The 142307-nt window shown below is 38.3% G+C and overlaps 15 protein-coding genes, 1 non-coding gene and 1 pseudogene across 18 annotated transcripts in view; 6 read left to right on the top strand and 11 right to left on the bottom strand.

Moving 5' to 3' along the window:
- The first annotated feature begins 918 nt into the window (after positions 1 to 918).
- On the top strand, positions 919 to 8205 carry LOC130733976 (S-adenosylmethionine synthase-like). Its single transcript, XM_057586267.1, has 3 exons — positions 919 to 1092; positions 2291 to 2524; positions 7300 to 8205. The coding sequence occupies exons 1-3, from the start codon at positions 919 to 921 to the stop codon at positions 8074 to 8076; spliced, it is 1185 nt and encodes a 394-aa protein (XP_057442250.1). The 3' UTR covers positions 8077 to 8205.
- Positions 8206 to 10805: 2600 nt separating this feature from the next.
- On the bottom strand, positions 10806 to 15332 carry LOC130733975 (putative disease resistance protein RGA1; annotated as a pseudogene).
- A 14690-nt stretch (positions 15333 to 30022) lies between these two features.
- On the bottom strand, positions 30023 to 31900 carry LOC130729038 (uncharacterized). Its single transcript, XM_057580658.1, has one exon. The coding sequence runs from the start codon at positions 31898 to 31900 to the stop codon at positions 30023 to 30025; it is 1878 nt and encodes a 625-aa protein (XP_057436641.1).
- Positions 31901 to 64354: 32454 nt separating this feature from the next.
- LOC130733979 (protein FAR-RED ELONGATED HYPOCOTYL 3-like) lies at positions 64355 to 66766 on the bottom strand. Its single transcript, XM_057586268.1, has 4 exons — positions 66534 to 66766; positions 66128 to 66270; positions 64828 to 66011; positions 64355 to 64724 (listed from the first exon to the last, which is right to left on the bottom strand). Exons 2-4 carry the CDS (start codon positions 66266 to 66268, stop codon positions 64370 to 64372), a joined length of 1680 nt encoding a protein of 559 aa, XP_057442251.1. The 5' UTR covers positions 66269 to 66270; positions 66534 to 66766; the 3' UTR covers positions 64355 to 64369.
- Positions 66767 to 66930: 164 nt separating this feature from the next.
- LOC130733980 (internal alternative NAD(P)H-ubiquinone oxidoreductase A2, mitochondrial-like) lies at positions 66931 to 72206 on the top strand. 3 transcript variants are annotated; one of them, XM_057586270.1, is made up of 9 exons: positions 66931 to 67412; positions 68821 to 69034; positions 69142 to 69302; positions 69535 to 69600; positions 69903 to 70066; positions 70691 to 70805; positions 71014 to 71193; positions 71283 to 71446; positions 71947 to 72206. In XM_057586270.1, the coding sequence occupies exons 1-8, from the start codon at positions 66963 to 66965 to the stop codon at positions 71433 to 71435; spliced, it is 1503 nt and encodes a 500-aa protein (XP_057442253.1). In that variant the 5' UTR covers positions 66931 to 66962; the 3' UTR covers positions 71436 to 71446; positions 71947 to 72206. The 3 variants fall into 3 exon arrangements, with proteins under 3 accessions (XP_057442253.1, XP_057442255.1, XP_057442252.1); XM_057586272.1 differs by having other exon boundaries at positions 72015 to 72206; XM_057586269.1 differs by having other exon boundaries at positions 66932 to 67412; positions 71848 to 72206.
- Positions 72207 to 72721: 515 nt separating this feature from the next.
- LOC130733981 (selT-like protein) lies at positions 72722 to 75325 on the bottom strand. The gene is made up of 4 exons (XM_057586273.1): positions 75038 to 75325; positions 74866 to 74942; positions 73902 to 74220; positions 72722 to 73158 (listed from the first exon to the last, which is right to left on the bottom strand). The coding sequence occupies exons 1-4, from the start codon at positions 75200 to 75202 to the stop codon at positions 73042 to 73044; spliced, it is 678 nt and encodes a 225-aa protein (XP_057442256.1). The 5' UTR covers positions 75203 to 75325; the 3' UTR covers positions 72722 to 73041.
- Positions 75326 to 77309: 1984 nt separating this feature from the next.
- LOC130731680 (protein FAR1-RELATED SEQUENCE 3-like) lies at positions 77310 to 77948 on the bottom strand. Its single transcript, XM_057583941.1, has one exon. It carries the CDS (start codon positions 77883 to 77885, stop codon positions 77310 to 77312), a length of 576 nt encoding a protein of 191 aa, XP_057439924.1. The 5' UTR covers positions 77886 to 77948.
- A 4558-nt stretch (positions 77949 to 82506) lies between these two features.
- Positions 82507 to 83763, bottom strand: LOC130729056 (uncharacterized). The gene is made up of 3 exons (XM_057580681.1): positions 83459 to 83763; positions 83048 to 83386; positions 82507 to 82517 (listed from the first exon to the last, which is right to left on the bottom strand). The coding sequence occupies exons 1-3, from the start codon at positions 83733 to 83735 to the stop codon at positions 82507 to 82509; spliced, it is 627 nt and encodes a 208-aa protein (XP_057436664.1). The 5' UTR covers positions 83736 to 83763.
- Positions 83764 to 87853: 4090 nt separating this feature from the next.
- On the bottom strand, positions 87854 to 88900 carry LOC130729074 (uncharacterized). Its single transcript, XM_057580703.1, has one exon. The coding sequence runs from the start codon at positions 88898 to 88900 to the stop codon at positions 87854 to 87856; it is 1047 nt and encodes a 348-aa protein (XP_057436686.1).
- A 1673-nt stretch (positions 88901 to 90573) lies between these two features.
- On the bottom strand, positions 90574 to 91485 carry LOC130729089 (uncharacterized). The gene has a single exon (XM_057580720.1). The coding sequence runs from the start codon at positions 91483 to 91485 to the stop codon at positions 90574 to 90576; it is 912 nt and encodes a 303-aa protein (XP_057436703.1).
- A 3587-nt stretch (positions 91486 to 95072) lies between these two features.
- LOC130733985 (jacalin-related lectin 3-like) lies at positions 95073 to 98295 on the bottom strand. The gene is made up of 6 exons (XM_057586277.1): positions 98050 to 98295; positions 97430 to 97906; positions 97091 to 97315; positions 96625 to 96993; positions 96107 to 96328; positions 95073 to 95577 (listed from the first exon to the last, which is right to left on the bottom strand). Exons 1-6 carry the CDS (start codon positions 98278 to 98280, stop codon positions 95284 to 95286), a joined length of 1818 nt encoding a protein of 605 aa, XP_057442260.1. The 5' UTR covers positions 98281 to 98295; the 3' UTR covers positions 95073 to 95283.
- Positions 98296 to 99331: 1036 nt separating this feature from the next.
- Positions 99332 to 102272, bottom strand: LOC130733982 (pentatricopeptide repeat-containing protein At1g19720). The gene has a single exon (XM_057586274.1). The coding sequence runs from the start codon at positions 102079 to 102081 to the stop codon at positions 99385 to 99387; it is 2697 nt and encodes an 898-aa protein (XP_057442257.1). The 5' UTR covers positions 102082 to 102272; the 3' UTR covers positions 99332 to 99384.
- A 3069-nt stretch (positions 102273 to 105341) lies between these two features.
- LOC130733983 (pentatricopeptide repeat-containing protein At1g19720-like) lies at positions 105342 to 107866 on the top strand. Its single transcript, XM_057586275.1, is given in 2 exon segments — positions 105342 to 107246; positions 107248 to 107866. Coding segments are annotated over 2 exon segments (2226 nt in total). The 5' UTR covers positions 105342 to 105533; the 3' UTR covers positions 107761 to 107866.
- A 4238-nt stretch (positions 107867 to 112104) lies between these two features.
- Positions 112105 to 116236, top strand: LOC130733986 (omega-3 fatty acid desaturase, endoplasmic reticulum-like). Its single transcript, XM_057586278.1, has 9 exons — positions 112105 to 112492; positions 113412 to 113676; positions 113792 to 113881; positions 114116 to 114182; positions 114323 to 114415; positions 114490 to 114675; positions 114844 to 114924; positions 115084 to 115221; positions 115840 to 116236. The coding sequence occupies exons 1-9, from the start codon at positions 112297 to 112299 to the stop codon at positions 116017 to 116019; spliced, it is 1296 nt and encodes a 431-aa protein (XP_057442261.1). The 5' UTR covers positions 112105 to 112296; the 3' UTR covers positions 116020 to 116236.
- A 1813-nt stretch (positions 116237 to 118049) lies between these two features.
- LOC130733989 (uncharacterized) lies at positions 118050 to 119894 on the top strand. The gene is made up of 2 exons (XM_057586279.1): positions 118050 to 118869; positions 119283 to 119894. Exons 1-2 carry the CDS (start codon positions 118065 to 118067, stop codon positions 119657 to 119659), a joined length of 1182 nt encoding a protein of 393 aa, XP_057442262.1. The 5' UTR covers positions 118050 to 118064; the 3' UTR covers positions 119660 to 119894.
- A 15757-nt stretch (positions 119895 to 135651) lies between these two features.
- Positions 135652 to 135758, top strand: LOC130734780 (small nucleolar RNA R71). The gene has a single exon (XR_009018124.1). It is a non-coding gene; the product is annotated as a small nucleolar RNA R71 (small nucleolar RNA).
- Positions 135759 to 141474: 5716 nt separating this feature from the next.
- The window catches only part of LOC130733984 (zinc finger CCCH domain-containing protein 66-like), a 3164-nt gene continuing 2331 nt past the window's right edge, over positions 141475 to 142307 (bottom strand). Inside the window, exon 2 of the mRNA XM_057586276.1 lies at positions 141475 to 142307. This exon is cut by the window's right edge and continues 1594 nt beyond it. Within this exon, the coding sequence (XP_057442259.1) occupies positions 141762 to 142307 (546 nt within the window). The 3' untranslated portion in view covers positions 141475 to 141761.

A 142307-nucleotide genomic window follows, 5' to 3' on the forward strand; every position in this document is an offset into this window, starting at 1 on the left:
ATTAATTTTTTGAGAAAAATTTATATATTAATTTTATGCTCTAAAACTATTAGCATTCCTCTTGTAAAGAAAATGGTCTAGGACTATTATATTTCCAACACTAATGTTTCTATGCAAATAAAAAGATATGATTATTTTAATTCTTGTACTAATTATTGTATAAAAGTTACTAGGTAACAATTAAAATAATGTCCATTAAGGCTCAAACAAATTTTAAAAAAATAGTAGAGAAAATAAGTACATGAAAATATATCTAAAATACCCTTCAAGTCTGAGGAGAGAGAACACAACAAGCATTGTTAAATACATAGTCCTTTTGTAAAAAATGGGGTTGAAACCTTTTTGAATAGAAGTAAAAAAAGGGTTATGGAGTGGATAGCACCCACTACTCACAGGTAGGTAGGCTAGGTTATCAACCAATGGGCCAAATTTGTTGAAGCCACTGAAAGTCTGAAACTGTATCGAGGAAGATATACTTTGAAAATAGGACTATGGGTTATGAAAATATTAGGAAATCATCTGAGATGATTATAATTATTTTAAAAGTAATAAAATATTTAATTTCAGAATTTTTTTAATTTTTATCTTAATTAATTAAATTTGGAATTGCTTGTTAAGCAAGAAAATTAAGTTATTTTGGTTTCAAATATTTTGAGAAGCTTCTAAATTAGGAGAAATCTCAAAAAATTGATTGTTGATAAGTTTTTATATGATGAAGATTTAAAATTTTTATTTTAGGAATTTTCATAAAGAAAATCTGTTGAGATTTTATCTAAAAATTCAAATAAGGGCTTGATGTAGGCTGGGTCATAGGCCCCAGTCAGCGACCTAACCTACATCCATCCTTAACTATAAATACCATCTCCAACCTCCCAATTCAACTCACACACACCTCCTTTAACCACAAGCCACTTCGCCATGGCAGCAGAGACTTTCCTATTCACTTCTGAGTCAGTGAACGAGGGGCACCGTGACAAGTTGTGTGACCAGATCTATGATGATGTGCTCGATACATGCCTCGAGCAGGACCCTGATAGCAAGGTTGCACATGAGACTTGCACCAAGACCAACTTGGTCATGGTCTATGGAGACATCTGAAGGTATGAAAAACGATAGAAATGGGGGGGGTTTGAATAGCGTTTTCAGAATAAAACTTCCCACTTAAGATTTTAACAAATCTTTCGAGACACAAGTAAAGTGCTTAAGATAAGAGATGAGAAAAGCACACAAGGATTTTATCCTGGTTCACTTGATGAATCACTCAAGCTAGTCCAATCCACCCGCGAAGGTGATTTCTTCCTTCTTAGAATGAAGGCAATTCACTAATCAGAGATTTGTTACAACTGCACTTGAAACCTACACGTGACTAATAATACACTGACTTAGCTCACACTAAGATTCACTCTCTTAGTCTTCTCTAGGATCCGATCAACCTTGATCTCCTAAAGGTAAACTAAACAACTGTTTAAAGAATATTGTTTACAAAGAATGTGCTTCTTAAAAGCTTATAGTAAACACAATGAATTCGATGAAGAAAGATTGCTAAGAAGATTTGAATATTGCTTGTGCGTATGTTTCTTAGGCGGCATCTTTCAGTCTTCAGCCTCTATATATACTCCAGGATTAGGGTTTGAACATGCATGGGAATGCTACCGTTGGAGGGTAGTTCTGGGTTTTCCAACTTCTGCTATGGCTGAGAATGTTAGGTTAGGTCGTCAGAATAGTACACTGCTTTTTTTTACTTTGGATAGTGACGCGACCTTTAACCTTGTTGACTTCTGATCGGAGGAAAGCTTTGTGTTGGAACATGTGAAGCTTGTTGATCAGAGTCAAAAGGAGGCATGGATCCTCTGACCGTTGTATCTTCTGATTCTGAACTCAGAGGAGAAGTACTTGGTCTTGAGAGCCAATTTGCTTCTGGACTTCAGAGTCTTCACTTTCCAGCTTCTGGATCTTCAGAGTCTTCTAAACCATCAGAGTGTCTGGGTTATCAGAACGTCTGGATCTTCAGAACTTCAAGTGAGCTGAGTCCATATCAGAGCTTGATTAACTTCAGATCTTCTGAAGCTTTTCTACTGTTCAGATTGAACATAGAGATTGCGAAAGCGTTGCCAGGGTTACTCTTTAAGCAAAGTGCTTCTGATTTGTGTGAGATTATGTCAAGGTCAGAGCCTGTTAAGAGCACACTCAGAAAACACGTTAGAGTACCATAATTGTTCATACTTAAACGTTAACTTGTAATCATTAAAACATAGAGTTGTAATACACGATCAAAACTTGATCTTACAACATCACCACCAAGGCCAACGTTGACTACGAGAAAATTGTGCGTGACACCTGCAGGAAAATGGGTTTTATTTCAGCTGATGTCGGACTTGATGCTGACCACTACAAGGTCCTTGTCAACATTGAGCAGCAGAGCCCTGATATTGCTCAGGGTGTTCATGGCCATCTCACAAAAAGGCCAGAGGAAATTTGTGTTGGTTACCACGGTCACATGTTCAACTATGCCACTGATGAGACTGTTAGAACAGCAATACGGATACAGATCAAAGTAGAGAGAAACACACAAAGCTTTGTTCAAGCAGTTCGGCCAAATTGCCTACCTCTGCGACTATAGAGCAGCTATAGTTTCGATTATTGATTCGAACCAGAATACAATCACTCAGCAATTGCAATTTCTCTCAATTGCACTATTGCCTCTTGTGTTTTTAGAGTTACATTGTTATCCTATTTATAGTGGATTCTATTGATCTCTATTTTACAATAAAATCCTAATAAATCCTATAACAATTCCTTAAAACCTTTTACAATGCACATTAAATCAAATCCTAATAAACTAAAGATTTTAGCCCAAAATATAATGAGCCAAATCTCAACAATCTCCACCTTGGCAAATTCCGGACTCTCCCTATGAAGATCTGCTGCATTAGTTTCCTGATTCTGATTTCTGGGATTGTGAGCCTCCTCTGCTTAACATTGGAGAACATGCAACAAGTTCAAGCAATGCTTAAACCTATCACTGGTAACTGGCTTGGTCAACATGTCTGCTGCATTCTCTAATGTGTGAACCTTCTGAAGTAATATCTGTCTGGACGCCAACAACTCCCTGATCTTGTGGAACCTCACATCAATATGCTTGGTTCTAGCATGATACACCTGATTGTTCGCCAAATAGATAGCACTCTGACTATCACAATGCAACTGAACTCCACCTTGCTCAACACCCAACTCTTTCACTAACCCTGTAAGCCACAATGCTTCCTTGGCAGCTTCAGCTACTGCCATGTATTCTGCCTCAGTTGTAGACATAGCTACTATGGATTGAACTGATGACTTCCAACATATAGGTCCCCCTACAAGAGTAAAGACATATCCTGTTGTAGACCTTCTATCATCTAGATCACCTGCATAGTCAGAGTCCACATATCCCACAACTGATGGAACAACACCTTGCTCCCTATTGAACATGATATCGCGATCCGCTGTACCCTTCAAGTACCTTAGGATCCACTTGACTGCTTCCCAATGCTGCTTCCCGGGCTTGGACATGAACTTGCACACTTGACTAACTGCTTGTGCCAAATCCGGTCTAGTGCAAACCATAGCATACATCAAACAACCAACTGCACTGGCATAAGGAATCTTAGACATACCTTCAATTTCTGAGTCTGTCTTCGGACATTGTTCCAAAGAAAGCTTAAAATGATTCGCCAATGGAGTACTCACAGGATTTTCCTTGCTCATGTCAAATCTGCTCAAAACACCTTCAACATAGCTCTTTTGAGACAACCATAATTTCTTAGCGCCTCTGTCCTTGTGAATTTCCATCCCAAGAATCTTCTTTGCAGCACCCAGATCCTTCATGTCAAACTCCTTACCCAACTTGTTCTTCAACTCATTTACATCATGTAAATGGTTGGCAACAATCAGCATATCATCAACATAAAGTAACAGAAAAATAAAAGAGCCATCATCAAGGCTCCTCACATAAACACAACAGTCATTGTCACACCTTCTATAGCCAATCCGGAGCATGTATGAATCAAAGTGCTTGTACCACTGCCTTGGAGACTGCTTCAAGCCATACAAAGACCTCTTCAATTTGCAAACAAGTCTGCCATCTCCAGTTTCACTGAATCCCTCTGACTGCTCCATGTAGATTTGCTCCTCTAGATTACCATGGAGGAAAGCTGTTTTCACATCCACCTGCTCTAAGTGCATATCCTTGCTGGCTACCAAAGCTAATATTGTCCTGATAGAAGTGTGTCTAACCACCAGACTGAAAATCTCATCATAATCAATCCCCTTCTGTTGTGAATATCCCTTTGCAACTAGGCGAGCCTTGAACTTTTCCCCTTCTTTTTCTGTTACTGCTGGCTTTTTCTTGTACACCCACTTGCAACCAATATCTCTCTTTCCATGTGGCAACTGAACAAGATCTCATGTCTCATTCTTTTTCAAGGATTCAATCTCCTCCACCATTGCACCCATCCACTTATCTTTCTCCTGGCTAGCCATAGCCTCATGATAAGTAGAGGGGTCTCCTGAGCTGGTAAGAAGGACATATGCTGCTAAGTCTTCAAACCCATATCTCACTGGAGGTGTAATACGATGGGGCTCCCTATCACGCACAAGTGTATAGTCTTGTACTCCACCTGAATCTGAGCCTGGTTCACTCTGTTGTTGGGCTACAATCTGCCTAGGACTCACTGGTGTCTCCTCAATGTCCACCTGAATCTTGTCCTGACTGGAATTTTCTACCTCAGTATCTGGCACAATCGTCACATCTGACTGTTTCAACATTGACTGCTCATCAAATACAACATCTCTGCTGACAACCACCTTCTTCTTGACTGGATCCCACAACTTGTACCCCTTCACACCTTTATTATTGCCAATAAAGATGCACTGTTTTGACTTTGGGTTAAGTTTAGACCGATCCTCACTGGAAATATGCACATATGCTAGACACCCAAAAATCCTCAAATTACTTAGATCAATGGGGTTACCTGTCCACACCTCCTCTGCAAATTTTCCATCCAAAGAAGCTCGTGGTGACCTGTTGACTAGATAGCACGCCATATTTATTGCTGCTGCCCAGAAACCTTTTGAAAGACCAGCATTCAGCCGAAGGCACCTTGCCTTCTCTATCAGAGTCCTATTCATCCTCTCTGCAACACCATTATGCTGTGGTGTCTTCCTCATAGAAAAGTGCCTCTGAATTCCATTCTCCTCACAGAAATGCATGAAGTTCTTGTCAGTGTATTCAGTTCCATTATCAGACCGCAAATACTTTATTTTTCTCCCTGCCTGATTCTCAACCTCTGCCTTCCACAATTTGAACTTGGCAAAGACTTCAGATTTATATTTCATAAAATAAACCCAGAACTTACGAGAAAAATCACCAGTAAATGTAACAAAGTACCTGAAACCTCCAACGGAGGGCTCTTTTGTAGGCCCCCAGACATCAGAATGGACATAGTCTAAGATTCCCTTGGTCTTGTGCTGCCCGGTCTTGAAACGAACTCTACACTTTTTCCCAAGAACACAATACTTGCACAATCCAATTGTGCAACTACGAACACCCTTCAGCAGATTCCTCTTATGTAGTTCCATCATCCCACGTTCACTGAGATGACCCAAGCGCATGTGCCACAGTTTGGTTGCATCATCATCAGTTTCAACAGATGCCACATCACCCATAACTGTGCTCCCCAACAACTTATAAATGTTGCCTGCAGTCCTCTTTGCTCTCATCACTGTCATTGCACCCTTGTTAACCCTTAAGATGTCTCTATATTCCTCAAACTGTAATGAATACCCATTTTCATGAAGAGTTCCTAGAGAAATCAAGTTCCTCGTCACCTCTGGAACATAACGCACCTGACTCAACGTGCGCACGCCACCATCATCCAAAGCAATTTTAACTTGTCACATTCCCTTGATGATACAAGGTTTATCATCACCTAAATAGACATAACCAAAATCACCTGATTTAAATGAGTTGAACCACTCCCGGGGCGGTGTCATATGATAGAAGCATCCAGAATCAAGAACCCATGCATCATTGCACTTTACAGATGAAACACAAAGTAAATCCTCTTCACTGCAAGAACCATCAGATTGAACTACATTTGTTGAACTGCTGTTGTTGCCTGACTTGCCTGACCTGTTTGGACAGTCCCTCTTCCAATGCCTAATTTGCTTGCAACTATAACATTCTGATATTTTTCTGTCCTTGGACTTGGATCTTTTCTTCTTTCCAGATTCCACTGCTTTACCATTGCATCTTCCGCGATCTTGACCTCCCTTCACAAACAGACCTTCACCTGAACTTCCTCCACCTTCTTCGACACTCTGGCGACGTTGTGCGTGTTGCAAAAGTGTAGAAGAAATAGAATCCAACGTGATTGAGTCCTTCCCGTAGGTGAGAGTGGTCACCAAGTGATCATAAGAGCCTGTTAAAGTGCACAGCAAAATAATAGCCTTATCCTCATCGTCCACTATCACACCAAGCAGTGTCAGATCGGCAAGGATGTTGTTGAAAGCGTAGACATGAGCCTGCAAATCGCCTCCTTCCTGCATCTTCAGGCTGTAGAGACGCTGCTTCGCAAACAACTTGTTCATGAGTGTCTTGGACATGTACAGACTTTCCAATTTATACCAGACATCCTTCGGAGTTGTGAGATCCAGGATATGATTCATCACGTCATCAGAAACGCAAAGTATTATCATACCTGCAGCCTTCTCCTTCATCTCGTTCCAATAAACAGTTGCGATGTTCGTCGGTTTCTCATCGCGCAACGCCTTCTGTAAACTTTGCTGAGCCAACAAATCCTTAACCCTCCTCTTCCATAGTCCGAAATTGTCGGTTCCATCGAACCGCGTCACTTCAAACTTCGCACCTTCAGGGTTAGTCGTCATTTGATACCAATTGTTAGAACAGCAACACGAATACAGATCAGAGTAGAGAGAAACACACAAAGCTTTGTTCACGCAGTTCGGCCAAATTGCCTACCTCTACGACTATAGAGCCGCTATAGTTCCGTTTATTGATTCAAACCTGAATACAATCACTCAGCAATTGCAATTTCTCTCAATTGCACTAGTGCCTCTTGTGTTTTTAGGATTACATTGTTATCCTATTTATAATGGATTCTATTAATCTCTATTTTACAATAAAATCCTAATAAATCCTATAACAATCCCTTAAAACATTTTACAATCCACATTAAATCAAATCCTAATAAACTAAAGATTTTAGCCCAAAATATAATGAGCCAAATCTCAACAGAGACCCCTGAGCTGATGCCTCTGAGCCATGTCCTTGCCACCAAGCTCGGTGCTCGCCTCACTGAGGTTCGCAAGAATGGAATCTGCGCTTGGCTGAGACCTGATGGCAGGACCCAAGTCACTGTGGAGTATTACAATGACAATGGTGCCATGGTTCCGGTTCGCGTCCACACTGTTCTCATCTCAACCCAGCATGATGAAACTGTCACCAATGATGAAATCACTGCTGATTTGAAAGAGCATGTGATCAAGCCTGTGATTCCTAAGAAGTACCTTGATGAAAAAACCATTTTCCACTTGAACCCTTTTGGCCGTTTTGTCATTGGGGGTCCTCATGGTTATGCTGGTCTCTCTGGCAGGAAGATCATTATTGACACTTATGGTGGATGGGGTACTCATGGTGGTGGTGCTTTCTCAGGGAAAGACCCAACTAAGGTTGTTAAGAGTGGAGCTTACATTGTGAGGCAAGCTGCTAAAAGCATTGTTGCTGTTGGACTTGCAAGGAGGTGCATTATCCAGGTTTCCTATTCCATTGTTGAGCCTGAGCCTTTGTCTGTGTTTGTTGACACTTATGGTACTGGGAAGATCCCTGATAAGGAGATTCTGAAGATTGTGAAGGAGGATTTTGATTTCAGGCCTGGCATGATCCCTATCAACCTTGATCTCAAGAGGGGTGGCAACAATAGGTGCTTGAAGACTGCTGCTTATGGACATTTTGGAAGAGATGATGCTGACTTCACATGGGAAGTGGTGAAGCCTCTGAAGTGGGAGAAGGCCTAAGTGATACCTCTGCCCTTTTACCTTCATTGTACATGTTTTCTGCATTTTGAAGTCTATGGAAGTGGTAACATCAATTGAAGAAGTTTGCATTGTCTTGGATCAACGAAAGGCTGCTTGCTTGGTGCTATTTTTCTTTGTACTGTCATCTTTTGTTCTATGTTATTTGTTGTGAGTTAGCTATGTTGTCTTTTAAGACTCTTGGGAGAGCTATGTTCCCAAGACTCTTTTATTATATCTAATGTCATTATCTTTTCTAAAAAAAAAAAATTTGGAAAAGTAAGTTGCATCCACCCTACAACACAGATAGGGACTATCAAAAAGTAGTTGAATTGTGGATTCAAAAAGTATGTATTTTGAAAATGATTAAAAATACTGACTGAATTTTAATACCAAAATTTCGAATTTAATTGAGTAAAGAGAATCCTGTGAAAAAATTGTATCACTCACTCTTCAAGGATCTCAATTGACTACAGACAGAAAATTCCAGAGTTCGAAGAGGACCTGACTTTTACCCTTTTCAATTTTAAAGAAGTCTTTTTCAAATAAAAGAAGCAAGTTAGGACTTAGGAGAGTATTATTTAAATCACCTCTTCATTGAATTCCAGAGTTCGAAAACATGCTTACTATATTGAATTTTATTTACTCATTATAGCTCATTATTCCTATAGAAATTCTTCAACTCTTGCTCCTCAGATTTATGCTCATCATTTTCTCTGATGGAATGCATATATCCTAATATTTTGTGTTTTTTCCGTCAGGTTATTGTGAGCAGGGAAAGAGGAGTTACATTACATTCTTAACACAGCAGGAAAAATTAAGAAGTTGATTCTTCCAAATTTGTATATCTCATTCCTTTTGGATCCTAAAATTTGTTGCAAATGATTGTATATTACTGTATATATTATTTACTCTGTATTATTGATGCTGCTCTCATGATGATCAGCATCAACAGATAAGAATAATGTAATATATAAAATGGAAAGGCATTTCTCTTGCACATCTTGCTCTTCGTTTTTTCTTTTTAACATGCACTCTTTGTTTTTGGTCAATAGGATGCACTCTTTTTCTCTTATTTAAGCTATAATAAATTCACATATTTAGTGATATTATGGAGCAAGTGTAGCCAGAATAGCTTGAATTACATGATAACTGATACAGACAAGCTTACATAACCAAATGCCATATGTGATAATATCTATGTTTGATACAGGATTGAATAGTATCCTTCAAGTTAATTGTCCTTCATTTATGTGTTGATTCTTTGAGATAGTCTTCTGTCTATTGAATTGGATCATTAGATTGCATTAAATGCATGGAGATGATTCATTTGTCCTTGGTCTGGAAAGTGGTCTTCGCAGCAGCAAACATTAACGAGAGACATTTTCTTGACCCAAAAAAACTAGAAGACAAGACATGTGAAGGTGAGAAATAAAAGTATCATTCCACCAAATTAAAAATGCAATTGGTTGGCTATAGTTGATTCAAGGAGCTAAAAAGAGCTCCAATAATTCACAAGCTTTGAAACACACTTCACTGAACCAGAAAAAGAAAAGCTTCTTTCAATACATTCATGAGTGTCTAGTACCCATAGAGCTAATTTATGCAATTGCAAACTGTATAGTACTCATGAAATAAATCCCAAACCAAAATTTTATCAATCCAATAAATGAAAACGATGCATATCAAGATAGCTAGGAACACAGTGCAATTATTGACATGGAGTCTGAATGTATGGTATTCTGTTAAGAAAGTGACATGCTGAATTCAAGAGTCTTTAAGGATATATTTCAAATTATTGATTCAGTTCAATTGAAATAGGAAATAAATTGCATTCTGAATTTCTGATTACATGCATAAATAAAAGAAAACACAGTTTTTGTAACTTGTATAGAAGTAACCATGACAACTCCTAATGCTCTGAGCTTGTAATGGTCTCTGGTGCTGGTTTTCAGGTTGCCGACATTGCATTTGAATTGATTGATAGAATCCCTTTGGTGCCACTGGCATTAAGAAAAATGTGAGGAAGTTTTAGAAAAATATGGGGCAATTATCAATTTATAAGGAAAGAATATATGAACTTAACAAACCTGATCAGTTTCAACTAGGAATGGCTTAGTCCATCAATGTCACTCTGAACCGTGAGAAACAAGCAACATGATAATCACAAATACACAGACGGTACCAGAAAAGGGTTGAATAAACACTCACTCTTCAAAACATGTCTGCTTCTCCACCATCCAATGTATACTCGTGGGACGTGTGCTATATTGTCCCAATCCTCCAATTCACCCTGATTCCTTAATACTGAGCATCCCCAAATTTTCAGACTCTCAAGTCTCAAGTGAAGTGAGGTGTTGAAAACCATTCAGAAACGATCTCAATCTCCCACGAAGAGAAATCCCCAGAGTTTCGAAGGGAGCGGAGACATCCCCAACCTTGCTCTGATAATGACTCGAGCTCATCACACCGATCGCTTTACAGAAGCTCCAAAGCGTTGAGGTTGTTGAAGAACTCATCGGGCTATTCCTTCAATTTCAAGAAAGATATCTTCAGAGTTTGAAGACAAGTCATAGAGAAAATTCTAAAACACAATTCCAATCCAGAGATGCAAAAGTTGAAATGAGAAGAAGATAAGAGACTGAATTTGATTGGATGAGTTCTGAAGTAATCGATTACAATGCTAGCAAAAGTCTGCAAATAGAAAGTAGACAGGGAAAATTGCAGGGAAGAATTGGAACATATGACTTAGATTTTAATATAATACTGCAAGTTTGTCCGAGCTTCCATATTGGACCATGCACACTAGGTCCTAGAAACTTCATGTTACAGATATCTTATCCAAATGTGTTGAAATCCCACATCCTATCCATTTCCAGTTCTAATATGAAGTCTAGAAAATGAGCAAAGATATATATAACGATTCAAAACAAAGGAAGAAAATAAAATGATCTTCTGCAGAGTACAACTGATCCACAAATTTTACATAATCATAGACTTTAAAAAACAACTCAAGTATTTTATCAGGAAAATTACATGAATGTTATCAGAAGTAACTGTGAATAACTTCTAATGCTCTGAGCTTGGCATGGTCCCTGGTGCTTATTTTCAGGCTGTGGAGATGGCATTTGAATTGATAGACAGAATGCATTTGGTGACACTGGCATTAAGAAAAACATGAGGTCATTACAATAATCAAGTTAACAAACCTCAGATTTCAACATAGAATGATAATTGAGCAGAGAGCAACAATTTTTTCCAAACAAGAAACACCATTAAATTGATGAATGTTAATTGGAGAACATCCCATTGAATATCAACAAGAAAATCAAATCCTTTCTAAAAACACGAATAACACGAATAGAAAAAGCAAATTAGAAAGGCAATTAATAGAAAAAACGCGGAAGGGGTACGAGAGATCCTACCGAATTGGACTGAGAGGAGCAAATCAGAAATTCAATTCATGTCTTCTTCTTCAAGAGAATGTACACGTCTGGAACATGCGCTATCTTGTCCCAGTCCTCCCCTGTTCCCTCTTTACACCGCTCCTTTAATTCTGGGCAACCTTCAATTATCAGTCTCTCAAGTGCAGAGAGGTGTTGAAAACCATCCGGCAGCGATCTCAATCCTGGGCATCCCCAAATTCGCAGATATCGAAGGGAGTGAAGACCTTCCCAACCTTGCTCTGGTAAACACTCCAACTCATTGCACCCATCGATCTCCAGCTGCTCCAAAGCGTTGAGGTGTAGAATGTCATCCAGCAGCGATCTCAATCCTGGGCATTCCCGAATTCGCAGAGTTCGAAGGGAGTGAAGACCTTCCCAACCTTGCTCTGGTAAACACTCCAACTCATTGCACCCATGGATCTTCAGCTGCTCCAAAGCGTTGAGGTGTAGAATGCCATCCGGCAGCGATCTCAATCCTGGGCATCCCCAAATTCGCAGATATCGAAGGGAGTGAAGACCTTCCCAACCTTGCTCTGGTAAACACTCCAACTCATTGCACCCATCGATCTCCAGCTGCTCCAAAGCGTTGAGGTGTAGAATGCCATCCAGCAGCGATCTCAATCCTGGGCATTCCCGAATTCGCAGAATTTGAAGGGAGTGAAGACCTTCCCAACCTTGCTCTGGTAAACACTCCAGCTCATTGCACCCATGGATCTCCAGCTTCTCCATAGCGTTGAGGTGTTGAAAACCATCCGGCAACGATCTCAATCTTGGGCATTCCCAAATTTGCAGATGTCGAAGGGAGTGAAGACCTTCCCAACCTTGCTCTTGTAAACACTCCAACTCATCAAACCCACTGATTTCCAGAGACTCCAAAGCGTTGAGGTTGTTGAAGAGTTCTACTGGGAAGGATGTCAGGTGGCCATTACGAAGAAAGAGGGAAGTAAGACCAGTGAAATGGGAGACCGGCCTCAGTTGCTCATTTGTACAATCAGATAAAGTAAGGCTTGTAAGTGATGGAATGCATGATGGCAACTCAAGTTTAGGACAGTTCTTAATCTGCAACACAGAGACACGGGCAAACATCTCCCCTTTTTCCACTTTTAACAACCGCTCCAACTTTGGTAAGTCATCTAATCTGAGATCTTCTAAAGACGGGAAAGCTCTCACTTCCACACCATCGTAAGATTCATCATCATCTATGTACTTCATATTTTCCATTCCCTCAAGCACAAGTCTTCCTAAAGATGGCAGTTTACTGATCGATGAGAGTTGCATCATATTCTGGCAATCAGAAAGTTCAAGCTCAACTAAATTGCTGAGCAATCCAATCCAGCTTGGGGATTTTAACCCTGCATAGTGATGTATTCTCAACTTCTTGAGATTTGAGTGAGGTTGAAGCCCTTCAAGTACTCGATCCGTGTTAGTAGCATGATACCTGGTCTCATTGCTGCTACCCCATCCCATGACAAGAATAATTTGTGAAGACCGCTTTTACCCTTCAAATTGGCCTCTTGAGCTTCAGATAAACTGCATACGTGTTCGAGGCCTTCGATGTGCAGATCTCCTCCGAGTTTTAAGTCATGTAATTCTGTCAAGCTATATCCTGTCTTTGAACTAACAATGTAAACACTTAATGATTTCAGGCCGGATAATTTTCCAATGTTAGGGAACATACATGACAATAAATCACAATCTTCAATGACAAGACGTCTCAAATTCTGTAACCGAGTCAAGTGTTTGGGTAGACAAATAAGTTTGCTCAAAGAATTCAATTTCAAGATTTCCAATTTCCTCAAGCTATAAATTGAGTCGGGCAAGGTTTTTATCTCAATCTTATAAAGCTTCAAATACCTCAAATGAATTAAACTCCCTAATGATGATAAATTGGAAGAACTTGTTTGTAATACCCGAAGAGAGCAGTGGGTTGGGAGGCAATCATATTTTACCCAAGGGTTGAACTGATATAATGTTCTCAAGGAATCAACTTTGTTGAACGCTCCCCGGGTGAATGATAACTTTTTCCGGCCACAATATAGAACATGGTGTGTGTTTGCCGAAAAATTTGTCATGTTTGCATTCTCCAAAATAATACCTTCTTTCCCCAGGACAGATTCAGCAAGGTCATGGACAAGGTCGTGCATTTTGAAAGTAGTCAATCCTTCATTGTCGATAGAGATATCTTGGAAGAATGATTTTCGATACAATTCCTTCCAAATTGAATTACCTACATCTTCTACCTCCTTGTTTTTCGTGGATGAGATAAACCCATTGGCCATCCAAAGATAGATAAGATCTTCCTTAATGATTTTTGCATCTTTGGGAAATATGGCACAGAAAGCAAAACATTGTCTCAAGGTTGGAGTTAAATGAAAGTAGCTCAACATCAAAGCTGGCAAAATACATCTTTCATCAGGTAAATTCCAAAGGGTGCTTTCCTTAACTTCATGCCATTCTTTTACTTCATTCTTCAAGCGCAAGAGACCTCCTAATGCTCGTGCTGCAAGAGGTAATCCCCCACACTTTTTCACAATCTCCTTGCCTATAGCTACAAGCTCTGCACGCTCTTCATTGTTAGCTCCAAATGCATATTGCTTGAACAACAACCAACAATCATTCTCTGAGAGACCTTGCAAACGTTGAGCTTGACATGTTCCCATGATTTCTGCAACATCCATATCACGAGTGGATACTAAAACGGACTGTGGATTACACCTGAATCCAAGTCATCGCATTTTCCTCCTGAGATAGAATTGACAACGGAACACAAAATTCTCTTGACAGAGAAATTCTCGGAAACACAAATCCAAATCTGTTGGTTAAAAGTGCTACTCACCCGAGCATCATGATAGACCATCCGAGAAAGTGTTGTTTTCCCCATTCCACCGAGATCAACTATAGGATAGACAGAAAGCAAAGCAGAGTTGCGTTCTTCGCTGAGAAGAAACTCCACAATCTTCTCCTTTTCTTCTTGCCGTCCATATAGTTCTGGTTCATGAATGGTTGCCCAGGTTTCACGCCCTTCAGGTACTTCATCTCGCCTTCCCCCGTCACTCTCTTGTAGAATGAACTTGTTCTTGCCTTCAGCAATCTCATCAAATCTCCTTGTAATCTCTTTCAGCTTCTTGCCAATCTTCCTGCGGAACATGATGTTCTTTGGTTTGATCAAAGTGGACAATCCAGCAAGTCGATGGGACTCTGTGGAACATTCATCAAGGATATCATCTAGGACATACGCAGCATCTTTGAGTTGCTGCAGCCAAACCTTTATGGATTGGTTAGTTATTTGTTTTTTCTCAGCATCTTCAACAACAGCCTTGATCACTTGTAGTTTTTGTGACAGCTTTTCAGCCTTTTCCTTGATTCCAGAAATGGTTGCAAATTCGTTCTGAACCAGAGAGGCCAAATTCTCAAACACAACACCAAGTAAAGCCTCAGCCATCTTCAGAGATGCAAAAGTTGAAAAGGGAAGAAGATAAGAGACAGGTTTTGCTTTGATGATGAGATGAAGGTGGAAACAATGCTAGCAGAAGTTTGCTAAAAGTCAATTAACGGATAGAACTCTCAGAAAAAGATATTTTCAAGTGTGGTCTCTATTGGAGGAAATTCTAGGAAGCTACAGAATGCAAGTGCAATAATTCAATGAACAGTTCAAGGTTGAAAAGTAATCAAAAGCAATTGGTAGCCATTCATGTGCGTGGCAGCTGTTTTTAGAAAAAGATTGCTTTTTTGAAAAGATTATTCTGTAGCTGGATTGGTGAAAAATCAAAGCTTTAATAGGAAAGACAGTATTATTTAGGCATATGGAGTTACTAGCTGAAATAATCATGGAGTTACTAGTGTAGAAATATTAGTTTGAACTTTGAACTATACTACTATAGTGTGAGGGCCCATCCTACTTTGTTATGTGAGCAACTATTTAGGCCGAATAATTGCTGTTTTAACTGGTATATTATAATTGGTGGTTTTGGTTGATTGGGAACATGGACAAGCTGCATAGATTAATATCTGATGGCAAGTATGAAAATATGACAAAATGTTAGCCTTGAAAAGTATCTCTTCTCGAGGGAAAAGGGACTATCATCTTGCATAATGTCTTTTTATTGAGATGTACATTGTTGTCTCTTCCCACAAGAGTACCTCTCCACACTCCACAGGAGAAAAGGGAACAATTGCCAACGTGCAGCTCATTATGATGCACTTGGTTTACAACTTGAATGCTGGGAGTCATTTTTCCTTCATTTTTGAATTACGTCCCTTCTTTTCTGGTCAATTAATTAGAGTGTGTTTGTATACAAGTTTGATAAAAGTTAATGTACTTTTGGATGTATGGAATCGCTTTTCACATGTTTTCCACATTTAAGGGAGAAAACACAGCAGGAGGGAAAGACAAAAATAATAATATGTGGATTTAAAAAGTATGGTTTTTAAAAATGGTTATGTGGTTGGATTAGTGAAATATTTTGTATTTTTCTAAACCTTCAATCTATAAGTTATATATCAGAAGTAAGAACCACAAAAAGGGTTAGAGACCTTGAGCATATAGACTTGTAGCTGAAACAATTGTTTGGATTTAAAATTACTTTTACCAATATGATTTATGTTATGACTTGACTTAGGTGCCCACTAGGGTGGACCATTATTATTTTGGTCCACCGGTGCACCAGAGGGTATTTTTGACTTTTCCCTCTTTCTCTTCTCCCTTCCCCTGTCCCCTCCCTACCTGCTCCAAAATCACCATTTGATGTTCTATCTTCCGCAACAATGGTTCTCTCACAGACCACCGACCTCTTCGTCGCCGCCGCCGACTACCGCCACGACCCTCTTATCCCCACCCTCACCCTCACCCTTATTTCCTTTCCACCCTTCCCCCCTCTCACTGTGACAGCCCCAAAATCAGCTACCTCCATTTTTCTTGATCGAACTAGAAATGTTGCAGCAAAAACAGTGACAACCACAAAATCCCACCTTAGGTTTTATTTCCACCAAAAACGCAGCAAAAGGTAACACAATAGACCCTCTGTCAAAGCTCTGGGTTCCTAGATCTGTAAAGGGGAGAACAAGAATAATCGAAACTTTTTTCTCAATTAAAGAAATCCGAACCTTTTTTTCAGAAAAAGAAACAAACACAGTGCTGGGGAAGAGGAAAAAAAAAGAAACGGATCCTATGCTTCCCAAACAGGTTCCCATGAAGAAGAAACAGGGGAAGAGAGAGAGAACAGCAGAAACAGATCAACAGTGTTTCCGGCGCACGGCGCGGTGGCCTTGGCTGAAGATCGTGGTGAGGAGTGGATGCGCGGCGTGGCGAGGTTGAAACAGAGAGAGAAGCGAAGGAGAAACTGAGGAGGAGCGTTGGTGTGCGTCCTAAGACCGCCGACTTGAGCTACGGTGACCCGTGGACGGTGGAGACGAGGCGGCGGAGCGCGGCGTGGTCGCACTTGGCAACTGTCACTTGAGCAGGACTGTGCGCGTATTTAGCTATATCTTCTATGTGATGTGGATTTTTCTTCTGTTATCTTTTCAATTCAACTCAAGTCTCATCAATGGAGGTTGGTCAAGAAGAAAGCAAGCAAAAATGCTCAGTGATAGATCTGGTGAGAAAGCCTGCCTCTTTCCCAGAATCATGATACTGATGGAGAGGTTGAGTCTTGGAAGAAGTCCAGTTACGTATATACCCTTTTATTGTTCTTTTAATCCTAACCATTGATTTAGAGAATATTCTTAGATTCTTGCATCCAACTGTTTTTATCAATGGTTCACCGGTGGACCATAATATTAATGGTCCACCCTAGTGGGCACCTATGACTTATAGGAGATATAATCATTTATTTTTTAGGTTGATAGGTGAAATTTGTAACTTCATCTTTTTTCGCCATCATTCTTCGTGCATGTGGAAATTTGTAACTACTAGTATCTGAGTTGTCTCATTCCAACTGTATGGTACTAAATGTTTTTTGCTCACTATCATATCTATGAATTTTTAAAATGAGATAATTTCAGTAAAAATGACAAAATCAACCAGAATAGGTAAAAGTAATAGCATTGCTCAATCTTTCCCTCTTCTTGCCACTAAGGTGGAATTTCAATTTTTTATAAAAATGCCTAACTATTCTTTATGCCTAATTTATGGGAAGAGTTGCTGAATTTATCCGGCTGCCCCTAGCGAACTGACCCACGGTGGTTCAGTTACTATTTCCCACCTAAATTACAAAAATGTCCATTTAAATTATGAAATTTTTTTCTTCCTCTTTTGTCTTACAGTCCCTCCGGCGAGCCACCGCCTCCGGTAGTGAGCCACCGCTTCATCACCTCCGCTGCACACCGTTTGTCATTGCGAGCTCCTTGCGCCACCATCATTTTTGTAACCAGATCTGATAATTTAGTGGAGAAGAACAGAAGATGAAATGGTGGTTTTTGACCTGTGAAGGGGGATTTGTTAATCCATTCGAAAACACACAGGGAAGAGACAAGCTGTGTGGCTAAAACGAACGGTTACCAGACAGAAAAAGAGTACCGTGGTGGAGGACGGCAGATCGAGGGCGGGGGACCATGACCAAGGCGACGACGACGAGACTCTGGCCCAACGGCGTGAGGCTTTAAGCAGGGGCCCTTAAAGACTGGAACACAGTGGGGTTTGTGTTCATGGTGATACGATTGAAGGCTGGAGCATGTGCGACTCCGGTGCGGCGAAACAGAGTGTCTGGACCTGGTACTCGCGGCGGCGAGGGTCGATGGTCATGGTTGTGCCTCAGACGACGATGATGGCCAATGGGTCTTGATGGTTGGAGAGATTTGGTGGCAGATCTGGAAGTTTATTGGCGGATATGCAAGTTTTGGGGTGGATCTGCAAGTTTTTGTGGCAAAATCTGTTCTTGTAGTTTGGTTGGGGCTTTAATCAGAGGTTGAAGGTGGCTGAGGAGAGAAGGAGCACGGTGTTGGGTCAGGCGAGCGGTGTAAGGTGGGAGGAGGAGGTGGTGGCGGTGGAGGAGCAGTAGGCGGAGACTCGTTCGCCGGCGGTGGCAATCGTTTTTTCAACAGAGCAATTAAAAGAGTAGGAGGGATGGAGAATATGATAAACAGGGGTGTTTTCGTCATTACATCATTTTCATGTTTTGAATTTGAATCATTAAATATTTTAATATTATATCTAACGGTCTAGATAAAACTGATCCACGGTGGGTCAGTTTCGAACTGACCCACGCTAGGCAAAACTAATTTATCCAGAATTTAAAGCACATGATTGCAACATATATGTACTAACAATTTATTTTGTTAGGAACCAATTTATGAACTCAGAAATTAAGAACACAATAAGGAAATAAGAGAGAAGATCTAGTATTGATTATGAAATGGAATGAAGAATTACAGAGGAGAGAAAATGGAATTCCTCTTCACAGACAAGAGCCTAGCTCCTACAGATAGCACACAATGCAATCTGCTCTCTAACAATATGATTCTAACAGAATACCCCTCCCACTCTCCTCTCACTCCTTTTAATTACATGGTATGATTCTCCCTCTCACTCTCTTTCCCCACGTCACCCCCTTGGCTAACTAACTATGAGTCATGCCAACCTTGCCCCTTCTAGAATATACTTTCCATATTTTGGGCCTCACTGCCCCATCAACAATCAAAGGCACATTGCTAGCTTGTTGAGGACCCTGAGTTCTATCAATGCCTTCTCCATAAACTCTTGCCTTGTCCTCAAGGCAAAAAGAAGGAAACTGACTTTTCATCATATCCGCATCTTCCCAAGTAGCCTCTTCTGGTTGCTGCCCTTTCCATTGGACGAGGATTTGCTTGATAGATTGCCCTTGCAATTGAACTGTTCTGATGGCCAATACCTCAGCAGGCTCAATGAGAATTCCCCCATCTCCCTCAAGATCCGGAAGTTCCTCTCCCTCACGATAAGTTCCCACTGCTTTCTTTAGGAGGGACACATGAAAAACTAGGTGCACCTTAGATCCAGGGGGTAATTTAAGTTGGTATGCAACTGCTCCAACCCTTGCTACCACAGGGTAAGGGCCATAGTACTTGGCTGCCAACTTGGCATGGATTCTTGTGACCACAGACTTTTGGCGGTGGGCTCGGAGCTTAACAAAAACCCATTCCCCAATACTAAAGCTCCTGTCACTCCTCTTTCTGTCAGCAAACTGCTTCATCCTATCATGTGCCCTTGCCAGTTGTAGCCTTAGCTGTCTCAAAGCTTCATCACGTTCCAACAGCTCTTTTTGTACTGCCTCTACTCTGGTTTCTCCTTGTATCCAACGTGTTATAGTAGGAGAGGATCTACCATAAACTACTTCAAAAGGAGTCATACCTGTAGAATCATGGAAACAAGTATTGTACCAATACTCAGCCCAGGGTATCCATATGACCCAAGTCTTGGGTTGGTCTGCTATGAAGCATCTCAGATACGTTTCAAGGCACCTGTTCACCACCTCTGATTCCCCATCAGATTCAGGGTGGTAAGCAGTACTCATCTTCAATTTGGTTCCTTGAAGCTTAAACAGTTCCCTCCAGAAATTGCTTACAAAAATAGGGTCTCTATCACTTACAATAGAAGAAGGTACCCCATGTAGTCTCACTATTTCCTTCCCAAATACCTCAGCTATACTCTTTGCTGTGTAAGGATGCTTGAGAGGGATGAAATGAGCATATTTTGATAGTCTGTCGACCACCACTAAGATTGCTTCAAACCCTTTAGATTTGGGAAGCCTAGTTATGAAATCCATGGATAAATCTTCCCAAATTCTCTCAGGGATGAGAAATGGTTGAAGGAGACCTCCTGGAGAGCTTGCAAGGTATTTTTGTCTTTGGTAAACATCACATTGTTTCACAAAGTCTTGAACAGCAGTCTTCATTCCCCTCCAATACACATTGGCAGCCAATCTTCTATAGGTTCTACAAAACCCTGAGTGCCCTCCTTGTGGTGTGGTATGGAATTCAGTTAGCATGGTGTGAATCAAAGGTGATTTCCTTGGTAAGACCAGCCTTCCCTCATACAACAGAATGCCATTTTCATAAGTGTACCCCAGTGAGCAATCTTTCTTCTCATGGACAGACTTTATTATTTGTTGTAACTCTTCATCCTTACTGACTTCCTCCTTCATGTCCTTTCCTCCTAACCAGTCCACATGTAACCAAGCTGTTGTAGCTCCAAGGTCTCATTCACCCTTGAGAGAGCATCAGCTCCTTTGTTTAATTTCCCTGGCTTGTAACTGATCTCAAAATCGAACCCTAGCAACTTTGCAGCCCAGTTCTGTTGTTCCATAGTAACCACTTTCTGTTGTAGCAAATCTTTCAAGCTCCTTTGATCAGTGGTCACCTTGAAATGTCTGCCAAGTAGGTAAGGTCTCCAATGTTGGATTGCTAATCCCAAAGCCATCAACTCCTTCTCATATGCAGATTTAGAGAGATTTCTCACCCCTAATGCTTTACTGAAATAAGTAATTGGCCTCTTCTCTTGCATCAGTATAGCCCCTACTCCTACTCCTGAAGCATCACACTCAATGGTGAATTCTTTGGAAAAATCAGGTAAAGCTAGCACAGGTGAAGTAGTCAGTTTCTTCTTCAAGGTTTCAAAAGCCTCTTGTGCCTTCTCACTCCATCCAAAACCATTCTTCTTAGTTAATTCAGTCAAGGGTTTTGCTATTTAACCATAGTCCCTGATGAACTTTCTGTAGTACCCAGTCAAGCCTAGAAAGCCCCTCACCCCCTTGACATTCTTAGGTGTAGGCCAAGTTGTGACACTTTCTACCTTGCTGGGATCCACTTCAACTCCTTGCCCTGAAATCAGATGTCCTAAATACTCCACCTTTTCCCTTCCAAACAAGCATTCTTGCGGTTTGCAACCAGCCCTTGCTCTCTCAGAATACCCAACACCTCTTGTAGGTGCTCTAAGTGAGATGGCCAATCCTTACTATAGACTAGTATATCATCAAAGAACACCAACACACTCTTCCTGAGAAGATGTCTGAAAATCTCATTCATGAGACTTTGAAAGGTTGATGGTGCATTCATGAGGCCAAAAGGCATTACTAAAAACTCATAGTGGCCCTCATGAGTCCTAAAAGCAGTTTTGTGTACATCCTCTTCTTTGACTCTCACTTGGTGATAACCTGATTTGAGATCAAGCTTGGAGAAATATTGTGCCCCATAGAGTTCATCAAGCAGCTCTTCTATGACTGGTATTGGAAACTTGTCAGGTATGGTTACCTTATTTAAAGCTCTGTAATCCACACACATCCTTCAGCTCTGATCCTTTTTTTTCACTAAAATAACAAGACTGGAAAACGAGCTGGTGTTGTGCCTTATAACCCCTCCCTCCAACAATTCCTTCACCTGATTCTCAATCTCATTTTTCTGGTGATGGGGATACATGTATGGCCTTACATTCACAGGTCCTTCGCCCTCCTTGAGTGTGATAGCATGTTGTTTGTTCCTTTTAGGTGGTAGGCCTTTTGGAGCTTGGAAAACCTCAGAATGTCTCTCCAATATCTTGTCCAACTCAGCTTGTTGAACTCCAGTCACTCCCATTCTAGCATTTTCCAATTGAACCTTCTCCTTACCAAGGTAACCTGAAAATTCAGCTCTACTAATCATAGTTTGCAATGCCACTAGCAGCCCTTCTTGCTCATCATGACCCTGCAGAGTAACCCACTTGTGTCCTGACCAGAAACTCATAGTCTTCTTGTCCCAATTGACTATCATATCCCCTAAGGTTCTAAGCCACTCTATTCCCAACACCATATCCACATTTCCCAATTCGAAGAGTTGGGCATCCACACGCAGAGGATGGTTTCCAGCTACTATCATCAGCTCCTTGCACTTCCCCTTAGTTCTTTCTTGAGAACCATCTCCAAGAGTGATTCTTAGGGAAGGTGTGTCCACTGCTGTCTTACCAAGCTTGTGCACCAAAGAAGTGCTAATAAAATTATGGGTTTCCCCACTATCTATTAATATCACAATTGGCAGCCCCTGAATGAATCCCAGTAGCTTGATAGTTTGGGGTTTGTCCTTTCCCACTTGTTCCACCTGGGACAAACTCATGGAACTCAGCTCACCTTCAGAACTTTCTTCATCTTCAGTGACCTCTACCGCTAGCAGATTTCCCCCTCCTTCCTTATCCTCCTCATCCTCCACAATCAGTACTCTTAGCTGTTTATCAGGGCACTGATGCATAGGATGAAAAGCACCCCCACACTTGAAGCACAATCCCTTCTGTCTCCTCTCCATCAGTTCATTGTATGAGAGATGAGTGAATCCTCTGTCCCTGGGTGTGGAGCGTCTCTTCTCAGGTAGGGCCTGTCTATCATTGTGAGGCCCATTTCCTCCAGCACGTGAATTATTGTAACCCGAGCCCGTGTTTGTTTCCTTGCTTCCCTTAACAAAAACCCAATCAGAGCTCTTATTGGACCCTGATCCGTTTGCCCGGTTTCCTCCAAGCGACGACCGAGTCGGGCGCGTATGACCAGGTCCACCATCGTCCATCGTCTCCCTTTCTACAGCTCTCGCTATTTGCAAGATTTTCATCCTACTTAAATCCGCCATGGTTACCATGCTCTGAATCTCCCCCTTCAATCCATGAAGGAAATATCCCAGAAATTGCTTCTCAGGTAGACGAGGGATTTGCGCCGTTAGGTACTCGAAAGCGGTGATTTATTCTTCCACGGTTCTCTGTTGTCGGAATTCAGTGAGTTGTTCGTAAACGTCGCCGTCACCTTGGCCTCCGTAGCGCTCCAACAGCGCGCACTTGAAGCGTTCCCATGTCAAATTCTCTTCTTCGCTGAAGAACGAATTGAAGAAGTGAATCGTGGGTCCTTCCATACACAGTTGAGCCAAGCTAGCTCGAACCTCTGGTGGCGTATCCTGTACCCTGAAGTAGACCTCCGCGCGCGAAATCCATCCCGCGGTATCGTCACCATCGAACATGGGGAGTTCAACCTTCTTCGCTGACTGCCGAAACTCCGATAGCACATCTCCGGTGAGTCTGATCATGCTTCCTTTTCCCGATCCTGACCCATGATTTGCCTCCTTCACGGGGGTCGCGTTGTCGCCGGTGGAATCATCATCGAGCTTCGTCTTGCCTATGGATTTTTCCAGCAGCGCGATGAGCGTTTCCTGGTTACGTTCCATCGTTGTCAACGACGACTTGACTCCGGAAAGCTCTGCTTCCAGCGTCAAGATTTTCGCCTCCATCTCCTTGCTCGTTCCTTTGTGCTGTTTCTTGGGTGGCATTCAATGGCTCTTCCTCGATTTGGATCCGGCAGGTCGGACCAAATTGTTAGGAACCAATTGATGAACTCAGAAATTAAGAACACAAGAAGGAAATAAGAGAGAAGATCTAGTATTGATTATGAAATGGAATGAAGAATTATAGAGGAGAGGAAATGGAATTCCTCTTCACTGACAAGAGCCTAGCTCCTACAGATAGCACACAATGCAATCTGCTCTCTAACAATATGATTCTAAGAGAATACCCCTCCCACTCTCCTCTCACTCCTTTTAATTACATGGTATGATTTTCCCTCTCTCACTCTCTTTCCCCACGTCACCCCCTTGGCTAACTAACTATGAGTCATGCCAACCTTGCCCCTTCTAGAATATACTTTCAAAAGAGCTGAGCTGATTTTGAAGGTGCTCAGCTGATTTTTAGTGGAATGGTTCTGTTTTAAAAGAGCTGAGCTGATTTTGAAGGTGCTCAGCTGATTTTTAGTGCCTAAGCAGTCTGATTTAAAGTTTGGGCAACTTGTTTTTTACATTATAACATGGATTGTTGATCTCTGTATTTATTGCATCTGTTTATAGGGTTCAAAGTTGCTCACCTCCGCGGCTCTCCTAATTTATGCTTATGGTGCTGGTGGCTTTCCTGCTTGGGGCATTAATTTAACTATTTTGTCCTAATTTCATGAGCAGTTGCTGTTTAACTACATTTAAAGAACTAGAATTGCTGAATTGTTCTAGCTCTTTTAGGCTATTATGTTTTCTTTTTTGCTGGGACCTTGGATGTTTAACTCACTTGAGAGAGTGTGTTCTCAAGATCTCTTTTTATTTTAATAAATTTTCATTGAAAAAATATGTATATTCAGGTCAAATTCGTGGGAAAAAAAAAACTGGTTGAGCATTCACATCGGTTTTCAGTCTAACCGATGTGAAAAGTATATTTTTCACGTGAAAAGTATACTTTTCACATCGGTTTTTTGTCTAACCGATGTGAAAAATATACACATTTCACATCGGTTGGATGACAGAACCGATGTGAAAAGTTTACATTTCACATCAGTTGGCTGACTTAACCGATGTGAAAAGTGTATATTTCACATCAGTTGGTTGACTGAACCGATGTGAAAGGTATACTTTTCACATCGGTTATAAACCCGATGTGAAAAGGTTAGGAGATACCACATCAACATTGTTTACATCGGATAAAAACCGATGTTAAAACTCAAAAATACCCGATGTAAAAACTAGTTTTTCTAGTAGTGCAACAGTCAGAGCCACATTGCTAGCTTGTTGAGGACCCTGAGTTCTATCATATTGCAATTTTGGTTTTAGTATTCGTTGTTGGTTTTTTATGAATAACTTGTGATTCTCGTTTCAGTCATTCACTAATGTTTACATGTCTCTAATTATTAGGTTGTGGTAGCAAGATTGTGGCTATGGGGGAAGAAACCACCGTCCTTCATCGCTGTCCATTTCAGACCCTAGCAGTAGCAGCACCTTCAAGTTCTCAAATTGTTTGAATGGTTGATTTGGGAAAATGAAGTCTTTAACAGAATGAGGAATGCTGCAAGGAGAAGAAGAAAATACTATTTTAAACTAACTAACAACTCATTTTAATTTGTAAACATGTAAAATTTAGTTTGTTTTGATTAACATTGATTTTTTTGAGAGAGATTAACATTGATTGACTGTAAGTTAAATTCATTTTTATTGGTTGACTGAAATCGAGTCTCACTATGGCATTGATTAACATTTTGTGTTTTTTCCATGTCAAGTTATTGTGAACATAGAAAGAGGAGTTACATTACATTCCTAACACTGCAAGAAAAATAGATAGATGAAGTTGATTCTTCAAAATTTGGATATCTCATTCCTTTTGGATCCTATAATTTGGTGCAAATGACTGTATACATTATTAACTCAGTATTATTGATGCGGATATCTTCATGATCAGCATCAACAGATAAGACTAACATAATATATCAAAAATGGAAAGGCAAATATATCCGTTTCCCACCTTTCCTGTTTTTTTTCTTTTTAACATTCACTTTTTTTTGTCAATAGCATGCACTTTTTCTGTTATTCAAGTGTAACCATTGTAGTTTGATAACTGATACAGACCAGCTTACATGACTAGGGACCAATTAGTCTATGCAATTTGCCAAATGCCACATGGTAATCTTTATGTTTGCTATAGGATTGAATAGTAATTAATGCTCCTCTATTCATGTGTTCTTTTCTTTGAGATAGTCTTCTATCCATTGGATTGGATAATTAGATGTCAGGATATGCAAATTAACTTGAAGACACATGGTTAGAATAAAAATTAGGAGTTGACATCGTCCATTCTTGTCAAGTGTTAATACTCTCATGTCTCTCATGTGATATGAGAGGATCCCAATCCATAGTTAATTGTGTGGGGGAACTTCCGAGAATGTCATTTGAATTCTTAGTAACAGGTTGGCTGATTGATTTGCCTTTAGCATTTGATCAGATGAAGTGTAAAAGTTAAACAGATGAAGATATTTTTGTAGGAAGCTTGAAATTATAGTAATCAATATATATTAGAAAAGAACAACTTCTAGCATGACGTGTCGCTCTCACAGGCCAAGTTAGTGACGTGTCGCTCCCAGATTAATTCTCACCTAATATTTTACATGTAAGCTCTTTCTCCTTGACCCCACTTGCCACATGTGCCCTGATTTTTCCTTACCTTATTTCTCCTTAATAAAAAAATACATTTTTAAATTTTAGATTTGATAAGAATTTAGGTTTTTTATTTCTTGATTTTATCTTAATTTATTTTTGATTTATTTTTAGAGTATTAATTAATTTTTATGGTATTTTTATTGAATTTTCGGATTTTTAATTAATTCTAGATTTTATGAGTTTTTATTGTGATTTGCTAGATTTTGATAGTTTTTATCTATTTTTATTTAGTACATTTTTAAATTTTAGATTTGATTAGGATTTATGTTGTTTATTTCTGTATTTTATCTTAATTTATATTATTATTTATTTTTAGAGTATTAATTATTTTTTATGGTATTTTTATTGAATTTTCGGATTTTATTTAAATCGGGATTTTATGAGTTTTTATTGTGATTTGCTAGATTTTGATAGTTTTTATCTATATTTATTTAGTACATTTTTAAATTTTAGATTTGATTAGGATTTATGTTGTTTATTTCATGATTTTATCTTAATATAAAATCTGTGATAAGTGATTTAAATCAATAATACATCCCATCAGCAAAAACCCTTTTAAAACCCTGCCTACCTCCACTATCTCCTCCATGGAATTCATCTCCTCCATGCAATTTTCATCTCATCCACTTTGCCATCGACTTGCAATCGCATCCCTTCGATTTGCTGCCTTGGACTGATTGGGAAGGTTGCAGATGGAGGTTTCAAATTATTTTCTTCCTTTGCTTGCATAATATGTTATGATGTTTTTCAATTTTATTTTACTTTACCTTTAACTTTCATTCACTCATGTTTGACTTCAAGGTCAATTTCGTTCATCACTTGCCATGCTAATTTCAAATTCTTTTCTTCAGGTTTTTTTTTATAGATATTCCACCAAAAGAGATTCTTTGGAAGCCATGGATGGTGAGTCCATTTTATATTCTATATGGAATTTTTCAATATTTTGATTTGTTTTTTATGTTTTCTGATTCTCCTTTGTATGTGATTCTATTTTATTCGTTTTTCTTAATTTGCATCTAAAATTTGTGTCCTATGTTATAGGAGGTGAAACATTGATATGTGTATGTTTTGATTAACCTAATCATTGTCAGTGAAGTGGATTGAGGGAGTGAAAGAATTGAGGGGAGAGAAAGGAGAAGTTGTAGATTTTTTTCCTTGCAACTTTTTTATTTGGTAATTTTTTTCTTTTTGCCTGCTTCTTGCACCGAGGAAATTAATTATTATTGTTGGTGCTTGCCGTTACAACCACAGAACTACATATCATGGGTGAGATTTTATTGCTTATCTTTGTTCGCTCAAGCTATACTATTGAGGTTAGACTTTTAAAACTGGGGCTATCCTTTCTAATATGCTAAACGCCTAAACCAATGTTCTAATAATAAATTGATTTCTTTGGCTTCCCTGGAAACATTTGACATGAATTTATCCGTAGGTACAAAACGACAATGAGGTGCATACCTCTTTCTGACAACACTCTCTGATTCTCAGCTAGCTGAAGATGAAACATGATTGATGACTCAAGATCTTATCTTGCTCTCATTTCAAGTAAGCCACGAAACATGTGAGACCAGTACTCATAGAGGTTTTTCTCAGTCCAACCTAACATTGAACGATGATCCCTCTACCTAATGTCTACTACAAGCTTGCAAAAAATGTAAAGGATTGTACTATATATATATACCTTCTCCAAGTCTACTATCCGCTTTACAATTTTTGATAAAGATCAAGAAAAGTTGTTTAAGAAGATCTCATAGTAGACAAACAGACAAATGCTCAATAGTGGATTGTTTGTACCTCATACAACGGGATAAAGAAGAACTAGTGAGTCTATTCAAAATTAAAGCTTTAATATAATACGAGAAATTATTTCTAAGTCATTCATTTTCATAAAGCCTCTTAGTAACACTTAACTCTTATCAATATATATTAGAAAAGAAGAACTTTCATAGTGACGTGTCAGCACCAGATTAATTCTTAGTGACGTGTCAGCACCAGATTAATTCTCATAAAAATTATTCCACGTGTCAATTTGTTAGAGGGTATAATTTTCAATTAATATATGTTTTAATTTTATATATTCTAAACTAATTAATTGATTTTATTTTAGAAGATATAATTTTCAATTGATATATGTTTTAATTTTATATATTCTAAAATAATTGATTCATATTATTTTAAAAGATATGATTTGGTCTTTTAATTTATTTTTAAAATATATTAATTAATATTTAATGAATTTTCGATTTTTTTTATTAATTCGGGATTTTATGAGTTTTTATTGTGATTTGCTAGATTTTGTTAGTTTTTATCTATTTTTTTTAGTACCTTTTTTAATATTATATTTGATTGGGATTTAGGTTTGAAATTCGTATTCACCTAGGACAGATGTGATACACAATGTTGCAACAATGTGTAGCACAACAAAACACAATCAGAGTATCAATAATAAACAAACAGTTAAAACACAAGGAGTTGTTAACCCAGTTCGGTGAACATCACCTACGTCTGGAGGATACCAATCCAGGAGTCAATTCACTATCAAATAATAGTTCTCAGGTCACATAAAAGTCCCTCCTATACCTAAGTACCCCCCCTTAGTATAGAGCCTCTTATATGTTCACCACTATTACACAAGTGAATCAAGCTTAGCCCTTCTCCTCTAAGCTATGAGAAAACTTTCTCTAACTCCTAACAATCACTGCCACAGTGATCAAGACATGTTTATCAAAAACAGTTTGATGAGATTACAACTCAACTAAACAAATTCAACTCAGTACTTTGATGAACTAAAGCACTAAGTTGGTACAACACTCACAAGAGGACTCACAAACAAAACCCTAAAATCAATATCTGAATCTCTGAATCCGTGCACAGCTAGGGTTTACAAGTTCCTTTTATATAGACGTTCACTTGGGGCTTGGATCTTCAATGGGCTGAACGTCATAGAGTCCACTAACACACTTCTGGAAAGAATCTTCATGGAATCAAATCTTACCAGAATAAAATAACAGAACCAAGTAAAACAGAATTTGAGATAGACTTGGTCCATACGATATTAATCTTGTTACTTCAGCCAAGAGTAAAACAAACACGCCTTCAGAAGATAAAACGCACAGCATAGGATAAAAACTTCTGAATCACCATACAGTTAGCAACCTCACAACAAGCTTGACTTTAACAACTGAACAAGCAACATATGTAATTCCACCATGTTGCTCCAGATGTTGGAACATATGGTTGCCCATCATGTTTTGAGCAAAATGCAGCCAATCAAAAGAACTACAATCTCCCCCTTTGGCAAATTTTTGCTAAAACATGGTCAGACAGCCAAACAATGCTAAAAACAACAAACTCATCCATTTGCACACAACAGCACACAGCATATGATGAACGTACCACCCTACTGAACAACATCAAACTTAGTCTGAACAAAAACACTCAAGCAACAGTACTAACAAGCAACAGTACCATTCTCCCCCTTATTAGCAGAAATTGTCAAAGGGTGCAGAGAAACAACAAAAGTCAACAAAATAGTACAACCATATTGAAGAGATGAAGGAACAAGGGCACTAATCACTAGTAGTATCATCATCAGAAGTACCAACATCAGCTTGAGCATGAGCAGCAGCATTGTCTTCAAGAGGCCTCTTGCCTTTAGTCAACTGCAGAATGAGAGTGTCCACATTCTTCTTCCTCAATGTACAACTAGTAATTGTGTCCTGAAGCATCTTAGACACAGCAATAAGCGCAGCAATTGGAGTCTCAGGAGTCTTCTGAGAGGAAGTACCCTCCCCCTGAGTCATCTCAGCCAAACCAGCAACATCAGAAACATGGGCACCAGCTAGCAGCCTGGAATCAATAGTGAGAAGACTAGCTTTCTGGCTAGGAACCTCATCATCACGGAGAATTTGAGGATGTTGACTCAAAATAATCCCACAAATTAAACAAGGAAAACCAATAGGAAGCCTGACAGCAAAAGTTTCAGCATGCTTCATAGTTTGAGCAAAGACATATTCACCAAAATCAAACTGAGTTTGAGTTCCAACCAGGTAAATTAATTTTGCCAAACCTGAAGAAACATCTGAGCTATGAGTGGTAGGAGCCCAATTTGCAGCACCAATGCGATTCAAGATAGCATACTTCACACTCAAATAAGTAGAAGACAGCAATCCTTTAGCAGGCCATACCATAGTCTGACCAGCCGTGAGTTCTTTAGTGATAGCACTCAATGACAGCTCTTCATTTCCTGTGGCAACAGTGCTCCTTCCCAAATACTGGTTAATGATCTCAGGTGAAAAATGGACACACTTACCACGCACAAAAACTTTCCTGAAATCAGGATGCCCAGAAACAGTGCAATTTGTAGTCACATTCACAATAAATTCTCTCACCAACTTGTCATAGCAGCCACCTATCTCAGTAACAGTTTTCAATAACCCAGCAGCCTCAAGAAGTTTCATAATTTCTTGACAATGCAGAATCTCACCAGTCAATTCCCTCTCTTGAGCAATCCTGCGCTGATAAACATACTTCCACTTACCAACACTCTCTTCAGAGTGAAAAGAAATGTTATCCAAAGGAGCAGCAGGCACATTTTCTGGAATTCGTTTCCCAATCTTGCGCTTCCGAGCAGCAGAACCAGTATCTGACTTATCCAACTCCTCAGTTGGAGTCTCATCAACAACAGGAGCAGCATTATCTTTGTGAACCTTTCTCTTGACATTCTGGACAACAGGAGTATCATCATCAAGAATAATGACCTTCTTGCTCTTCTTGTTCTCACTCAAACCCAAACCTAACTTCTTGCCAGAGGAACGCGTAGAGTACTTACGAACAACAGTCATCTTTTGCCTTTTTGAAGCAACAGAAGCAGAAGCACCAAGGGTGTTGATCAACACCTCATCAGATTCTGAGTTTTCAATAACATCCTGAACATCCTCGACATGCATAGTTTTATCGACAGAGGGAGTAGAGATGGGAACCATTACCTCTTCCTCAAGATGATCAGAATCCTTGTTGCAATCAGTATCAACACCGTGGCTTGATTGGTTGTTGCTTGGTGATGGAACAATTGGATCTACATTTGCATGTAAAACTTCCTTGAGAGGAGTTTCCAACACTTCAGTGATACGAGAATCATCAACATCGTCACCCGTACTTGGATTGATCTCAGCCTCGGAATTCACTCTCTGAGTAGCCTCAGAGCCTCTAGTTACCATCTTCCTCTTCGCTTTGGACGCATCTGACTTGGATCGTGCCTTTTTCCCTTTCTTCTTGTGCGGATCAGATGATGGTTGAGAGATACCTTGAGCAATTGTGATTTCACTGGTATGAGGAGAGGATTTGGAAACCCTTGAAGATTTTGGGGTTTTGGATTTCAGACCCATTACCTTTACTCCGTAAGCATTCATCTCAGGAGTGAGTTTCTTGCTAGAATCTTGACTCATGGTGAAGAAGACACACAGAAGGAAACACGGGTCTTCAAGAAAAGAATGGACGGTTTTGGAGTGAGTTTCAGAGATTGGAAGTTGCACAGTGGAAGTTGCAGGAGAGATTATCAAGAAACAATGGAAATTCCTGATTAAGCGTGTCTCAGAAGTAATAACAAAATAGCCGTTGGCACACACAAATCCCTTTAATTGCTATAATTCCTCAAATAAACAGATACCCAATAACTGCCTCAATTTTTCAAACTGTGTGGCATCCAAAGCTTTGGTAAAAATATATGCTAACTGCTTCTCAGTTGAGACATGTTCCAGAGTAACAGTACCATCTTCAACCAACTCCCTGATGAAATGATGACGAATATCAATATGTTTTGTTCTGCTGTGCTGAATTGGATTTTTGGATATGTTGATAGCACTTAGATTGTCACAAAACAATGTCATAACATCTTGTTGCACATTATACTCCTTTAACATTTGTTTCATCCACATCAACTGAGTGCAACTGCTTCCAGCAGCTATATATTCAGCTTCTGCCGTAGAGAGAGAGACACAATTTTGCTTTTTACTGAACCAAGAAATTAGATTGCTTCCAAGAAAGAAACATCCACCTGATGTGCTCTTCCTATCATCAGCACTTCCAGCCCAATCCGCATCACAGTAACCTGTTAACACTGAATTAGTGTTGCGAGAGTACAAAATGCCATAATCACTTGTACCACTGATATACTTAATGATCCTTTTCACTTGAATGAGATGACTAGTCTTTGGTTCTGCTTGATACCTAGCACAGACTCCAACTGCAAAAGTAATATCTGGTCTGCTGGCAGTGAGATACAAAAGACTTCCAATCATGCTTCTATATAAACTAGGATCCACATCAGTACCTTTCCCATCCTTTGTAAGCTTGATATGAGTTGCAGCAGGAGTTCTTTTATGGCCAGCATTCTCAAGACCAAACTTCTTAACAATTCCCTTGGCATACTTACTTTGAGTGATGAATAAGGTATCTTCCATCTGTTTTACCTGAAGTCCCAGAAAGTAAGTTAATTCGCCTACAAGACTCATTTCAAACTCAGATTTCATTTGTTCAACAAATTGTTCCACCATATGGTTCGACATGCCACCAAACACGATGTCATCAACATAAATTTGAGCTACCATGAGTTCACTGCCATTTTTCTTAACAAACAAGGTTTTGTCAATGCCACCTTTGTCATAACCATTGTTGATCAGAAACTCTGTCAATCTTTCATACCAGGCTCTAGGTGCTTGTTTTAAGCCATACAGAGCCTTTTTCAATCTGTACACATGATCTGGAAAACTTGGATCTACAAACCCTTTAGGTTGTTCCACATAGACTTCTTCATCCATGTAACCATTCAAGAATGCACTCTTGACGTCCATTTGATATAGTCTGAATTTTAGCAAACATGCTACTCCTAACAACAATCTGATAGATTCAAGACGAGCAACAGGAGCAAATGTTTCATCAAAGTCTACCCCTTCTATTTGAGAGTATCCCTGAGCAACTAGACGAGATTTGTTCCTTGTCACATTACCACTCTCATCAGACTTGTTCCTGAATATCCACTTAGTTCCGACAACATTTGCATCATCAGGTCTTGGAACCAATTCCCACACTTCATTTCTCTTGAACTGTCCCAGTTCCTCTTGCATGGATTGAATCCAGAACTCATCAGTCAGAGCTTCTTTGACATTCTTTGGTTCTATTTTTGATATGAAGCATGCATTAGAAACTAGATCCCTTGACCTTGTAATAACCCCATCATTCAGATCACCAATGATATTTTCTTTTGGATGTATCTTCTGAATTCTAATAGAGGGTTCTTTGGTAGCTAAAGGCAGTTGAGAGACAGTGTCTTCTTGTTCATTTTGGAATTGAATTGCTGGCTCATCTGGTTCCCCATTAGTATACTCATACGGTAGATCATCTTCATCATGTGCTTGTTCCGTTCTCTCATTGGATGTATCATCAACAACAACATTAATGGATTCCATCATGACTCTCGTGCGGATATTATAAACTCTGTAAGCTCTGCTGTTTCCAGAATATCCCAGAAATATTCCAACTTCACTTTTAGGATCCAGTTTTCTCCTATGTTCTCTGTCAGTCAGAATGTAGCACTTGCTCCCAAAAACATGGAAATACTTCACTGTAGGTTTCTTTCCTTTCCATAGTTCATACTGAGTGACTGTGTCTCCTTGACGAATAGTGACACGATTGTGAATGTAGCAGGCAGTGTTGATGGCTTCAGCCCAAAAATGATATGGTAGATTTTTTGCATGCAACATAGCTCTAGCAGATTCTTGCAATGTCCTGTTCTTCCTTTCAACCACTCCATTTTGCTGAGGAGTGATAGGAGCAGAGAATTCATGTTTGATTCCTTCAGATGAGCAGAACTCAGAGAATTGACCATTTTCAAATTCTTTTCCATGATCACTTCGTATTTTGACAATCCCACTCCCTTTTTCCCTTTGCACTTGGAGACATAGTTCTTTGAACACTTCAAAGGTGTCTGACTTCTCCGTCAGAAATTCTACCCAAGTGAACCTGGAAAAATCATCTACACAGACAAAAACGTACCTTTTTCCTCCCAGACTTTCCACTTGCATTGGCCCCATCAAATCCATGTGCAGTAGTTCAAGCACTTTTGATGTAGTCAGATGTTGTAACTTCTGGTGAGACATTTTGACCTGCTTCCCAATCTGACATTCACCACAAACCTTTCCTTCTTGGATGTTCAACTTTGGTATCCCTCTAACTACTTCCTCAGCAACAATCCTTTTCATACTCTTAAGATTCAAATGACCTAACTTTTGGTGCCAGATTCTAACTTCATCTTCTTTAGACATCAAACATCGAGCAGACAAAGATGTTGTTTCAGAGGTCCACATGTAGCAGTTGTCCTTTGATCTAGCTCCTCTCATCAGCACATCCTTGTTCTTATTTTTGACAACACACCCAGACTGTTTGAACACCACCTTCAAGCCTTGGTCACAAAGTTGACTTATGCTGATCAAGTTTGCAGTTAACCCTTCAACTAGCAAGACATCATCAAGGTTTGGAGATCCTGTGTCAGACAATTTTCCAATTCCTCTGATCTTTCCTTTGGCTCCATCCCCAAAAGTAACAAAGCTCTTAGCATGTGGTTTCACTTTCTCAAGATAACTTTTTACTCCTGTCATGTGTCTGGAACACCCACTATCAAAGTACCAGTCTTCTTTTGATGATGCGCGCAGAGAGGTGTGAGCAATGAGAGCAGTAACATTAACCCTAGGCTTCCACTTTCTTTTGTCTGGACTTTTCTTTTCATCTTCTCGTGATACACCTTGAAGCATAGGATATCCATACAGCTTGAAGCAATATGGTCTAATGTGACCAAATCTGCCACAGTAATGACATCTCCAAGTTGAATTCTGATAGTTCCTGACTTGAGCATACGAATGTGTAACCGATTGCTGGGGCCTGTGGTTCCACATTTTAACATTTGATTGCCTTCCAATCTGCACATGTTCCTTGGTCATGTTCTGACTTGCCTTGTTAACAGCACGATAATCAAATCCTATCCCAGTCTTATCACCTGCACTTTTTCCCACATCAAGAATTTCATCCAGAATATCAGTGCTTTTGCTCATCATGCGAATGGACTTGGTCATTCCTTCCATTTTTGAGTTCAATAAGGCAACTTCTTCAGTTAGCTTCTTCTTCTCAGCTTGAAGGTCAAGGACTTGCTTCTTTTGTTGCTGACCATAGATACATGCTTCTTTCCACTTAGTGTAGAGAAGTTTATAGGCTTCAGCAAGTTCCTCATCGGAGATTTCCTTGTCACTGTCTCCATCATCTGAATCACATCTAACCATGAATGATGTTACTTTGTTTGCTGTTACATCTTCACCTTCAGTATCAGATTCATCATCAGACCAAGTGGTGACCATTCCTTTCTTCTGTTTCTTTAAGTATGTGGCACATTCAGCCCTGATGTGGCCAAAACCCTCACATTCATGACATTGAACTCCTCGGCCATTTCCTGCCTTGTCTTCATCTTTCATTTTTCTTTGAAATTGCTGATTCTTGAAGTTGTCAGATCGTTTGTCTTGCACATTTGGCCTTGATCGTTTATCCAGCCTCTTCAAAACCTTGTTGAATTTTCTTCCCAGAAAAGCAATGGCTTCAGATATGCTTTCATTAGTTTCATTGTCAGACATATCATCATCTAAATCTGTGCTTGAGACAAGAGCAATGCTTTTATTTCTTTTCTCAGGTCTATCATTCTGAGTCATTTCAAAAGTCATCAAAGATCCAATAAGCTCATCCACCTTGATACTGCTTATGTCTTGAGCTTCTTCAATAGCAGTTACTTTCATGTCGAACTTCTTGGGAAGAGATCTGAGAATCTTTCTCACAAGCTTCTCCTCTGACATTTGTTCCCCTAAAGCAAATGAGGAGTTTGCCATATCACGCAGTCTCATATGAAAATCAGAAATGGTCTCATCTTCCTTCATCTTTAAGTTCTCAAACTGAGTTGTTAGAATTTGAAGCCTCGACATTCTAACTCTGGAAGTCCCCTCATGAGCAGTCTTGAGAATCTCCCAAGCATCCTTTGCCACAGTGCAAGTGTTGATCAATCGGAACATATTTTTATCCACTCCATTGAATATAGCATTCAGCGCTTTAGAGTTGCCCAACGCTTCCTCATCCTCTTCTTTATTCCATTCATCCTCAGGTTTCAATTCACCAACAGATGACCCTTCCTTGGGTATATTGACCGGATGTTTCCAACCTTTGACAATAGCCTTCCAGGTCTTGCTGTCAATTGATTTAAGAAACGCAATCATACGCGCCTTCCAGTAGTCGTAGTTGGTGCCATCCAGAATAGGTGGTCTATTCACAGAACCACCTTCCTTTGAGTTGTCCATTGGAACCGAATCAGTCTTCCCTGGAGCTCACCCAACCAGAACAGGGTGCCTGCTCTGATGCCAATTGAAATTCGTATTCACCTAGGACAGATGTGATACACAATGTTGCAACAATGTGTAGCACAACAAAACACAATCAGAGTATCAATAATAAACAAACAGTTAAAACACAAGGAGTTGTTAACCCAGTTCGGTGAACATCACCTACGTCTGGAGGATACCAATCCAGGAGTCAATTCACTATCAAATAATAGTTCTCAGGTCACATAAAAGTCCCTCCTATACCTAAGTACTCCCCCTTAGTATAGAGCCTCTTATATGTTCACCACTATTACACAAGTGAATCAAGCTTAGCCCTTCTCCTCTAAGCTATGAGAAAACTTTCTCTAACTCCTAACAATCACTGCCACAGTGATCAAGACATGTTTATCAAAAACAGTTTGATGAGATTACAACTCAACTAAACAAATTCAACTCAGTACTTTGATGAACTAAAGCACTAAGTTGGTACAACACTCACAAGAGGACTCACAAACAAAACCCTAAAATCAATATCTGAATCTCTGAATCCGTGCACAGCTAGGGTTTACAAGTTCCTTTTATATAGACGTTCACTTGGGGCTTGGATCTTCAATGGGCTGAACGTCATAGAGTCCACTAACACACTTCTGGAAAGAATCTTCATGGAATCAAATCTTACCAGAATAAAATAACAGAACCAAGTAAAACAGAATTTGAGATAGACTTGGTCCATACGATATTAATCTTGTTACTTCAGCCAAGAGTAAAACAAACACGCCTTCAGAAGATAAAACGCACAGCATAGGATAAAAACTTCTGAATCACCATACAGTTAGCAACCTCACAACAAGCTTGACTTTAACAACTGAACAAGCAACATATGTAATTCCACCATGTTGCTCCAGATGTTGGAACATATGGTTGCCCATCATGTTTTGAGCAAAATGCAGCCAATCAAAAGAACTACAAGGTTGTTTATTTCTTAATTTTATTTTAATTTATCTTATTATTTATTTAATTTTAATTCCAGAAAATATTTTATTTTATTTTAGATTTATTTTTAGAGTATATTAATTAGTTTTTCTTGAATTTTCGGATTTTTAATTAATTCAGGATTTTATGAGTTTTTATTATGATTTGCTAGATTTTGTAGTTTTTATCTATCTTTATTTGGTACCATTTTAAATATTAGATTTGATTAGGATTTATGTTGTTTATTTCTTAATTTTATCTTATTATTTATTTAATTTTACGTCCGGGAAATATTTTATTTTATTTTACATTTATTGATTGATAGAGTATAATAATTAATTTTTATTGAACTTTCATAATTTTATTTAATTCAGGATTTTATGATTTTTTACTGTGATTTGCTAGATTTTGGTAGTTTTTATCTATCTTTATTTAGTACATTTTTAAAGTTTAGATTTGATTATGATTTATGTTGTTTATTTCTTGATTTTATCTTAATTTATCTTATTATTTATTTAATGCTAATTCTAAGAAAATGGAGTTGATTTGGTGCTGAGGGTCCACAAAGCTACCATAGACACGCAGAGATTTGATAGCTGCTATTTCTACCTCTGCCACATGTCGCGATCAGGACAGAGGTATGCCGTAAGATGATGTTACATGAAGTAGAGTTTATCATGTTGTGATTGACGATTTGTGTCATTTCAGTTTATCCTTTGTTCGTAATTTAATCATGAATTCTTAAATTTCACATATTTTGTGTGTTTTGATCCTAAAGTTTACAAATTTTTGCATAGACCCTTTAACGAATTATTATTGAAGACGTAATGTTTTGATTCTTATGTAATGTTTTTTGACTTTTTTCTATTGTTCTCCTTCCGCTTTTGTATTTTTTTAAACCAGATTTTAGTATAGTTTGTAGAAATTCATGCGCGTTAAGTCATTCTAAACGAGATTTTGGTATAATTTATAGAAATTCACGAAACTTAGGATAGCTGAATTTATATTCATTTCTCAAATTTTGCTCCTTTTTATTCATCATGTTTGAGCTGTGTGTGTATAAGCATATTTTTTGCACTGTATGTGAATGATGCACAACTTACTAATTTTTTTTTTATGATGCACAGGTCAGTCAAATTGATGAAATTGAAGAGCTCATATTTAATCTTCATGAGTATGTTTAGCCCATTGTTAAGGTTGGTTCATGTTTTCCTCAAACTCATTAGTTGAGCCAAGCTAGCTCGAACCTGAAATTGCTTCTCAGGTAGACGAGGGATTTGCGCCGTTAGGTACTCGAAAGCGGTGATTTATTCTTCCACGGTTCCCTGTTGTCGGAATTCAGTGAGTTGTTCGTAAACGTCGCCGTCACCTTGGCCTCCGTAGCGCTCCAACAACGCGCACTTGAAGCGTTCCCATGTCAAATTCTCTTCTTCGCTGAAGAACGAATTGAAGAAGTGAATCGTGGGTCCTTCCATACACAGTTGAGCCAAGCTAGCTCGAACCTCTGGTGGCGTATCCTGTACCCTGAAGTAGACCTCCGCGCGCGAAATCCATCCCGCGGTATCGTCACCATCGAACATGGGGAGTTCAACCTTCTTCGCTGACTGCCGAAACTCCGATAGCACATCTCCAGTGAGTCTGATCATGCTTCCTTTTCCCGATCCTGACCCATGATTTGCCTCCTTCACGGGGGTCGCGTTGTCGCCGGTGGAATCATCATCGAGCTTCGTCTTGCCTATGGATTTTTCCAGCAGCGCGATGAGCGTTTCCTGGTTACGTTCCATCGTTGTCAACGACGACTTGACTCCGGAAAGCTCTGCTTCCAGCGTCAAGATTTTCGCCTCCATCTCCTTGCTCGTTCCTTTGTGCTGTTTCTTGGGTGGCATTCACTGGCTCTTCCTCGATTTGGATCCGGCAGGTCGGACCAAATTGTTAGGAACCAATTGATGAACTCAGAAATTAAGAACACAAGAAGGAAATAAGAGAGAAGATCTAGTATTGATTATGAAATGGAATGAAGAATTATAGAGGAGAGGAAATGGAATTCCTCTTCACTGACAAGAGCCTAGCTCCTACAGATAGCACACAATGCAATCTGCTCTCTAACAATATGATTCTAAGAGAATACCCCTCCCACTCTCCTCTCACTCCTTTTAATTACATGGTATGATTTTCCCTCTCTCACTCTCTTTCCCCACGTCACCCCCTTGGCTAACTAACTATGAGTCATGCCAACCTTGCCCCTTCTAGAATATACTTTCAAAAGAGCTGAGCTGATTTTGAAGGTGCTCAGCTGATTTTTAGTGGAATGGTTCTGTCTTAAAAGAGCTGAGCTGATTTTGAAGGTGCTCAGCTGATTTTTAGTGCCTAAGCAGTCTGAATTAAAGTTTGGGCAACTTGTTTTTTACATTATAACATGGATTGTTGATCTCTGTATTTATTGCATCTGTTTATAGGGTTCAAAGTTGCTCACCTCCGCTGCTCTCCTAATTTATGCTTATGGTGCTGGTGGCTTTCCTGCTTGGGGCATTAATTTAACTATTTTGTCCTAATTTCATGAGCAGTTGCTGTTTAACTACATTTAAAGAACTAGAATTGCTGAATTGTTCTAGTTCTTTTAGGCTATTATGTTTTCTTTTTTGCTGGGACCTTGGATGTTTAACTCACTTGAGAGAGTGTGTTCTCAAGATCTCTTTTTATTTTAATAAATTTTCATTGAAAAAATATGTATATTCAGGTCAAATTCGTGGGAAAAAAAAAAAAAACTGGTTGAGCATTCACATCGGTTTTCAGTCTAACCGATGTGAAAAGTATATTTTTCACGTGAAAAGTATACTTTTCACATCGGTTTTTTGTCTAACCGATGTGAAAAGTATACACATTTCACATCGGTTTTTTGTCTAACCGATGTGAAAAGTATACATTTCACATCGGTTGGATGACAGAACCGATGTGAAAAGTTTACATTTCACATCAGTTGGCTGACTTAACCGATGTGAAAAGTGTACATTTCACATCAGTTGGTTGACTGAACCGATGTGAAAGGTATACTTTTCACATCGGTTATAAACCCGATGTGAAAAGGTTAAGAGATACCACATCAACATTGTTTACATCGGATAAAAACCGATGTTAAAACTCAAAAATACCCGATGTGAAAACTAGTTTTTCTAGTAGTGCAACAGTCAGAGCCACATTGCTAGCTTGTTGAGGACCCTGAGTTCTATCATATTGCAATTTTGGTTTTAGTATTCGTTGTTGGTTTTTTATGAATAACTTGTGATTCTCGTTTCAGTCATTCACTAATGTTTACATGTCTCTAATTATTAGGTTGTGGTAGCAAGATTGTGGCTATGGGGGAAGAAACCACCGTCCTTCATCGCTGTCCATTTCAGACCCTAGCAGTAGCAGCACCTTCAAGTTCTCAAATTGTTTGAATGGTTGATTTGGGAAAATGAAGTCTTTAACAGAATGAGGAATGCTGCAAGGAGAAGAAGAAAATACTATTTTAAACAAACTAACAACTCATTTTAATTTGTAAACATGTAAAATTTAGTTTGTTTTGATTAACATTGATTTTTTTGAGAGAGATTAACATTGATTGACTGCAAGTTAAATTCATTTTTATTGGTTGACTGAAATCGAGTCTCACTATGGCATTGATTAACATTTTGTGTTTTTTCCATGTCAAGTTATTGTGAACATAGAAAGAGGAGTTACATTACATTCCTAACACTGCAAGAAAAATAGATAGATGAAGTTGATTCTTCAAAATTTGGATATCTCATTCCTTTTGGATCCTATAATTTGGTGCAAATGACTGTATACATTATTAACTCAGTATTATTGATGCGGATATCTTCATGATCAGCATCAACAGATAAGACTAACATAATATATCAAAAATGGAAAGGCAAATATATCCGTTTCCTACCTTTCCTGTTTTTTTTCTTTTTAACATTCACTTTTTTTTGTCAATAGCATGCACTTTTTCTGTTATTCAAGTGTAACCATTGTAGTTTGATAACTGATACAGACCAGCTTACATGACTAGGGACCAATTAGTCTATGCAATTTGCCAAATGCCACATGGTAATCTTTATGTTTGCTATAGGATTGAATAGTAATTAATGCTCCTCTATTCATGTGTTCTTTTCTTTGAGATAGTCTTCTATCCATTGGATTGGATAATTAGATGTCAGGATATGCAAATTAACTTGAAGACACATGGTTAGAATAAAAATTAGGAGTTGACATCGTCCATTCTTGTCAAGTGTTAATACTCTCATGTCTCTCATGTGATATGAGAGGATCCCAATCCATAGTTAATTGTGTGGGGGAACTTCCGAGAATGTCATTTGAATTCTTAGTAACAGGTTGGCTGATTGATTTGCCTTTAGCATTTGATCAGATGAAGTGTAAAAGTTAAACAGATGAAGATATTTTTGTAGGAAGCTTGAAATTATAGTAATCAATATATATTAGAAAAGAACAACTTCTAGCATGACGTGTCGCTCTCACAGGCCAAGTTAGTGACGTGTCGCTCCCAGATTAATTCTCACCTAATATTTTACATGTAAGCTCTTTCTCCTTGACCCCACTTGCCACATGTGCCCTGATTTTTCCTTACCTTATTTCTCCTTAATAAAAAAATACATTTTTAAATTTTAGATTTGATAAGAATTTAGGTTTTTTATTTCTTGATTTTATCTTAATTTATTTTTGATTTATTTTTAGAGTATTAATTAATTTTTATGGTATTTTTATTGAATTTTCGGATTTTTAATTAATTCTAGATTTTATGAGTTTTTATTGTGATTTGCTAGATTTTGATAGTTTTTATCTATTTTTATTTAGTACATTTTTAAATTTTAGATTTGATTAGGATTTATGTTGTTTATTTCTGTATTTTATCTTAATTTATATTATTATTTATTTTTAGAGTATTAATTATTTTTTATGGTATTTTTATTGAATTTTCGGATTTTATTTAATTCCGGATTTTATGAGTTTTTATTGTGATTTGCTAGATTTTGATAGTTTTTATCTATATTTATTTAGTACATTTTTAAATTTTAGATTTGATTAGGATTTATGTTGTTTATTTCATGATTTTATCTTAATATAAAATCTGTGATAAGTGATTTAAATCAATAATACATCCCATCAGCAAAAACCCTTTTAAAACCCTGCCTACCTCCACTATCTCCTCCATGGAATTCATCTCCTCCATGCAATTTTCATCTCATCCACTTTGCCATCGACTTGCAATCGCATCCCTTCGATTTGCTGCCTTGGACTGATTGGGAAGGTTGCAGATGGAGGTTTCAAATTATTTTCTTCCTTTGCTTGCATAATATGTTATGATGTTTTTCAATTTTATTTTACTTTACCTTTAACTTTCATTCACTCATGTTTGACTTCAAGGTCAATTTCGTTCATCACTTGCCATGCTAATTTCAAATTCTTTTCTTCAGGTTTTTTTTTATAGATATTCCACCAAAAGAGATTCTTTGGAAGCCATGGATGGTGAGTCCATTTTATATTCTATATGGAATTTTTCAATATTTTGATTTGTTTTTTATGTTTTCTGATTCTCCTTTGTATGTGATTCTATTTTATTCGTTTTTCTTAATTTGCATCTAAAATTTGTGTCCTATGTTATAGGAGGTGAAACATTGATATGTGTATATTTTGATTAACCTAATCATTGTCAGTGAAGTGGATTGAGGGAGTGAAAGAATTGAGGGGAGAGAAAGGAGAAGTTGTAGATTTTTTTCCTTGCAACTTTTTTATTTGGTAATTTTTTTCTTTTTGCCTGCTTCTTGCACCGAGGAAATTAATTATTATTGTTGGTGCTTGCCGTTACAACCACAGAACTACATATCATGGGTGAGATTTTATTGCTTATCTTTGTTCGCTCAAGCTATACTATTGAGGTTAGACTTTTAAAACTGGGGCTATCCTTTCTAATATGCTAAACGCCTAAACCAATGTTCTAATAATAAATTGATTTCTTTGGCTTCCCTGGAAACATTTGACATGAATTTATCCGTAGGTACAAAACGACAATGAGGTGCATACCTCTTTCTGACTACACTCTCTGATTCTCAGCTAGCTGAAGATGAAACATGATTGATGACTCAAGATCTTATCTTGCTCTCATTTCAAGTAAGCCACGAAACATGTGAGACCAGTACTCATAGAGGTTTTTCTCAGTCCAACCTAACATTGAACGATGATCCCTCTACCTAATGTCTACTACAAGCTTGCAAAAAATGTAAAGGATTGTACTATATATATATACCTTCTCCAAGTCTACTATCCGCTTTACAATTTTTGATAAAGATCAAGAAAAGTTGTTTAAGAAGATCTCATAGTAGACAAACAGACAAATGCTCAATAGTGGATTGTTTGTACCTCATACAACGGGATAAAGAAGAACTAGTGAGTCTATTCAAAATTAAAGCTTTAATATAATACGAGAAATTATTTCTAAGTCATTCATTTTCATAAAGCCTCTTAGTAACACTTAACTCTTATCAATATATATTAGAAAAGAAGAACTTTCATAGTGACGTGTCAGCACCAGATTAATTCTTAGTGACGTGTCAGCACCAGATTAATTCTCATAAAAATTATTCCACGTGTCAATTTGTTAGAGGGTATAATTTTCAATTAATATATGTTTTAATTTTATATATTCTAAACTAATTAATTGATTTTATTTTAGAAGATATAATTTTCAATTGATATATGTTTTAATTTTATATATTCTAAAATAATTGATTCATATTATTTTAAAAGATATGATTTGGTCTTTTAATTTATTTTTAAAATATATTAATTAATATTTATTGAATTTTCGATTTTTTTTATTAATTCGGGATTTTATGAGTTTTTATTGTGATTTGCTAGATTTTGTTAGTTTTTATCTATTTTTTTTAGTACCTTTTTTAATATTATATTTGATTGGGATTTAGGTTGTTTATTTCTTAATTTTATTTTAATTTATCTTATTATTTATTTAATTTTAATTCCAGAAAATATTTTATTTTATTTTAGATTTATTTTTAGAGTATATTAATTAGTTTTTCTTGAATTTTCGGATTTTTAATTAATTCAGGATTTTATGAGTTTTTATTATGATTTGCTAGATTTTGTAGTTTTTATCTATCTTTATTTGGTACCATTTTAAATATTAGATTTGATTAGGATTTATGTTGTTTATTTCTTAATTTTATCTTATTATTTATTTAATTTTACGTCCGGGAAATATTTTTTTTATTTTACATTTATTGATTGATAGAGTATAATAATTAATTTTTATTGAACTTTCATAATTTTATTTAATTCAGGATTTTATGATTTTTTACTGTGATTTGCTAGATTTTGGTAGTTTTTATCTATCTTTATTTAGTACATTTTTAAAGTTTAGATTTGATTATGATTTATGTTGTTTATTTCTTGATTTTATCTTAATTTATCTTATTATTTATTTAATGCTAATTCTAAGAAAATGGAGTTGATTTGGTGCTGAGGGTCCACAAAGCTACCATAGACACGCAGAGATTTGATAGCTGCTATTTCTACCTCTGCCACATGTCGCGATCAGGACAGAGGTATGCCGTAAGATGATGTTACATGAAGTAGAGTTTATCATGTTGTGATTGACGATTTGTGTCATTTCAGTTTATCCTTTGTTCGTAATTTAATCATGAATTCTTAAATTTCACATATTTTGTGTGTTTTGATCCTAAAGTTTACAAATTTTTGCATAGACCCTTTAACGAATTATTATTGAAGACGTAATGTTTTGATTCTTATGTAATGTTTTTTGACTTTTTTCTATTGTTCTCCTTCCGCTTTTGTATTTTTTTAAACCAGATTTTAGTATAGTTTGTAGAAATCCATGCGCGTTAAGCCATTCTAAACGAGATTTTGGTATAATTTATAGAAATTCACGAAACTTAGGATAGCTGAATTTATATTCATTTCTCAAATTTTGCTCCTTTTTATTCATCATGTTTGAGCTGTGTGTGTATAAGCATATTTTTTGCACTGTATGTGAATGATGCACAACTTACTAATTTTTTTTTATGATGCACAGGTCAGTCAAATTGATGAAATTGAAGAGCTCATATTTAATCTTCATGAGTATGTTTAGCCCATTGTTAAGGTTGGTTCATGTTTTCCTCAAACTCATTAGTTTTGCATATAATCATGTTTTAGTATGCCAATTGGGTGACTTATCTTACTTTGCTCTATATATTTCCTTAAGTTCAATTTAAATTGATTGTTAGTATAAGTTCATTAGTGAAGTAACCGCAATTATTTTGGGTGGGAGAATTTTTTTTTTCTCACATATATTGCTAATTTGTTGGGGTGTGCATAATTGGGGCATTACACCATTTTTTGTTTCTTTTGACTGATATGCGTCTTTAATTTTTTGTTTCACAAGGGTTCCACCCCAAGATTCACAAATACACTAGATACAATTCTTTCACCACAGTCCTTTTAAATTGGTAAAGGAGGGTTTTTTGTTCTTCAAGACTTCATTTTGGGTTTCTGTTTCAATCTTCTTCATGAATTGATTTTGTTCTTCAGCTAATTGTAAGATGTCATATGCATCAAGGATTCATGCTTTTCTCTTCTTAATCAAAAGCAAAAAGATTGAGGAAAAGCAAAATCTTTTGGGGTGCAGAATATTCATTTATTAGAAAAAAATTACACGTGTCATTCTCAGGTTAATTCTCATAAAAAATACATTTTAAAATTTAAGATTTGATTAGGATTTAGGTTGTTTAATTATTTCTTGATTTTATCTTAATTTATTTTTGATTTATTTTTAAAGTAAAAAAATTACATTTTTGAATTTTAGATTTTATTAGGATTTAGGTGATTTATTTCTTGATTTTATCCTAATTTATTTTTTTATTTATTTTTTGAGTATTAATTAATATATCCCTAACTTTTTTTAAGAAGAGTGAGTTTGAAAGCTATAGCTTAAGATAATTTGTTAATATATTCTCAAATAATAATGATAATAACATATGTGTGCGGGTATGAGCCGGTTGGGTACTATAGTGCCCATACCCACTATTTTTTGTGGGTAATTACCTATACCCAACCTCATACCCTTTTAGCGGTTTTTTACCCTACTCATAGTGAGTATTTTTTGCGGGTACCCTATGATTTCGTGACCCATTGTCATCCCTAGATTTAGATTTTGGCAAAGATTGATAGCTTCGTGTAATGACATTGAATTGTCTAAAGGTGGAGAGCTTCGAGTTGCTACCCACGTGAGTATAGGGACGAGTATATGTAATTTTTAAAAACGCGGGTATGGGGATGGTACTATAGTACCTACCCGTTTTCATCCCTACTTAGTTGGAATAAACATAATAATGTTATACTTTATGATTTATCTTACATAATCTTGATTTGTGCTATTATCACATTCATTTTTTTTAAAAGATTAATATGTTGGTAATTTCTTATATCTATGATTTGTGTTATCGTCTTCATATTTACGGAGACTGTGAAACGAGTTTCCGTTGGTCTCAATCGGGCTTAGAAGAGAAGTCCTTATGTCCACTTTACTCATCAATTCTGACTCTTATATTTCATTCGTTGTTTAATATATTTTTAATAATCAAAGTATTAATTGATGTATCAAATACAATAGACATATTCCCCGTGCAACGCGAGGGTAAAAAACACTAGTAATTCATGCAAGGACAATAATTCAATGAACAGGGCTTGAAAGTTGAAAGTAATAATTCATGCCCGTGACAGCTGTTTTTCATTACTTGAAAAGGACTACGGAGGGACCATTATCATCTTGCATGCATGTGATATATTTATTGAGTTCTAAATAGTAGTAATGAAAATAATGTAACTAGGATCGATCCAGAACCTGTTAGTATTTATTTTCTTACTTTGAGATATTAATGGTGAAGGGCACAAATGCCTGATATAATGCACTTGCTTTACAACTAGCTAGAATGCTCAATTATTTTTTGAATTCTATCCCTAATTTTCTGGTGGAATGAAAAGACCACGCTTTTAACTCGTTAGGTGCTGCAGTTCTGTCATGTGGGAACCAACTGATTTATTGTCATAGTTAGAACTTAGAACTATGACAATAAATGTTATTTGAGTTTTATAGAAAAAACCTTCACAAAAATATGACTCTTCTAAGTTGAAAATTACCAAGTTTAAATAAGTGATGAAATTCAATGATTTGCGAAGTTTCCAAGACTGTTTGGTCACTGTTTGCAAGCACTACAACACTGAATAACAGTGATTCTTGTCTCAGTCATGCACTAATTAATGTCATACACCACAAATTAAAGGGTTCTTTCAAGTTTCAAAGCGTGCACTAGATTAGTGAGTTAGACTAGGATTTAAAGCTGAAAATATCAAGTTTAAGCATCCATTATAATTTATAACTGATGTTTTAGTATCATACACTTTTAAAGGTCTATTTCAAAAGCTTCATATCTATATACTTATTAAAAGAAAATCCTTATCCACAAAAAATTAACACATGGCATTGCCAGAATGATTTTTCTCTCACCCCTCTCTCTGGCTGACAAGTGTCACAGTCAGAGAAACTTTCACAAATTAATTATACAAATCGATTTCCCTATAATTTTGATTCTTTGTCCCCTATTAAATGAAAACATTATAAAGGAGTCATGAGTCTCTCCAAAATAGAATTCATGCACAACCCATTATAAAGGAGCTATGGATCAACCAAAAGCCCACAACGATGAAACAATTAAAAGGGTCATAATTGCAAAAGAAACAGAAAAATTGTTCAGAGTGGGAATTGGTCAAGGCATTTACAACATATGCCTTCAATTTCGCAAACGGACATATTGGGAAAACTAATCACATTTTTCTGAAAAGTATTGGAAGATAAGTAATTAAATGTAGAGACTTATTTTGGGGTGTGATCCACGTTTTTTGGCCTCAATATCCTCCACCTTTTTAAGCCTAATGTAAATCTTGGCAATATTAATTTCAGTATATCAATTTTGATATGAACATACATACTTAAATAAAAAGAAAAAAATTTGCTGTGCAACGCACGGGTAAGAAACGCTCACAAAAATTAATTGGGTTCCTTTTATTATTAAATAAATAAATATAATTTATAGAATCACCTCATAGATTAAGGAGTTAATACCCGATTTAAGTTAATGCATTTCCTTTTTAAAAAAATTGTAAAAAATTGAGTTTGAAATTTAAAATGAGTACAAAATAATAGTAATTGGTGCCAAATTTTCGGTCAGATTTTAAAACATTTTTCTTAAATTAGTACTATATATTTATGTTTAAATCACATGGTAAAAAACTTTCACGGGGAAAAACATTTTACATTAAGAATAATTCAGGTAAAAACTAATAATTTTTCCTAACTCTTCATATTCCCCTCCAACCCTTATGTCTCATAGTTTTTACCATTTTTGCTAACTCTCGGGAACAATTTTTCATCTAATTTAAGTATATTTTTCATAATTTTAAAAATATTTAAAATTAAATATATAAAAAAAATTATCAAATTTTGCAAGTTGTGTGATACCATTGTGATTGATTTTGTTTGGCTGAATTCTTATTTTTTTATTATATCTTAATTTTTTAATACGTGCCTAAATAATGAGATCAATATTCACCGTGCAACGCACGGAGTAAAAACGCTAGTATATTATAGTTTCTTGTTGAAACTGATTTTGGTATCAGAAGTTGTTTAGAAAAATGTTACTAAACAATTGCTGATTTTGGTATTTAAGTTGTGAAGTTATAAATTCTGGTTGGTGTCGGTGAAGGACTAAGCCTTTATAATTTGTCATAGATGCTACAGTTTCTTAAGCAAAGGGCCATGTGTTCTTTATTGACTCTCAATCACTCTTTTTCTTGTTGGATTCATATGGGAGTCGGAAATCCAATATCTACTACTGAAATTGTTGTGAAGAGTTTGAGTTTTATTTTTATCCAATATCTATTAAAATATATCTATTACAATCCAGTATCCTCTTGATTTTTAAGATCCAGGTCTGCAGCAAATGGACAAACTATGATATGACCTTGGATTTCAGGTTAAGTTTAAGTCTAATTGATTTATTACTTTAATAAAATATTAAAAGTTTATTCCAGTAGAATTAGATACTAGACGGTCAATGGAACAACCTATCACAAAAACAAAATATTGAAATGCATTTTTAGCATGCAGTTACTACGGTAAAGACAAGGGAGGAGTACAACAAAAATGGTCTTTTTGCGGCAGTTACTTTGACCTTTAGCGGTGGTTTGGTGGTGGTTTAAACCAAACCACCGCCAAAATTCCCTCCGGCTGTTATCAACCCCACGGAACTTCGCGCTGTTAACTGCCGGAGTAACAAGCAATTATGCAGAGAAATCAGTACAAATAGGGTCTGGGGTTAACGTATGTAGAAGGAAAATGAAATGTCATATAAAACCATTACAAATGCAAGTAATTAACATGGAAAATGAAAATGACATATAGTAAAATGAAATTAAGATCTTGGTATGCAATAAAATCTACAATTAAATAGAAGCAAAAAAAAAGTGAGATTGCTGGGAATAGATGAATGAACAGAGCAAAAGATAAAACTACATATAAATAATATGAAAAAATCAAAAAAATATGGCACAATCATCAAGTTATAAGGAAAAAAATGTATGCAAACACATCTCAGATTTCTACAAGGAATGATTTACTTCACTCCATATATCTTCCTGCAAATTCATAAATATTTATCAGTAAAAATTTATCCAAAGTGGCATCTCATCTGGTAATCAATGTCACTCTCAAATGTGAGAATACAAGACCCAAAAAGGCAGGTAACAGAAAACGGGAAAAAGTGTCAATTTCAGGTCTTAATCATTCCTTTTCATATATGGTGTCTTCTACAAAATGAAACCATTCCCAAAAAACAACAACAACCTCCTCTTTGTTACCAAGTTCAATTGATATGCTATTCTCTTACTGTCCTTAACTTCAAAATTTATGTGCTTATCTCAACAATTAATGACATTTCTAGCTTGGAAATATCATGAAGTTCCAGTTTAAGGAAATTAAATTTTTGATCATGCTAAAATGTGTAGCTGTTTAATTCTGATCACATAGTCCAGCATAAAAAACACAAAGCAACCCATTAAAAAAACACTACAGGAAGCACACATTTGTCAATAATAATTATAATAAAGAAGGTTCATATCATGCTGAAATGAACTTGCACAATTTCTCAGAACTAATAGCAAAGCAACCTTGGACTCTCATGGCTGCGCAGTGTGTAAATTTATTATCAGTAACATGGTTCATTGTAGAAGATAATTTCTTCTCGGCCTCCTAAAAGCTTAAACATTGAAACCATTATCAATCAGTAAGTTATCCATCTTACCTATTACATGCTAAACCAAAAATCAGTATCAAGACCAAGAAGTCGATGAGCAGAGAGCAAAAAAATTCAAACACAAAGCACAATTACTTATTTAGAAGCAAATTGATGAATGGAAAATATTAATCCTACTATTTAATCATGAACTATTTAACCCGTAGCTACATGCAGTGTAGTCATGTACTCATGTTTTATTAAATGATTTGAATAATACATACTACATCTTAGAAATTAAATATTCTCATTTCAGGTCTTAATCATCCCATTTTCTGCCCATGTAAAATCAAGACAGCTCAAAAAACAAGTCTCTGAGACACAAGACTAGAAGGCAGATAAATAATCAAATGAATAATACAATTGAAATTGGAGAAAATCCCATTGGAATTCAAATCTCTACTGCAAAACGAATTACGTCTTTATTAATAATATTCATGTTTACTATAATTACCATGCCCTCATAACATGGGAAAACATAATCTCAGAGTCATGAAGAAGAAGATTAAATATTCTCTATCCACGTACATTGTTTTTTTTTTGGAAGCAAAACTTTATTGATAAGGAGAGGTAACCAAGAAGCTATCCACGTACATTGTTTTGAATGGATTCAGCAAGCCAACCACTCACTCTCACATATATGGTATCAAGAACGCTACATCCTGCAAACACGTACAAGATATATATATATATATATATATATATATATATATATAATATGCATTACTAACCTTGTGCACTAAATGTCAAACACAAGTCCGAGAGTAAGGCATCAGCCATTTTCAGAAATGCAAAAGTTGAAAAGGGAAGAAGATCAGAGACTGGTTTTACTAGGATGAGCTCTGGAGAAAACAATGAAATATGGATGCAATGTAAGCAAAAGTCTGCCAATAGGCAATAGCTGGTCAACGGGCACCAATTAGTTAATGCAGTGTTTATTCAAGGAACCTCTTGGAAGCTAGGGACTCCCATTGGATGCAGTAGCATGTAATGTCTTGATCAATAACAGATAAACAATTCAAAGTTAACAGTGGATCCAGTCATGAAGACTTTGGAGCCTCTTTGATTTTAAGATCCAGATCATCTGCATAATAAATGGATAAGGTATGCTAGGACTCAGATTTTTAGTTATGTGATATCAAAATTTGTTCCATTTTCATTGACAATCCACGGAAATTAAATTTGGCTTCAAATCTCACCTCCTATTCTAATGTTAAACGAGTGGAATAATCAAGGGCTAAGTCATTTTCGGAAATGCAAAATCTGATAGGTGAGGGAAAAAATAAGGCTTTATGAAAAGATGATGGGGCTGGATTAGTGAAATATTTGCATTTATATTTATATCAGAGCCAGTTAAAGCGTTTGAAACCTTGTGCACGTAGCCTTCTAGTTGATACAGTGTTTTAATTGCACTGCATAAAAAACTGGACTCGTCTATTCCAAAGGTAACATATTGTAGCTTGTTAAAACTGAGCAGTGGTTTGGAAAAGTAAAACTAAGCACACTGATAATTATTGATCCTAGGTGCTTGACACCTGATTATTTAGGATTTATTAGCTGCAGTGAAACCATCCATTAATTATAGTAAGACCATCCTTTTTAAATCACAGAGAGCAAATTCTCAAACACAACTCCAATCCAGAGATGCAAAAGTTGAAAAGAGAAAAAGATAAGAGACTGAATTTGCTTAAATGCAGTCTTATTCCAATGGACAATTCTATATATATGCCAGCCACAGCTTTTTGAATCATAGGTCCATTAATGACTTTCTAGCACTCTTTTCTTAGATTTCATACATAAGCTGTCAGGAACCTAATTTATTAAAAATTAAAATCCATGAACCAAGTCACCACTTGCCATAAAATTTCTAGGAAGAATTTGAGCCTATGACTTAGATTTTGGGCTATGTTTATTATGTCTAGATTATTTTTAATTTTAATATAATACTGCAAGTTTGTTCCAGCTTCCATATTGAACCATGCATACTTGGTCCTACAAATTTCATTTTCGAGATATCTAATCCAAATGTGTTGAAATCCCACATCCTATCCATTTCCAGCTAATATCAAGTCTAGAAAATGAGTAAAGATATATATAACGATTCAAAAAAAAGGTAGAAAAGAATATGATCTTCTGCAGAGTACTGAACTCGCACCAGAATCCTATAACTGATCCACAATTTTTACATAACCATAGACTTGAAAAAATAGAAATCTGCCAAATGAAGAAACAACTCAAGTGTTTTATCAGGAAAATTACATGAAATGTTATCAGAAGTAACTATGACTAACTTCTAATGCTCTAAGCTTGTCATGGTCCCTGGTGCTTATTTCAGGCTGCAGAGATCACATTTCAATTCATAGACTTAATCCATTTGGTACACTGGCATTAAGAAAAATATGAGGTTTTTTTTATTTTTAGAATTTTAAACAATTTTTTAAAAAAAATTAATTAGTTTTTTTAATTTAAATGAAAAAACAAATTACACATCAGCTTATTAATCTCATGTGACATTGCCACATAGGCCACCGGAGCTCCGGCGTTGACCCAGAGCTCCGGAGGGATGAAAACCAAACGTCTTGGCAAAGGTTAGGGACTAAAGCCCACCTTTGCTCCGATGAGAGATGAAAACCAAGCATTTAGTAAAGGTTAGAGACAAAAAACTTACCTTCTTGTTTTGCATGCAGTCCTGTAAATGCATGCTATCTTGATGACATTAGAAGTTTCTATTCACTTCTGTGTGGGTGTAGGTTGCTGAATGTTGTTTCGTGTGGGAGTGGGCCTTCATTTCACTGTGCCGAATTTGGAGCGGCTTTGCTCTGTTGGCTTTGGCATTGTTAAGGACTAGGCTGTCTTTTTCTAGTTGCTTACACATGAAGAATGGTGGTGGGGTATTAATTAGAAGAAGGAAATGCACATTGTGTTTATTGATCTTGGTGGCAAATGGTGATATCTTTGAAGGGTCATTCTAATTTTCTAGTGTTATGCTGGCAGCTTGTGGAGCGTGGAGAATTTATGGATTTTTTGGGTTTGATTTGTAATGGGTTCTCCTTGAAGAATTCTATTTTGATTTTAAAGAACTTGTACTTTTTTTCCTTCTCTAAGTTTTTTTAAAAGGGTTTTTCTTAGTAAGGTTTTAACGAGGCTTGTTCTTTAAGATCTTTCTTCAAAGGGTGGGGTTTTTTTTTGTTAGTAGTTGATGCTTTTGTCTACTGTATAGGTTGCAGATGTATTTTAGTTTTTCTTTTATCATCTTTACTCTTTTTATTGAGCTGAAGTACTCCTTGTACTTCACTTCAATATATTTTTTAATTGCCTATAAAAAAAAAAACTAGACTGAAGGTAATCTCCAAACACGCAATGGAGAGCTATCACTAACTGCTTGCTTGACGAGTCAAGACACCAATCACTAAATTATGATCTCTAATGATGGGAGTCAAGTGAACCGTCCATTTCTTGCAGTCAAATATAGCCCGAACACGGAGAATAGTTTCTTGCCCCCAAAAGCTACTCATATTAGCATTGCTTTGAAGAACAGTTATCGCGTCTTTGTAGTCAGAATCACACAAAACATTCCTATAGCTCAATTTCACACATGTTTCAAACTGTGATCAACATCTAATAACTCCTAAGAAAAGCACTCCCATGGCACAAGCTTCCATTAATTCTAGAGATCCAAACGCCCTACAAGTCAAGAACAATACCTCCCATGCCTACGCGAGTTAGATTACTCACCCAGCTACCATCAACAGTCACACGCACAACCAAAGTATTTTGTGCAACTGCCACGTTAATCACACTCGTGTTGGGCAGGTCATGGCGCACAAAAATAACAGCACCGATAGGCTCCAAACGTAGGTCTGGAATAGGTGCGACATGGGTAATAGTCGTGAGCATCTCCAATGCAAGGTTCTTAGTTCTTATTTTGGAGTTAAGAACTAAGAACTAAGAACTTTACCATTGGAGATGCTGACATGGACTCCTTAGTTCTTAAAAATAAGAACTCAGTTCTTATATAAGAAGTTTTGCTTTTTGAGTTCTTAACTTAAAATATTAATTATTTCTCTCTCATCCAAATTACTTTATTACTTTATGAGTTTTATTTTATTACTTTATGAAAATAAAAAGTATAAATAATGTGGTTGGTGGGACCAAATGAATAGTTGTAAGAACTAAGAACTAAGAACTAAAAGAACTCATGGTTGGAGCAAAATTGTTTGAGAGTTGCTTAAACACATGTGACAATACGGACCCACATAAATAGTGCTAAGACATAAGAAATAAGAACTAGCATTGGAGATGCTCTAACACCTTGAAAACCATTTTGCGATTTTGCCCATTTTCCCCTATCAAAACATCAAGTAAAATCTGGCGCAAAACATAGTTCATGGGCCAAGGTTTCCTTTTTTAAAATCTCCTCATTTCTAGCTTTCCATAGCCACTTAATAATAGTTACACTCATGCTCGATTTTCTTGGTTGAATAAGGCTATAAAACTAGTGTTTTTATGAAAATATCATCATTTCTAGGCTTAGAGTACAAGGATCAAACACGACTGGAAAACAATTTTGCAAACAAGTCCCTTATCTTGATTATTTAAAATATAGTCCCCAAGAATGTAGTATTTACAAAAATGTTCTTTATAAAACCATATTTAGATATTAGTCATCAAACTTCTAATTATTTATAAATTTATCCTTATACTTCTATTATTTGAAAGTGAGCCCCTAAACTTATCAACACTCTCCGTTTTCGTCCTTATTCAAAAACTAGGATTTGTGTCAATCGAAACAAGTTTCAAACACTAAACCATTCCCCAAAAACATAGTGTTGGCCGCGACCATCATCTAACCTCATGGGTAAATCCTTATTTTTTAGAAATAAGGTATACAACGTACCAACATATCAAAACAAGACTTTTCCACAAATGTAACACCCCGATTTCGGTGGCGTCACTTTAGTAACCAAAAGAAAATACTTTAAGCGGAAAAACGTGAATTATTTTTTTTTTCGACAATATAGCTAAAGACAGAAAGTAATAAAACTCCCCAACAAAAGATAAAAGGAACTACTATACAACTATATATACATGCCTCGCTAAACACTACCACGTCACGAGTAACCTCCAGTGACGGGTGACAGAAAAAGAGTAACGCCCGAAGGAAATATGTACAGTCCAAGATAAAGATACTGTGTCCGCAACACTAAACTACAAAATCTGAGAGCAAGTTGGCCCAGCGGCCTAAGAAAAGACCCCCTAAATCCAACCAGCTCTCTGTGATCTCCATAGGAAACCACACAAAAGCTACCGGTAGGAAAACTACCCTGTCCCCAAAAACGGAAACATGACGGTCAGAGCATCGACACTACTCCTACACTATCCCTACCCGAGGAGCCCACACTAGCACTCGATCCTACACGCTAGCGCGGTCGTCATCCGAATCTGCATCCAGGACGACTAGGTCGACGTACTCAACACTGCCCTCTCTGTCCACCCTAATGCGCTCCTGCACTGGACTCTCGGGCTCGGGGCCCGGAACGAGATCCGCGACGACAGCAGCAGCAGTAGACGGACTAGACTCCGTCGAAGCCCCACCTACTGGCACCTCCTCAGAGGGGTCCTCATCATCTGAAGGGGATGGTGGCGGTGGAGGTACTCCCAAGCCGGGTCCACAGTGTACTCCTGGAGGCAGGTTGAAGCTCACTATGTGCCTCCTCATCACTCCCTCCGTCAAGCGTCCAAATCGGTCGACACGGTCCTCCATGATCCGACCGGTGTAGGTCGCACGGTGGCCCTCGGGATCGACCACCCATGCACCTGGGTCGTCTTGATCAAGCATCTCGTACCTGGTCCCCCCCGACGGGCTGACCATGGTAAACCAATCCCCCATACTCATCTGACAAATGGCGTAGTCCGCCCAAACACACACAGCAGACGCGAGGGTCAACTCCAAAGAATTATATAATTAATAAAACCAGATATAATTATAGGATAATAAATACTCGCCTCTCAGGCTTATAAGTTTTGGGATAGCTTCCTAGGGTTGCATGCATCACAATGAATATAAAGAGCCATAAAAACAAGTAGCATGCCTCAAAAATAGGATAAACAGTTACCAATCACACTCAGCAACTAAGTCAGCATGTATGTTGCATGAAATGCAATGCTGGGTAACAAAATGCATTCCGGAAGAAGGATGGACATCAACGAGGCGGCCCTAACACCAGCCACGGTGGGTACCTTCCTGCTCGCGTGTCTCTTACACCACACAAAAGTAGTCAGATCAGCAGTGAACCCGTAGGTCTGCCATTCCGTCTGCTACTGAGGACCACCGTAGTGTCCTAAATATGGAAATCCGGGTCTTATGACCATTTTGGAATCCACCGAGGTCCGGTATCACGCCGTGTATTAACCTCAAAATGAGTGCATGAATGCAAGTGATTAGCCAAACAACGTCTCCGACCTCACCCGACACGTCGCCACGTGTTCTAGATAACTTAAAGTCTCTGAAAGAATACCCTAAGGTAAATGTCGATTCTGCGACAAAATACAATTAATCATAAACAAAAGAGTGCAACCACTCACGACAACTCTTCGAGTCATCAATGCTCTCACGAAGTCTCTCGCTTCTGTGGAGTCTCACACATTCACAAAGTCTCACGCTTCAGTGAAGTTTTATGCTTTCACAAGGTCTCACGCCTCAGTGAATTTACACACTTGCACGAAGTCTCACGCTTCAATGAAGTTTCATGCTGTTCACGAGGTCTCACGCCTCAGTGAAGATCCATGCTTTCCACAAGGTCTCACGCCTCAGTGGAGTATCACGCATTCACAAGGTCTCACACCTCCGTGAAGCTTCTCGGCTCATCCCTTGGATGGCTAAACAAACTGCTCCCAGAGCGAATGAGTATCAACATACCCAGAACTCGAAATCTTCTCAACACTTGGATCCGACGACACTTCTCGTTTTCCAAAACTAAACTTCAATCCAAAGCTTGCATCCGAGATTGTTATCCTTACTTAAAGGTTTAGAGGTTGTTTAATATCTTATGAATTTTCTTTATAAAAATAGCTCTTTTTAGTCTTATCGTATTCCCTATGAGTTTCAAAGTTCCCATAAACCCAAGTAATTCCCTGAGAAGGTCTCGATCCATTGGAGCATGACAAGGTCCGAACTCCGTTCGTCCTTTTAAAACTCTCTCAAAATCTCATAAAAATTCGGCATGACCTGCCCGTAAACCTCACTTTTCAGAATCTCAGGTACAAGTGGAATAGCATAAATAAAACAGCTCAGTCAAAAGCATAAACAGCATATTCCAACACATCCTAAGTTAACCATGTAGCACATAGCATGTGAATCATTTAGCACACAATATCATGGCCTCAAGTACTCAACAAGGTCGGCCGAAGCCTCAGAGAACAATTCAGACATTTAGCAATTAAGTGCATAACACATAGATCAAGTCGAACTTGTCGACACCTAAAGCATTATCTAGTAATTCAGAGAGTAGCCCTCACCGGTGGGTCTTCCAGCTTCTTCCTCAAGATGTTCTCCAAACTCTTCTCCTTGATTTCTGGGAATCTCCTCAAACGAACCTTAAGCAAAAATCACAGAAATCAACACCAAGAGTCAGAAACTCAGCAATCAAAGAGTCCTAGGGTTACACAGTACACTACTACCTCCTTGGTACGACAATCTAACGCGTTAAGACAAGTTTTCGAAAAATCGGATTCTCCTCCCCCCCTTGATATAGCTCTCGGCCACTTTCCTTAATTGGGAGGGTCGATTTTTCTTCGATCAAACTTGGTTCCTAGGTTAACATAAGCCGTAACTAAGACGGTTCTAGGCTCGGAAAAATTTTCGGATCGAAAACTGATATAGGGGCAGTTTGGTCATTATTTTTAGCTCAGAATTTCAAAATTGGATTTTTGAAAAACAAATTGGATGGGGACGTCCACAACGACGTTTATGACGACAAATCCTACTAGCACTAAGCCAAGTCGATAGATTAGAGCGTAAAGGTTGCGACTTTGCCGAAAAATGGGTATTTAGGGTAGAAATTGATCCCGGCGGCATTTCGTCGACATTTGACAAAATCTAATCCGCAGAACACGCTCAGGAGCATGCAGGGAAGAAGTTTAGACGCTGAAATCAGCTGATTTGAACAGTTTTTCAAAAACCTCAAAATTTTGAACTCAGAAAGTCGCAGGAGAAATGGACAGAAACGACGATTCGAAGGAGAGTATAGATTACCTACCTCGAGGTCTTCGATTAGTGACGATCGGTGAAGCAAACGGGCAAGAAACGACGAAGATCCGGATCTCTCTCTCTCTCTAGGAACTCGCGGTTTTGGGGGTGGGGAAAATGGGTTTTTTTCTCAAAAATCTAATTTTCAAGCTATTTATAGGTTTTGGAAAAAACGGAAAAATGATTTTTTTGCGATTCCGATTTTTCCTGCGCGTTCCTCTGCGCATTCTAAGATAGGTTCTGGCGACAGAATTCCAGAACTCAAAACAGGATTCTTGGAATTAAACCAAAAGATCCAAAATCGGCATAAGTCGGTGTAAGTCGGTTTATCCCGAAAAACTACTTTTTGCAGTGATCGTCGGATGAGAAAACTTCCTTCTGAAGAAAGATTAGGAATGATGAGAGAAGTAGGAGAACGCGGGTGGAATCTTCATTTGAGTTTCCGGATAGAAAAAGTCTTCATCGTCTGTCGATCTTAGGTTTTTCGAACTATCAGGGATTCCGTTTCGGCAAACTTCCGAGAATTGGAATTTGACGTTCGTACTTTCCAGGATTTCGCATCGAAATGGTTGTTTAAGGACGGAAAAGAGAAGTTCTAACATTTCTCTGAGGATTTTTGGAATTAGTTTCCATCGTGTCCTAAAGCGTAAATTAACTATTCACTAATACCTTCGACCTAGGATTAAGCGTATGTTAGTTGTGCTATAACTCTTTCGGTTTTTCGATACATTCTTGGACTTTTCCTGAACCTCTTTCCTTCCCAAATTTATCTTAATCAAATAACTCTTTTATTTTATTCACTTATCCAAAGCGTTAAAACTTGGGCCTTACATTACTACCCTCCAAAAAGAAAGTTTCGACCTCGAAACTTAAGGGTCAGTAAAAAGTTCTGGATACTGTTCCTTGATCTTTTCCTTCAGCTCCCACGTTGCATCGCCGGTGTCCTTGTTCCAAATAACCTTCACTAACTCGATCTCTTTACCCCTCAACTGCTTTACCCTTGTGTCACCAATGCTGATCGGCGGTGTCTCGAAAGACAAGTTATCCTTCAACTCAATGTCATCCAGCTCGATGACGTGCGTCGGATCAGCAATATACTTCCGCAGTTGTGACACATGGAATACATCGTGAACGTTTGATAGAAATGGCGGTAGTGCGATCTGGTAAGCTACCGGTCCTACACGACGAGTAATCTGATAAGGTCCAATGAACTTTGGCGTCAGCTTTCTTGACTTGATTGCTCGACCAACTCCTGTAGTCTGGGTAACTCGCAGGAACACATGATCTCCTTCTTCGAATTCCAGGGTTCTGCGCCTTTGATCTGCATAGCTCTTCTGTCTACTCTGAGAAGCCTTCATCTTCTCCCTGATCTGTTTAATCTTCTCAGTTGTCTGTTGTAGAAGTTCCGGTCCTACTAACAAATTCTCTCCATCTTGATACCAACATAAAGGTGTTCTACACTTGCGGCCATACAATGCCTCATACGGTGCCATACCTATGGTCGTATGAAAACTGTTGTTATATGTGAATTCAATCAGTGGCAATAGGGTGTCCCAACTGACCTTATTGTCTAACACGCAAGCTCGTAGCAAATCCTCCAATGATTGGATAGTTCTCTCAGTTTGCCCATCAGTCTGGGGATGATAAGCAGAACTTAATCTCAGCCTCGTTCCCAAAGCCTCATGAAGAGCTCCCCACAGATGTGAAGTAAACTTCGGGTCTCTATCGGAAACGATACTTGTTGGCACTCCATGAAGTCGCACAATCTCAGCTATGTAAATCTCTGATAGCTTATCCACGTTGTACGTAGTTCTCACAGGTATGAAATGAGCCGACTTAGTCAGTCGATCCACGATTACCCAAATCGAGTCATATCCTCTTTGAGTTCTTGGTAATGCCACGACAAAATCCATCGATATGCTATCCCATTTCCATTGAGGTACATCCAAGCTTTGTAGCATACCCGCAGATTTCTGATGTTCCACCTTCGCCTTTTGACAGGTTAAACATGCAGCTACATATTCTGCCACTTGTCTTTTCATTCCTGGCCACCAAAAATTCACCTTCAAGTCCTGGTGCATCTTTTTCATTCCAGGGTGAATGCTCAGCTTACTTTTGTGACCTTCGTCCAGTATCAACCTCCTTAAGTCAGGGTTGTTGGGTACGCAAACTCTACCCTTACACCGTAGGATATTGTCACTTCCTACCTTGAATTCCGGGTCCTTACCCTGAATTACCAAATTCCTTTTTCCGAGTAAAAATTCATCTTGTAACTGTTGGTCTCGGATTTCTTCCATCAATCCATTGGTAATCCTGATCATCCCGAACCTCAGTTCTCCCTCGGATACTCTTACGTCCAAACTCAAATCTCGGAATTGTTCCAGCAGTTGTAGCTCCTTCACCATCATTGACGAGATATGCATTTTCCTGCTCAATGCATCAGCAACAACATTAGCTTTTCCAGGATGGTATTGTAAGGTAAAATCGTAATCCTTGAGAAACTCCATCCAACGTCGTTGTCTCATGTTCAACTCCTTCTGGTCAAACAAGTACTTCAAGCTCTTGTGATCGCTAAATATGGTGAAATTGCATCCATATAAGTGATGTCTCCAGATCTTCAACGAAAACACAATGGCAGCAAGTTCTAAGTCATGAGTCGGATAGTTCTTCTCATGAGTCTTCAGTTGTCGTGAAGCATAAGCTACCACCTTCCGATGCTGCATCAGCACACATCCCAACCCTTGATGCGAAGCATCACAGTACACTTCATACGGTTCCTCTGGTTGCGGTAAGACGAGCACAGGTGACGTCGTCAAACGTTCCTTCATTGTCTGAAAGCTAGTTTCGTACGCTTCGGTCCATGCAAAAGGTTGATCCTTTCTCGTAAGTTGAGTCAAGGGTCCAACGATCTTGGCGAAATTCTCAATGAAGCGACGATAGTACCCCGCCAAACCGACAAAACTCCTGATCTCAGTCACGGTCTTTGGCCGTTCCCATGACAACACCGTCTCTACCTTTGCTGGATCCACAGCTATACCTTCTTTAGAGATCACATGGCCCAAGAATTTTACCTCTTCGAGCCAAAATTCACACTTAGAAGGGTTGGCGTACAACTTTGTCTCTCTCAACACTTGTAAAACCTGACGCAAGTGCCCTTCATGATCTTCAGCGTTCTTTGAGTAGATCAGAATGTCGTCGATAAACACCACGACGAATCGATCCAAGAACGGATGGAATGTCCTGTTCATGTAATCCATGAAGATAGCAGGTGCGTTTGTCACCCCAAATGGCATCACTAGATACTCATAGTGTCCATAACGAGTCCGGAATGCCGTCTTCTGGATATCCTCAGTCTTTACTCTGATCTGATGGTAACCCGACTTCAGGTCTATCTTTGAGAATATCGCAGCTCCTCGTAGTTGATCCATCAAATCATCAATTCTGGGTAGCGGATACCTATTCTTGACGGTTACTTTGTTCAGTTGTCGATAGTCGACACAAAGTCTAGATTTCCCATCCTTCTTTTTCACCAATAAGACGGGTGCTCCCCAAGGTGAAACGCTTGGTCGGATGAATCCCTTCGACAGGAGATCCTCAAGTTGAGACTTCAACTCCACCAATTCCGCAGGTGCCATCCGATATGGTGCAATCGAAATCGGTCCTGTTCCCGGTACGATGTCAATAGCAAACTCAATGTCGCGTACAGGCGGCAAGCCAGGTACATCGCTAGGAAAAACATCCGCGAAGTCCCTCACAACTGGAATATTACTCACTTCCGAATTTCCTTTACTCTCCAAGCTCAACAAAACTGAATACTCTTGAGATCCTTCATTCAGAGAGACATTAATATGATTGGCGGATAGATACTCGGAAAGGTCCGAGTCAGGAAATACCACTCTCTTTCGGCTACAGTCCAGAAGACAATGGTAGTGGGACAACCAGTCCATCCCTAGGATAACATCTAGGTTCTTAAGAGTTAGGCACACTAGGTTAGCATGGTAAACTTTATCCCTATAGGTTACTGGGCAATACATGCATGCAGTGTCGGCAAGCAGAGTTTTGGCAGGTGTGGTAACTATAAGATCGAAACTCAAAGCAGTAACGGGAAGTTTTAATCTAGTAGCACATTCCCTAGAGATAAAAGAGTGCGTTGCTCCGGAATCAAAAAGTACAGTTAGGAGATTACCGTCAATCTCGCAATCTCCCCTGATCAGACCATCAACCCCTTCAGCTTCTTCACCATCCATGGTGTAGACTCTTGCCTTGGCAGCAGGACGCTTCCCACGAGCAGTGTTAACAGCTGGTTCTGTCTTGGGTGCTCTGCATTGAGCAGCAGTATGCCCCAACTTGTTACAGTTAAAGCATTTGGGCCTCATGTCAGTACAAGCATTGGCATAGTGCCCAGGCTGCCCACATCTGTAACAGGTCATCTCCCTGTTCACAGTCTGACCTCCAGAACCTCCAGCAGTACCCACCATGGGCCTATAAGATCCTGAAGCAATTCCTCTACCTGCAGGACGTTGATACGGCCTCCTACTCTGAAATCTCCCTCTGCCTTGAAAATTTTGAGAGCCCGACCTCATCGGCCCTCCTGTTCCAACACGGTTCAGTCTCCTGTTCTTCATTATCTCCACCTCAGTGGCTTTCTCAACCAAAGTCTGAAAACGAGTGATTCCCAACGGTTTCACCGAGTCTTCAATATCGGGCCTCAGCCCATTCACAAAGCGCTTGCACATGTCCTACCGCCAAAAATGAGGGTAGCGACCTACCGCAAAATGGTGGCGGCCTTACGTTGAGAGTGACGAGCAAGTCAAACTAATTTCTTATAAGGCTAAAGCAAGATGCAAGTTCACAAAAGTGTCACTTTCAATAACAAATAGAATTAATTGACAAGAGAGTGGTTGACCGGTGACCTGCAAGTTCACAACCGCAAGGTAGTCCATGAGTCTCTCTCAACAAGCAATCGCATCCGCCGTAGGACTTCATTCTTATATGTTCATCGTCGATGAGCTGCAGGCATTTGTTTGACACAAATCCTCTAATATTTGTGTAAAATGGGAACATGAAAATGTGATCAATTCTGTGAATACTGCGCTCAAACGATGCTAATATTTCAGTATGTCGATTACATGTCAAACTATGCGACGCATCCCAAGAAGTGGCTAGGTCACCCTTGCAATCCCGCAACATCTTCTTCAAACTGGCATGTGCACCCTCAGCCCTGCAAACAACAAACAGATATCTTATTAACTCTCCAATGTAAACAATCTATCAAATGAAAAACATATAACAAGGCATAAATTAAGCTCATATAATTTTTGTACCTGTTACTTGTTGTTGTTCCAAAGTGCATCACATGATTTGTCCATGCCTTGGCAAATTTTTCCTTGTGGACCAACCATGTAGTAGAACAATAGGAGGTAAAGTTGCTGTATTTGTCCTTGCACATATTAAACAATTGCATCCATTGAACTTCAAATTCTTCAACTGTTGCAGCATCCACCACCTCTCCCCACTTCCCCATAACCAATTCAGCAAAATCATCTGTACCAACATAGAGTTTGCACTTTGCCAAAACACACTTGTTGATGTGCCACAAGCATAATAAATGGCTGGTGTTGGGAAGGCTTTGCTTAGCAGCACTCAATAAGGCAAGATCCCTGTCAGTAACAATCACCTTAGGCAACATGGCTTGATCAGCTAATAGAGACTTCATACACTCCAGTGCCCAAACGTAGTCATCTGTGCCCTCATTAACAATGTAGCAAAAGGCTATGGAGTATGTCTTATATGTGGAAGTCAGTCCAACAATCTCAAGCAATGGAATTTTATATTTGTTTGTCTTGTATGTGCAATCCATAATCACTACATATGGAAATGTGTTGAACAGTTTGATAGCATTTGGATGAGCCCAAAATACATCCCTAATGACTTCCGATCCAGGCTCATGTCTTTCAAAGTGGACGTACTTGTCACCGTCCAACTTCTTCAACAAGTGTTGCATTTCTGTCAATGACCCGCGGAGGGATTTTCTTAACCTCTTGCAAGCACCATAAATCTGAGATATGGTAGTCAAGTTTAAAGGATTGTTTTCCTTCAAAGTCAACAGCATCTTTCTCGGTGGAACCCAACTCTTTGACATTTTTTCCACTTGCTCCTTCTCTTCGGAATTTAGACGACCAACAAAATTGTGGCCAAGTAGTGACCTAGCTGGTTCATGGTTGTGTGTACCTTCCATCACCTTTAGCCGCCAATCTCTATCTATGCCATTTTTCATAGGTCGTCCTTTTAGTCTAAAAGGACATTCTGTCTTTTGTGTTCTCGTTCCTTCAACAAGGTCAGGGTCTCTGTAGGGAACATACTTACCATGCTTCTCGCACCCCAACATGACATAAGCTTTTCTGCTTCCATTCCCACCGCTATCTGACTTTGTGATCAACACAACATATCCATTTTCAATCGCAATTCCATGAACCCAATTGATAAGATCATCACGGGTAGGGAAAATCTGTTCAATGATGCATACCCAACACACAAACAAGGCATAAACAAGGGTGATCAAGACATAATAAGAATTGATATATTACACTTTCAAAACAATGCAAAAATCTGTTCAAAGAATACCTGATCAGTTGTAAATAAATGCGAGACATCTATACTTATACACGGGGGTACAAATGCTGGTGGTGGCACCTCTTCAGGTTGAGCATTGTTCAATCCAACTTCAATCAATTGGGATTCATGAAATAAAAATGATTCTGTCATCCCTGGAAGAGAATACGGAACTTTATTATCCATATTGAATACGGAACTTTATAATTCGTATTGAATACGGAAATTTATAATTCGTATTGAATACGGTATATTAATTTTCGTATAGACTCCGAAACTTTATATTCCGTAGTTTAACACATCTCAGAATTCAGAAAATCATCATTCTAACTACTTAATCTACTTAATCTAACTACTTAATCTAACAACTTCAACTACTTAAACTAACAACATACAACAAACAACTAACAACACTTACCTCAAATGCTATCTTTTTGCATCCAATGGTGGAGAGCTTGCCAATGAAGGAGTTGGTGGTGGTGGTAGGAAGAATGGAAGTGAGGATGAAAGTGAGGTAGGAGAGGGTGAGAGAGAGGGTGGTCTGGAGGCATTGAGGGGGTTAAGGGGGCTGGTGAGGGGTTGGTGACGGAGGAGTAATGGTGGAGGGGTTGGTGGAGGGAGGAGTAATGGTGGAAAAGGTGATGACTGTCAGAGTTATAATACGGAATTTTAACTTTCGTATTCTATTTTATAAAATACGGAAGTTTAAGTTCCGTAGGGCATTTATGGGTTAAAAAAAAAGAGGTGGGGCGCGGAGCCCCATAGGGGGGCCCCAAACCCAACTCCCCACAAACCCCTTTCACCTCGTACCCTGTTCCACACACACACACACACACACACACACACAATGTTCTGGTTCAGAAACCTCTCCAAATTTTCCACCACAACCACACTTCCCCGATCCAAAACCACGCTCCTCTCGCCACGTTTCACTTTTCTGATCTCTCGCTTCACCACGGCGACGGAGACCCCAGTTTCCGGTTCAACCGGGTTGGCTCCCCATGCCGGTTTGGCGCCCACGAAGCCGCACGAGAAGCCGCGTGTGGTGGTGCTGGGGACCGGTTGGGCCGGGTGCAGGCTCATGAAGGGGTTGGACACTGCAATCTACGACATCGTTTGCGTCTCCCCTCGGAATCACATGGTGTTCACGCCTCTCTTGGCTTCCACTTGTGTTGGAACTCTTGAGTTTAGATCGGTTGCTGAACCCATTGCCAGGATCCAACCTGCTATTTCCAGGGAGCCTGGTTCTTATTTCTTCCTTGCTAATTGTACTGGTGTTGATGTTGATAAGCATGAGGTATGTATGTTGATTTTGAAATTTGGAAAGCATAATCAGTTTTGTAGAATCTGGGTTAAAATCAATTCTAACTAGTTGAAATTATGTTTGGATGTACTAGTAAAGCAGAATTAGTTTTAGTTGTCACATCAAACAGTAGCTTCTGCGTTAAGCATAATCAATTCTGTGATTTTACTAGTGAATTTTATCATGCAAAACCTGCTTTTTTTTCATTAAGGTATCTAAATATAAGTCTCATCATTTTACCACATGTTTACAATAGGCAGTTTTAGTAGAATTGATTCTGCTAACGCTGATACGAATAGACATTCAATTTTATGTTGTTTTTTTAGCTGAGGGGCCACATACTTCTGTGTTGGAACTTGAAATGTTCATATATTTTAGTTATTGGGGGGGGGGGGGGGGGTTGAAGTATCCCATTGGCCAGGTTTGGAATATCTCACAGAATTAAATTGTAACTTGTAACTATAAGAGTTTCTGGTTGGGGGATGGAAAATTAGGTGTCAGGGCATAAATATGTAATGATGTTTTGTTTGATAGACTTTTTTTGGTTTTGGAGTGGTAGATTTTATAATTTTATTTTAGATTAGTGTCTTTTCTTAATAAGAAGGATAGGTGGAAGTGATTGAATCAAGTGTCATGATAAATTGAGCATTGTGTGGTCACTTGATGATGGAAATGTATGGCAAACATGAATTGTGTGATTTTTGCCTCCAGCATGCTTTTCTGCAACTTTTATAAGAAGGAATGTATTGAAGAAGAAGACTAGTCAAGAGAATGAAGAGAGAGAAGGGATTCGAAATATTTGATGAATTGTAGTGTATTGTATTATCTGATTCAGAATATTAGGAAGCTTAATTTGCACTCAAGCTAAATCCCATGACATATAACAGATTCAGTTATATGTTGTTTTAAAACTAGATAACAGATTTAACAACCAACAGTCTTAGAGAAATAATCCAGTACGACAGATTCTAGCAGAATGTATTCAAGGATTTAACAATACCATGAGATATCTGATTATATGACCAGTAGAGCATGCTAGCATTTTCAAAGAAGGAAAATCATTGCAATTTTTTAGGAAAGAATCTTAGGATCTATTGAAACTAAAAGGGATTTATTCAGAGTTTGAAACCAGTGTAAGGTACCAAACTGTAAATGGTTTCATTGAACTGTTTGATCCTCTTGGTCTACCCTACCTAGGGAGATAGAGCTCGTTAATTGCTTTATTGGAACTCAAACTTTAAAATAAATGCCTGGCAACGGAAGCCCCAATCAAAACTCAATTACATATCTATTTCTACTCTTTCTCCTCTCCTCCAAACAAATATGTATGATACTAGTATTAGTTGAACCGTAGTTACTCACAATGATGCTTAATATGCGAGAATCTGACATGGTTTTAAAGGTGCAATGTGAGACTGTGACTGAAGGAACACAGGCTCTAGATCCTTGGAAGTTCTCAATCGCCTACGATAAGTTAGTAATTGCATTAGGAGCACAACCTACAACTTTTGGAATTCATGGAGTCCTTGAACATGCAATTTTTCTTCGAGAAGTTTACCATGCACAGGAAATTCGTCGGAAATTGCTTCTGAACTTGATGATGTCCGATGTTCCAGGTTTGCAACATTTTGCTATATTAGCTTAATATGAAGTCATTTTGGAAAAGAGTGTTAGACTTTAGACTATACAATACCTTTGTAATTTGTATTTGATTTGGATGCAGGGATTGGGGAAGAGGAAAAGAAAAGGTTGTTACACTGTGTGGTTGTGGGAGGTGGTCCTACCGGAGTTGAATTCAGTGGTGAACTGAGTGATTTTATCATGAGAGATGTCCGTCAGAGATATTCTCATGTGAAGGACTATATCCATGTTACTTTAATTGAGGTATACTTGGTCGGACTATATACGTGATACAACTAATAGACTGTACATTTGTTATGCCTTGTTGCTCCTGCCATTGTATATCTTCAATGTCATCACATTTTGCTAAATTGTTTGAAACACCTTAGAGTGCATGTAAGCCAATTTTATCGTAAGAAATTATCCATTTTTTCCATGCCAAAAGTTTCTTTCGAGTTGATTTGTGTTGCTAACCAATTTATGTGTGCCTTTTTAGGCCAATGAGATATTGTCTTCCTTTGATGTTCGACTAAGGCGCTATGCCACCAAGCAGTTGACAAAGGTAAGCCTTATGTTGAAAGAATTTCTTTAGTGTTTGTTCATCACGTTCCTGTTGTTGATTTTTAACTTCTGAATATCATGTGAGAAAGCTAAACTCTTCTCTCCATCTAAAGAAAATTGGTCTATGTAATAACCAAAATACCAAATATAATCAAGGTTCACTGTTTCTGGCTGAGTAATTTGGAATCTTTTCAAACAATAGATAGAAATCTTCATCATAGTGCGAAAAGTATGCTAAAAACTGATTGAGCTGTTAAAACTTTTCAATACTAGTATTTCTTCTCATGTTGAGTTTTCTATCAGTCAGGAGTCCGACTTGTTCGTGGCATTGTGAAAGATGTTGATGATCAGAAAATTATCCTTAATGATGGTACGGAGGTTCCATATGGATTGTTGGTATGGTCTACTGGAGTTGGTCCATCTTCTGTTGTCAGCTCTTGGGATCTCCCTAAATCTCCCGGTGGAAGGTTATTTGTTTTCTTTTCATTGACAACCAATGCAAATTTACAAATTAGCTGATTTCGGTATAAATATAGCATTTTGATGTGTCATTTAATGAAAGCAGGATCAAATTTGTCCAAGGATACTATGTTTTCACATTATATGCATGTATTTTTGTATGAAATGAATGGCAAACCAACAAATAACTTCAGCATATGAATTTCTTTTAGTTTCATATTTGGATACAAAGTTTGTCTCATCCATGTCATGCTCATAAAATTTCACATAAGTCCAAGATCTTTTTTCTCCGTGACATGTAGTTTTCAAACGTAAAAGTATCACTAATTTGTTTATGCACTCGTTTGTATTTAAATCTTCCGAAATTTGGAATGGAAGTCAATATCTGAAAAGGATTTATTTTCTGTATAAAGTTATTTGGGGGTGTAAGCATTTCAAGGCTGATATCGGTGCCAGTTGACCTCTATATCCATATCTATATGTAGTTACGTTTTACTTTCCTACTCACTTGTGCACCACATCCACAAGTTTCTCTTAGCTGTATCAGATTTCCTTGTATCTGATATACCTTTGGTGTGCCCTGTCTTTCTCCCTCATGTTTCTTTCTAGTTCTGAAAGTTTTCTTTTCACAGGATTGGCATTGATGAGTGGCTTCGTGTTCCCTCAGTACAAGATGTCTACGCAATTGGTGACTGCAGTGGATTTGTTGAAAGCACTGGAAAACCAATACTTCCGGCTTTAGCCCAAGTAAGTTACATTAGGTTCATTAGTTTCTCCTGCACACTCTATTTCTTAAGTTCCTGAAATTTGCAGTTTTGTTGTTACTTAACACTAAGGTCTGGGTCTCTGATACATATCATTTGTTGCGGTTCATGGTTGAAGTGGTGTTGCATGTTTCTTCTTTGCCTGAAAGTTTGTTCTATCACTATAATGCTTTTTGATTTGAATCCAACAGGTAGCGGAGAGGCAAGGTAAATATTTAGCAAGCTTATTAAACAAAGTAGGAAAAGCGAACGGAGGCCGTGCAAACAGTGCAATAGACATAGAGTTGGGGGATCCTTTTGTTTACAAGCACCTTGGAAGCATGGCAACTGTTGGCAGTTACAAAGCTCTAGTTGACCTCAGAGAGAGCAAGGTGATTTTTTTGTCTTTCCTGAGCTCTTTTTGCTGGTGCTTTTAAAACTTGTTTATAGTTTTGATTCACTCAGTCTTTATCTCCCACAGGAGGGAAAAGGGGTAGCTCTGGCAGGTTTTGTCAGTTGGTTTATTTGGCGCTCAGCGTATCTAACTCGTGTCATCAGCTGGAGGAACAGATTCTATGTAGCTATCAACTGGGCTACAACTTTTGTGTTTGGCCGTGATATAAGCAGGATATGAAATCTTTTGAGGTAAATACTTTCAGCATGATTCCGCAAAAGCTAAGGACTTGTTTGATTCCCTTCGTGTTTTCTGAATTTCAAAACTATTTTTCAGAAACAATTTGTAAAACCTGTTTTTTCAGAAGAAAAGAAAAAATTGTTTGAGCGATATGTTTTTCTAAGTTGAAAAACATGTTACTTGAAAACTAAAAACAGAAACAGAAAACATCTCACTTTAGGACTTCAGTTTTAGAAATTGAAAATAAGACCTTATTTTTAAGAAAAGTTTAGAATTGTTCACAACAAACGAATTTTTTTTTCCTGTTTTTAAAAATTGAAACAGTTTTACAAAACGGTAATCAAACAGACCCTAACCCTATTGAGTTTTATGTAATTTATGTAATTCTACTAATGCTTAGAAATGTTGATAGGGCTTTCATAATTCATATGATACTTTGCTTCATTGATTGCATTGATCATTGTGGAGAACATATTTCAAAAGCCAGTAATTCTCAAGAGACGAATTTCAGTTTGCTGAAACAGCAAGGGAGTGTACTTGTTCATGATATTTGCTACATGTTCAATTTGGTCAAAACAGTGGAAATTAAAGGAGGCTCGAGATTTGGCTTGAAGAGGAAAGCAATAAAAGAATCTTTTGTGTATACACGTCATATTTCAATTTCAATTTTCATGTTTATGTAACCTGTTCAATTGTACTATCACAAAAAATAATATATTCTGTAAACAGATTCTTTGGGTGGAAAAGTTTGTAGTTCATTCTTGCATCAAATACGAGTCCCTCCCATCTCAAGAGCAGGTGCAGTTGATTAGTGAAAATCAAAAATCAATTTTACACCAACAAATAACTTTATAAAATGAACGTTTACCAAATCACATTTGGTACGAAATCATTACTAGGGTAAAGTTAAAATCAATTTTACACCAACATATATTGAATGAAAGGAAGATTGTTAACGTGCAAACCACATTCATGAAACCTTGAGATGTTATTCCAACTTATTCATATTATCATCACTCAAAATTCTATTTTTTTTTCATTGTTTCATTTGTTTGCATCTTGAATCTTTATAAACATGTTTAAAACCATTGGAATTTTTTCTTTTTTTTAAAGTTATCTTGATAGTTTTATCTACATAGAGCTCATTTGGATACAGACTTGTTGAAGATTATCTACTAGAAAATGCACCAAATAAACTCCAATAATAAGTGTTTTTTGGTTTGCATCCCAACGGGAGATATTCGTATAGCATATAGTTTAGAAGTTTTACTTTAGACACAATGGTGTGGCCTAAACTGGCTTTCCTCTCATTCAATTTTTTTCGTAGTAGTTAATTGAGCAGATAACCAGATATAAGAATGTAAAAAAAACAGTCGAATGATAGTGTAAAAGCTATGTGTATGATAAGCTTAAATTGAGTTTGCCTTCAGCAGCTACTAGGCTCTTTCAACACAGAAAGTTCACTTTCCAATATTGGCACATGGAAACCTTGCGACATTAGATTCTTATGATATCTGTATACCGTCCTCTACTTCAAAATGCGATGGCAGATCCATTCATCATTTATGATCGTTCAAACTGGATGTCCCCATGAAAGGCAAATGAGCTAAAGATTCAATTCTGACGCGCTATGGACAAGTCTAGATGTCTCCATCTTTTTGCTGATCAGATCCTTCAACTCTATCTCTCCAGGAAACCTTGCCTCCTTCAGTTTAGAGAACACCTTCAAGGGCAGAAAAGTTTAAATGGGTCAATAGAAACTTAAGAAACTTAAGAATTGACATATGTTGCAAAACCAAACACACAACAAGTACAAGGTTGAATGCAAGGTGAGAAACAACTCTCTCATAACCACTCAGAAAACGTATGGTGATATAATTGTAATATCAAATCAGATGTTCCAAATTATGACGGTTTATATAACAAAAAAATTGTTTCTCGTTTATCTGAAATGGAGGTGAGACCCCAATTCTCCAGAGTCTGCCCATGATCTCATAATATCTTGCTGCTGAACAGCTATAAAGCTAGGCCTAACTCTACCTTAAAAGCTAGCTTATGCTTGTTTCTCATTTACTACCTAATTATTCAGGTTAGGCCTAACTCTACCTCAAAAGCTAGTTTAGTAGTGAGGATTACATTACCCTATATGAATACTTAATTTACTACTATATCTCTAGTCAATGTTAGACTCTCAACAGCTATAAAATAGATCCCCAAACAGAAAGAGTGATATGAAGGCAACTAGTATTGGCAAAAAACAATGATGGTAAAGTGTTAAAAATGTTGATTTTTTTTTTTGGAAAGATAATGCAACAAGCTAAGTCTAACCAATTATGATTGAGGGTATGTGCTTGCAGAAGAATCACAAAATTAGCATTCATTGGAGAGAAAGATCACAGGCTCAACTTGCCAAGAAATGCTTCAAAAAAGATAAAAGAAAACAAAAAACAGAAGGAAGGCACTAACCAGTTCACCATTCAAGTAAACTTCAAATGCCCCAGAGCTTTGTAAGAACGACTGCAGTGTATTCCCAAGAAGCCAAGTAGTGGCAATGGTTCCAAACTTGTTAGCACGCAAGTTGAAATACCAAGGAGGAGGTGCAACAAAACCCATCATTGGAAAAATCTGTTCCCCAGCTACTACAGTCCCTATAACACCAAGCTGAACAACAGGAACCACTTTGCTTAACAGACGCTTTGGAAGTGGCGCGGGATAATTTGCAAGAACAACCTCAGTTCCAGGAAAAGCAATCTCCAACATATTCTTCATTGTTACCGCTGTTCCCCTGCATACAACACAACCATCCATTTACACCAACTTCCCCATCCTAAACACAATAGGAAAAAACTCAGCTCAAGTTCTTTACACCCTTGCCACCAAGTTCTCATATCCAATAGTGATATGTGAAAATCTTTTCTAACATTAAATGGTCATCACTCATCACTAGGAATATGTTACTGAATTAAAAAAAAAAAAACTATTCACATATCTTTCCAACAGAAAACTATGCACAGCATTGCAAGCAATCAACCAACCACAAGAAATACAGAACAACAAGCAAAGCAATGATCTTGTCATCACTAGGAATATGTTGCTGAAATTTTAAAAAACGACTCACATATAGTAAGGATAAAAGAAACTTGATGCAACAAGCAAAGCAATGATCTTGTACAATACTTCAATTCCCAACCACTGACAATCCAAATCCCATAGCATATGATACACACAACCCAGATAAAAATTGCACTCTTGACACATAAATCAAAATTTTGTATATATAAAATTTTGGATGGTCAATTTCTCAAAATTTTGGATGGTCAATCTCTCAAATACCCACAAACTAAATGATCTTCCTCACTCTAAAAGTGATCAACATTCAAAAACATCATGCAACAACAACAATAGTAATAGGGAGATTAAGGGAAAGTACTTGTAGGAGCAAGAAGAACAGTAGTTGATGTTGACAGTGTTGCCAAGACCAACACCTCCAATATTGGTGGCGGTTTTCTGGGATGACACAAAGCGACCCATTAGATGTTTGTTAAGAATTAAGATAGTGATGTAATTGATGGATGAATTTAGTTTGATGAAATAGAAATTACCTCGGAGGGGAACTGAATTGTTGCAGGGTTAACCGCTGGTTGTTCGTGGTGGTGGCTGTGAGATGGTTTCGTCGGAGGTGGCGGCGGAGATGTGAAGAGAGACAGGAGGTCAGAACAGAAGAGGAAGAGAGGTAAACCGAGCAACAGAAGCTGAGTGCGATCCATGGCTGAATGAAGGAGCAACACTCAGAGGATGTTAATGCTACCAAGTTCCAAACCTTGTGTCAACAACCTTTGACAGTTTTCTCGTCCTAGGAAATTTGAGAATCTTTTGATAAATAGAATCTGAAGTCTTTTTTTTTTGGGTTTCAAATTATTATAGAGATTTGAGGAGGGATATACTCACTCCAGGAGTAAGTCACCCAAGTCACTCCAAATCTTTAACCGTTAATTATATTACAATCTAAAGACTCATATTCATCCCTAATTCCCTCACGTGATTTCAAAAAAACTAGCAAAGGGAGAAACGATAAAATTTTCTCATCGTTGCAGCGGTGCTCTCCTTTGCCGGCATGAGAGACTGACAGAGGAAGAGGTGAAAGGGTTCCCCACCGACACCGACACCGACGGTTGCAGCTACTCCTTTCCCCCACATAAGGGCTTCCCTGTCTCTCGTTGCTTCTGTGTTTTCAACGATTCCGATTATCCCTTTGAGGTCAATTTCTCTCATGGGTGTCATCAGAGCCAGATCTAATTGCTTCTGTTTGGTGAATTGGAAATAGAAAGGACTATGCAGACTTTCTCGCTGCCGGATCCATTTTAAGGGTTTCAATTCTTCACCCACTCAAGGCAATATGCTGAATTGTGTGTCTGGCTTTTTCCCTCACGGTTTTATCAGGTGCTGGTACAGATTCTGCAACATTGAATTGGGTGGGACACATTCCTTAAGGGTACCATTAAGAGCTTATATATTTGGAATCAAATTGGGAGAGTGGCTGTCATTTGGGCATCTGTTGGGAGGGTATCTTTCTTTCTATGTTTATTTCTCTGGTTGAGACCATTATCTTACTTGCAGGATAACATGTATCAAAACACTTCATTAGAGTTTAATACAACATTTTTCTTATCAAGTACTTGAATGCATTACTCTAGATTAACTGTGCAGCACTTTTTGGACTTGATTCCTCTCTGATGAGGAGTTCACTTTAAAGGGGAATAATGAGAAATTGTAGTTATTAGTACCAAAAAAATCATTGCAGGGCTGCTGTTTCAAAACTGATTAGTCTGGAAGCAGCTCTAATTCCATCATGCATTTCAGGAATTGGATGGTTTGTACTTTGTATCTCCACATATTAGTTACTGTTGAAGCTGAAATTTTACCCAAATTCCAGTCTGCATGATATTGATAAATCAAGTTATACACAAGTTATTCACACTCTCATTCTTGTGTTTTGAATGTGCAGGATAAAACACAGAAGCTGAGACCGACTTAGCTTAAAACACAGAAGCAAAGTTGCTGGATTTGCTGCTATCAATTACAAAATAAGTAAATCCCACTTGAAGAACCAGCAAGGAAAGAGTAGAACTTCCATTAAGACAACAAACTGACATTAAGAGACCATAAGAAATTCAATGCTTATGTACTTAGATGTGTGAAACAGTGCTGCATTGTGAAAGCTAATGACAGCAACACTTTTGTATTTTGCTACTATTTTTGTATTTAGCTAGAGAATTAGTTCATAAAAAAATTGAATCTGTTTTATTTTTTGCATTGTAAGAGATTTTTACATTATTAATATTATACGACAACTATTTCTTTAATTGTCATTTGATTGAACAATTTTACAAGTTACTAGTACTAAAAGAGCCAAAACAGCATGTTCATTACCACTTGCCAAAAGAAAAGTACCAAACTGACAAACACGATATAGTAAGAGTTTACAAGATAAGGAACACAGCCTGCTAATTATTCATTGCAATTTGCCATAATTCTAACATAGTAACATAATTAACTGCTACAGAGTGAAGCCTAATACATAATTCTAATCCAACCCTCCATCCCTCTGAAAGAGAGCACAAAAAACAGCACACTACACTTCAAATGCTCACTAATAGCCAACTAAACAGATCCACGCAGCACTTCTCGTTGCAAGGTTTTGCCAAAAAAGATACTTGCTGGTTTTTACTTGTCTGTCAAAGACAAAACAGATAGCCAAAATCCTCCAACAGTTCTGCATAGTCACAAATGCAATATTAGTTTGTTATGATAACTGTAAGTTTAACTATAAGTTCAGGGAAAATATTTAAAAGTGAGAATACTTACATGTATCCATTAATCATTTTGATTTCTTTTCTTGCAAGTTCTGCTATTGTGACCGTGCTCCCCGCATTCATGACATGTTTTCCTTTTGACAACTGATTTATTAAGTGACACTTCAAGTCCACTCTTAAATCTGCCATTTTGAGTCATTTTTCCTCCATCCTTCTTTCTCCCCTTTGTTTGTGATACATGCGGGTTTCCAATAGTCAGTTGTGGTGGTTCACTCACTTGCTCAGATGAGCAAACTTGATTTACATTCTTCTCGCTTGACTCCAAAAGTGCTACTCCTTCACTTGTTTTCATTGCAGCAGCTGACTTATGAGTTTGCTTCATTTCTGAAATAATGAAATTGTATGCTTCCTCAGACTCTTCTGCTAGATCAGCTAAAAAACTTGCTTCTCGTTGCACATGCACCCTTCTTAAAATCTTTAATGTATCAGATTTTTCACCCAAATCATTATCATTATAAGTGTCTTCAAGACCTCTGTTAGCATCCTTAGTCCATCGTTCCATAATAAAATGACTAGGAATCTGAACAACTCCCTTTGCTTGGAAAATTACTAGTATGTGTCGGCACAATATCCCCATAAATTCATATAGTTCACAGCCACATTTAGCAATCTGTGAGTCTAAGTCTATATCAACAGTGAAAGTATCTCGAGCATCATAGCAATTGGACACCTGATACACATATTTAGGCCCATCTCTTCTAATCTTATGTCTATTGAATCGGTTGATTTTCTCTAGCTCACCTTTAAATTTAGCAAAAATATTTCTGGTGTATATAGATGCCGCATGTTCCTCAAGTTTTGACCCGGTACTCAAAATACGAGACTTATGCCTTGATTCATAATTTTCCTTTCGTTCTGCCTCTAACTTACTCCCACTTGATTTTGTGACTAGGCAGAACGGTCACAATAGCAGAACTTGAATACTATAATTTTCCTTTCGTTCTGCCTCTAACTTAAGATTTTAGCATTTCCATTTATTCCAAAGCACTTTGTGAGTAGTTTCTAGATGCCATAATTGATTATTAGGAAAATAAAAGTTGATCCAAGCATGCATAATCCACAGAAGATACGATTATCATCTATGTACTTAAAAAATTCTAGGAATTTTCCATTTGCTTGCATGATGTTTCTGTCTATGGCTGAAATGGTATATATAGTGAATGTTTGCTCTGAATATATAGTGAGAATGAAGAACAGAAAGAGGTCTCGAGCTAGTGAGGATGTGGGGGCTACTGAGGATAGACACCGGCGCTTACATGCTTCTAGCCGGCGCGGCGATCATGCTGCAACCTCTCAGGCGGTGGAGGCTTCAGCTCCAGTTATTTCTCCGCCGTCTCCCATGATTGAGTTGCCTCTAGTTGATTATCCGTCGTCTCCCACGGTTGAGTTACCTCCAGTTGATTCTCCGCCGTCTCCCACGGTTGAGTTACCTCGCCAGGAGTCATCAGGCGAGGAGTCATCCGGCGAGGAGTCATCCGGCGAGGAGTCATCCGACGAGGATAGTATTCCTCCTCCTGATGTTGATGCTGATGTCCTGCCAGAGCAGGGGCCACAGGGTGGCGAGGATGACCTGATCCAGAGGTTGCCGCCATTTCCGGGGGGGCCTGTTGAGCTGTCGCTCCTCATCCATTATGTTGATCACAAGGCTCCCTGGGCGTGGAATGCACTCCTACACACAGACGAGCGGTATGTGGACCGTCGACAGTTGAAGGTGGCCACAGCTGGGGGGAAGGTTTGGAACCTTGCTTGTGATGGTGATTCAGACAGTCACAGGCGGGTTCGAGAGTTGATTGAGTAGACGGGTCTTCATCAGCTACCCTATTGCAGCTACCCGGTGACAGATGCAGGCCTTATTTTGGCCCTTGTGGAGCGATGGCATGAGGAGACTAGTAGCTTCCACATGCCGTTCGGGGAGATGACTATCACCCTGGACGACGTGTCGGCTCTTCTCCATCTCCCCATGGGGTCGAGGTTCTATACGCCTGGGAGGGGGGAGAGGGACGAGTGTGCAGCGCTCTGTGCTCAGTTGATGGGAGGATCTGTTGGTATTTATGAGGCTGAGTTTGATACGAATAGGTGCTAGACTATTCGCTTTGGGGTCTTGCAGACCCTGTATGAGGCTGCGTTGGCGGGTATGTCTTAATTATTACTTGATTAAATTGTATCTATTATTATTGTATTGTTATAAACTATTAACTTAATTCATTTCATTGTAGAGCACCGAGATGAGGACGCTGCGCGGATTTGGCTGGTGAACCAGCTAGGTGCGACGCTCTTTGCTAGCAAGAGCGGAGGCTACCATACGACCGTCTACTGGATAGGGATGTTAGAGGATCTTGGCTGAGTGTACGAGTACGCGTGGGGCGCGATTGCGCTCGCTACGTTATACGACCAGCTTAGTCGAGCGTCCAGGAGGGGGACGGCCCAGATGGGAGGTTTCAGCTCGCTCCTGCTAGGATGGGTCTACGAGTACCTTTCTGACCGCGTCATTATCCGGAGGGCGGATCCGGAGTACTCACAGGACCAGCCTAGGGCGCGGCGGTGGGTTACGTCCCGGGTCGGGCATGCAGGCCTTGATGAGAGGCGATTCATGCTCGATGAGCTGACGGTGGATGACATTATATGGACCCCATTTGAGAACCATCGGGCTCATCGACCACGGGATCCGAGGGCCATGTATTCTGGCTACATCCGGTCGCCATTTGGCCGTGTTGTTCGACGACATCTACCAGAGAGGGTTCTGCGCCAGTTTGGCTTCATACAGGATGTCCCTCGACACCCCTCTGAGATCCAGACGACTGGGTCCCTTGCTGAGACCGCAGATGCTGCCTACGCTGAGTTTGAGCCGCACCTCCGCCCTCAGGGGATCCCTGCTACATATCCGGGAGAGGCTGTGGAGGATTACATGAGGTGGTATAGCGCTGTGTCCCATCGGTTCATCATCCCTGATGATAGGAGGGAGGAGTTCAGTGCGGTGGTAAGTTTGAATTTTATTTTCCATTCAATTGTGATTTTTTGTTCATGATAATTTATTTGTATCTAATGTATGTACATTATTTTTGCAGACTGTTATGCGTCGGGCCGTGGACTTGTTGGAGCAGTCACTCGAGGTGCCAGATGCTCTTGCAGTGGGCACGCATGCCCGATCCCTCACTGAGAGGGCGCTGGATCTTATTAGATCCAATGCCTTCATTGGTACCCAGGGGGTAGCCTTTGCTGCTGTCCGAGGAGCTAGAGCTGCGGGAGGCAGAGGTCGTGGAGACAGAGCGCGTGGAGGCAGAGGCCATGGAGGCAGAGCCCGTGGAGAGGGTGCTCCTGCAGAGGGTGCGCGTGGAGGCAGAGGCCGTGGAGGCAGAGCCCGTGGAGAGGGTGCTCCTGCAGAGGGTGCTCGTGGAGGCAAAGCCCGTGGACCTAGAGGTCGTAGGGGGGCCGGTAGGGGTCGGGGCGAGTGATTGACTGTATATTTGTATATTTTTTGTGTATTTTTATATTATGACATGTGACTCTTTGTATTATGACTCTCTTTATATTAATCATGCTTTCTATTTCCACTCATTATATGCCGACTCTTATATTGAAAAAAACCCGTATAACTACACCGTAAATAATCAAAGGCAGGATAAGTAACATAAATAATCCATGGCAAGCAGTTTAAAGGGTACACAAAATTATTCAGAAGCAACACGAAAACAAAATTAATCCTCAGTGATATCGATGAAGTCGTGGGGTCCGCTATCCTGTGGAAATACTTTGACTATGTTGGGCAACGTTATATTCAGATAACGAACAGATTTACTCGGTGCAAACACAGCAACCTGCAAGTAAATTGCAAATTTAAAAGATTAATGCGTACTTGTTCAAAGGAAGCAAGATTAATGTTTAGGTAATAGATGATAGACCTTTTGGAGAACAAGAACAGATCCAACAGTTATGGCATTCCTAAATTCGCCGTCAATGAAGGCCTTGCGATGGACGCTAGCGTCAACGGTGCCCGTAGGGTCCTAAATCAATGCAATCGTGAGAGAAAATGAGGCAAAAAATTTACGGTTAAAGAAGCTGGACAAAAGCGAGGAAATACCTTGAGGGTAACTTTGGCATCTCCGAAACCATTGGGAGTGCATGATTTAATAACAGCAACAACACTCTCTACTCTCTCAACATTCGTTGTGATTGTGCCCAGCGGAGTGGCAGATTCTACCAATTGCAGGGCTGTAAGCCAAGCATTTGAATTGAAATCAGGATCGGTTTCGGTTGATCTATCTTCGAGCGCACGCCTCACAAATTCTTGGGTCGGAATGAGTAGTGTGTTAGGGTTGGATCTACGGGCATACATGGCAGCCTGGACGGCGCCAGCTGGCCCAGGAATGAGAGGACGAGAGCTGCTAGAAGTGTTGCCTTGACGTTTGCAATGGCGGACTAATGCATCCCAGTCTTGTTCCATTGTATTTTTTTTTATCTTTGAAAGCAAGACATGAAGAAAAGGATGAAGAAGAATAAAGAACCCAGAGAGATTTATAGCAGAATGGTCAAAAGATTTATGGTGTTTGGTGGATAATACAAGTGTGGTTGAGGTTGGTTGGTGGTAGAGAGTAATGTCAGGTTTCAAGTTCGTCATTTAGTGGATGAAAATGACAAGACTCTGATGATGGGGTGGTTGGAAATGACAGGACTCTGATGATGGGGTGGTTGGAAATGACAGGACTCTGATGACAGAGTGGTTGGAAATGACAGGACTCTGATGACAGAGTGGTTGTCTATGTTAATTATCCCTGATGCTGTTTCAAAATAATAAGGCCCATCAATATAACAATGACCATCAAATTAATATTATTAAAAGCAACAAATGAACATCATAAGGGCAAGGCTCATCAGATTAATATTACAGAGCGTTTACAAATGAATATTACACAAAGTGCAGTGTCAATCTGAGGTGATGTCTACATAGCTTTGGTGACTAAGAGGAACACCAAAAGTAACAAGCCAAGCTTCGAATTCTGACGTGAACCTGCGTAAACGTGTATCATATGGGGCGTTCCAGCGTACTGATGTGGGATCAACATACCGTTCCCACTGGAGAGCAATTGGCGGCATAGAATGTCCAGGAGTTAGATGGAGCTACATTATAGAGAAGAACAATAAAATTAGATAACTTGCAAATACCACAAATTAATTCACCAATTGGATGTTAGTGTACTCAATCAAAAAATACCTGTACAAAGAGATTTATCACATGACCAACAGCTATAACAAGATGTACATCCGGTGGACCTTCTCCTCTTAGTGGAAGGTATGAACAACAACCCGTAGAGGAGATGGATATGAAAACCACTTGGAACCTGGTTGCTATAAGGTATCCCATCTCTGGCAGTTGCATCCATTTATCCTCGGTAGCCGGATCACCAGGAGGAAGAGTGAGTCGGGAATGTAAGGCATTAACCACATGTCTGGACCACATTTCATCATACAATCCTCTATGTCGTTCAAGTTCTTCTATCAACGCTGCCCTAACCCATGACCAACTTTCCTCACCTGATGGTAGTCCGAGTAATGCAGCAACGGCTCTATAGCCACAGTTACCATCATCCTCAACATTCTGAACTGTTTGTATATATGGGTGGAAAAAGGATGGAAAATGACCCATGAAATAGCTTGTATCAGACTTCTTCACACGCTTCTTCTTCTTTGGTGGTTGTGAAGCCTTCTTTGCCTCTTTGATCTCCCTATCAACATGTTCAAAACCTGAAAGATCACGAGTTAAGGATCCTATTGCTTTATTCTTGGGTGGTATTCTCTCATTCGCCTTAAGAGTGCGCTTGGACCTTATCTTAACCGCAGGAGTACAAAGTGAACTGCTTTCAGGACAATAGATCGCTTGAAGCTTCCTCCTTACCATACTCTGCCCTCCAGTATCCAAAGAACTGAAATAATGTGTCAATGCCTCAACTTCTGGTTGCATATCTCCATGGTTCATGCCGCAAATATGGTTGCTGGTAGTATCTACAACAGGTTCAGGTACATGCTCCCAACTCAGTCTCTTCCAGAATGGATGAATTGACTCATATGGAATTCTTTCATAACCTGCAAGTTCACAAAAGTGTCACTTTCAATAACAAATAGAATTAATTGACAAGAGAGTGGTTGACCGGTGACCTGCAAGTTCACAACCGCAAGGTAGTCCATGAGTCTCTCTCAACAAGCAATCGCATCCGCCGTAGGACTTCATTCTTATATGTTCAGCGCCAATGAGCTGCAGGCATTTGTTTGACACAAATCCTCTAATATTTGTGTAAAATGGGAACATGAAAATGTGATCAATTCTGTGAATACTGCGCTCAAACGATGCTAATATTTCAGTATGTCGATTACATGTCAAACTATGCGACGCATCCCATGAAGTGGCCAGGTCACCCTTGCAATCCCGCAACATCTTCTTCAAACTGGCATGTGCACCCTCAGCCCTGCAAACAACAAATAGATATTTTATTAACAACAATCTATCAAATGAACAAACAACGCATAAATTAAGCTCATATAATTTTTTTACCTATTACTTGTTGTTGTTCCAAAGTGCATCACATGATTTGTCCATGCCTTGGCAAATTTCTCCTTGTGGACCAACCATGTAGTAGAACAATAGGAGGTAAAGTTGCTGTATTTTGCCTTGCACATATTAAACAATTGCATCCATTTCACTTCAAATTCTTCAACTGTTGCAGCATCCACCACCTCTGCCCACTTCATCATAACCAATTCAGCAAAATCATCTGTGCCAACATAGAGTTTGCACTTTGCCAAAACACACTTGTTGATGTGCCACAAGCATAATAAATGTGTAGTGTTAGGAAGGCTTTGCTTAGCAGCACTCAATAAGGCAAGATCCCTGTCAGTAACAATCACCTTAGGCAACATGGCTTGATCAGCTAATAGAGACTTCATACACTCCAGTGCCCAAACGTAGTCATCTGTGCCCTCATTAACAATGTAGCAAAATGCTATGGAGTATGTCTTATCTGTGGAAGTCAGTCCAACAATCTCAAGCAAGGGAATTGCATATTTGTTTGTCTTGTATGTGCAATCCATAATCACTACATACGAGAATGTGTTGAACAGTTTGATAGCATTTGGATGAGCCCAAAATACATCTCTAATGACTTCCGATCCAGGCTCATGTCTTTCAAAGTGGACATACTTTTCACCGTCCAACTTCTTCAACAAGTGTTGCATTTCTGTCAATCCCCCGCGGAGGGATTTTCTTAACCTCTTGCAAACACCATAAATCTGAGATATGGTAGTCAAGTTTGAAGGATTGTTTTCCTTCAAAGTCAACAACATCTTTCTCGGTGGAACCCAACTCCTTGTCATTTTTCCCACTTGCTCATTCTCTCCGGGTTTTAGACGACCAACAAAATTGTGCCCAAGTAGTGACCTAGCTGGTTCATGGTTGTGTATACCTTCCATCACCTTTAGCCGCCAATCTCTATCTATGTCATTTTTCCTAGGTCGTCCTTTTAGTCTAAAAGGACAACCTGTCTTTTGTGATCTCGTCCCTTCAACAAGGTCAGGGTCTCTGTAGGGAACATATTTACCATGCTTCTCGCACCCCAACATGACATAAGCTTTTCTGCTTCCATTCCCACCATAATCTGACTTTGTGATCAACGTAACATATCCATTTTCAATCGCAATTCCATGAACCCAATTGATAAGATCATCACGGGTAGGGAAAATCTGTTATAATAATAAGAATTGATTACAAGGGTGATCAAGATGTAATAAGAATTGATATATTACACTCTCAAAACAATGCAAAAATCTGTTCAAAGAATACCTGATCAGTTGCAAATAAATGCGAGACATCTATACATATACACGGGGGCACAAATGCTGGTGGTGGCACCTCTGTAGTGGCCTCTTCAGGTTGACCATTGTGAAATCCAGCTTCAATCAATTGTGACTCACGAAAGAAAAATGAATCTGTCATCCCTGTACATATTAAATATGGAACTTTAGAATCCGTAGTGAATACGGAAGTGCAAAATCCGTATTGAATACGGAATTAGAAAATCCGTATTGAATACGGAATTGGAAAATCCGTATTTAATACAGACTATACATGTCCGTATTAAATACGGAAATGTGTATTCCGTATTTTATCACGCTCAGAATTCAAAAACTCATCCTTCTAACTACTCAAACTACTTAATCTAACTACTTAAACTACTTAATCTAACCACTTCCACTACATCAACATAACAACAAAGAACAAACAACACTTACCTCAAATGCATCCAATGGTGAGGTAGGAGAGGGTGAGAGAGAGGGTGGTGGTGGTGGTAGGAAGAATGAAAGTGAGGTAGGAGAGGGTGAGAGAGAGGGTGGTCTGGAGGCATTGAGGGGGTTAAGGGGGCTGGTGAGAGGTTGGTGACAGAGGAGTAATGGTGGATGGGTTGGTGGAGGGAGGAGTAATGGTGGAAAAGGTGATGTCTGTCAGAGATAGAATACGGAAGTTTAACTTCCGTATTCTATTTTAGTGAATACGGAAGTGTTATTTCCGTAGGGCATTTTTGGGTTAAAAAAAATGAGGTGGGGCGCGGAGCCCCATAGGGGGGCCCCAAACCCAACTCCCATGAAATAGGAGGAGAACCGAAAAGAAAGTGGTAAGTGGGAGGAGAGAGAAATTAATTTTTGGATTAAAAATATAAAAAAGAAAGTTACATAACTACCCAAATTTAATTGGCTTGAAAGAAAAGGTGTTGGATTTTTTTTGTCAAAAGGAAAAGGTGTTGAGTGCTAACTTACTCCTTCACAAAATCAAGTGGGAGTAAGTTAGCATTCCCCATATATATATATATATATAAGATAATATCTGTTCTTGAGTATCCTTTAGAAATTGAAATAAATAAATAAAGAGATTGATATATTTGATTTTTAAAATTAATATGACTCATATAAATGAAGGGGATGTATAATTAACATTTTGTATAAGAAGATATGAATAAAGAGTTGTTTTCTCTGGGTAATTTTTTAGTATTGTCTCACATGAGACAGTTTCAAAACAGTCTCAAATCAACAAATAAAGGCATGACACGTGTTATTTTTATTTATTTATTTTTTATTTTTAATAGTCACAAGATATTCAATCTTTAAACCCCAACATTTTACTAAACTAAATTTTAGTCCCAACTAATTTACATTATTATACTTTTTTTCTCAAGATGTAATAAATTATAATTTCGACCGTGAAAAAAACGTATTTTCATCGTGAACATCATCTTCTTCCTCAGTCCGCCGCTGTACGCCCCGCAGAGTGCCGCTCGCCGCAGATGGCTGACGCTTGTCGTTCGCCGAAGATCACCATTCGTCGCATTCAAGACCTGTTAATGACGGCGGCAACAAGTCGAGCGGCGCGTATGGCGAGAGGATTTGTAGGCGAAAGGCTAGCGTCACCGACGGCGGTCTGCGGCAAGCGGCGATGGCGAGAGGTGGCGGCAAATAATTTTAAGGATGAAGTTTCTTTTTTTTTTTAACGTGGTTGAATTGATTTTTACGGTTATTAAGTTTTTTTTTTGAACTAACGGTTACAAAGTCAAGATTTGTGATAGTTTTTGAAATACAACATAAAATATTGATTGCTGAATATTTAAAATATAATTTGATAAATGTTATGGGTTAAATCATAATTTATGATATTTTGAGAAGAAAGTATAATAATGTAGATTAGTTGGGACTAAAATTTAGTTTAGTAAAATGTTGGTGTTAAAAGATTGAATATCTAGTTACTACTAAAAATAAAAAATAAAAAAATAGAATTAACACGTGTTATGCCTTTATTGGTTGCATTCGAGACTGTTTTGAAACTGTCTCAAATGAGACAATAGCCAAGAGGTCACTGTTTTCTCTTTGCTTGAGAGTCTCAAGCTTTCTACTATTTTAATATACATTACTGAGCTTTCTAAAAAAAAATATGAATAAATCATGATCGTTATATCTAATTATGAATTGTCTATATTAAAACATTAGTTCATGTGATTTTTTTTAAAAAAATCACATGACATTTTTAATTAGTTACGTGACTACCACATGATTATTAAATTATTATAATCTTGATAATTCATAATTAGATATAATAATAATAATTTATTTTTATGTTCTCATATTAAATAATAATTTTCATAAGATGCACCCTCTATAAATCTTTTTATTGAAAGATAGATTTTTTTTTTTGATAGGCCAAAACATTGCATTGAAATAGCACAAGGGGTGCCAACCCAAATACAATGAGAGATGGTTCAATCAAAAGATAGAACCAAAACAGAAAAAAAGATGCAAATTACATGGAAAGAGGGAGAAAAAAAACAACATTAAACAACAGAATCAGTCTAAAACCAAGAATCCCAACAGCTAATGTTATTCTGTGTTTGTTACAGCAAACTCGAATACGCAGCATGATCTCCTCATGGGTTGCCTTCAGCCATAAACAATTCCAGCCAGTACATATTATGTGAGCCACCCAGTATAGCAATCAGAATTGAATGAGCGTGCCATTTAAAGGGATAAGATGCACACACCCGGATTCTCCTTCCATTCAAACAAAGAGTAACTGAAACCATCTATTTTCACCCTCAGCCACTGCCATACTCTCAGCTGTGCCAGTTCCAGAATCTGATCACTGTCAAAAGCATCTCCCTGAAAAATCACTTTGTTCCTTTTTATCCAGATCGACCACACGATAGCCATCCAGATAGCATGTTCTCCTGCCCTTTGCGCTTTGTTTCTTCCAATTGACGGAAATTGGAGGAGATGGTCCCGTATTGACGGTGCCAATACCGTCCGAAACCCGAGCCAGCCCGAACAAGCATACCAAATTGGACTTGTAGCAGCACATCGAAGAAATAGGTGCGTACTAGATTCCTCCTCTTGTAAACACAGAGGGCACATGGTAGCCACTCCCCTTGCAAGGACGCGCCTCTTGCATAAGTTCTCCCGTGTTTGCACCCTGTCCCTCAGTAAACGCCAAATGAACGCTTTAGTGTTCGAAGGTACTGGAGTCGACCATACCTGTTTGAACACAGGATCTTCATCCTCCAAGTGTTGTCCCTGCAAAAACAAGTAAGAAGAGTTAACCGTAAAAACTCCCTCCCCTTCATGACTCCAAACCCACTTGTCCCGTTTATTTTCAGTCAATCGTACCGCCCTTAACTCCCCTAGCATTTCCTCCAACCATTGCACCTCCCTCCCCCTAAGCCTCCTACGCCATTTAAATTCCCAGTTCCACACCCCATTGGACCACTTCCCCATATTTTTAACAACCTCACGTTTTTGCTGTGAGAGATTATACAGTCTCCGGAAGCGAAGGTCAAGAGCTCCGGGGCCAATCCAATTTTCATTCCAGAATTTTGTAGCGTCACCTTCTAACATAGTTTTCTGAAGTCCAGTTTCAAACCAGTTCCACCCCTCAAAAACGCAGCTGGCCTGAATGTCTTTCCACCAAGATGAGTCACCATACTTTTCGCTCCTCGCCTTTATCACCCTACACCAAAGGCTCTGTGGTTCAGTCAAATACCTCAAATTCCATTTGCCCAGTAATGCCATGTTAAACAGATGCCATTCCTTAATTCCCAGCCCACCATGTTCCTTAGGTTTGCATACCTCTGACCACTTTACCCATGCAATCTTACTCACCATGTCCACCCCTCCCCATAGGAATCTTCTCATAATTCCAGTACATATCTGGACTATACCGGCTGGGACTCTGAAAAATGATAGGAAGAACAGTGGTAACGCAGAGAGCACACTCTGAATGAGGCAGACTCTCCCCCCAAAGGAGATATGTTTCTGTTTCCAAGCTGACAATCTCCCCTTTAATTTGTTAATAACCGGGTCCCATAATGCCACACTTCTGGATTTTCCTCCCACTGGAATGCCTAAATAGGTGAAGGGAGTGCTCATCAATTTATAGTGCAGCACAGCAGCAAACCTATCAAGGTTGTCTCTATCCACAGCAATCCCAGCCAGCTTACTCTTGTGAAAATTAACTTTTAGCCTAGATATTAATTCAAAACATCTCAGAACACACTTCAGGGTTGTCACATTTTGTGTTGTTGCCTCTCCTATGAATATAGTATCATCTGCAAATTGGAGTATTGAGATGACAAGTTCTGAGCTGTCTACTCACTGCTTTGTTGAATAGACCAGTCAAGCCTTCTGCTACAATCAGGAAGAGGAATGGAGCCAATGGATCCCCCTGACGTAATCTTTTTCCCATTTTGAACTCCTCACATGGGCTACCATTTACTAAGACCGAAACCGATGCTGATCTGATGCAACTCATAATCCACTTGATCCACCTCTTACTGAAGTTCATTCTGTTCATCATATATTCAAGAAATTCCCAGCTCACTGAATCATATGCTTTTTCATAGTCTACCTTAAACACCACAGTTGGTTTCTTTGATTTTTTTGCAACATCCAATACCTCATTTACTACCACCACACTGTCAAGCATATTACGACCTCCCAAGAAAGCAAATTGTGTGTCATGGATCAGTTTAGGCAGTACCCTTTTCAATCTCATCGCCAGCAACTTGGAAACCACTTTATATATACAGCCAATTAATGATATTGGACGGAAATCATTTAGGCTTACTGGTGAGCTTACCTTTGGAATTAGAGCTATAAAGGAAGCGTTGGAGCCTCTAGGCCAGGCTCCTCTACCCCAAAATTCACCAAGCACCTTTTGGAAGTCTTCTTTGAGCAGGTGCCAAAACTTCTGGATGAATTTGAAATTGAACCCGTCAGGCCCTGGACTCTTATCCCCTCCATATTCCCATACGGCTTCCTTTACTTCCTCCTCATCAAATTTATTAGTAAGCACATCATTATCATCCTGTAATAGCTGATTGAAGCTCACACCATTCAAATTTGGGCTATCACACGCATGTGCTGCAAATCGTTTTTCGAAAAAGTTTTTAACCTCCGCTTTGACTACCTCTGGTTTTTCCTCCCAAGAGCCATCCACCATGAGCCCTACTATGGAATTGGCTTTCCTGCGCCAGTTAATAAGGGAGTGAAAGTACCTGGAGTTTTGGTCCCCTTCTCTAAGCCACTGGGAACGCGACTTCTGGTATAGCAACGACTCATGCAGTTTCAGAATGGACCAGAAATCAGCCAAAGTCGAGCTGCGAGTTCTTACCTCTTCCTCCGATCACCCAACTTCTTCCTCTTTTTTATCCAGGTCATTAATCTGCTTTATAGTTGCCTCCCTCCTACTCCGCAAATCGCTCCAAAACATCCTTGTTCCATCCTTTCAATTTTACTTTCAGCCCTTTCAATTTTTCTTTGAGTCTAAACGCACCCCAGCCACTAATTTGCTGTTCCTCCCAAGCCTTTTTCACAACCTCCTCAAAGCGATGATCCTTCATCCAACAATTCATCACACGGAAGGGTTTCGGGCCCCAGTCTTGGTATATTGATCTTAGAAGAACTGGGCAATGGTCCGAGAATTCCCTGTTGAGCCCCAACTGTACGCTATGAGGCCACTTTGCTAACCACTCCAGAGACAGTAAAAACCAGTCGATTTTGCTCTGAGCCTGTCCATTTGGTCTGACCCAGGTATACTTCCTTCCAGACAATGGAAGATCTAGTACCTCCATCTCTTCAATGAATCTGTTGAACTCCACCATGTCCCTCCTCTGCGGTCCAGAGTTTACTGTAATGCCTCTACGTTCATCCTCAGAGCGAACTGAGTTAAAATCACCCCCCAGACACCAAAGTGATGCAGTGTTGCTGTTTTTCCAATCTACTAGGTGCTGCCACATGCTCCTCTTCTCTTCGATTCTACAGGGTGAATAAATATTGACAATCACAGATAGTTCAAGCATATTACCCCAATTTCCAACTAGTCCCATAAATCCTGGTCCGGAATAACATTCCTGCATGTGGAAAACCCCTCGCTTCCAAACACAAAGCAAGCCTCCCCCTCGATTCACAGCTGGGCAAGCTTGCCATTCATAATCACAGTCACCCCAAATCTGTGTACATATGCTCACATTTACTGCCTCCAGCTTTGTCTCCTGTATGCAAATCATGTCAACTTGCTCCTTTGAAATCAGTCCTCTGAGCAATCTCCTCTTGGCAGTACCACCTAGCCCCCTCACATTGTAGGATATTATCTTCATGATAAATTCTCTCCACCCCTTATTGGTTCACCACCAATCTGACCTCCAGCCTCCATTGCATCCCTACGCTCCATTTCACACAGCCTTCTAACAATCTCAGTCTCATCTCCATTGGCGGTGACCCCAAATTCTTTTCCAAGTAGCCATATTTTCATATCTTCATCCTCCACTCCCCTCAACCAAATTGGTTGATTCCCAATCCTGGACCCGGATATTGACAGTGAATTGGTTGAGGAGTGTATTGAGTGTCTGAGTCTTCGCCTCTCCTCAGCATTCAATAAGCTTCCATGAATCTCAGACTGATCCAGGTTGGGCCCTAAATCGCCGTCAGCACTTCTTGAACCCATCACACTCCCAGTACGACGCAGGAGCCTGAAAGGGTTATTCAGCAGCGTCAAGTTGCTCTGAGAAACAGCTATTTGAGCAGCAGTTGCTTGATTCGGATTTGTCCTCCCTCTCCCATCACCATTCGAATGAGTATTATCAAGATCAGCTGGTTCTCTCTCCATTTCGTTCTCATTCTCATCCACTAGTCTAGGATCAACTTCATGATCCATCCCTGCTTGGCCCAGCTCGCTATTTGGATTGACATTTATTGGGCCTGAGGCAACTCCAGTGGACTCAATGGCAATTTGGTTATTTGACATCATAGGGGCCAAAGGGTCATTTGGAGCCACCACTTGGTTAATTCCAAGATTACCCTCCTCCTGATTCTGAAGTGGGACATTGCCATTGATTTCACTCGCGTTCTTGGGCAGTTCAGTAGCCACGTGTTGGTCTTCCATTCCTCCCTCAATCATTGATTGATTTGATTCCCTCCTAATTGGAACCTCGGAACCTCCATCTGGGATTATTGCGCCGTCATTGGTTCCTGGATTATTGCTTGCCCCTAGGGAATGATTAATGCAACCCTGTTCACCTTCCTGGCCACCCAATTCCTCCGGCCATACCCCGTCATCTTCCCCGCCTGAGTCTCCATACTCCGGTGAGTTAATCCCTGCGTTCAACGACCATCCAGACAGAACTTCATCCTCATCTCCAGAATCTGTCATGGATGAGCACTTGCAGGAGCATACTCCCCCCGCTTCCTCAAATATCCTTATAGTGTACGTCACTCCATCAATTAGGATCTTTCTCGCCCAGGATATAAATTCCAATGCAGTTGTTTTTATCTGCATCCTAGCATATTCCAGAGTTGATAATGCGCTAGTCTCTTCATCCACCTTAATTAAATCCCCCACTGGTAATATAATGTTCCTCATACAATCCATCGACCACATGTGTAAGGGAATTCCAGTACATCGAACCCAGGTAATTCTATTAATAGGCGCGATTGTTGGTGACCATGGCTGGATCTTGGTTACAAACTCCTCTATCCACCCCTTTCCGGCCGTCAAGGTTTCCTCCAAGTTTATATCTGCTGGCCCAGAGATCAGTACTTTGTCCTCCCCCATGTATCTAACAGCAATAGTGTTATGTCCTTCAAGCATAAACGCATTCCGCAGTAGCGGAATCATCTCCATGTTCTGAACAGTGCCCACCTTGCTCCGTTGTAGCCATTCCTCTACTGGGGGTATCTCCGGTCCACTCCACACTTCAATGCCTGCCATCTTTTGCTTGCCCACCTGATTTTCTTTGTTTCCAATCCCCGTATGCTGATCGTTACCGCCGTTCACCACCGCTTGGGCATACGAACGATGATTCCTTTTCCCGCTAGGATATGCTCTCCTTTGTGTCTCCTTACGTCCCTCAACTCGTCCATTCACCTTCCTCGTGTAAGTTCCTGTCGTCGTTTGTCTGTCCTTAGTATACTTTGCCACGTTCACCTGGATTTTCTCTGCTCCAATAATTATCTGTCTCAGTTCCAGGCTTTTCACATCCTTCACATCCCTGAACCTGACAAGCCCAAATCTCTATCCCTTTTTGGTTCTTCTTGCCGGTATAAAGATCTCCCAAACCCTTTCGTAGCGTTGGAAAATCCCCCACATGGCCTCCTCACCAAAACTGTCAGGAAAATTAGAGAAGAAGAAGGATGTGATGTTCCCGCTCTTCCTGCCAACCACCGTCTGCCAATCCTCACCCACAACACCCTCATTCTTATTGTGTCTTTTCCTCTCCCACACCCAGCTCACTCCTCTCTCAAAGCGACACAGATGTCGTTACATCATCTTGGACTAAAGACTCCACCATCGGACCTCCTCAATCCAAACGGAATGGCCAAAAACCTCCGATCGGGTAGCCAAAAAATCAGCTACCTTATTCCCAGTTCTTTGAACAAAACTAAAATCAAACGATGTAAAAAAATGGGTCTAAGTCCCTACAATCCATAAGGATAGAAAAAAGATAAGAACAACCAACTTCCCGCTTTTTACAAGCTAAGAACAACACCAAGCTATCTATTTCGAGACAAACACGCTGAAACCCAAGCTCCATGGCCAAGATAACAGTCCACTGGAACGCTTCATAAATCTATCTGTTGTAAAATGAGAGGGTTAAAATGAGTGTTATTAGGACTCCTCATTATTTAAACCACACTAGAGAGTTTATTCTAGTATAGATTTGATCCTCACATTTTAAATGCCAAAAAAGGTTTAATATTAAATTTTGGGCTAGGAAAAAGTAGTACTATGGTTTATTCATGGCTTGGGATCTGGGCTATTGAATAGTTGAGTGTCAATCTGGCTCGCTTCATGCGGTAAGCTTGGTTTTGTCTCCTCTGCCTGCTCGTCACTTGTATGCAGTGCTGATTTGGGATATCAAGGACCTCTTGGAGCGTTCTTGGAGGGTGAAGCTAGTCCATACTCTTCGGGAAGGAAATGCGGGAGCTGATCTTCTAGCTAAGCACAAGGCTAATCAAGACAGGAGTTGGTGTCCATTGATAATCCATTAGAAGGATTGGCTAGTCTTCTTCTGGCGAATGCGCGGGAAGTGTTGTTCTTGAGGAAAAAAAAATCTCGTTTTTAAATAGTTGTCCACTTATCAGAAATTTTTTATTTCATAATAATTGGACACTGAGAATTCTAAGACAGCATGTTTTTTAATATAATGTCCATATGAGAATATTAAATGAAGAGGGATAAAAATAGACTTCAAAGGGTGAAATAAGAAAATAAATAATATATTTTAAAAAGTTAATAATATTAGTTTTATTTCTTAATATGTGTTTCTTCTCTTTTCATACAGTTATTTTGAAATAGATGAGTAATTTGAAACATAATTGAAAATGGAGATGAACCCTATGAAAAAGTTAAAGAAAGAAATTTATATTGTTTTTTTTTTGAACGTGAAATTTAGATTGTTACACATTGGGAATCATTTTTCAATTTTTTTTAAAATACTATGAAAAAAGAAAAAGATTGAAAATTTACTTTAAAAGCAAAATTCCATATATTTACTAAAGCAATCTTATTTTTAATAAATGTAAAATTAATTTGAAACTTGTTCATGAAATGTGCAACCCACATAAATGGTTTTGGGCTCCCAAATGTGCAAGTTAGGAATGTTCATTAGATCATATTGACTTGATCAATGCGATAATATCAGCAAAACTAACTAAATTTGTTTAAATTGGTTTTTAAGTAGTTAAGTTGTGTTTGAATCCGAACCAAACCAATTTTATTTCATCTTTCCAGTATGACTAAAATTCATGTATAATTTCCAGAAACCACATCAAACTAGAAAATCATCTTGAATGCACTGATGCACATCCAATGATGTTGTACATCAAAAATTGAAACACCCCTCAACACTTATCCAATGCCAAAAATGCTATTTTGGTCAGAAGCACAGATCAAAGATTCAAAATAGCTTGAAGAGGGAAGACCTTGAAGTTTTCTGACTTCCAAGCCAGTGCTGCATATGAACCCCAATGGCATCCAAGTAGGAGCTGCTCCTCCCATGGAAACCAACCACCTTGCCCTCTGTAGTGGTTGAAGTGAAGAACTTCCCTACTTCCTCACCATATGGACCATACTGGCCGCGACTGGTGTGGAATGTCAGTGACTTTATGATTACATGCCTCTCATCCTTAGTGATTGACCCATAATAGCCAGATATACAAGTCAGCACCTCATGTGGATACTCCAGTTGTATCTAAAATCATGATGAGCATAAGTGTAAGAATGGTCAAATAAATTTTGTATTGGTAGCAATCATCTCACATCAAATATCATCTTGGCAAGGAAGAGAATGTTTTAGGCATAGTTTTGAAAATTAGATCAAAACAACTAGTCTCGCTGAACAAGATTTGATTTAATGCATATTTGGTTCAATCATATCTTTCACAAATTTTATTTTATGTTTTCATAGCCAATCCTAAGCCTGGGTAAAGAAGGAAGGTTGTGTTAAAGCCTTCAACTTAAAATTGTCTGATATCTTTAATATGGATCAAACACGACAAGCGTCAGGTGATCCATATAGCTGACTTCACTTAGCTGGATAAGGCTTTGTGGTGGTGGTTGTTGTTGTTAGAAGCAAATTTGAACATCGGTCCTATTGCTTGTTAAGTGAAACATTTTCACAACAATGCTATATGCAATCGTTTCAAATACATGCATTAGTTTGAAGGAAGGGAGGGAAACAGTGAAATGTGTCTAAAGAAAGTGGAAACTGAGAATCATACCCTATGCATGGTGTCTCCTCCATTGCCGCCATGTTTCACAGACCACACAGGTTGCCTGCCTCGATCATACTCGATTTGAACAGAGCAGAGGCCTTCAGGTACTTTTGTCAAATAAATCTGCTTAATCCCAGAAAAGACTCCATCATCCCAGGGTCTACCTCCATCTCCACCCCATGGACCTGGTCCACATGGAGCTGGTTCTTTAACCACACCACAAGAAACCTGGGAAAGAGGAGGTCAAAGTGAATAGAACAACACATAAAGAGATAACCAAATTCTGTGTCCTCAATCTGAGAACAAAACTATATACAGTCCCATAATGTTGTTTTTACTTTTGTCCAATTACAACACGACACATGGACTGGTAAAGAAGTTGAGGAAAGTTATCACATTAATATAAATAAAAAATATTAAGAAAGTGGGTGACTATATTTTTATTGTGCAACAGCATAAACAGTACGTTGTATCTAAGTCTTATCCTATTTTCTAACAAACTTGATTATCATAAAAAGGAATACCTCTTCAGATGCTGTTGGCTTAGCAAGAACCAGCTTGTTAGGCCATTGAGCACTGCCTATCTCACCCATATTTGTTTCTCTGGGGATGATTTCCTTGGGAGGTGTTGCCACTGGTGCTACTACTTTCCCTTCTACCACATGTACACCTAAAGCATCTAAGAACAAACCTTTTCTCCCATGAATTCCAACCACTTTACCTTCTTTCACCTTTGTGGTGAAATAAGTTCCTTGTTCTTCCCCATATGGTCCATACCTCCTTTTGGTGGTGAAGAAAGTTAGTGACCTTATAACAACAGGCCCCATGTACATCAAAGGTCCATAGTAGCCTGAAATATGTGTCAGGACTTCATATGGGAAATCAAAGACTATCTGCAAAATGATTCACAAAAATTGCTTAAGAATCAATCAGATTGTCCTAGATTATTAAGCTGAGCAGAAAACGTTTTCTGGTATGCACTTTGCTCACCTTATCACTTTTATATCCTCCTGTTCCACCTTGCTTGCATCCCCATATGGCCTCCCCTTCATGATCATACAAAACTCTAATCCATACAATTCCAACATTGCGCGACAGGTTAATTTGCCTGATTCCTTCATAGGTTCCATCATCAAATGTATATCCACCAATGCCACCCCAAGGCCCATATGTGACACCTTCCACCCTCTGGGGTGACTTTACTAAATGAGCTACCTGCAGTGCAGGTGTATTTAAAGATCATGGAACAAAAAGCAAAATTTTGAGAATCCAGAAGAAAATTACAGAACACTTCAAAGACAGAGAGATCATCCATGCAGGCTCTCTTACCTTTCCTTTGTGTTCAAAATTGTTGGATTCTTTGACAAGAGAAATCTTCCCGGAGACATTGGAGACATTGTTTGGAAGAGGCTGAGGCTTACCGAAATCATCTTTCTGTCTTACAGCAAGGACAATGTCATAGTTCTGGTTTACACTTCCTTGTAACACAGAATAACCAAAGTTCTCAGCAGTGTTATTAATGTGGTTCTGATGAACCAAAGCTTTGGATGGATCTGGTTTCTTCAAGGACTTCAGATAGACTCCGATTGCATCTATGTACGAACCACATCTGCCATGAAACCCAACAATCTTGGCCCCGTTCATTGGGACCGAAAAACGTGTCCCCTTTTCAACACCAAATGGACCATAATTTTTCTTGTTGCTCTCAAAACTCAGTGACCTAACTAAGTTTTGCCCCCATTGATTTAAGCTACCATAGTATCCATGAATTGAAGTTAGGAACTCATCTGGATAATCAAGTTTCACCTGCAACATAGTCATGACTCATGAGTAGTTAGTTGTAATTATATACAAGGTTCAATTAACACCAACTTCTACCTTCACAGATTCTTGAGTGCTAATATTGCAAATTAACTTCACAAAATCAAGTTTGGACAAGGAACCTTTACCTTGTCAGTTTTATTGCCTCCACTTCCACCATGCTTCTCTGACCAGATAGAGGATCCTTTCTTATCATATTCAATCTGGATGGAGTCAATTCCTGCCCCATGAACTATCACCAATTGCCTTACACCTGAGTATATCCCGTCATCCCAACGGGACCCTCCATTGCCTCCCCACGGTCCAACTGATGAGGATTTCTTCATTGAATCCTCAGAACTCTGCATCCAAAACATCATACGAAGGTGTTAAAAAGGAGGAGAAAACATAAAGTTGTTGAAAATAAACTGAGGTAATCTATGAAATGAGTATTATGTAACATGAGCTGTTGTAATTTGTAAACGTGTACTACCATCTTCTTGAGCTTGTAGAAAGAGAAAGATAGACCTTGAACACAGAAGGCTGCAAGTGAATATGTTAATGTGGGTGTAGCTAATGGGAAGGTGCAAAGATGAATTTATGGCTGCAGGGGGGAGGGGTTGTGGCAGGGGACTTTGTTCGGAATAAGAATTTATATATGAGGAACTATGCAGAAGAAGCTAATTCTGGTTCCACCATGAAGGGAAAGCATTGAAAGATAGGGAATAAGGTTCTCCACATAAATCAATCCCATGGTTTTATTTAGATAAAGTTATCATGCACTTGTTATGGTCAAGGAGCAAACAATTTCTTTCCACAATCTGATTCCTCATTTTCAGAAAGAAAATTATTGAAGAAAACGATGGAACATGCTATCTTCTACAAAATTCCACTTTTAGAATTTAGTCAGGAGCACCTTCACAATAGTGGCACAGCTTTGGTGTTTCTGATTGCTAATCATAATTGCGTATGCTGGACCCTTTTTTGATCAGTTGTGTAACTTTTTCTAGTCGCAGTCACACCATGCTTACTCATAAGGTGCTACTCATAAACTATCAAGGGAAGAATCTACTAAGCTTTGTGGATGCCCAATAGTGCTGACAGTTTTTATTCTACCTATCTTTTATAGCTCCACTATATTTCCCATCACTAATCAAAGCCAATGAAGCATCTTTGAATGACAGTTTATGACTTGACAGATGAAAATGAAACGACTACAATGATTGATTTTATAATTTATTTACATCTTCTGATGGAAATTACTAACAGGATATACATTCAAATCCTTCATCTGAAAAACATCACAAAATACTTGAATAGTAACCAATGGAGTTGTTCTTAATGGTTTCACCTGATACATAATATGACAAGGCGAGGACAAAAACTTCAGTTCTGTGGATGGTTAAATATGCACATCATGAACAAGTAAAATAATATGAAGAAAGATTTCTATATTTCATCATTGATTCACAATTGTTTTTGCTCTACCAATAATCCCTACAAGAACATTGTCCACCTTTAAAGTGGTGTAAGCAATTTGAGTCACTCAAATATATTTCACACTCATATGCCAACGATATGTACTTGGCTGTGTCGTGGCAATCTCTACACATTCTCAAATTTTTCACTATCCTTAGAATTTGAGGTGCATGATGAGAGTCTATAAGAGCAAAAGCAAATGCAAGTTTTTCACTATGTACAACACTACTACTATTTTCCTTCTCCTCTTCCTCAATGCAAAGTTCATGGTCAGAAATATGTGCCTTGACATTTACAGCTACCCCTTTTAGCCAAGAATGTAGCTTGTCCAAATATGGGTGAGATTGATCACAAACTACAAAAGTATGGATTGTGTTTTTCCTTTCAATCCAGCATTGCCCAACAGGTTTCTTAATAGCTTTTTCTTTCTCCAGCTTTGCCATTTTTGGAGATTCCCATGACTTGCCACATAAAGAATATGCCTGTGAAAGCAAATACTGAGTTACAATATTTCCAGGTTCCAACTCAAACATACTTTCTGCTGCAAGGATTGCCAGTCTAAAATTTCTATGAACTCTGCAGGCGGTCAGCAAGGTGTGCCAAACAGAGAAATTCGGTGAAACAGGCATGTTTTGAATAAACTCCAGTGCTTCAGCAAGCTTACCTGAACGACCAAGCAAATAGACCATAGCAGAATAATGCTCCAAACCTGGTCTAATCTGGTATTCTTCAGTAATGCTTGAGAAAACTCGCGTCCCCTCATCCACCATTCCAGCATGACTATAAGCTAAGATGATGCTTGCAAAAGTACCTCTAGTTGGTTGAAGCCCTTCCTTCCTCATCTGATAAAATAGATCAAGTGCAGACTCTGAACTGCCATGTAGAACATAACCAGAAAGCATAATGTTCCAACTGATGATATCTTTCAATGGCAATCCATCAAAAATACGTCTGGAATACATCAAATTTCCTGACTTAGCATAACTGTCGATTAATATATTTGACACTGAAATTTCAGACACTAAATTTCTACGTAGGGCACAACAATGGATTTCTTTCACTTTTTTCCCAGCCACTAAATTTGCAAAGGCAGGAAGGATACTTAGCACTGTGACTGAGTTAGGAGCTATCTGGAAAAACTGCATACGCCGAAATATCTGCATAGCCTTGTCCTTTTGTCCACTTTGCAGGAAACCAGCAATTAATGAATTCCATGATGCTACGTTTCGCTTAATTTTTCCATCTTTCTCAATCCTTTTAAAAAGATCCAACGCCTGATCCTCAGCACCACTCTGCATATATCCTGTAATCAATGCATTCCATGTAACTACATTAGGTGGTGAATCAGAGTCCTGCATTTTCATAAATAACTCATAAGCTTTGCCGCAGAAACCAGCATGGCAATATCCTCCGATAATTGTATTCCAAGAATATACATCTCTCTCATACATCATATCAAAAATGCGTTGAGCAGCTTCTAGATCCCCGCACTTGGAATACATGTCAATCAGTGAATTACCAGTTAGCACATCATCAACCAAACTCATCTTAACACCAATACCATGGATTTCTAAAGCCATACTTAGTGATTGTAAGGACGCACATGCCGAGGCTGCACTTGCAACTGTAATGCTGTTAGGCTCAACCCCTGATAATAACATCTTTCTCAACAAATCTAAAGCATGATATGTCCTACCCTTTTGAGTAAACCCAGAAATCATAGAAGACCAAGTATATACATCTGGAGTTAACCCAAAACTCTCCATCTTCCTCATTAAATCCATTGCGATATCACAACGCCCTAACTGATTATAACTAGCAATCAAAATGTTCCAAGTCACCAAACCAGGTTCAACTCCTTCTTCCTGCATTGCATCAAAGTATTTCCGAGCTTGTTCAATATCACCATTCTGGCAAAACCCAGTTATTATTGCATTCCAGGTCACACTGTCTCTCTCATCCATACTCTTAAAAAGCTTCTTTGCAAAACCCATCTCCCCACACTTAGCATACACAGCCATAATTGAATTATTCACCCGAATGGAAGAGCACATCCCATGCCGAATCGCCACCGAATGAATCAACCTCCCGGTCTCCAAATCCCCGCACTTCCCGCACGCTTGCAAGATCTTCGGAAGCAAAAACTCATCAGGCAAGAAACCATGCCGCACCATGTCATAAAAGAGGTCCACAACCTCCTCCCAACTCTTCTCCCTGGAGCAGGCACCAATCATAGCAGACCAAGTGAACAAATTCCTCTCACGCATTTCATCAAACACTTTGCGTGCCTCACTCAAATGCCCACATTTTGAATACATGCTCACCAGCTTGGTCTCCACAAAAGGATTCACATTTCCCACCAATCCAATCCGAGCATGCAACTCTCTACCCACCTCAATACAGTCCCTGTCAATACAAGACTGTAGCAAGTTCATATAGGTGATGGGTCTCACCTTGGAGCCTTGTTCAGCCAGGGAGTCAAGAATTGCCACAGCATCACTCAGGGGGCCATTACTGCATAACTGGTTCAACTGGGCATCCATGAATTTTGGGTATGGAAGTGACCTTATGGACATAGATACATAGTTGGAGTTTGCATGGACTCTTGTTGAGGCAATAAACTCAAATTGGGAGGCACTGTAAGATGGGATTGAAAGAGGAGGTCTTGATTTAGTGGGTAAGATAATGAGGCATTTTTCCATTATGGGTTTTTTGGTCCCTTACTTTTACTCCTTTTCCACTGGTTCTTGAAGCTCCCTAGTCTGCTCTGTGTTTTGCTTGCAGAGATGGGTGGAAATGAGGATTGAGCTGATAAGGTGGTGTTGGTGATGGAGATTAGGGGCATCCAATTCTGGGTCTCTAGACCTTTTGGGGGTCCCATAAGGATGACTTGTCAGATCAATTGCCACAAACTCAGAGAGGTCAATGAGTAAGAGGATTGAGATTGAGCATCTTCAATGCTAGTTCTTAATTCTTAGAGCATCTTCAATGCAGGGTTCTTAGTTCTTAGTGAGTTCTTAACCACTAGAGGTGCTGACGTGGAGTTCTTAGTTCTTAAAAATAAAAACCTAGGCTAAGGAGTTTTACTTTTTGAGTTCTTAGCATAAACAATTAATTTTTTTCTCTTATTCATTTAATTTAAGTATTGAGTTAACATTTAAATCCAAATCAAAATTATATAGAAATAAAAAATATTAATATAATGGTATTGTGGGACCGGATGAATAGTGCTAAGAACTAAGAACTAAGAATTCATGGTTGGAGTAAAATCTGCAAAGAGTTGCTTAAACACATGTGGCAATACGGATCCACATGAATAGTGCTAAGAGCATCTCCAATGGTGAGATCTTATTTTGGGACTTAACTCACTTTTTATGGGTCCAGACTGCCACATAGGATTTAAAACACTCATAAGGTCCACATGCACATTTCACTCTAGTGGTTGGGATCTTATTTTACTTTTAACTGGACCCACGGTACCCAATATATTTATATGATTTATTTTCCTCCCTATTTTTTCACTTTGCTTTTGGTATTGAAGGAGAGAGAAAAAAATATTATTTTATTTAAGATCCCAGATTTGAGAGTACCTAAGCTAAGACACGGATCTTAGCTTTTGCTAAGATCTCATGCCATGTAGGATAACTCCAATGGTGAGATCTAATAAGATCCGGATCTTATTTTAAGATCCCAAAATAAGGACTCCATTGGAGATGCTCTAAGAACTAAGAACTAGCATTGGAGATGCTCTTAGCAATATTCATGTTGGCTCGTAATGCCACATGTGTTTAAGCAACTCTTTGCAGATTTTGCTTCAACCATGAGTTCTTAGTTTTTAGTTTTTTAGCACTATTTATCCGGTCCCACAATACCATTATATTAATATTTTTTATTTAAATTTAAATGTTAATTCAATACTTAAATTAAATGAATAAGAGAGAAAAAATTAAATTTTTATGCTAAAAACTCAAAAAGTAAAACTTTTTATATAAGAACCTAGTTCTTATTTTCAAGAACTAAGAACTTCATGTCATCCCCTCAAGTGGTTAAGAATTCAGTTCTTAGTTCTTAACTAAAAAATAAGTACTAAGAACATCTTCAATGCAAGGTTCTTAGTTCTTATTTTTTAGTTAAGAACTAAGAACTTTACCATTGTAAGTGCTGACATGGAGCTCTTAATTCATAAAAATAAGAACTCAGTTCTTATATAAGGAGTTTTACTTTTTGAGTTCTTAGTTTAAAATCTATATATATATGTAAAGCTCACTTGAGTTATTAGTATTAAATGCATTAAATAATCAAGTTAAACAAATTAATTTCTTTTCAACTTTTAATATAATGTAACTTTTGAAACATGTCATCCGGTCCCACAATACCATTATATTAATATTTTTTAGGCTTAATAGCACTTTTGGTCCCCCACGTTTCAAAAATGTGCAATATTAATCCCTCACGTTTGAAAATAGCATAATGGTACCTCAACGTTTATCTCTGTTAGCAGTTTTGGTCCCCCACCAGTTTTCCGTCCAAAAACTAACGGTTCAAAGGGCAAATATGTAATTAAACAAAAATTAACTAATTAAAATATTAACAACAATTAAAAACCCAGAAAAATATCCCCTCCTCATCTCCTTCATCATCTTCATCACCTTGCCCAGAAAACCCAGAAAAAAAATATATATTCCTCTCCTAAAAATCTTCATCTTCTCCATTTTATTCCAGAAATATATCACTTTGCCTGAGAAAAATCAGATCAAACACTTGGATTCATTCTTCCATGGCTCGTCTGAACTCTTGATGCCACCACCACTTCATCTCTTCCGCACTTATGCCCGGATCTGGGACCAGATTTGAGTTGTGGGAGAGGCTGAGGGACGAGATCGAGGGATTCGACGGTTGTGGGTTGAGAAAACGGGATTCGGCGGTGGTGGAGGTTTTTAAGATGGGGGTTTGAAGGGATTGGGGGATGGCTGAAGAAGAAAAATGGTTGGGAACTTGGGATTGGTTCAGTGAGCAAATGGTCTCTTCTCTGATTCGTAGGACCATCACCCACAACATCAAAAAGCTTCCATTTTTATCTTCTCGTTACTGCAATAGCAACTTGGGATTGGTTCAATTCCTTAGTGATCTTTAAATGTTGTTTATTCATGTATCCACTGCTCCCTTGGCTTGATAAAGTCTATTCTATTCAATTTTGACATAAAGAAATATGATTTTGATTTTGATTTTGTTCGTTGGATAAGTGAACTCAGAGATGAAATGAAAAAGTTTTGAGTTGAAAAAAATTCATGCTTTTATTCATGATTTATGTGTTGGGAAAAATCAATTTATTCATGATTTATGGTTTGGGTGGTGCCTGGGGAGGTTGGAGGTGAAGAAGAAGATAAAGATGATGAAGGGGAAGATTTTAATTAATTTCATAATATTTTCCAATTTTTGTTTAATTTTTAATTAGATTTTTGACGGAAAACGTTAAAATGTTAACGGTGGGACCAAAACTGATAACGGAGATAAACGTTGAGGTACCATTATGCTATTTTCAAACGTGGGGGATTAATATTGCACATTTTTGAAACGTGGGGGACCAAAAGTGCTATTAAGCCTATTTTTTATTTCTATATAATTTTGATTTGAATTTAAATGTTAACTCAATACTTAAATTAAATGAATAAGAGAAAAAAATTAATTGTTTATGCTAAGAACTCAAAAAGTAAAACTCCTTAGCCTAGGTTTTTATTTTTAAGAACTAAGAACTCCACCTCAGCACCTCTAGTGGTTAAGAACGCAGTTCTTAGTTTTTAACTAAAAAAATAAGAACTAAGAACCTTGCATTGAAGATGCTCTAAGAATTAAGAACTAGCATTGAAGATGCTCTTAACCCATGGAAAATTGGTGTGTCCAAATTGGCTCAATCTCAATCCTCTTACTCATTGACCTCTCTGAGTTTGTGGCAATTGATCTGACAAGTCATCCTTATGGGACCCCCAAAAGGTCTAGAGACCCAGAATTGGATGCCCCTAATCTCCATCACCAACACCACCTTATCAGCTCAATCCTCATTTCCACCCATCTCTGCAAGCAAAACACAGAGCAGACTAGGGAGCTTCAAGAACCAGTGGAAAAGGAGTAAAAGTAAGGGACCAAAAAACCCATAATGGAAAAATGCCTCATTATCTTACCCACTAAATCAAGACCTCCTCTTTCAATCCCATCTTACAGTGCCTCCCAATTTGAGTTTATTGCCTCAACAAGAGTCCATGCAAACTCCAACTATGTATCTATGTCCATAAGGTCACTTCCATACCCAAAATTCATGGATGCCCAGTTGAACCAGTTATGCAGTAATGGCCCCCTGAGTGATGCTGTGGCAATTCTTGACTCCCTGGCTGAACAAGGCTCCAAGGTGAGACCCATCACCTATATGAACTTGCTACAGTCTTGTATTGACAGGGACTGTATTGAGGTGGGTAGAGAGTTGCATGCTCGGATTGGATTGGTGGGAAATGTGAATCCTTTTGTGGAGACCAAGCTGGTGAGCATGTATTCAAAATGTGGGCATTTGAGTGAGGCACGCAAAGTGTTTGATGAAATGCGTGAGAGGAATTTGTTCACTTGGTCTGCTATGATTGGTGCCTGCTCCAGGGAGAAGAGTTGGGAGGAGGTTGTGGACCTCTTTTATGACATGGTGCGGCATGGTTTCTTGCCTGATGAGTTTTTGCTTCCGAAGATCTTGCAAGCGTGCGGGAAGTGCGGGGATTTGGAGACCGGGAGGTTGATTCATTCGGTGGCGATTCGGCATGGGATGTGCTCTTCCATTCGGGTGAATAATTCAATTATGGCTGTGTATGCTAAGTGTGGGGAGATGGGTTTTGCAAAGAAGCTTTTTAAGAGTATGGATGAGAGAGACAGTGTGACCTGGAATGCAATAATAACTGGATTTTGCCAGAATGGTGATATTGAACAAGCTCGGAAATACTTTGATGCAATGCAGGAAGAAGGAGTTGAACCTGGTTTGGTGACTTGGAACATTTTGATTGCTAGTTATAATCAGTTAGGGCGTTGTGATATCGCAATGGATTTAATGAGGAAGATGGAGAGTTTTGGGTTAACTCCAGATGTATATACTTGGTCTTCTATGATTTCTGGGTTTACTCAAAAGGGTAGGACATATCATGCTTTAGATTTGTTGAGAAAGATGTTATTATCAGGGGTTGAGCCTAACAGCATTACAGTTGCAAGTGCAGCCTCGGCATGTGCGTCCTTACAATCACTAAGTATGGCTTTAGAAATCCATGGTATTGGTGTTAAGATGAGTTTGGTTGATGATGTGCTAACTGGTAATTCACTGATTGACATGTATTCCAAGTGCGGGGATCTAGAAGCTGCTCAACGCATTTTTGATATGATGTATGAGAGAGATGTATATTCTTGGAATACAATTATCGGAGGATATTGCCATGCTGGTTTCTGCGGCAAAGCTTATGAGTTATTTATGAAAATGCAGGACTCTGATTCACCACCTAATGTAGTTACATGGAATGCATTGATTACAGGATATATGCAGAGTGGTGCTGAGGATCAGGCGTTGGATCTTTTTAAAAGGATTGAGAAAGATGGAAAAATTAAGCGAAACGTAGCATCATGGAATTCATTAATTGCTGGTTTCCTGCAAAGTGGACAAAAGGACAAGGCTATGCAGATATTTCGGCGTATGCAGTTTTTCCAGATAGCTCCTAACTCAGTCACAGTGCTAAGTATCCTTCCTGCCTTTGCAAATTTAGTGGCTGGGAAAAAAGTGAAAGAAATCCATTGTTGTGCCCTACGTAGAAATTTAGTGTCTGAAATTTCAGTGTCAAATATATTAGTTGGAACATTATGCTAAGTCAGGAAATTTGATGTATTCCAGACGTATTTTTGATGGATTGCCATTGAAAGATATCATCAGTTGGAACATTATGCTTTCTGGTTATGTTCTACATGGCAGTTCAGAGTCTGCACTTGATCTATTTTATCAGATGAGGAAGGAAGGGCTTCAACCAACTAGAGGTACTTTTGCAAGCATCATCTTAGCTTATAGTCATGCTGGAATGGTGGATGAGGGGACGCGAATTTTCTCAAGCATTACTGAAGAATACCAGATTAGACCAGGTTTGGAGCATTATTCTGCTACGGTCTATTTGCTTGGTCGTTCAGGTAAGCTTGCTGAAGCACTGGAGTTTATTCAAAACATGCCTGTTTCACCGAATTTCTCTGTTTGGCACACCTTGCTGACCGCCTGCAGAGTTCATAGAAATTTTAGACTGGCAATCCTGGCAGCAGAACTAGCATTGGAGATGCTCTTAGCAATATTCATGTTGGCCCGTAATGCCACATGTGTTTAAGCAACTCTTTGCAGATTTTGCTTCAACCATGAGTTCTTAGTTTTTAGTTTTTTAGCACTATTTATCCGGTCCCACAATACCATTATATTAATATTTTTTATTTAAATTTAAATTTTAATTCAATACCTAAATTAAATGAATGAGAGAGAAAAAATTAAATTTTTATGCTAAAAACTCAAAAAGTAAAACTTTTTATATAAGAACCTAGTTCTTATTTTCAAGAACTAAGAACTTCATGTCATCCCCTCAAGTGGTTAAGAATTCAGTTCTTAGTTCTTAACTAAAAAATAAGTACTAAGAACATCTTCAATGCAAGGTTCTTAGTTCTTATTTTTTAGTTAAGAACTAAGAACTTTACTATTGTAAGTGCTGACATGGAGCTCTTAATTCATAAAAATAAGAACTCAGTTCTTATATAAGGAGTTTTACTTTTTGAGTTCTTAGTTTAAAATATATATATATATATATATATGTAAAGCTCACTTGAGTTATTAGTATTAAATGCATTAAATAATCAAGTTAAACAAATTAATTTCTTTTCAACTTTTAATATAATGTAACTTTTGAAACATGTCAATCTTTTTGTTTTTGACTTTACACATGCCAATATAAGTTTTTGAAAAATACATATAGCCTCTATAATTGAAAAAATAAATAAAAATTAACTACATGCAATCTTTTTGTTTTTTGACATTACACGTGCCAATTTGCATCATATGACTTTGAGAGCAATCTTAACTGCATGTAGTATAATATGATGAATAATAATTTTATAAAGTTGTAAATGGTAACACCTCTCATTGTTATTGTAAAGTGCAAATTCCCTTAAACTTCCTTTTCTCAAATTCACTTAATATTATCGGTTACTAATATGGATCAGTCTGATTTATTATGAGTGCATTACTCATTCATACCCTCTTTTAAAATTAGTGATACCTTCCATATTCTTCAATGCTTAATCTTCAAATATAAATACACCTCACCTATTTGTGGTTTATGCAACTTTCATTCAACCCTAGCAAATCATGAGATATGGGTGCTACATGTATTCCTTTTGTCATTTATTTTCATATCTTGCATCCAAACTTGCTCTGATAAATTCCTATTTGGGTTTTTAATTGGCGGAAACTACTATCATAACATTTGAATTAAATTATGTAATAATTTTTTATTTATTATGAAATCTTTAGGAAAATCAAATCTGATTTATCATAGAGACTACAAATATATTTAACCCGAATCATGAAAACAAATATCATGAATATTTATAATTTTACTTTTTAAAAATATTATTTGTGCTTTACTTTTTAAAGCTACAATTATAATAACTTTTAAAATTTCAGTCCTACTATTATCATTAGTGCATATTTTAAAGTTATTACCTTCCTTTAATATTTATTATTTTAAAATTATTTTCTTATAGCTTTCTTACCTTCATATAAATTTAAATATCACAACTAAAAAATATAACTTAAAAATTCTTTTTAAAAAAAAATATAACTTAAAAACGAACCTGTGCAACGCACGTGTTTAATTTCTAGTATTAATTATTTCTCTCTCATCCAAATTACTTTATTACTTTATGAGTTTTGTTTTATTACTATATGAAAATAAAAAGTATAAATAATGTGGTTGGTGGGTCTAAATGAATAGTGGCAAGAACTAATAACTAAAAACTCATGGTTGGAGCAAAATTGCTTGAGAGTTGCTTAAGCACATGTGGCAATATGGGTCCACATGAATAATGCTAAGAACTAAGAAATAAGAAATAACATTGGAGATAAAAACCTAGTAAAGGAAAATAGTATATAACTTCTAAACATCTCAATAAAGCTTTCAATCCCAACAAAAATAAATAAGCAGCCCTTCTTATATCCCACATCAGCCAGAGCTATATTCCTTATTAAAATGCAAGCCACGAAATTCCATCAGAGGTGGCAAACTTGGCCATGATGAAATTACACGTAACCACAGACCACGACCCAATATCCTTCTCCAATATCATTCTATACTTATATGATACAGGAGCACAGGTTCATAACTCATTCCACCATTGATCGATAGATTGACGTAAGCCACATGATCGATAGATTAACGTGAGTAAGCGTGAATTGAAATCCTAGAATGTACTATAGTGACGGTCGGAAACCGTCGGACAATGGATGACGACAATGCGATCAAGTCTTATACTCAGGGATAATATTGTTCATGCTGACCAACGAGGAAAGTTCCTCATGAGAGAAGAAGAACGACTTCGAGAGTTCAGTGAAGGATCAGTGGAAGACTCGGAGGAGTGGAGTCGGGTGTAAAGCTCGGGTCTTTTGGGGAGAGAGCTTACCATTGTTGGTTGAGGTATGTAAGGTGTACAACTTGTGTCTGTATTATATTTTGGTCAGGGAAATAGTAAGTTTCGATGTTTTGTTGTTGTGTGGTCTATCCTGCGTGGAGATTACAAGGAGCTTGTCAAGCATAAGATGCCTTTTGATATTTCTTTCTAAAGACTCATTTTGCATGTATATTTATGGATATATAGTTATCTATTACTGAGTATTCTATTATACATTTGCTAGAGCATGTTTTGAAAAAAAATTGCATTTTCTTGACTTCAAAAGTTTAATAAGCATATTTAATTTGTGCAAATGTTACTAAAATGACTCCCGAAAATCAGAGCGTTACATGGCGCAACAAGTGAAAGAGTAGTGACTAGTGAGGGTTTTTAAGCTAGGATTGAGGGTTTACTCATAAAATTGGCTTGTGCTGAATTATTTTATAAATATATGCTCCAGAAGTGTGATTGTTGGTGACGGGACTAGGCTGTTTTTTTATTTTATTTTATTATTATAGTTACTTTGATCGCACACAAGCCTAAACTGAAGTCGACCGAACCAAACTATAAACAACCGGTTCATTCCGCCTACCAGCCTAACCGGACTGATTTCACAAAAACTGGCTCCATTTTTTCAAGTTAGGCTCACCTTGGACAACCCTAACTCTGGATGTTACAAAGTAAATCTAGCAAAAAAATTGAAACACAAGAAGGATGAGTTGTTCCAATTCAAATTCAAATTTGACGGAAAAAACAGAGTATGGCTATGCGAGAAGGAAAATTTTAACCAATCAGAGCTATTCTTGTATGTTTCGTGAAGGTTCACTTGTGTGCCTAATGCTCTGTTTCTCTTTTCTTCACAGAAATAAACAGTAAATGAACATTTTGATATATAAAAAACTAAATATATTCAAAATATAATTAATCAAATTATTTAGTTCTAAAAAATATATATTAAATAACCAATTTAAATTATTTCTTAAATAAATATAAATTATAAGTTACATTCATTCTTAAAAATTAATATTAAAAGATTATACAAGTCTCCAGGAAAAATTTATTATGATCATCTAAAAACTTGTGTATAGTTACACCAAGCACTTTTGACCCACTATAGCAGATTTTTAAAAAAAAAATCAAAATTCATATTTTCTTAATTAAACATTTATCTTTAATAAATATATTCAAAGTGTTTTTTTTCCTTAATCTGTTCCTCTTCTCTCTCCCTTCTTCACCAGATCCAAACCTCAAAACTCATCCCCACCATCTCTGCAAAACCCATCCTCTTCTCTCTTCCTTCTTCACCTCTTCTCTCTTCAACACCGGATTCAAACTTCTATCACTCTCAGACCAAAACCCAGAAAAAATGTCCCTCCTCTCATCACATTTTCCAAAAAAACTAAATTTTACTTCAAACTAAGATGAAATGAGAGAAAGGGATCCCCAACAACAATAACATTCACACAACAGAGGGAAAACATAGATCTGGGTATAAAAAATCAGAAAAATTCAGATTCGAAAAACCCTTTATTCTCCATCAAAAAGCATAAAAATCACAACTTGGCAACTTCTTAAGCATCTAATTTACACCAAACAATTCACCAACCCGTTGCCTCACATCGGCCAAACAAACAAAGTTCATTATCTAAAACAATGACATGCGACCATGGATGCGGAAAAATCGACACAGAGAGAAATAAGCAAACAGAAATACAAAGAGGGGGAGAATCAGAATAACAATAACCATCACAGCCACCACCGCAACCACCACCGCGTGGCCACCGTCTAAGGTTCATATCTGGCGAGAAAGGCGTGAGCTTTTAAGTCTGTTGCTTGCGAACTTTTGGAGCCCAGATCCCCTTTCGTGTTTCAGTTTCGGTTTTGGGTGAGAACCACCACCACTTTCGCTATTTTCCTGTCTTTTCCCTCATAAAAGGTGTGAGCTTTAAAGTCTGTTGCTTGCAGATGAAGATGCTCTGCCGCATGACCACCATGTCCAGGTGAAATCAAAAGGGGATCTGAAGGTGTTGCGTCTTGAACCCTCAAAAGGGGAAGAAACATATATGACCAGGAGGAAGGAGGAAACACGACGGAGAAAACGCAGTTGCCGGCAGAAGAGGAAGAAGAAATGACGGACGTGAAATTTTGAAGCTGCGCTGGTGAGAAAGGAGGAAGAAAGGTTGAAGCTTTGTGGTTGAGAATGTCTGGAAATGTTATTACTGAGGGTGTGGATCTGGGTAAAAATACAAACTTTGATGTTGGTGGAAGGAGATCGAAGCCAAACACAGAAATTTCGAATTTTGATTTGCAGAGGAGGAGTTGGTTTTCTGGATAAGAAGAGAAGAAGTGAAGAAGAAGAAGAAGAAACTGATCTGAATAAGAGAAGTTTTTTCACACACTTTCTGGGTAACTTTTTTTTAACTATTGATTAATTAACATAATCCTTCATTAACTAATTTACTAATATATATGATTTTTGATTTTTTTTTAAAACCTACCAATGTGACTATGCATAGGTCAAAAGTGTTTGGTGTAACTATGCACAAGTTTTTAGGTTTGCATAGTAAATTCCTCCAAGTCTCCACTAATTCGAATATGGCACGATTTACCTAAAGAACCAAATTGATTGGATTTTAGCATTTTACCTAAACAATTAATTTGACTGATCACAAATTACACTTTAGGAATTTTCTTTTTACGATGAATTCTTTCTTTTACAGACTAAATTGACCCTCATTGCATTTTCAAAAAATTAAAATAGTTAACATTTTTAACCCAGCAATCAATAAAGAAATGGCACCAAAAACAGAAATAAGCAATAAATTATAATGGCATGAAAAAAATTAAAAAGCAATAAATTAGTAACTTCTTAAGAAGCATTTTGTCCATTTAAAAAAAAAAACATTTTGTCCAAAAAATAAACTTCTTAAGAAACATGAATAAAAATAAACATGGGAAAGCATTGTGTTATATTCTCACCGACCATATTATAAGGAGTTGTTGAGTCGCCAAACAGAGGTAAGACATCATCAATTCTCAATAAAATGGGACGGTGCCTCAATTAGTTTCAGTCAAAAACAATTTCAATTAAACACGTTTAATTTCTTACAGTAATAACCAATCTAAGTAAATTACTTAATGACTTTAATTAGGTCCAAGAACCATAAAGTAAGGAGCAATGAAGTCAAACTAGAGTCTAATGCTGCAGTTATTACCAATGTGACATGTTGCTGTTATATATACCTAATCACATGTGTGTTTTTCTTCATAAGAATATTTCATCTTCTTCTAGTAGTAGCATTTACACACCATATCCCTGAAACAGCAATGGTTGAAGCCAATGGACACCACAATGATTTTGATCCCAGTGCTCCTCCACCATTCAAGATTGCAGAAATTAGAGCTGCAATTCCAAAGCATTGCTGGGTCAAGAATCCATGGAGATCCCTCAGTTATGTGCTCAGAGATGTCATAGTAGTTATTGCACTTATAGTAGCAGCAATTCACTTTGATAGCTGGTTTTTCTGGCCCCTCTACTGGATTCTTCAGGGCACAATGTTCTGGGCTCTGTTTGTTCTTGGACATGATTGGTAAAAAATTAAATTTGTTCAATTTTTGTTCTTAGTATCACTTTAGACAAATCACTTGTTTATGATTTATGATCTTTGTGTTTTATGGTGAACATTGGTGATTTGCATTGAACAGTGGCCATGGAAGCTTTTCAGATAGTCCCACATTGAACAGCTTGGTGGGACACATTTTGCACTCCTCAATTCTTGTACCATTCCATGGATGGTTAGTTCTTACTTGAGCTAGTATATGAAAACAGAAAAATAAAACATCTTAATGTATTTTTTGTTAAAGTAGTACAAAAGGTGTATTGAGATGTTTTATTTTCCTTTTTTCGTACATTCTAATAGAAAATCAAACAATTTAAGCAATTTTCTGGTTGTTGTTTGTTTGTTTTTGAAGTTTTTCTTTTTTCCAAATGTTTTAATCTTATGATAAAAAAATTCATGGATTTTGCAGGAGAATTAGCCATAGAACCCACCATCAAAACCATGGACATGTTGAGAAGGATGAGTCATGGGTTCCAGTAAGTGATTGTGTCAATCTTTATTCTTAATTCAATTATTATGAATTTGTGCTATTCTCAGCAAAATGGACACAACATGTTCACTTCATGAGACTGTTCTTGACTATATATGGATATTTTTTGGTGTGTCATTGTCTCAGTTGACAGAGAAGATTTACAAGAGTCTAGACAGCTTGACAAGATTCATGAGATTCACTGTGCCTTTTCCTATGTTTGTGTATCCCATTTATTTGGTGAGTGTTTTTTGAAGACAATTATAAATTATTATGCTTTTGTTCAAGAATCTGACATGTGATCTTTACTTCAGTGGACAAGAAGCCCTGGGAAAGAAGGCTCACACTTCAATCCGTATAGCAATCTGTTCACACCTAGTGAGAGAAAAGAAGTGGCAATTTCAACATTGTGTTGGGTTATCATGCTTTCTCTCCTTCTCTATCTGTCTTCCATAACTAGTCCTCTTCTAATGCTCAAAGTCTATGGTGTTCCATATATGGTAAAATTAATCACCCCTACATTGTTAAAAACATATCAATTAGATGTCCTTTCTCCAGAATCAATTCTAGAACTCAAAAGCTACCCACATCCCTAAAACTAAATTTGACTTTAGAATCAATATTTTATAGAAACATGCACTTCATTGTTTATATTCTTACTTGAGCAGATCTTTGTTATGTGGCTGGACTTTGTTACATATTTGCATCACCATGGCTACAAGCAGAAACTACCATGGTACCGCGGCAAGGTAACAAAATTATAGTTGATTTTGTTCTTTCAATTCTTTTTAGCATGTTTGGATTAAATATTTTTCAGAATTAATTCTAACATTCAGAAGCTATATATTTACATGAACTTCTCGCGAAATTGATTTTAGCATCATGAGTGTCATTTTGTAATTTGATAGGAATGGAGTTATCTAAGAGGTGGGCTTACAACAGTGGATCGTGACTATGGTTGGGTTAATAACATTCACCATGACATTGGCACACATGTTATTCATCACCTTTTCCCTCAAATGCCTCATTATCATTTGGTTGAAGCGGTATGTTCTGTTTTTCAACCCAAAATCTCACTACTCTGTGTACATTTCTTAATGTGCTAAAATTTACTGTTTTTAGTAAAATGATTTTTACTTGTCATTTTTTTACCTCCTTCATCTTGTCTTTTTATTTTATCATTTAAGTAAGAATTTATGTATCACATTTAACTGATTTAAGATTTAAAATATAGAAAAATAATGAAATATTATTGAACAATTATGAGAAATCTATTTACACTGTTCTTATATGGGGTGTGTTAATTATCTTGCTTACTTCATGAAATAATAATTTTTTTCTTAAATAATCACTTGTGTGTTGTTTGAATTATTTGTGTATGTTTTTAATAAAAAGCATATTTTGAAAAAAAAAACCAAAAATCTGATATTAACTTTTAAAATAATCAATTATTTCTATTTGATTTTTAAGTGAAAATAAATTTTATATTTTTAATTATAAAAAAAGTAATTTTTGATTTTCAAAAATAAAAAAATCAAACATCTCTTAAAAAATTGACCTTTTATTTAAATTCAAAATCACTTATTTTTTAAGTGGAAACAAACGCGCCATAATCATCATATAATGAATCTATTAAATTTATCTCTCTTTTCAATTCAATGCAGACCCAAGCAGCAAAACCAGTTTTGGGAGAATATTATCGTGAACCTGAAAAATCTGCACCAATTCCATTCCATCTGATCAAGTACTTAATACTGAGCTTTAGAGTAGACCACTTTGTTAGTGACACTGGAGATATTGTCTACTATCAGCATGATCCTCACCTCTACCACAAGACAGAGTGAAATTTTGTTCATCTATTGGATGCTACTACTAGCCACTCATAAGTCATAACACTTATTTTTCAAGTTCTGCTTCATGAATTTGTACCATGTTTTTCTGAGAAAATGGGCCTCACTTTCTGATTAGGTACAAGAGACAATAATATAGTTGCCATTGATGGTATACTATTATTTTAAATAAGGTAATCAATAAATACTATTATTGAATTGTCCTTTTCAATATTTGTAATCCTTTGCTATAGCTTGCACCCTTGCACTGAACACAATTGAATTTCACATAAAAAATTAGGTAAAAACTAAAAATCAATAAATCCGCATCTAAAACTAACTAATGATGCATTACATGTCATTTTTAAATTTGTTTGATGTCTCATCATTATTAGCAAAATTAAATTCTAAGATATCAGTACAAGATTGGATACTTAAATAAAATAAAAAAGTTTGACAACTATGTAGTTTTTTATGATATTTTTCTTTGTCATATACTACTTTTTTAGCCCAATATATACACCATCGACTAATTTCGTCGTCACTAGTGCTCACACTAAGTGGTAAATGACCGAACATAGTATGTGCTCCATTCACTTTGACGTATACTTTAACATTCTATCATTAATCTTATCTTATTATTTTTTATATATTTTTATCTTTGATAAATTTATCAAAAATATATAATCTATGTTAAGTACTTTTATACTTTTCTTTTAATACTTTTCTTTGATAAATTTTTATATGTTTTTATCTTTGTTATCCTTAAGGATGTTTGTAACTCATAAAATTTACTGGAACTCTTACCTACTTCAATCAGAGGCTTACCTTTTTTTGAATGAGTTTGAAATCCCTAATTCTTAATCCAGCTTTTCAGGTTCTAAAAGATGAGCTAAATTATGAACTTGAGTTACTTTTCTTTTTTGGATAAGGGTTTTAAAACAGTATTGGTACTAAAAGGGTGATTCTACCATCTCCCAATAAACTTTGATTGAAATTCAATAGATTTCCATGTTAAGTAAAGTGGTGACTCTATAAGAAGCTACTAGCATTGATTTTTTTTTTAGAGAAATAGAGTTTTTCTAAGGTTTACTAATGATGAACTCAGACATGCTTGGCATGGTTGAAAATTTTTCCACAGTTGATTCTAAAGTTAAAATCAATTATAAAGAAAAACTTCTGTAAGTAGTTTCTTAGTGCTATAATCAATTAAAAAAAAGAGAATTGATTCAAATATGCTGCAAGTTTTATTTTACGTCAAATACACAAATGTTAAAAGCTTTTCAAGATATATTGTTCCTTTTAATTACAAAACAAAGTGGAGGCAAACACAGTTGCCAGGTTCAGTTGGTTGGTGGGGACTAGTGACCCTTAGCACACCCTTGTATTTTTATTATAAACCTTCCATCCCCCAAAGACATATAAACAGTGACAATGTTGGAACAAGCACAACCAAAAGTGAGTATCTTCTGTTCCAGAACACAAAAGAATTAGATCAGACCACTGACATTACCAGTTTCTCTGACCTGATAAAAACAAACACATTCTGCCAATGTCTCACCCTCCACACAAAACTACAAATTATACAATCACTGCATTTTCCCTAACCATACAATCTGATCTCATCTTCCATCATCAGAATCAAAATCAATTAACAAAGACAAAAACTAGCACTTTCACTAATCCTTTTCATACAAGGAAGCATAAAGTGCCACCATAACGTGCCCCAAGAAGGTGTTTCTGTTTGCTCCAAGCAAGGAAAAAAAAGGACAAATCTAGCAACCAAAAAAACATGACTTGTCAATGGTTAAAAGAATAGTACCATGTTCCATGTTCCAACTTGCTTCTTTTCTCACATTCAAATGAAAAGCCCGCCACCCTTCTCTCTGATATAGCAAAATTCAAATCCAGCTTATGATTGCTTCCATTGCTTTTTATCTTTGGAGAATTTGAGAATCCAAAAAAGAAAAGAGAAAAGAGAAAAGAAGCAAGTTCAATTCACTTTTTTTTTCTTCTTTTATCTTTCTCTTCTGTTTATTTTGTGTGCTAAATCATTCACCATGAAGAAGCTCTTGACATCATCATCACCATCTTCTTATTCATCAACCCCATCATCTTCTTCCACTCTCAGTTTCAACCCCACTTTGTGCAACTCCAAAAGTGGGTGTCTCACATCCATCTTGCACAGGATTCTCTGTTCTGGTGCCCTTCAAACACACCCATCAGACCAAATTATAGAACTTGGTTCTTCAATGTCAGTGGTGAGTGGAAAAGTTCAAGAATTTAAGGCAATGCAGAACACTGAAGCTGCTAACTCTACTAAAATTTCTCCTGGGGTAGTGGGAAGATTGATGGGTTTGGACTCAATGGGAGAGGTTCAGAAACCCTCTGAAGCAAACCCGAGTTCTCTTTCGCGCAGCCGATCCATGAACTCTGTGGACTACTTGGGGGAATGCAAGAGAATGGAGGGTCTGCATAGGCGTGTTAAATCTTCATCTTCATCCTCATCCTTCAGTGAAGTTCCAAGTTTCCACTTGCTAGAAAATGAGAACTTTTTGGTTCTCAGTTTCGAAAGTGGATGTGAGAGTAAGGAATTCAAGTCCAAAGGAAGAAGAAAAGGATTGAAGAAAAACAAGAGAGAAAAGGTGTCTGGTATGTCTTGTGTCAATGTGGGAAATGGTGGTGAAGTTCAATTTGCAACCAACATGAAGCATAAGGAAGGTGCCAATGGTGAGAAAGTGAAGAAGAGGAAGAAGGGAACAGCAGCATTTTACAACACAGAAAAGAAGGTAGAAAGTGAATGCAGTTCAGAAGATGCAAGCCCAGTTTCTGTCTTTGATTTTGAGCGTGATGCTCCAAGAACAGGTTAGTTTCTTCAATTTGAGTTCAACGTTTCCTGTTTATGACTTCAGTAATTGTTAATTTAATGATTGTTCAAATCACAATTGATTTTGGTAAAATTAGTTATTGTAAAAATGAGTGGAAAGTTAAGTGATTCACGTTTGCATACATTTATGAAAATGTGATTTTTTGTTGGATAGTGTTCGAAAATTGAGTTGTAATATCACACAATTGATTATGTTCAGCGCATATAGTCTTGGGCTTCCATGACTCTCAAACATCAAAATTTACATCCAGAATTGACTTTGGGGTTTACCAATTGGAAACCAAAAACATTCTTAGCTTTAGAATTTAGATCCATCATGTTATTGTGAGACCAATTTTTTTTCTTCTTTTCCTAAGTCTTACATTTGCTAACTTGTTACACCTCGTTGCAGATGTAGATATTTTTGGTGATGATATGAATTGGAGAAGAAAATTGTCACCAGAGCTTGAAAATGACCAGCATTTTATTCTGCATTCTGATGGTATTTTCATGAATGAAGAGAGGAAGATTAACGAAATTGAGAACAGCAAACATGAAGGACCAAAGAACAAAGAGAAGCAGAGCCAAGAGTTTGTACATATTTGGGGTGAAATTTGCAGGCTAGTTGAAGATGAATTGGTTAGATCGAATCAGTTGCAAGAAGTGATGAGAAAACAAGGTGATTTTGGAAGTATAAGTGCAGATCTTGAGTCAGAAATTTTTGATCACTTGCTAAATGAGCTTGTAGATCAACTTGTTGGCAATCCCTTGAAAGCATTGCAGCTTTAAAATTTGTAAAACAAGCAAATTAATGAAGTGTAAAAAATTTAATGCATCTAAAGTTTATTTTATCATTTTCTGGGACGAAATTTAAGATAGTAGATTTTGAATGTCATAAATAATTATTTAAAAGGAAAAGTTGATTTAAACATGTTATTAGATTATCACTCTTATTATACTAGGGCGATAACCCGTGCGCTCCACGGAGTTTTATCTTGTACTTTATCTGTTCCTTTTTATAAGAACTAAAACACTACATTTACAGTAATGGTTTGTTGTTTGCCCGCCTCATCCAGTATACAAAATTTAACAGCCTTTCATAAGCGTACTCTAGAGAACTACATATAACTGATCATGAGTGAAGACGGGTCTCAAACGAAGTGCCCAACATGAGATAGTGCTTGTCCTTGTCTTTTATTTATGGCCATCGCAAAGCATACTACAATTGGAAACTGTCTTCTTTTGAATTTAATTTGAAATTTGAAATCAGAGGAACCAAGTCCATTCTTGAAATGTACACTTTGTCATTAGCATTTGTTTCCGTGGTAATAGTTGCACCAATAAAACTTTACCAAGTTCATCCACAATTAACCTGGTTCCATTGCATAAACATGCTGCTTGGTCTATATTTCTCAAAAGCATGATTGGAATACCAACTTTCAATAATAGTTTGTGGTTAGGTATTTCTAAACTTTTATGGTCGTTTAAAAATTATGTGGTAAACCACTAACCTTGGATTTCAAAATCCTCATCAGATCGCAAGGCATAGTCGGAGCTCAGATATTCGTGTTTTGGTGCAGCTATCATGCCAAGCATGTAAGTGTTTAGCATTTCAACAACCTCTGGTGTAGGGGTCAATATTGCTCTATCTTGAAAGAATTGCGAGTCTTTCATTTTGTGCAGAAGGTCAGAATATGTATATTTAATCAATTCCATTAATGGGTCAAGACTAATTGGGATGAGCAAATCTGGTGAGATTTGAACATCATACTCTTCTGCTTCGGAATCAGGATGATCGCAATTTCCAATTTTAAGAATCCAATCTGCAAACTCTTTGATTTATTTTGGTTCATCAGTCGTCTCAGCTGCGGTTAGCCGCATGTTCTTAAACAATTTCATAACTTTGCAATGCTTCCACAATGAGGAAGAGTTTAGAGTAGATTCCACAATTTCCTATATGCTTCCTCTAGTTATTACAGGTAGTATTTTTCTAAAATCACCTCCAGGTATTACTACTTTTTCCTCCAAAAGGTTTATGTACGTTGTCTTCATTTTTCAACCTCATTAAATCTTGGAGTGTAAAGTTTAGTGCTTCGAAACAATACTTTTTCAACATTGGAGCTTCATCCCATATAATAAGGCCTGTTTCAAGAAGAAGCTTTGCACGTAGACTTCACTGCTTTATATTACATGTTGAGATTTCTGTGGCATCTAATGGAATGCAAAATTTAGAATGAGTTGTTCTATCTCTAGGCAAAAGTAATGATATTATGTCACTGGAAGCAACATTAAGCACAATTAGTCTCTGGATCTAATGCAAAATTTAGTTAAAAATTGGCGTTAATGTATAGGTCAATTGGATGTCGACAAAGATCGCATGTTCGGGCATAATCACTCTTTAGCTATTTTCAATGTTGCAAAATTAGATTGAAAAAAAAAATGGTAGATGAACTCAAGCGAGAGAGTTATGAAATAAACCAAACATTCTGAAATGTACGCTTTTTAAGAAGCTTTTTAAAATGTACGTGGTGTGATGATAACAAGTAGTTATTAGCTTGTGTATCTCAATATAATATTATTTTACACATTATTAACTTCACAAATTGATACAACGGAAGTCGTACTAGGATTGCAAGCGCAAATTCTAAAAGAAAATGTTTCTGGATCCACTAGAAAGGGAATTAACCAACACTAAAACCCTAAAAAAATACACTGGAATCCACCAGAGTTGATAAACTGGAATCCACCAGAGTTTGAGAGAAATCTCGTTTTATAATAATCAAAAACTGTCTTTGGCTAATGCCATGCAACTGCATAAATAGAAATCCTAATAGAAACAAAAGTAACAAAAAATCCTAAAAGATCCTAAACTCAATTAGAAAGTAAATAAAAATAACAAATCCTAACAAATTGATCTTAACTTAATTAAAAACAGAATAGATCCTAAATGTATTTAAAAATAATAAATTCATAATTAATCTGCTCCTGCATCGGGCTCCTTTTCTTGTGAAACTCGACCCCGAGTTCTAATGTAACAAAACAAAAAACGCATATGTCCGGAATTCATGAACGACATTAAGAATACCAGGGTCGAATACCCAAGTCTGTGTTAGAACTATCCGATGCCGCATAAATGTGTCTAACCAAGTGCCTCTGATGTCTTTACATTCACCTCTTCTTCCAAAGAACTTGACCACAAGCTCTTCTAAATTAAGGGCTTCAACATGCAAACCAACCAAACGAACAATGTAAGACCCCGAATTAAATAATTAGATTATTTATTTACTTTCGTCGTGCTGATTAATTAAGTAATTATATTTTATTTTTTTATATTATTTTCACGACTCGAATCCTATTACGAGTCACGAAAACTATTTATATAATAATTAAGTTCAAATTATGTTTAAGGTTGACACTGTAGTCAGCTTAAGTAATAGCACGAGTCATATTCGCACCCGACTACGGTCGAGAGTGTCCGAAAAAGGCTATATCCGCTCCTAGAGCACTGTTTAAGAGAATTTTAGAATTGAAGGGAGAATAAGAACCTCTAGGTATTTTTCCCATGACCAGTGTTTCGATACGAAACCCTGGACTGTACGCTTGTTAGGTTTTGCTTCCCAGAAGTCCGTCGAAGCTAGACTTTAACTTCTCGGGGACTTTAATTAAGACCTTGAATGAAGAGTTTTTCTATTCGGAGCTTCTAACGAAGTTTCCATCTGCGTTGTCACAATTCTTTCAGCAATTGCGACATTTCTTCAGAAGGAAGTTTCTCCATCCGACGTCGACTGCAAAAAGTAGTTTTTCGGCGTAAATCGACTCACACCGTCTTTGAGACGTTTTCCTCAATTAAATGAACATTGATTTGAGTTTCGACATTCTGTCGCTGAATACTCAATTTTTATCAGCAGATGAAAGTACCAAAACGACCGGAACCGCGAAATCTCGATTTTTCGGATTTTCCCCTCTCCTATAAAAAGGAAAAAAATGAGAAAATATCTCATTTTCTCCCAAAGTGGTCGAAGCTTAGAGAGAGAGAGAGAGAGAGAGAGAGTGGAGCAGAGCTTTTTCAATTCTTGCCCGATCGTCCTGATTTCGGAAGCTACGCGTAGGCACAGAGGTAAGGATGCTTAATCCTACTTCTATTTCTGCTTTCTGTCAGCTTATTCTATCTATTTTTGTGCTCAAAGTTTTGAGTTTTTTGTAAAAATGTCTGATTACCTCGATTTTTCTTTCCAACTATCTTCTGCTGCAACCCAACATGCTATAATCTCTGTCGGATCGTTCGAATTTTCACCGAGTCGTCGTATATCTGAAAAATTGACTAAAAACCCATTTTCTTCACATGTGCTTACTTTATTATCAAAAAGTCGCAACCAAGCTTAGTACCCTTGAGATTAAGTGCTATAAACGTCGTTGTGAACGACCCCATCAATTTTGTTTTTCAGAATTTCAACTTTGAGTTTTTGGTCATTAATTATGGACCAAAATACCCCTAAGTCGTATTTTCAGTCGTTAAATATTTCTGAGAGTTTCCCTGGCCTAGATATCACCTACGAATACCTAGGAATTATATTAGATCAAAGAAAAAGTTCGGAAACCCTATTTTCTACAGTGGCCGAAACTTTTTGGAGCTGTACCGTGTCCAAAAATAATTTTTGGGTTAGTATGGCCTGAGCCATAACGTAGCCCCCTCTGTTGTCGAAATTTTGGCGTTGGTTTCGTGTCATTCCGAGTTCTGTAGCTCGAGTTGTGCGCGTTTTAGCGAACGAAGTCTCCGTTGTCCGTTCGTGCCTAAATGTCGAAGTCTAGAGCTTCGAAAGCTTCTTTTCGGGTTTTGATAGTGTTATTAGTTGTATTATTTCTTAGCGACTAAGCAATGATACTTTGCTTAAGGTTTGGAACGAGTTGAGCTGAGGAAAGAGACTTTGAAGCAATTGGTGAGGTTTCACAACTGAGGAGGACGCCCGGGGAACTTGCTGAGTGTAACACCCCGATTTCCAGGTGTCACTTTAGTAACTAAAAATAAACTTTACGCGGAAAACAGGTAATTTTTTTTCGTTTGATTCCTTTTAATTTAAGCGATAGAAAATAAAGACATAACCCAGCAACTAAACTAACCGATGTACAAGCATATATACATGTACAGCCTCAGCTACACGTCAACGTCACGCGCACTCGCAGTGACCTCAAAGTAGTATGCCCGTAGGCAAATATGTACCGAACCAGTAGTGTCAGTAAAAAGATCATAAGTACAGTCATCCAAGAGAAAGTCGGCTCCAAAATGGCCTCAAAAGACCCCTATAATCCGACAGACTCTCTGTGATTCCTCATCAAAAGAACCACACAAAAAGCCATGCATCGGGAACCTACCCTGTCCCAAAAGTAAGGCGAATCACAGCTCTACACAAAAAATGACGCTGCCTAACCTACCCTCCCAGTACTGCTCATAGCTCCTCCTCCTCTCCCTCGTCGCTCGGCGAGTAGCTGTCCCCACTGCTGTCGGAGTCCGAGTCGGAATCCACCGTGATCATCTCGGTGTCCAAGTCCACGACCTCCCTCCTAACTGTCCTGCGCACCGTCCTTGTCAAGCCCGTCTCAACATCCACCTCTCAAGTAAGAACATCCTCCTCCACCACCCGAACCAGGGGATCCACACGGTAGCCGCGCGGTGGAGTAAAAGGAAAACGACGTGAGGCAGATGGAACAACAAACTCCCTCTTCGGCTGCACGAGCCTCGAGGACGACGCCACATCGGTAGGATCGATGGCAGTAGCAGGAGGTGGCGCAATAGGTGTAGCAACATCAACCTCGATCTCAGCTGGGTCCTCGTCATCGGAAGAAGATGAAGTCGGAGGTGGTGCAGGTGGTCCTCGACCAGTACCTGGTCCACAGCGAACTGAAGGCGGCAAGTCAAAGCTCAGCTCCATGCGTCGTAGCACTCCCCTCGTCAAACGTCCACGCTCGTCTGTCCGGTCCTCCATGACCCTTCCCCGGTACGTCGCTCGGTGACCCGCAACATCGATCACCCAAGCGGTGGGGGCATGACGGTCCACCAACTCATACCTGATCCCCCCGAGGGAGAGACCATCGAAAACCAGTCCGCCATCGACATCTGGCAGTAGGCCGACCGCCCAAACACAAACATGAAACCAAAGCCAAAGCGCTAGGGTCAACTCACGGAATAAAGTAATTATACACTCAACATGTGATTGGGGTATAGATATATATGTTGATATATATATATATATATATATATATATATATAAATAATCCTAGCATGTTATTGGCTCTAACAATGCTTCAATAATTCAAATAGCATACAATTCCAGTCAGAGTGAATGTATGCGTGAAATGCAATTCAATATGATCTGGATAGTTCAAGTGGGATGGGCACCATCGAGTCAGTCCTAACACCGGCCTAGTGTTTAACCATTTCCGCTCGGGTGTCACTTACAAACCCATGCATAGTCGGATCAGCCCCAACCACCCTAGGTCGTGCCACTCTGCCCGCTATGCCGAAGATACACCCAGGTGTTCTTCGATGAAGGCAATCCCCAACCTTCGTGAAGCATTCCCGTTCTTCACCATTTCGATCGTACAACCCCGAATGATGCATGATGCAATATGGTTAGCCAAACATCGAATCGTCCTCCCAACACAAGTGTTTAGCTCAAAACCCAATCTCGAAACCCAAGAGTTTAGTGTCGGTTAATACAACACAACTCCAACAACAAGAGTACTAAAGTACTCGGTGACTTTCAGTCATCACCGTGGCTCACCCCCCCTGGTGTCCAGCAATTCTCCAGAACCCACAACAAAAGTCGACTTTTCCCCGTCTTTCGCAATTATTTTTCCCTTTAGTTTTCCTATGTTTTATTCGTTAATAAAAATGTTTCGAACTGAATTAGTCAAGTTATGAGTTTATTTCTCGAAGTCTAAGTTTCCTAAAGTCTCTAGTTTCCAAAATTCTATTTTCTTTCTACATTTTTCCAAAAACCCACCAAATGTAAATCCCGGGGAAAGTCTAAGTATACAACAAATGGCTAAGTCTCAAACCCCCTGTTTGTACTTGCCTAGGGTTGTTTCTCCAACCCAAAATATCAGAGATAACCAGTTAAATGATTCCCCACTCCGAAGTCGCGTCAAAATGCACAATTCAATAACATCTCAATATCATAAGTTATGGAAAACATCATAACATTAATTCATCATCAAAATCAATATCAAAGTAAAGCATAAGTCGAATTTATCAACGCCTATCATGCAGTCTTAGCTAAAAGGTAAGTTGCCCTAACCTCGAGTTGCTCCAGCCTCGTGGTCTAAGTTTCCTTCACACAATTGCTCTGAGAAACCCAAAGTTCCTTCAACTGAACCTCGGAGAAAACAAAGCAGAAATCCAAACAAAATCGATTAGCTCGATCACAATACAACTCATTAACGATAGACAAAACATTAAAGCTTCAGAATACAACAATCGGGTACGAAAAGACAAGTTTTCGAAAATGAAACCCCCCCCACACAACCATGCTCTCGGCCAAAAGAGGAAAAGAGCTCCGGCTCTTTTTCTTCGATCTAATCTGATTACAAGGTAGTTTTAGGGTAAAACTAAGGCAAAGAAACTGTCGGAAAAATTTTCGGACGATCGGATCGAAATACGGCTATTCAGGGGCGTTTTGGTCCAAAATAAAAGCTCAAAACCTCAAAGTTAAAACTTCGGAAAACAAATTTGACAGTGATGTTCCTAACGACATTTGTAACAACTAATCCTAAAGGCACGAAGTCGGATTGCGACTTTTCGACATTAAAGTTTCGAAATGTGCGCAAAAAGGGTTTTGAATCAGTTTTTCAGATCCTTGACAACTCGATCAAAATCGGCGAATATCGGTGAGTGTTCTAGGCTCTTGGGCAAGTATAGAAGATATCCCAAGCGAAAAATCAAGAAAAACGGATAGTTTTAGGAAAAGCTCGAAACTTTGAGCACAGAAAGAGATATAGAAACACAGTAGAAACGATGATCAGAGGTAAGAATTAAGCTAGTTACCTCGATACCTTGAAGTAGGGACGAACAGCTCGAAAATCGGTCGAGTTTCGGCGAAAATTTTCCTCTCCTCTTTTCTCTCCTTGCTCGCGGCCTCCTTTGAAGAAAATGGAAGATATTTTGAATTTTTCAACTATTTATAGGAAGGTGAAATCGCGGGAAAATGAAAATTTTGCGATTCCGATTTTTGCAGCACGTTCATCGGTGAATTCTAAGAGAGATTCTGGCGACAGAATTCCAGAACTCAAAACAATTCTCTATAATTAGGGAAAAACGATCTCTAAAACCCCAAAAGCGGTGTAAGTTAATCTGTCCCGAAAAACTACTTTTTGCTGTGAAGGTCGGACGAAAAAACTTCGTTCTGAAGAAAGATTGGAAACATCGAAACAAATATGGCAACGCGGACGGAAACTTCGTTAAAAGCTCCGAATAGAAAAAGTCTTCATTCAGTGATTGAATTTAGGGTTTTGAAGCAAAGAAATTAGCGTCGTCGGACTTCCGAGAAGTGAATACTATCGTGCGTACAGTCCAGGGTTCCGAAATGAAACACTGGTCGAAGGAAAAATAAAGAGAACTTTTTAATTTTTCCAAGGATTTGAAATCTCACTTAAACGTTGCTTTAAAAGCGAAATTAGCCTATTCTGGACACTCTCGCCATAAGGCAGGTGTGCAGACGACTCGCACTAACTCCTAAAACAACTATGAAACATTCCTCAAGCAATTCCTGAACTTTCTTCTCCATTAAACTTTCTCGAACAGCAAACTCCTGTCACGCTTACACTGATTCTACGCGTGAGTCGGAAATTAAACTTTAAATCCAGTTCTGCAAATCCGGGTCTTACACTGAGTTCAGGAGCTTTATTTTGGATTGGACTGGGATGTTGAGCTGGATGGAGAAATTGGCTAAGGTAAGGGAAACTCAGTTTTAGAGTGTCTTTGAGTCTTGCCTGCTTTTATCGCACTGTCTGCGTTTGAGATGAAGATGTTTATATTGATTAGCATTGGATTATGATTATTATGCTGAACTAGGAAAATGTTTTCTGGAGGCTTCGGTCGAGTGAACTTATTGAGACGTGTGTCTCCGTTTTCTGAGAGGCTTCAGCCGTTTACTGGTTTCTGTCATTGAACTGAGTTGGTATGCAATTGAGTTGATTTATGTTCGTTGATAATAGGAATAACATGTGGTTACTCTGAATTGATCATTTGCTGGGCATTGTTGTTGACTGACTTGGCATATAGGCTTTGGTCCTTAAGTGGCGATGAGGTGGGTGTGGTCTCACATGATTGTCCCGTCTTTCGAGGCGTTATAACGTGGCAATGAGGTGGGTGTGGTCCCGCGGGATTTTCCTATCTTTCGAGATATTCTAAAATGGCGATGAGGTGTGTGTGGTCCCACGCGATTGTCCCGTCCGTAGTGACGCTAAGTGGCGATGAGGTGGGTGTGGTCCCACGTGATTGTCCCGTCTTTCGAGACGTTATAAAGTGGCAATGAGGTGGGTGTGGTCCCGCGGGATTGTCCCATCTTTCGAGATGTTCTAAAGTGGCGATGAGGTGGGTGTGGTGCCACGCGATTGTCCCGTCCGTAGTGACGCTAAGTGGCGATGAGGTGGGTGTAGTCCCGCGTGATTGTTCCGTCTTGAGAGACGATATTGATCGATCCATTTTGGTAGAAGCATATAGTTGCATTATAGGGCACTAACATCTGATTTTGTTAACACATGATTTAATTCTAGGTTGATTGATTATGTTTATATATATATATGATTAAATTCTATGTTGCTGATTTTGCTATATGTGTTATTGGACATATTGTGGAGCCTGTGTGGCATACTGTGTGGGCCTTGTGCCGTTGTGATGAGCCTGGGATTGTGGAGCCTGTGTGGCATACTGTGTGGGCCTTGTGCCGTTGTGTGGAGCTAGTGTGGCATATTGTGGGGCCTTCGTGGCATATTAAGTGGCAGATCAATGGTTTTCATTTCAGGTGACTGTCCTGTCTTGCGAGACGCCTTTGATTTGACATGTCTTGGTAGTGACACATAGTTGTACTACATGGCACTTATATATTGGATTTGATTTGATTTATATTGTTAAGGTTGTTTATATCTGATTTGATTTATATCGTTGAGGTTGTGGATATCTGGTTTGATTTTATGTTGTTGATTTTGCTGATATCTGTTTTAAATCTATGTTGTTGATATCTGAATTAAATTTAGGTTGTTGGATATACGTCGTTATCTATCTTGAATTAAGTTGCTAGCTTATGTGTCATGTTACGCACTTAAACTTTGATAGCATGTTTTTCCCTTTTATACGTGGTAATTGCATGGAGTTAACCCTTTCTGTTTGCTACTTGTTGTTTGGGCGCTTAACGCTATTAGGCGATGGAGAATCTTCGATGGAACTTGACCTTCGTACGAGTCGGAGAGGAGAACTTGAAGAACTGTGGGAGACTTGAAGAATAGAGTCGGGTGTAGAGTTAGAGCCTTGAGTTAGAGAGCTAACCATTATTGGTTTAAGCTTGCATAATGATTTTAGAAATTTATATTTGGGGATTTCGGGTACTCACCTTGTTCAAGGCTTGATGTAAATCCCTTTGTAGTTGGGAGTATGCATGACATGTTTTGGAAATACATTTGAAAAGAAAAATATATACTCGTGTTTATATATTCTTTTGGAAAATATTGCATATTTACTTTAATAGGTTACTAAAGTGACACCCGAAATTTGGGGCGTTACAAAGAACACCATTACTACAACATCGAACTCTTTTTTTATCATCTCCTTCAGCAAATATCCCATGAGCACCATCATTATCTTTAATCAATCCTAACCTCTTCAGTTTCTCCAAAATCACCTTGGGGGCTTTTGGATTATAGGGGATAATTGTGCTTTGTACTCCTGTAGGAAGTGGAGTTGAAGATTGGATTTCACATGTAAGAAACTCTGAGGACTTCATGTTGCCAAAGTTTTCATCTTTTGTAACGTCAACTTCCCTTGGTTTCTGCACAGTTGGTACCCCGTCGCTTGTTGTGTCATCGTCGACGTCGTGGAGGCTTGTGCCAGCTTCGGTTCTGCCCGTTGTTGTTGACGTCGTGTGGGTGTGGCTCTGGTCGTCTACTGGACTAGGGTTCACTACCGTCGGATTGATTTTATTGAGGTTGACCAATTCTGCCCTAATCTCCTTATTGTTGCATCCTGTGGAGTTGCCTCTGCATTGATTCTTCTCTCCATCTACGAGGAGGAGGCCCGTCTCCTGAATCATCAAAACTGGAACTTCGATGGTTGTTGCTTTCGTGCGGAAACTGTTGGACAATTCGCAAGTGTACGAATACCTCCGGGTTTTAAAATATCGAACCACAGGGATTGTGAGTGAGAATTGTTGATTTAAGTCCAAAGTTTGTAAGTTCTTAAAGCAGTAAAATTCAGAAATTGGTTTTGGTTGTTTGTGAGTAAAGTTTTGCAAAAGAGCAATGTTGAAAATGATGTAAATAACAATGATGGAAAATTGCCTTGGGTTTTTGATCAACTAATCCATTTTAGTCCACCTATCCTATGCATGTGATATCTTGATTTATATCTTGTTGTTATAGCCTATGTACTTACTAGTTGATTCCTCACAAAAGTAATTCTCTCAAATTGAAAGATAAGCCCAATTCCTTGTGTACTTAAACATTCACAAGAGGTAAAAAGCATGGTTATTCAGGCCAACAAAACCCTACCCTCACTCTATTCCTAGAAGCAAGTATAGAAGGATATATTCCAATTCATGTCCCTAAATCATAACAAATTTCCATTTGATTATAATCTAGCCTATAGCAAAGGTGCACCAAAGCTAAACATGCAATAAGGAATTGAAATACAAGATTGAATCAAGACTCATGCATAGAGATAGGATTTAACAAACTAAAATTTCATAGAATCTCTTAACCCAAAGCAAAAAGAGAACTAGCCACTCATGGCTAGTGAATTCATGAAGAAAATGTAAATAAAACCTGAGGAAAAGTACAAGTTGGAAGCCTCCCTTGGCCCCAAAGTTCTCCTCAGCTCTCAAACTTGACCAAAAATGAGTGAAATGTCCAAATGTATCAAAGAAATTGGCCTAAGCCTTATTTATAGGCAAAATGAACGAAACTGGGCGCTCAGGCGCCAATTCAGAGCGCCTGAGCGCCAATTGCATGTTGAAAAACATGCTCTCTGACCCTATTGGCGCCTAGGCGCCCATTCCCAGCGCCTAGGCGCTCAAGCTCGCCTGAAAATGACTTTTTGGCTTCTGAAACTCCTCTCTTCAATCCTCTTTATGTTCTTCATCAATTCCATGCTTCTTGGCCTTCTTTCTCCTTCAGTTTCTGCACTCCAAACCTAACCAACAAGAAAGGAAGATTCTAGAAGCTCCAGGAGCTCATTAGCACAAGAAGTCCTTCATAAAACACAACAAAACCATGCAAGTCCTAAACTTTACTTAAAATGCAAGAAAACTACCTATAAAACTACCAAATTACCAAAACGAAATAAAAACTAAAGAAAAGAATAAAAATGCATAAGAATGCATGAAACACTACATGAGACTCAACAAAAAGACTCAAAACAACCAAAGAAATGACCCTAAAAACACTACTAAAATAGGGTCATCACACCACTATACTCAACGGCAGCTCGTCCTCGAGCGTAAATAACACTCGCTTGCCCTCAAGCGCAAGAAATGCTCCCACACAAGTGCTCAAAACAAGGAATACTTCACAAAAACAAGGGGACAAAGTAATCACAGCTAGTTCCAAGAGAAAGACCCAACAACCTACTTCATGCATCCTTTGAAAAGAGAAGAGTGTAGAGTCCATTCATGAGAAGCATTTAGATCTATAAATCCTAGGATGAGATGTTAATTTAGTGCACTGAGCACACAAGCAAGTTCATAGGTCCTGAATGTCATTCACTCAATAGCAACAAAGATCAAACATGCAAATATTCAAAGAGACTTCCATAAGGGTTGAAACATTGGCTAGGTCAAACATGATGGTGGTTGGTCCCTAAGGGAAATCTAGGCTTTCAAGCACATCGAGTGTGGTCCTCTTCTAATAACCCCGGAGCTCTTCACAACAGACACTTTAGCACAAGTCTCTTGCACCCCCTTTTCAAACTCTTTTTTTTTCTTTTTTTTTTCAACTCCAACTATTGGTTAGGAGCTCTTTTTTCCTTTCTCTTTTTTCAATGTTTTTTTTCTTTGGGGCAAGAGACTATTTCTTATTTTTCCAGCTCCATATAACACAACAAGGACCATCACTCCCCACTATTCCAACCAAACATCCGCCCCAAAAACTTGGCTACAACAAATTCTCCAATAAGGCTCAAATGGGACAACTAAGGGCAATGCTCACACAACAAATTCAGAATCTCAAGAAATCCTACAAGTCTCAAGAATAAAACAGAAATCACTAAGCATGCTATGAGTGAAATTAACGCAGAACCAAGAATTGCAAGTGAGTCAGGATCCTCCAGAGAATTTTTATGGTAAAGGGTCAAAGATAGACCCTTAATGGACTCACCTCGACTCCTTTCTCAAGAGACACTCGGAAGACCGAAGTCTCCTCCTCTCTTCCCCAACATGCAATCACTCATCCCCAAAACCAACAACAAGTATTCACAAAAGCATTTTCAAAAACAGCACAAGTAGGGAAGCAAAACTATAGCTAAAAGCATATGAGCATAGGGAAGTAAAGACCCAAAAATAAAAACAAAACCAGCTAAAACAATGCATGATCAAAAGAAAACAAAATCTACAAATGGAAAATATGCTAAAAATGCATGACCTAAACTGCCGGGAGGTGGAGGAAGAAGCTGCAGCTCTTGTGTTGGTTCTTGCTCTTTTCACAGGCATCTGCAAAGTTGTTAGCCCATACACAAGCCACAAACGTTAGAAATGTTAGTTCAAAAAGAAAAAGAAAAGAAATAAGAAACTTTGTACAAAAACAAAAATAGGACAACCTAAGAGCACCCAACAAGTTTCTTAGTGATTTTGGCAAAGAGAGAAAAACTACCACAAGCACTTGCCAAAAAACGACTAAGAGAACCCATTGAGGCATTCTATCAAACACCTTATAAGCAAAAGCTAAACTAAACTAACCCACAAAATCCTAACTACCCATTCCTCACAAATTTACAACCCCTTTCTAATTAAGCACAAAACCAACCCATAATGAACATACACAACCCAAACCCAAGTTGCACTAGCATAAATTCACTCACCCTTACCCAAAAGAAGCATGCATTGCAAAACTCATGACTATGATGAAGGGAAGTGGAAAATGGAACTTACCTTGACTTGAGAGTGAGTGGGTGCAAGTGGAATAGACTTGATGCAATGCAGAACTTTGAAGCAAAAGGAAGAGCTAATGTGTGTGCAAGTGAGAAATGAGAAGTGGAAATGGGGTATGGAGAGAGTGGGGTGCGTTTTTTATGGGAAAATGGGAGTTAAGAGTGGGAAAAATGAAAGGTTGGGGTTTTAAAACCCAAAATATGGCAGAAACAACGTACAGGAGCGCTCGAGCGCTCGAGGGGAACGCTCAGGCGCTCGTGCCAGATACAGAGGCAGTGCCTCTGCCACTAATTGGCGCCTAGGCGCCCATGAATTGGCGCCTAGGCGCTCAACCCAGTTTTTTCACAAAAATTTTCCTTTTTTCTTTTTTTTTTTTTGAAATTAAACATCTAAAATACTACAAAATTAAAAGATAATAAATAACAAAATGAAAAGAATGGGTTGTCTCCCATTTAGCCCTAGGTTATAGTCCTAGGTGGACTCTCCTTCCGATGGTGTTAGGAAGGAAATTCCTTTCCATTGATTAACTTACCACAAGTGCAAGGAAGAAACCTTGCACAAAACCTCTGGAGTAGATCCTCCCATGAGGCAATGTCCTCTTGCTCATCAAACCAAGCTCTAGCCTCCCTTGTCAAAGAATGAGGGAAGAGTTTAATCTTCACTTCATCACTTGAAACACCCTCAATCTTAGCAAGGGTGCTAGCTTGGGTAAACTTCACCATATGAGCATGTAGGTTCTCGTACTTGGACCCCCCATACTTGTTACCATTAACAAGCTTGATGAGAGCCGGATGGAACTCATCAATTTGGGCATTGACCTTGGGGATCTCTTCTGAAACCTTTGACCTGCTTCTAATCACATCACAGACAAAGTCATTGTCATGGTTAGTCTCAATCATAGGATTAAAAACAGAAAACCGTACCTTTTCCTTACCAACACGGAGAATGAGGTGACCCTTGTCAACGTCAATCTTAGCTCTACCAGTAGCTAAGAAAGGTCGACCAAGAATGAGAGGAATCTTCTCATCCTCCTCCATATCAAGCACAACAAAATCCACGGGGAACACATACTTGTCCACCCGCACCATTACATCCTCCACAATCCCATATGGAGTCTTGAGGGATCGATCCGCCATTTGCAAGGAAAGCATGGTTGGAGTAACCTCTCCTAGGTTAAGCCTTTCAAACATGGTGAGCGGCATCAAATTGATGCTCGCTCCAAGATCACACAAGGCTTCCACATCCGCCATGCCTTCAATTTCCACCGGAATAGTGAAACTTCTGGGGTCCCTTCTTTTCTTAGGCATCTTCCGCTGCAAAATGGCACTACATTCCTCCGTCATCAACACCGTCTCATCTACTCCCTTCAACCTTCTTCTCTTATGCAGAATATCCTTCATAAACTTAACATAAATAGGCATTTGTTCCAAAGCATCGGCAAAAGGAATACTAATGTGGAGTTTTTTGAAAACATCAACAAACTTTGAAAACTTTTTATCTAAGCTCTTCTTCGCCAATGCTTTAGGGAACGGAACCTTGCTAGTTTCAGGAGTAAGATCAACTTCCTCTCTCACCTTAATAGGTACAACTACTTCTCCTCCCACTATCTCCTCTCTCTTTTCTCCCTCTGTTTTTTTCTTCAATTCACTCATCACTCTCCCACTTCTAGTGGCTACAACAGAGGCATTTTCTTGCTTAGGATTGAGGATAGTGTCGGAAGGAAATTTACCTTGAGGTCTCTCGGCTATTTGCTTGGCCAGCTGGCCAAATTGATTCTCAAGATTCTTGATAGCCGCCTCTTGATTCTTGTAATTGTTCTCCGTCCGGTTGATGAAAGTTTCCACCAACTCTTCTAAGCTCTTCTTGGAACCACTACTTTCACCTTCTCCTCGCTCTTGAGGTTGTCTTGAGCTTTGGCCTTGAAATCCTTGGCTAGGAAATTGTCTTTGAAAGCCATTTCCTTGCCCATTATTGCCTTGCCTCCAAGAAAAATTAGGGTGATTCCTCCATCCTGGATTGTAAGTATTTGAAAATGGGTCATTCCGAGCTTGACCCATGACCTTCACTTCCTCCTCCGGTCTAGTCTCTGTGCATTCTTCGCTGTCATGTGGCCCTCCACAAGTCACACACTCCACCTTGGCAACTCGACCACCAATCTTGGTAGTCTTCATTTGATTTTGAATCTCATTCATTTGCTTGGAGAGTTGCTTGTTGGAGGCCATAAGTTGATCATAAGCTTCAACCTCAAGGACTCCTCTTCGGGCTTGGCGATCATTACTAGAGTTCATGGCTCTTATAGCCATCTTTTCAATCAACTCATACCCCACTTGTGGAAGTAAGGCATCGAACTCTCCACTTGAAGCCGCATCCAAACCAAACCTCGAAGAATATTGGAGACCATCATAGAACTTTGCTACTTGCTCAGCTTGAGTAAGGTTATGTTGAGGACACCTCCTCAAGAGCTTCTTGAACCTCTCCCAAGCTTCATAGAGATTCTCATCGGTGGATTGAGTAAAAGTCATGATGTCATTCTTGAGCTTCCTCAAGAGGGCTCTTGGAACAAACCTTGTGGTGAACTTCTCAGCCAAGTCTTCCCAAGATGTAATGCTACCTTGGGGCTGTGAATTCAACCACTCTTCAGCAGTATCCCTCAATGAAAAAGGGAATAAACTCAAGAGGATGGTGTCCGCTGAAACATTCTGAACTCTGTAGGTGTTGCAATTGCGGATAAACCGCTCCATGTGTGCATGAGGATCTTCAAGAGCACCTCCACCATACTGATTTTGGCTCACCAAGTTGATGAATGCTGGCCTCAGCTCAAAGTTTCTCGTGCCATCGGGGGAAACTATGCTGCCCGGATAATCGTAGCTCATGGCAGCCGAGGTGAGGTCTCTGAGAGAACGATTGGCATTCTCCAATTCTTGCTCTTGAAGTCTTTGAGCAAGAGCCTCATTCACTCTTTCTTCAATGTGGGCTTGCATCTCCTCTTCCGTCATTTGAGCAGCCATGGCTTCGAGCCTTTGTTGGGCTCGACGACGGCGAAGAGTACGTTCAGGCTCCGGATCAAACAGCAATGGATCCGTGCCAAGCCTACTATGCATAAACTGAAATCACAAAAACAGAGAAAAGGTTAGTAACACTTATTCAATGCAATGCTTAGTAAAACAAACAAACAAACTCTTTCACTTAAACCGAAAACCACAAACAATCCCCGGCAACGGCGCCAAAAACTTGTTGGTCAATTCGCAAGTGTACGAATACCTCCGGGTTTTAAAATATCGAACCACAGGGATTGTGAGTGAGAATTGTTGATTTAAGTCCAAAGTTTGTAAGTTCTTAAAGCAGTAAAATTCAGAAATTGGTTTTGGTTGTTTGTGAGTAAAGTTTTGCAAAAGAGCAATGTTGAAAATGATGTAAATAACAATGATGGAAAATTGTCTTGGGTTTTTGATCAACTAATCCATTTTAGTCCACCTATCCTATGCATGTGATATCTTGATTTATATCTTGTTGTTATAGCCTATGTACTTACTAGTTGATTCCTCACAAAAGTAATTCTCTCAAATTGAAAGATAAGCCCAATTCCTTGTGTACTTAAACATTCATAAGAGATAAAAAGCATGGTTATTCAGGCCAACAAAACCCTACCCTCACTCTATTCCTAGAAGCAAGTATAGAAGGATCTATTCCAATTCATGTCCCTAAATCATAACAAATTTCCATTTGATTATAATCTAGCCTATAGCAAAGGTGCACCAAAGCTAAACATGCAATAAGGAATTGAAATACAAGATTGAATCAAGACTCATGCATAGAGATAGGATTTAACAAACTAAAATTTCATAGAATCTCTTAACCCAAAGCAAAAAGAGAACTAGCCACTCATGGCTAGTGAATTCATGAAGAAAATGTAAATAAAACCTGAGGAAAAGTACAAGTTGGAAGCCTCCCTTGGCCCCAAAGTTCTCCTCAGCTCTCAAACTTGACCAAAAATGAGTGAAATGTCCAAATGTATCAAAGAAATTGGCCTAAGCCTTATTTATAGGCAAAATGAACGAAACTGGGCGCTCAGGCGCCAATTCAGAGCGCCTGAGCGCCAATTGCATGTTGAAAAACATGCTCTCTAACCCTATTGGCGCCTAGGCGCCCATTCCCAGCGCCTAGGCGCTCAAGCTCGCCTGAAAATGACTTTTTGGCTTCTGAAACTCCTCTCTTCAATCCTCTTTATGTTCTTCATCAATTCCATGCTTCTTGGCCTTCTTTCTCCTTCAGTTTCTGCACTCCAAACCTAACCAACAAGACAAGGAAGATTCTAGAAGCTCCAGGAGCTCATTAGCACAAGAAGTCCTTCATAAAACACAACAAAACCTTGCAAGTCCTAAACTTTACTTAAAATGCAAGAAAACTACCTATAAAACTACCAAATTACCAAAACGAAATAAAAACTAAAGAAAAGAATAAAAATGCATAAGAATGCATGAAACACTACATGAGACTCAACAAAAAGACTCAAAACAACCAAAGAAATGACCCTAAAAACACTACTAAAATAGGGTCATCAGAAACCTACGTCGTTATCCTCCCCTACCTTGTCGGTTCCGATTCACGTTGTGGGTTTTGTTGATCTGCGTCGTTATAGCCGTTGTGAACGTCACATCTGTTGCATCAAAGCCGTTAGAGCTGGGGCAACACCCACGGTAAAACCCTCAAGGTCTGCTTTGGTTGTTGTTTGATCTCCCATGATTGATCAAGCTACGAAAAGAGACAGGAGAAAGTCTGCTCTGATACCACTTGATACAGCGGAAGTCGTACTAGGATTGCAAGCACAAATCCTAAAAGAAAAGGTTTCTGGAATCCACCAGAAAGGGAATTAGCCAACACTAAAACCCTAAAAAATACACTGGAATCCACCAGAGTTGATAAATTGGAATCCATCAGAGTTTGAGAGAAATCTCATTTTATAGTAATAAAAAACTGTCTTTGCCTAATGTCATACAACTGCTTAAATAGAAATCCTAATAGAAAGAAAAATAACAAAAAATCCTAAAAGATCCTAAACTCAATTAGAAAGTAAATAAAAATAACAAATCCTAACAAATTGATCATAACTTAATTAAAAACATAATAGATCCTAAATGTATTTAAAAATACTAAAAATAATAAATTCATAGTTAATCTGCTCCTGCATCACAAATATTATTCTTATTTTTAATGAGAAGTACACATCATAAAATAAGAATAATATTTGTAAATTGAAGATATTGATCAACATATTCGATTTCCAAAATTAAAAAAAAAAGTATAAAGATGATTAAAGTTGCTATTTCTAAATGATAAAGCTCATCTTAGTGTGTGTTTAACATCCGAATCGATTCCGAGTGAGGAAAATCAATTTCAGACAACAATATAAACTTTTGAAAGTCATCCTGAAGAATTGTTTTTAGTGTTAAAATCAATTCTACATAGAAGTCATAAAAAGTAGTTTATGTGTTAAACATAATTAATTGTGAGATTTTATAAATGAATTTCACAATCCTACCTTATAAAAGTCATATTTTCATAAAATGTATCTAAACTTTCATTACTCTAATTTTATCATAATTAATTTTACCAAAATCAATTTATTGAAATCAATTATACATAGGTCAAGCAAGTCAACTTCAATTCCATGAAGCTCCTACAAGACTGTGCAGATGTTTATTTTCCACACAAGGGACCAAATGATGCATCCTTAAAGCTACCTTTGATTTTTCATACAAGGGGGGCCGAATGCTCTATGGATCGACCAAAATATTAAAACCACCTTTGATTTTCTACGCAAAGGGCCAAATATTAAACAGAGACAATTCATGATCTGGTCCAGATGTGATGACATATGTGACCTTATTTTTCTCTCAATCTCTATTTTCTTACATATATCAAACAACTACTTCTCTCTTTCTCTTTGCTATTTCTTATTTTTTTCAATCTCTATCATCTTACATATATTAAATAAATTTCTTCTCTCTTTACTGGTTCTTCTTTATTCTAGGTATCTATCGGATCTCTATACTCTACTGATGATATCTTCTAATCATGGTACAAAGTTATTTTAGAAGCTAAGTCTGTACTACTAAAATTGTTCTATGCCCCAAGAGAAAGGGTTGATAAAATTCAATGTTAATGGAGTTGCCAAAGGAATTCGGGTGCAAGTGTGATAGAGAGTGTAAAGAAACTACAAAAATGGCATTTTGGGCTACTTCAACTTAGGTCATGGTTTTGCTTATGAAGCGAAGATAAAGATTATTCTTCATTCCCTTCTGTTTTGTAAGCAATTCTTGTTTAGAAACATTATCATAGAGAATGACTCAAAAGTCGCGGTGGGATGGGTAATTCTAAACACACTTGACTTAAGACCTTTTGAGTTGCTTAATGAGTTGAATCAAATTGATTTCCTTTTAGGAGAGGTGAATTACTTGGGTGTTAAATATGTCTATAGGGAAACTAACATTGTGGATTATTTAGCTGAGGTTGAATTGTTTGTTACCAATCCTCTGTGGGTGTGTATTGCAAATTCTATTGTATAACTAGGGACCTATTTGAGAAGATATTCTAGGCCTTTTCTTCTTGACCTATGTTAATATTATGATTTATCTTTAAAAGAAAAAAGGAGTTGATAGAAGCCAAGTGCAACACGTCAAGCTTTTTGGAATGCCTTTTCTCAGTGCTCCATAATCATCCTCCACACTCTTAACTACGAAACCAATGAATGTATTGCCTAAAAAGTAGCTGGCAGAGTCGAGGAAGGAATAAGTCGAGAATATGGAAAAAGATTTTAGAAAAACACAAGATTTTGCTAGTGAACACCAAAAGAACCTTTCCTGATTCTCATTAAAGATCAAAGATAAAGCAGGTAACTATAAAGAAATGATAAGCTACAGGTACAAACAAAACCTGAGTTGTTTTCAACACACTCTGAAAAACACATGAGAAAATAAGTGTGTTCTGATATCGATTGAAATGTAAATAAATATTTATTTCATATCATAAAAAGAGTTGTATTTATTTTTTACTTTGAAATGAGATGTTGATGGATTTCCAAATATAATCTAAGTAAATTTCATATTTCAATTAGAGGCTCATGTTAGGAAGATTGGAATAGTCCATAAGGAAATAAGACAATAAAAGAACCAGACACCACAAAATATACTAAGAATGTAATATCTCATCTAATTTGAGATTTTGATACCACTTATTGGAAAGATCGGAAGAGCCCATGAGTTAAGAATCCCTAAGGCACCAAACTAGGTATATTAGTAAGTGTTTATAAAACATAGTTGCTTTTTGGAAAATCTATAAGAATCACTACAGTTGTAAAATTGTGTATGAAAAGTAACTTTTGCATGTCAATAAACGATTTAAAGCAAACATGGTATAATTCTGGATGATTTTAAATTCGTTAAGTAGTTTCAATGAAAAGTGAGTTTAAAGGAAACAGTTTAATTTACATTTAAAAATCTTCCTCTTTAAAAGAGATTTATGTAAGAAAGTTTAATCTGAATGCAAAAACTTCGTTTTGTCACTTATATAAATCAGAGTTTGGAAACAAAATTAATTCCACGTAGACATGAATAGTTTCAACAAAATCACGTTTAACATAAGTGACAAGGGACAAATCCAAATACTAAAGTAGAATCAATCCAAAAAGCAGCGTTATCTAGTCGCCACAAGTGGCATGCATAGAATAGCCGCATGTGAGTAGACATACATTAGCTCATCAAAGATCTAACTAGAATGGACCCACATAAAACATTCGTGTATGGTTGTTCGCAGAAATCAAACTCACCAAAATTGTCTCACAGGTAAACAACTCAAATATCCTGTATCCTTCCCGAGAGAAAATTCTGTTCGAGTCGATAATATTCACATTATGGTGAAACCAGCTCTCCTAATGAGAGTATTTTCCATTCACAATACTCAAATTCAAGACTTTACTTCAGAGAATCAAACATGTACCGCTTGAACCAACTGGGCACATGTACCTTGTTCTTTATATCTTCCTTTGTACATATGTACAAATTTTAATAGGATCTCGTCTATTCAACATTAATTGAGATAGACACTCAACTTGAGTTCACAAGATTATACAAAATCTCATGATGGATCCATTTCCTTATTCTTCTGCAGTAAAGCATCCTGACATAGTTAAATGGCCATAAATGTGACATGCAAATTGAGAATTGACATTTTCAAAAACTATTGCATATCCAGCATCAACATAAAGATAGATGACTAACCTCACTACATAGTTGTAATTTGGTCAATGGAAAGTCGCAACTCAATAGAACAACATATAACAAAAATATCAGGAAAAACTGGAATAAGTCACACCCTAGTAAAGGGTAGCTGCTAGAACAGGAAACTTGTATCCTGTCCAGATCCTATACTCTTTTACCACCGATTTACAAGTTGTCATCTGAATAAATTCTATAAATGAAACCCCAAAAAAGTCATCAAATGAATTAACTGTTTAGAGGAGTTGCTAGAAGGAACTTAAAATGCTTTCATGCCACCATTTGCTCCTGCTCCATGTACAATTGCTCCAACCAAGCTGGAATCACATCTGCTCCACTGTTAATGTAGAACTGCAGTTGCTTTTGCAGATCCTCAGAAGATTCAAAACTGAACCGACCAGATTCCGACGGCGCACCATCCTTCACAAGTGACTGGACCCAAGACACATCTGGTTCATTAACATCTGCCGGCGCTGCGGTTGTAGCAGCCATGGCTAAAGGAGTGCTGCTGCTTCGAAATCCGAAAGAAGAAGACTTCCTCAGCTTGTTCAACTCTTCTCCATGCATTCCCCAATCTTGTTTTCGATCAGGGGAGCCCCAAACGGAAAAGGGAGGAGCAGCAGAAGAAAGCTCAGAGTGGCGGTTCACTGCGCTGCGCTCGATAAAGCTCTGGCTCCGCTTGGAAAAGGCAGCAGATCTTGGATTGAAGGCCATTGCAGCAGCTGCTTCCCCAGATGGGTTGAAGGGTGGTGATCCAATCACACTTGAAGTTGAAAGGCTGGAAGAATAGCTTCGCGGCTGCTGGTTCACATTCGG

This window comes from Lotus japonicus, chromosome 1 (genome assembly GCF_012489685.1).
Source record: "Lotus japonicus ecotype B-129 chromosome 1, LjGifu_v1.2".
NCBI classification, from domain to species: Eukaryota; Viridiplantae; Streptophyta; class Magnoliopsida; order Fabales; family Fabaceae; genus Lotus; species Lotus japonicus.

Excerpts from the sequence above, each read along its gene's own strand:
- LOC130733976 (XM_057586267.1), top strand. The coding sequence starts at position 919 with ATGGCAGCAGAGACTTTCCTATTCACTTCTGAGTCAGTGAACGAGGGG. Across the intron at positions 1,093-2,290 it reads TGGTCATGGTCTATGGAGAC|ATCACCACCAAGGCCAACGT; the intron begins ATCTGAAGGTAT and ends TGATCTTACAAC. Across the intron at positions 2,525-7,299 it reads ACTATGCCACTGATGAGACT|ACCCCTGAGCTGATGCCTCT; the intron begins GTTAGAACAGCA and ends ATCTCAACAGAG.
- LOC130729038 (XM_057580658.1), bottom strand. The coding sequence starts at position 31,900 with ATGAGTCAAGATTCTAGCAAGAAACTCACTCCTGAGATGAATGCTTAC.
- LOC130733979 (XM_057586268.1), bottom strand. The coding sequence starts at position 66,268 with ATGACAGAATCATTTTTATTTCATGAATCCCAATTGATTGAAGTTGGA. Across the intron at positions 66,012-66,127 it reads ATTTATTTACAACTGATCAG|ATTTTCCCTACCCGTGATGA; the intron begins GTATTCTTTGAA and ends ATCATTGAACAG. Across the intron at positions 64,725-64,827 it reads GGAACAACAACAAGTAACAG|GGCTGAGGGTGCACATGCCA; the intron begins GTACAAAAATTA and ends TGTTGTTTGCAG.
- LOC130733980 (XM_057586270.1), top strand. The coding sequence starts at position 66,963 with ATGTTCTGGTTCAGAAACCTCTCCAAATTTTCCACCACAACCACACTT. Across the intron at positions 69,035-69,141 it reads GATGATGTCCGATGTTCCAG|GGATTGGGGAAGAGGAAAAG; the intron begins GTTTGCAACATT and ends ATTTGGATGCAG. Across the intron at positions 70,806-71,013 it reads TACTTCCGGCTTTAGCCCAA|GTAGCGGAGAGGCAAGGTAA; the intron begins GTAAGTTACATT and ends TGAATCCAACAG.
- LOC130733981 (XM_057586273.1), bottom strand. The coding sequence starts at position 75,202 with ATGGATCGCACTCAGCTTCTGTTGCTCGGTTTACCTCTCTTCCTCTTC. Across the intron at positions 74,943-75,037 it reads CAATTCAGTTCCCCTCCGAG|AAAACCGCCACCAATATTGG; the intron begins GTAATTTCTATT and ends GTGTCATCCCAG. Across the intron at positions 74,221-74,865 it reads TGTTCTTCTTGCTCCTACAA|GGGAACAGCGGTAACAATGA; the intron begins GTACTTTCCCTT and ends TGTTGTATGCAG.
- LOC130731680 (XM_057583941.1), bottom strand. The coding sequence starts at position 77,885 with ATGGGGATATTGTGCCGACACATACTAGTAATTTTCCAAGCAAAGGGA.
- LOC130729056 (XM_057580681.1), bottom strand. The coding sequence starts at position 83,735 with ATGTTGCGGGATTGCAAGGGTGACCTGGCCACTTCATGGGATGCGTCG. Across the intron at positions 83,387-83,458 it reads TTGCGGTTGTGAACTTGCAG|GTTATGAAAGAATTCCATAT; the intron begins GTCACCGGTCAA and ends GTGAACTTGCAG.
- LOC130729074 (XM_057580703.1), bottom strand. The coding sequence starts at position 88,900 with ATGGCATTACTGGGCAAATGGAATTTGAGGTATTTGACTGAACCACAG.
- LOC130729089 (XM_057580720.1), bottom strand. The coding sequence starts at position 91,485 with ATGAAGATAATATCCTACAATGTGAGGGGGCTAGGTGGTACTGCCAAG.
- LOC130733985 (XM_057586277.1), bottom strand. The coding sequence starts at position 98,280 with ATGATGTTTTGGATGCAGAGTTCTGAGGATTCAATGAAGAAATCCTCA. Across the intron at positions 97,907-98,049 it reads GAGGCAATAAAACTGACAAG|GTGAAACTTGATTATCCAGA; the intron begins GTAAAGGTTCCT and ends ACTATGTTGCAG. Across the intron at positions 96,994-97,090 it reads GAGGATATAAAAGTGATAAG|ATAGTCTTTGATTTCCCATA; the intron begins GTGAGCAAAGTG and ends ATCATTTTGCAG.
- LOC130733982 (XM_057586274.1), bottom strand. The coding sequence starts at position 102,081 with ATGGAAAAATGCCTCATTATCTTACCCACTAAATCAAGACCTCCTCTT.
- LOC130733986 (XM_057586278.1), top strand. The coding sequence starts at position 112,297 with ATGTTATTACTGAGGGTGTGGATCTGGGTAAAAATACAAACTTTGATG. Across the intron at positions 113,882-114,115 it reads CTTGTACCATTCCATGGATG|GAGAATTAGCCATAGAACCC; the intron begins GTTAGTTCTTAC and ends TGGATTTTGCAG. Across the intron at positions 115,222-115,839 it reads ATTATCATTTGGTTGAAGCG|ACCCAAGCAGCAAAACCAGT; the intron begins GTATGTTCTGTT and ends AATTCAATGCAG.
- LOC130733989 (XM_057586279.1), top strand. The coding sequence starts at position 118,065 with ATGAAGAAGCTCTTGACATCATCATCACCATCTTCTTATTCATCAACC. Across the intron at positions 118,870-119,282 it reads GCGTGATGCTCCAAGAACAG|ATGTAGATATTTTTGGTGAT; the intron begins GTTAGTTTCTTC and ends ACCTCGTTGCAG.